General features: G+C 38.0%; 8 protein-coding genes across 10 annotated transcripts; 4 read left to right on the top strand and 4 right to left on the bottom strand.

Annotated features, from left to right (window-relative positions):
• Positions 1-4,991: 4,991 nt before the first annotated feature.
• or71at1 (odorant receptor, family 71, subfamily AT, member 1) lies at positions 4,992-5,972 on the bottom strand (the record flags this gene model as incomplete). Its single annotated transcript, XM_079387445.1, has 1 exon — positions 4,992-5,972. The coding sequence occupies one exon, from the start codon at positions 5,970-5,972 to the stop codon at positions 4,992-4,994; it is 981 nt and encodes a 326-aa protein (XP_079243571.1).
• Positions 5,973-13,845: 7,873 nt separating this feature from the next.
• On the bottom strand, positions 13,846-43,011 carry LOC306851286 (olfactory receptor 8D1-like; the record flags this gene model as incomplete). Its single annotated transcript, XM_079387444.1, has 3 exons — positions 13,846-14,231; positions 29,858-30,248; positions 42,523-43,011. 3 exons carry the CDS (start codon positions 43,009-43,011, stop codon positions 13,846-13,848), a joined length of 1,266 nt encoding a protein of 421 aa, XP_079243570.1.
• A 7,007-nt stretch (positions 43,012-50,018) lies between these two features.
• Positions 50,019-55,201, top strand: LOC306851284 (ras-related protein ORAB-1-like; the record flags this gene model as incomplete). The annotated part of the gene is made up of 6 exons (XM_079387442.1): positions 50,019-50,038; positions 53,198-53,270; positions 53,510-53,605; positions 53,905-54,000; positions 54,079-54,210; positions 54,309-55,201. The coding sequence occupies 6 exons, from the start codon at positions 50,019-50,021 to the stop codon at positions 54,528-54,530; spliced, it is 639 nt and encodes a 212-aa protein (XP_079243568.1). The 3' UTR covers positions 54,531-55,201.
• Positions 55,202-56,108: 907 nt separating this feature from the next.
• LOC306851507 (gap junction delta-2 protein-like) lies at positions 56,109-57,188 on the bottom strand (the record flags this gene model as incomplete). The annotated part of the gene is made up of 1 exon (XM_079387789.1): positions 56,109-57,188. The coding sequence occupies one exon, from the start codon at positions 57,186-57,188 to the stop codon at positions 56,109-56,111; it is 1,080 nt and encodes a 359-aa protein (XP_079243915.1).
• Positions 57,189-60,778: 3,590 nt separating this feature from the next.
• Positions 60,779-65,392, bottom strand: LOC306851109 (uncharacterized protein). Its single transcript, XM_079387204.1, has 5 exons — positions 65,317-65,392; positions 64,622-64,812; positions 64,026-64,167; positions 63,739-63,862; positions 60,779-62,396 (listed from the first exon to the last, which is right to left on the bottom strand). Exons 2-5 carry the CDS (start codon positions 64,784-64,786, stop codon positions 62,318-62,320), a joined length of 510 nt encoding a protein of 169 aa, XP_079243330.1. The 5' UTR covers positions 64,787-64,812; positions 65,317-65,392; the 3' UTR covers positions 60,779-62,317.
• Positions 65,393-66,453: 1,061 nt separating this feature from the next.
• LOC306851111 (vascular endothelial zinc finger 1-like) lies at positions 66,454-85,149 on the top strand. Its single transcript, XM_079387206.1, has 5 exons — positions 66,454-66,647; positions 75,994-76,742; positions 77,812-77,881; positions 77,961-78,126; positions 82,325-85,149. Exons 1-5 carry the CDS (start codon positions 66,615-66,617, stop codon positions 82,678-82,680), a joined length of 1,374 nt encoding a protein of 457 aa, XP_079243332.1. The 5' UTR covers positions 66,454-66,614; the 3' UTR covers positions 82,681-85,149.
• A 1,230-nt stretch (positions 85,150-86,379) lies between these two features.
• On the top strand, positions 86,380-110,011 carry cuedc1b (CUE domain containing 1b; the record flags this gene model as incomplete). Of its 3 annotated transcripts, none has more annotated exons than XM_079387682.1 (11): positions 86,380-86,628; positions 99,291-99,884; positions 101,389-101,516; positions 101,930-102,056; positions 103,499-103,715; positions 104,048-104,116; positions 105,314-105,403; positions 105,518-105,611; positions 105,909-105,967; positions 107,206-107,275; positions 107,680-110,003. In XM_079387682.1, coding segments are annotated over exons 2-11 (1,152 nt in total). In that variant the 5' UTR covers positions 86,380-86,628; positions 99,291-99,587. The 3 variants fall into 3 exon arrangements, with proteins under 3 accessions (XP_079243808.1, XP_079243809.1, XP_079243807.1); XM_079387683.1 differs by lacking the exon at positions 86,380-86,628 and adding an exon at positions 97,044-97,343 and having other exon boundaries at positions 107,680-110,011; XM_079387681.1 differs by lacking the exons at positions 86,380-86,628; positions 107,680-110,003 and having other exon boundaries at positions 99,454-99,884; positions 107,206-107,279.
• A 2,240-nt stretch (positions 110,012-112,251) lies between these two features.
• On the top strand, positions 112,252-126,040 carry wsb1 (WD repeat and SOCS box containing 1). Its single transcript, XM_079388219.1, has 9 exons — positions 112,252-112,592; positions 113,780-113,948; positions 115,555-115,826; positions 117,802-117,933; positions 118,674-118,774; positions 121,915-122,087; positions 122,298-122,411; positions 123,065-123,172; positions 123,655-126,040. The coding sequence occupies exons 1-9, from the start codon at positions 112,553-112,555 to the stop codon at positions 123,815-123,817; spliced, it is 1,272 nt and encodes a 423-aa protein (XP_079244345.1). The 5' UTR covers positions 112,252-112,552; the 3' UTR covers positions 123,818-126,040.
• Positions 126,041-133,163: the final 7,123 nt, after the last annotated feature.

Raw genomic sequence — 133,163 nt, 5'->3', positions numbered from 1 at the left:
ACACTCCTTATGGAATCAATTTTTCAAGGCCACTGATGACACAAGTCTTAATGTAAGTGTAGCCTATTTCATTTTAAAAATATTTGTACTATTAATTTTTGTAGGTGTCCATTTTTTCCATCCTAATAATAAAGAAAATGCAATTGATTGATATTTAGCAAAAGAGCTAGAGGTAAAGGATTGCAGTGCAGTGTACATGACATTGTTGGTTTACAATGTTCAACACAACAAATTACATAAAAAAACTGTATGTGACCGAATGAGTTTTATTATGGTTTGTGGATGCTTTAGGATCAGTTTCTGTTTTAATCTTTGCTTATTTCAAACGGGAAGACACGCCCACTGGCATTGAGTGGCGTCTTGTAATTGATCACACCTGGCGGCTCAATTATTGAGGTGCGTTCTAGTGGAGGCCCAGTGGCTTTATAAGAAGCAAGTCTTAAGTGTGGCATTGTCATTCCGCTCTGTGTTCCTGTTTTGTGGGCCGTAAAGTTCCAGGGGTTGATATGTCCAGTCCCTTTCCCTTGGTGAGTCGCCTGATTTGTTGCTCCTTGCAGTCGCAGTTCTACACTTGTGTGTTTTCGAAGTGACGAGCGCAGGTAGCGTAAAGCTTACTGTTGTCTAAGAATGAGGTGCGGCCTTAGAGCGCTAGCTGTTGTTTCATAACCCTGTATCTACGGCTGTTTCTTACACTGGTTTCATCTACGGCTGGTCATACGGCTGTTTTCGTGTACTGTCAGATCCTGCGGTTTCATTGCCCTGTGCATGCAGCTGACTGTGTGGCCATCACGGTGTGCTGGACCGCTGCTCCTTTGAGTGTGAATTCTTACATTTCACTGCTGGTTATACTCTGTATAATTGTGTATGTGACGAATAAAAAAGCCTTGAATGTTCGACGAGCTGTGATCCTGAAGCTTAACAGAAGGGAAAAGTGTATTTGTCTTTTTTTTTTTTTTTTTTTTTTTTTTTTTTTTTTTTTTTTTTTTGGTGTCCCTTGCTTTAGTACTTTATGCACTGATTTGCTGTGTGGTTTGTCCCTTCTGTAAAGCTAGATTTATTATGGGCTCTTTGTTGTAGAATCAATGATTTGTGCAAAATAAAAATATTTTGGTAAGTCACGTCTCTTGCTCCTTTAGTAGACTCGAACCTGTGTTTCCAGGAGTAGCACCTGAGGGTGCGTGGTATTTCCCTGGGTGCAAGTCCTAGGGTGGCGTAGTCGTCTCTCCACTGTTTGTTGCGTGACGCCACGTTGTTACTTGTGTATAATCATAATAGTTACTTCATTGCCAAGCAACATATTTTGCCTTACAATATTGAATCGAGACATGAATGGATGGAATTTTAGCGTGGGACTGTATTGCATGCACTTTTATTAATTCCTCTAAGCTCCATGCATAGGAGGGTCAAAGGGAAAGAAACATGACATCCAATTTGTAAAACGCAAACCCAATAACATGCACGCATGTTCAATAAGTAACAAAATTGGCTTAAGAATAAACCTCTTCATACCAGTTTAGAAATGTCTTGCAGTTCACTATCAATTAGACATGATCAAACCTAGTAATTCTTAAAGTCTATTTAGGAAATCTTTCAAATATGGCTCATGATCACAGGATTGATCTGGGCCACAGACCTCCTACCAGGAGTCAGTCTTATGTGGTTTGGCATGTCGTCATTGCCATGTATGGCCCACCTTTGGCTGACAAGGTGCATTCCAGAAACCATAGTCATGCCAAGATCGTTTGCTTTGTGGGAAGTCCTAGCATAGCATATATTTAATCTAAATGAAAGATTCATCAACCAAAAGGATTAACTGACATTTGTTATCTTGTCATCAACCAAGGTACAATGTGATATTTTAGTATTTTTAGCAACTTTTGAGTGACCAAAGCAGAATTTTATTTTTTTTATTTTTTTTTTTTTTTTAAATCAGATGGTGTAGTTACTATATCTACCAACAGGGCTGTGCACATGCTACAAACCAACAACTGTTCCTATGATTAAAGCCCTATTCGCACGGGATTAGTATTACCTGGTAACCTCCAGTCATTTGTAATAATTGCGGAGGTTGTCTGTGATCTTAATCCCGTGCGACTCGGCATGTCTGTAATTTGTAAAGTGAATTTTTGCTGCAGCAAATGACCTACCATATTTCGCCGAACACCGAGGTCCTGTGATAATATTAGTCTCGTGCGACTCATGTGATTTGGCGAGTCGTATATCATTTTTTCAAGGTTCGTTTTCTGTGTGCCCTTTTTTTTTTTTGTCCAGCTATTGCAAAGAATGGAGCTGCGTTGGAGTGTTTGATAGTATTTTGGGTGCCGTCATATTTCTACGCCATACAGTTTTCAGAAAGAGAAAGCTGAAAAGGTTTAATGTGTTACAAATAAATCCAGCATAAAGCTTGAGAGATTTTAACCTGGTGAAATGTAAGTGACACGGGGCACAACTATATTAGTTTCTTTTTTGTTTTTAAATCCATCTAACGGGACTCTCAAAGCCTTGACATCCAGGTATGCGGGAGATAAGTCAGTAATTTCGAGTAAAATCACAGGCTTTGCTTATCCCGTGCGAATGCACCATGAAATTCAGATGTGGGGGGGATAATTTCAAAATCTCACACATGGTCCCCAGATAATACTAATCCCGTGCGAATAGGGCTTACTTTGACACAAACAGGATTTTTCCAACCAACTCCTTAATTATAAATCATTACCCTAGAGGTGACCGTTACGACCACTTTAAGACTTGTCTAGGGGGGAAAAGGAGTAACATTTAGATTGGCAAAATCCGTAAAATGGAGGCGGCAAGAAACAATGCAAGGACACGAACTGCCAACGAAAGTGATTTTATTATACAAAATGAAAAGAATCCATATAACCATGAAGTATAAGTTATTAAAGTGACAACCAATTTGTACAAATTTACAATTAAAAAGAAAATGAACAAAAACTAAGCAAATCAACCCAAGAGAAAGGGGGCCTTAGTGACGCCAAAAAGAAAGAAACCAAAACCAATTCTACCTTATCTGCTATAGAGGTCACACCTCTGGGGTGTCAAAGAGCCAATGGAGTCCTGAATTTTTGGAGGGAAAGTTTTACGATTCTTTGTCTCTGTAGATGGTAATTCAGCTGGGTTAATGCACAAACTTCTAAAGATTCTTAAGACACTAATATGTTGCATAGGTATCAACATGTAATATTCACTCTAAATTAGATCATCCGAAGACAAATTGATAGAGACTAAACGTGATACAGCTAGAGTGATATTAACTAGTGGTCTATCATAAGCATGCATAAAATGGTATACAAGAACAGTAATATACATAATGACCTGAAGGTATGTGTGTTCATTCAAAGAAAGGGTTTTTCTATTAATTAATTAGAGAAGTTTCCATTTTATGACGTAATGTGTCTTAAGAGGAAGTGTTGCTCTACCCGCATTCCATTGAGCAATAAAACAAGTGTTTTCAGATGGATTGCCATGAAACCAGGGGCCTGGAGTAATTGACAGACAGACCAGCACCAGTATGTGTATTTGGTGGGGTGTCTGTGACCATTTGTTAATCTAATAACAAAACTGTGTCTGATTGGTCAAAATGCTACAGGTCTCAAACTCAGTTTCTGGATGGCCACAGCTCTGCACAGTTCAGCTCCAACCAGCTCCAAATCACACCCGCTTGGAAGTTTCTAGTGATCCCGAAGAGCTTGATTAACTGGATCATGTGTGTTTGATTAGGGCTGGATCTAAACTGTGCAGAGCTGTGGCCCTCCAGGAATTGAGTTCGAGACCAATGCATTAGACGGAAAAGCGTAACGGCAAAAGCTAACGCAGTATGAGGGAAAGGACTTTTTTTTTTTTTTTTTTTAAATGGATGTCAATGAAGGAGAGGCTTCACTATGCAAAATAAACAGCTTTTTAGAGGAAACGGCTTAATGAATCGACAGCCTATCTGCTAATCTTCAACATGTTTTACACTTAATCACCATCAACCACCCCTTTAAGAAAAAATATAATTGCATTGTCAGAATGACAGATTTTTTTTTTTTATCAAACCTAGTCTGTAGCATAAATGCCCAGGGGCATGGCTTAACTACTCTATAACTTTGTTCTAAATATCAAATCCTTTGTTTTCCCATTTAAATGTGTTCTAGGTAAATATTTAGACTTGATATTTAAAAATTACCTCAAATTAGCCTCAGGTAGCTAGTTAGCTAGCCAGTTAGCATCAGCTAAAAATATTTTTTTAATTGGTTTATTACAATTTTGTCATAATTACTTGCTGTTATATACTTTTTAAGCTAATATTTCCCCCTACTCTACCCTAATTTCTTTTATATTTGCTCATTTATACACACATGAAAGCCTAGTACAAGTAAAAAGTAGTACATTATACACAGATATTTTTTATACACATTTTTTAAAATGTTTTTAATGCCTTCACAACAATTACAAAGAAATAATTTACACCGAAAGATTATGTAATTAAAATCATATATTTTTTTTAATTCTCTTATATGTGACCCTTGACCACAAACCCACAGTCTTATGTAGCACGGGTATATTTGGGTCAAAATTATTTTTATTTATTTTTTTTATACCAAATATCATTAGGATATTAAGTAGAGATCCTGTTCCATGAAGATATTTTTTTTTTAAATTCTACCGTAAAAATATAATTTAATTTGATTATAAATATGCATTGCTAAGAACTTAATTTGGACAACTCTAAAGGCGATTTTTCTCAATATTTAGATTTTTTTGCACCGTCAGATTCCAGATTTTCAAATAATTGTATCTCGGCCAACTATTGTCCTATCCTAACAAACATCAATGGAAAGCTTATTTATTCAGTTTTATACAGATAAAGATATAAATCTAAATCCTGAAGAATTGACCCTTATGACTGGTTTTAGTGTTCCACAGTCATGTATAGTTATTTCATCCAGAATACATCAAGAAATGTTTTCCTTTATTACATGCCGTAATTATTATTTGCTGTTTTTAATAGCAGATGTATTTTTACCTGGGTTAACTTTGTGCTTTTTCAAAACCAAAAAGAATGCTATTCTAATATCTTTAGTTTTCATTCCATATATGACTGGATTGACAGTCGGAAGGACTATATAAATCATCAAACCACAAATCTTCTGTGCATTGGAAGAGATGCTGGGGATCCGATATGACATTATAGCAATGATTGTCACTATTTCAAAGAGGAAAAATGTAGCAATCTGGGCTATACATGTATTTAGAGCCTTAACTTTTGAATCAGCATGTGTTTGTTTTATACATGTGATGAGAATCTGCGTGTAAGAGAACAGCTGGATAGAGATACTGCTCATCTGTATAAAGGCTGTTATAAATAAACCATAAATGTTGTTCACAGTCAAATCCCCACCACATGAAAGTAAAAGCAAAGATGGGTTGTCACAGTACACGTTGGTAATAAAAGACTTGCATTTTACCATTCTAGACTGAAGTGAAAACAACACTAGTATTAAGACAAAGTCAAGACCCCATGCCAGCGCTATGATTCCATATATTTTGCAAGGAGTCATGATAGAATTATATCTGAGCGGGTTGCATATTGCTATGTACCGGTCTACCGACATGGCTGCCAGTAGAAAAGGTATTGAACCTCCATACAAATGTAGCAAAAAAGCCTGAAGAACACACGTAGGGTAAAACACATAATTTGTTTCTGTTAAAATGTCCACAAGCACCCTGGGCAGACCGGCTGTGATTCCAATTAAATCGGTTAGAGGAAGGCTGAACAGGATGTAGAACATCGGCTTGTGAAGGCTTCTCTGAGTGATTATCAGTCCAAGAATGATTCCATTACACACCACAGAGAACACGTAGATCAGAGCTCCAGCCAAGAACACAGGATATACTGCTTTGGACTGGATATCAAATTTTGCAATTTTAAGATTAAATGTGAAAGTGGGATTTGAAAGGTTTCCAGCCATTAAAAACCTTGATGGAAAACAAAAATACATTTTCACCATTAATTTTACATAGTGGTCATGTAACAACATTTGTAAATCTGACTGCATGCTTAACTGTGCAGTATAAGTCACAATAAATCTTACCGTAGTTCAGTTACTGTTGTAAGTTTTACTGTATGACCTGAATACACTAGCTATGCACCACTGTAGGCTATGGTACATCGTCACCTTTATGCAGAAAAAACACTCGTGGGACTTCAAGTCATAGTTCAGTTTGTGGCCTCAGATGATGTAATGTCTAAAATAGACATGAAATGTTCACTGCATTTTAACACTATTTCAGCTGAATTTTAGAATAGTGGAGCTTCTTTGAAAATGTTCTTTAAAAAATCTTTTCAACAATCATGAAATACTAGAACACATTTTTTGAGATGTTAACAGATGTGCTGCACATTGTAGAAAACAATGACTGACCCACACATTATTTTAAACACTAAAGGCTGGAATACACTGCATAATTTTTACCCAGTCAATTACCAAATCTACCAAAATCGTTACCAAATTTTGCTGGTTTTTTTTTTTCTCTTTTTTTTAGCATTTTTCCAGTTTGAAAACAAAAACTGAAGCAGACAACACTGAAATCCAAAAATTTAAAGATAAATAGATCAAAAAAGCTGCATTCTCCCTATAGGGTTTTAGGGTTAGCGAAGTTAAAATGTTATTAAAAAAAAAAATTATTTGATTGTGTTGTAGGTCTGTTGTGTTTCAATGCAGAAAACAGCATGCCTTTCTCTTGCAAAAAAAGCCTTATAGCCTTGTACCATTGAGTATACATGTTTAATAAAAGACATTATGCATATGTCTTGAAAATAATTGCAATTACATTAACTTTTTCATATTTGTGCATACAGTATATATATATATATATATCTCATAGGCTACCAAAAAGTGATCGAGAATATATTTATTGTACATTTAGGCCCAAAGCATTAAGCCCAAAGCACTCTTTCCACTCACAATCAACTAATGAGCTGTTACGGAAGTATGCCAGGACACAGAGAAGATGGTTAGATGGTTTATTGAAAACAAACAGCAGTATGAGCAGGAGAATCAGGCAAGTTACCAGAGCAATGATACTTGGGTTTCTTGATGTGGTAGAAGACCTCTTGGCTAAGACAAGCCAAGAGGTCTTGGCTTGTCTTACAGGAGATCTTGACTGTGGATGTGGATGAGAGCAAACCAGTGTCCGGATCGGGGATGAGGATGACCAGGAGACGGAGGAGAACGAAGACGAGGAGGACACTTTGGAGGAAACACAGGAGGTAAGTACAGGACACAACAATCTAGGTAAATAGCTTGGAATAATCAACTTGTGTCAGATAGGACTCCACTACGTATAAGCGAGACCGGACACTGGAGTACGGTGCTGTGGGTGCTTATGAAGTCTGCTTGATGAATTAACAAATGAGTGACGTGTGGGTGATCAGTATTCTGGTGACGAGGTGCGCTGAGATTGGCTGGGATGTGGATCAGGCTGTTCTGTGTCATGAGCATCCACTAAAAGACTGAATAACAGCTATTTCTATATACATAAAATGTCTCTGTTATGTTGTGACGACATTAGGGGATTTACCTGGGAGCCCCGATCACCTCTGATAAGAGAAAACGCTAATGAAATTGGCTAGTGGATTTTGCATACCTGAGCCACTCCACGTGCATACGGGTATAAAAGGGCGACGGGTGCATCCACTCATCAGGTTTTCTGCTGAGGAGCCGAGAACTTGTCCCTGGCAACCAGCGATGATTCAAGATTGTGGCATGGGGACATAACGTCTCCGTTCCCTCCATCAGGGAACAAGGGTTACATACGGAATCGAGACGTTCCCTATCTGTCGGTCACTACGAGTTATATAACGTGACGACATTAGGAGTCTATGGAAAGTGCCACAACCTGAACCCCGTCACAACCTTGTGGCATGCAGATGTTGACAAGCTAGCGCGTGTCAGACAAATGCCATGCAAAGGGTCGCAACCTTCCCATCGCCCCAGCGCAAATTGGCTGACCTTGGTACCCGCAGGGACCAGAGGTGAGTACATCACTGCTGGAGATGGCAAGCCGCTGTTCCTTTCCCCACAGAATCGGAAGGGATTTCGACCTTCAACGAAAGATAGCTTCAAGTCTTTCCTATTTGTTGTTACAGCTTGGCAGTAACGACGGGGAAGCGGGCCTTCCGGAGAAGGGCGCTACGGAGGTGTAGGATATCAGAGACTGAATCAGACAAAGTTAAGATTCGATCAGACCATTGAAAACATGAGGCCCAGGACAACGTCATAAATCTGTCCGAATCCTAGCTCCAACTAGTCTGAAGCAAGCCTAACCAGCAAGCCTCTTTCACAAAACAGCTTGCAACATTGAGACAAAAGAACACTTATTGATAATTCCAATTCAGGAAAAAGACTGTCAAATTTGGGGCAAGTAATCAAGTCTGATGGTCAAAGAGATTGCCGTCACATGTAAACCTGTGATAGAAAATCACGAGCTACAGACTCTCTTGGGCAGATCTCCACACACAGAAGACAAAGAACCAGACTGAAAGTCCTTCGTTCACAGAGACAATGTGTTCATAGGCACTAAAAATCAGCCTAAAAGGACCTATAAGTTATTTCTCTGCATAGAAATAACCTATATTTTGTATGTAACCCACACATTTGATGTGTGGGTTAACCTTGTTTTAATCACTTATTGGCCAACGCCCAAGACGTCACTTCACGACTACTGAACTCTCAACCAATCAGACACTTCGGGGAACCCCCTTTCCTGCAAGGACAACGACAAAAGCGATTCCCTTAGCAAAGCAAGCAAGTACCTCCAGATTCTAACTGAGTCGGTGCAGTTAATATAAATTTTAGCCTCATTGAGAAACTCGAAGCGAGGGTTAAATAAGTGATTGATGGTTGTTAAGGTCTATGCAATTGAACATATTGTTGTAAACTTGGGATTTCACATTTCCATTCTCTTAAACTCATCCTTTCCTCGCTTTCTCTCATTCTGCAACGTATGAATCTGTGAATGCTTGTGTTCATCTGTTAGATTAGTTTGTCTTAGGTTTACATAAAATCTTGTTTATATTGAAAAAAGAAGTATCTTGTGTTTTGTGCTCACAAGTTCATGTCTTAATCTGCCGATCTTGTTACTGTGCTATTAAATAGTGTTTTCACTATGGAAACATCGCAAAGGCGATGGCATCCAGTGGGCCAGCCTCTGCTTGGAGACAGCCTTCTCTTTCTGCAGACAAAGAGCTGCTCAGAGCTTCTGAAGCTCCGGGTGCGGTCCACGTATAAATGCAGCGCTCTTACGGGACACAGCAACGCCAAGGCTGGGTCTGCCTCCTCCGAGGGCAATGCTTGCAGGTTCACCACCTGATCACGGAAGGGCGTAGTGGGAACCTTAGGCACGTATACAGGCTGGGGTCTCAGGACAACGTAGGCTGGCCCGAACACAAGGCACTCTTCGCTTACCGAAAATGCTTGGAGGTCTCCGACCCTCTTGATGGAAGTGAGCGCGGTCAGGAGCACTGTCTTAGCAGACAGGAACTTCAGCTCACTGAATCCAGTGGCTCAAAGGGACCCTTCTGAAGTCCAGCTAGGACGATAGAGAGATCCCAGTAGGGCACCAAAGGGTGACCTAGGAGGATTTAACCTCCTGGCACCCCTCAGGAACCTCACGATGAGATCGTGCTTTCCCAGGGACCGGCCGTCCACTGCATCGTGATGGGCCGCAATAGCAGGTGAAGGGCGACAGCCTGCGCTCCAACCTCTCTTGCAGGAAAGAAAGCACTACTCCAATCATGCATCTTCGGGGGTCTTCTCGACGAGAAGAACACCAGTTTGCGAACAGACTCCACTTCAGTGCATAGGCTTGCCTAGTTGAAGGAGCTCTAGCCTGAGTGATGGTGTCCACCACAGCCTGTGGCAGGCCACTCAAGTCTGCCGCGTCCCATCCAGGAGCCACACATGGAGGTTCCACAGATCTGGACGTGGGTGCCATATGGGGCCGAGCCCCTGAGAAAGGAGGTCCTTCCTCAGAGGACTAATGAAGCAGAGCAAGATTTAAAAGCTTGTTTTGACCTCACTGATTGGAGTGTTTTTGAAGCTGCTGCCACCGATCTGGATGAGCTCACAGAGACTGTAACATCATATATCAGTTTCTGTGAGGATATATGCATCCCCACCAGGACATTCTTATCATTCAACAATGATAAACCGTGGTTTACTGGGAAACTCAAACAGCTTCGTCAGGCCAAAGAGGACGCTTACAGAAGTGGGGATAAAATCTTGTATAACCAGGCCAGGAACAGACTAACAAAGGAGATCAGAGTGGCTAAAAAGAACTACTCTGAGAAGTTGAAAAAAGAACTTTCAGCCAACGATCCGGCGTCGGTATGGACTGGTCTGAGGAACATCACCATGTACAAGACACCACCCCCACAGTCTGTGGAGAATCAACAACTGGCTGAAGATCTCAATGTGTTTTACTGCAGATTTGAAAAGGCCAGACTGACACCCAGCACCCGCTCTGATCTGCACTTCACACATTCACCTTCCCCCCCCCCCCCCCCCCCCCCCCTGCAACCCCCCTTACTCCCTCCCCCACCATTCTACCTGCGTTTAAAGTATGTGTAGAGGATGTGAACCGGGTCTTCAGAAAACAGAAATCTAGGAAAGCTTCAGGACCAGACGGTATTTCACCTGCCTGTCTAAAAGTCTGTGCTGACCAATTGGCCCCCATCTTTACACAAATCTTCAACAGATCTCTGGAGCTGTGTGAAGTTCCCTGCTGCTTCAAACGCTCCACCATCATTCCCGTCCCCAAAAAGCCCAAAATCACTGGACTTAATGACTACAGACCTGTCGCACTCACGTCTGTGGTCATGAAGTCACTTGAAAGACTGGTCCTGGCCTACCTGAAGGACATCACTAGACCCTTGCTGGATCCTCTTCAGTTTGCCTATAGAGAAAACAGGTCTGTGGATGACGCTGTCAATATGGGACTGCATTACATCCTGCAACACCTCGACAAACCTGGGTATTATGCAAGGATCTTATTTGTGGACTTCAGCTCGGCCTTCAATACCATCATACCTGACCTTCTCTCAGATAAACTGAGACAGCTCTCTGTGCCCTCCTCCATCTGTCAATGAATCACCAGCTTCCTGACAGACAGGCAGCAGCTAGTGAGGCTGGGCAAACTCACATCCAGGACTCTCACCATCAGCACTGGCGCCCCTCAGGGTTGCGTTCTCTCCCCACTGCTCTTCTCCCTCTACACGAATGACTGCACATTAAAGGACCCCTCTGTGACGCTCCTGAAGTTTGCGGACGACACTACAGTCATAGGCCTCATCAAGGACGGTGACGAGTCTGCTTACAGACAGGAAGTTGAGCAGCTGGCTGTCTGGTGCAGTCTTAACCTGGAGCTGAACACGCTCAAAACTGTGGAGATGATAGTGGACTTCAGGAGAAACTCCCCTGCTCTCCCCCCACTCACCATCATGAACAGCACTGTGACTTCAGTAGAGTCATTCAGATTCCTGGGAACCACCATCTCCCAGGACCTGAAGTGGGACGACTGACTCGATTGCGAAAAAGGCCCAGCAGAGGCTGTATTTCCTCCGCTAGCTAAGGAAGTTCAACCTGCCTCAGGAGCTGCTGAAACAGTTCTACTCTGCAATCATCGAGTCTGTCCTATGTTCTTCTATAACTGTTTGGTTTGGTTCAGCTACCAAAACAGACATCAGAAGACTACAACGGACAGTCAGGACTGCTGAGAGAATTATCGGTGCCCCTCTGCCCAGCCTCCAAGAACTTTATACCTCCAGAGTGAGGAAAAGGGCTAAGAAAGTCACTCTGGACCCCTCACACCCAGCTCACTCTCTCTTTGTACTGTTGCCCTCTGGCCGGCGCTACAGATCACTGAGCACCAGAACAGCCAGAAACAAGAACAGTTTTTCCCCCAGGCCGTATCCCACCTGAACAACACATAACACTCCCTGGTACTGTACATCTGTAAATAACTCATCAAACCTTCATCTGTACATAGGACACATGCACGTTCACAGTTCTGTCTATGGTCATGTCTCTTTTCTGTATATTTTTATTTCTATTACTATTGTTATTCTTAATTATTGTATATTCTCTTCATTAGTGTTCTTTATCACCTTAATTATATGTTGTCTGCACTATGTTTGTACTTTCTGTACTGGAAGCTCATAACACCAAGACAAATTCCTTGTGTGTGCAAACACACTTGGCAATAAAGCTCTTTCTGATTCTGATTCTGATTTTATGCAGAAAAAAAACAGTCGTGGGACTATGTCATGGTTCATTTGATGGTCTTATGACACCAGATGTAATGTTTGTGTCTAAAATAGACATGAGATGTTCACTGCATTTTAACATTATGATAGCTGAATCTGCCATTTTAGAATAGTGGAGCTTTAAAAATCTTTAAACCGTCAGGAAATACTAGAACACACTTTTCGAGATGTTAACAGATGTGTTTCACATTACTGAAAACAATGACAGACCACACATTATTTTAAACACTTAAGGCTGGAATACACTACATAATTTCAATTATTAGAGTCAATTATAGTTGCCAAATGTTTTGGGCAGTAGGAGTTAAACTGTATTTCACATAATCTTGCATAATGTACGATGAGTTTAGATTTTCTTTTTTTCAGACTGATTCCACCCATTCATAAGAGATCAAACATTTGATATTTTGAGCCAATTTTTGAACACATTTTCATTTGTCAAACATCTCACGAAGAGGTGCTACTGGTGTCTAGGAGGTTTCTACTTAAAGGTACCATAGAATGCATTGATACAGTATTTTAAATTGTTCTCTGATATCTACATAGAAGGTATGTGGCTTAGGTAAGGGCAAAAAAATCTCCAGAAACGATTTTACATGTCCATTTACAACCCTAGGATTTCTCCCTAGAATGAAATGGTCTGTTATTGGCTTATTTGGCAGGGTCATGAATAATAATAAACTCTGCTCTGATTGGCTGTTTCACAGTGCTGCTCAATGTTGAGCTCTGCTATGATTGACTGCTTCACAGTGCGCTAATTTCAGTAGCTCAGCAAGAAGGAAACACAGGGAGGAAAATATTTATTTCAATACTTTCTCTCGCAGTTATATCGTCGGGTAATTATACTGTATATAAAATGAATTAAGTCAGAGAGTCCACTTCGTAGATACGAGACCTGACGATGGTGAATGAGGTGTGTGCTTGTATACTTGACTGGTGATTGGGTAATTGGATGCGTGACAGATGCAGGTGCTCAGAACTGAGAGTGAGACGTGAGAGTGATCTCTGTAATTGGGTGGTGGTGGAGCCTGGCCAATTAGATACAGTACCCCCTCCTCCACGGCCGCGTCCTGAGGGCAGAATACCCCGACATCGTGGTGGTCTACCTCTGCCACGGGGTGCAGGACGATCAGGATGAGCAGCATAGAATCCCTCCATTAGGGAAGGGCCTAAGATGTCATTTCTGGGTACCCATGGACGTTCCTCTGCTCCATAGCCTTCCCAGTACACCAGGTATTCCAGTTGACCACCACGGCTTCGGGACTCCAGGATCTCTTTGACCTTGTAGATGGTGCCCTCTTCAAGGATTAAAGGAAGAGGGGGCTCCTCCGTCTGGCCAGGCTCTGTGGGAATAGGAACAGGGTCATGGTGAGGCTTTAATAGTGAAATGTGAAAAGTGTGATAAATTTTATATTGATGAGGAAGTTGAAGCCTGTATGTGACCGGGTTGACCTGTTCCAGGATGGTGAAGGGACCAACAAATCTGGGACTGAGCTTCTTGCTGGGCAGGCGCAACCTCATGTCCCTGGTGGACAACCAGACCCTCTGGCCTGGCTGGTAAGTGGGTGTTTCAGCTCATCGAAGGTCTGAAGCTGATGGTGTGCTGCGTCCCAGACCCTCTCACTTTCCCGGAACCAGTGATCGATGGCAGGAACATCGGAGGGTTCCCCTGACCAGGGAAACAGGGGAGGCTGGTAGCAGAGCATGCACTGGAAGGGAGTGAGACCAGTAGATGGATGTTGCAGGGAATTCTGGACGTACTCGGCCCAGTCTAGGAACTGGTTCCAGGAATCCTGGTGGCCATAGCAGAAGGTTCGTAGAAAGCACCCTACTTCCTTCACCTTCCTTTCCGTTTGCCCATTAGACTGTGGATGGTATCCAGAGGAGAGGCTTACGGTCACACCTAGGAGATTGAAGAATACATGCAAGACTCGAGAGATGAACTGCGAACCCCGGTCTGACACAATGTCCTCAGGAATCTTCGCTGTTGTCTGCGCTTGTTTACAATACCTACAGAACTCCTGATGGTTCAGCAGGCGGCTGGCCTCGAACAAGGGGAAATAAGGGGTACCTATTCTAATATTCCGTGGTATGTATGGCCTAAACAGCAATCTTATGTTTGGGAGTGGTTTAGAAAGACGATATACTTTCTATAGTTTTATAGTGGTATATTATTATAGGCCTAGGTATTTTTAACCATTCTATTATTAAAGGAAACATGATGGAGATTGCTGAACAACAAAACTAGTGAAATTAGTTAATGAGTTTCTGCTATGATTTATAATTCACGAGTCTACTTACCTTATGAAAGCAGCTTAGCAGCTTCACATCAGCAACTTCTCAACACCACTATCACCAAATAACTTTGCATGATATACAGGGTTTGAAATTAACACCCGCCAAATGCGGGTAAAAATCAGCTGTGGCGGGTAACGCTGTCAAATCACGAGCCAATTTGGCGGGTTACTTTTCGTAAGTTATGTTCACTCATTAATGTCTTGGGGAAGTTCATGCAAGCCAAGTCTGTGCAGGTTTAGCACTGAACTCATGAGACAGCATGACATTATCGAGTATATTAAACACACCTAGAGTGCACGCATACATGACATAATTAAGTCTGGTTAGACTAACTTCTAGTGCGTTCTTTCATTGCATGATTCAGTTTATTAATAATTAATTAATAATAATTAATGGAGGATAATGTTAAATTATTTGATATTCAGGAAGTGGATCAATCTGTAATTATGAGAATTATTAATGAATGAAATACTACATATTTTAAAGATATATATATATAATCTTGACACTGTCTTTTAAAAAAATAAATGGAAGTGTTTTAGTCAAGCCCTTTACTCATCTAATCAATCTCTCTATCAGAACTGGGCAGTTTCCTGATAGTTGGAAAAAAGCATTGGTAAAGCCTATTTTCAAATCCGGGAATACAGATGACATGGTTAATTATAGACCAATTAGCCTTCTTCCAGTTCTGTCCAAAGTGCTGGAAAAGGTTGTATCAGAACAATTTTTGCATCACTTGGAGAATAATAATCTTTTACACCCTTTACAATTTGGTTTTAGACATAATTATTCTACAGAAACAGCTACTTGCTTATTATTAGAAAATATTAAGCGGTCACTTGATAAAGGATGTAAAGTTGGTGCAGTCTTCATGGATTTGAAAAAGGCATTTGATACCGTAAACCATAATATTTTGATGTCAAAAATGACAAAGTATAATATATCAAAGCAATCTTTGTTATGGTTTGATTCGTATTTAAAGGGTCGTGAACAAAGTGTTATCATTAATAATGTTAAGTCAGCTCCTCATAATATCGATATAGGAATTCCTCGGCGAACAATTTTGGGTCCAATTCTTTTTAGTATTTATATTAATGATCTTCCAGAAATATGCCCTAATGCAAGTCTTCAAATGTATGCTGATGACACGGTCATCTATGTATCTGGTAGGAATTGTGTGGAAATTGAAGAAAAATTATCTAGAAATTTGGAGAAAGTGTCAGCTTGGCTTGATGCCTCTTTTTTAACCCTAAATACTAAGAAGACAAAGTCCATATGTTTCTCAATAACAAAATTATCGGTAACAGAGTCATTAAACATCAGAATTAAAGATGAGATTATAGAACAAGTATCGTAAGAAAAATATCTTGGTATGATTTTAGATTCTCAGTTAAATTTTAAAAGTCATGTTAAAAAGTTATGTAAAACAATTAAGGCAAATCTTGCCAGCTTTAGAATAATAAGAAATTGTCTAACATATGACCATGCTTTTTTGTTTTTGAATTTGATGATATTATCACATATGGTATATGGATTATCTATTTGGTCTCAGACAAATCAATGCATAACTAATCAGGTTGAATGCCTCTATAATAGAGCCTTGAAAGTTTTAGATAGAAAGCAAATAAGATACCATCACTGTCAGATCCTTAGTAAATTTAAGATTTTGAGCTTTGCTCACCTTGTCTTTTTTCATTATGTAAAGCTTGTGTTTAAATGTTTAAATGGACTTGCTCCTATGTCTTTATGTCATTTTTTTGTGAGATTACAGGGAAGCAGTAGATCCACTAGAGCGGCTTCTAGTGGAAATTGTAGAGTTACACATTGTAAAACATCATTTGCTCAGACTGCTCTCTCAATGAAAGGTGTGAAATTTTTTAATTCGTTACCTGATTATTTAAAATCTACTGTAAATTATAATTATTTTAAAAAAGCCACAAAATCTTGGTTGATACATCAACAAACCTGTAGTCATGTTTAGGGTATTAGTATTATAAATTTGTGTACTACTTGTTGTTTTTCTTGTAATTGTAATTTGTAAAAGCCCTTCTACGGACAAGTGTTGCGAATTAGCTTTGGCTATAAGCACTATGGTACGTGCATGGGAGGACTGTTGTTTCAGTTCCATCTATGTTTATTGTATCTGTCCCTAACAAATAAAATAAAAATAAAAATAAAAAAAATGCATTCAAAATAATCACATAATTCAAGATAAGGGGGCAGATATTGTATGTATTTATATCAATTCATATAGTTCATCAATATCACACGAAGAGTGTCGTTTTTTTCTTAAAAAAATCAGGTTACAAATGTGATATTGATTTTATACAACAGTTCAATTAACAATAAGTTAATATCAAGAGACTTACGTTTCAGACACCATATTGCCTGTTTTTGCTCTATTTCGCCAACAAAAAACATTCCAAACATGCAGCCACAGCATTGTTTTGCATCTCTGAGCAACATGACGGTGTTTTGTTCCTGAATGAATCAATCGTTTAAATTATTCGGTTCAATCGCAACGACTCGGTGACTTGCTGCCACCTGCTGGCGGTTTTAATTTCACATTTAAAGTATAATTTTTTTCATTTTTAAAATAATTTCAAATATCAGTATTCAACATTTCATGTTTAAAATATCAAAACATTATTTATGCATTTGTAACTGCAGGTTAAAACATTCCACGTCTCTCTAAGCTGCATTAACATGTGTAAATACATCTAAATGCCACTTCAGATGCATTTTCTGTAAAGATGAATTTTTAAATTTGAATGTTTAGTAACAGCCTAAATGTATTGTATAAATGTATAAATGTGACTGATTAAATGTAAGAATTTGACTCAATAATATCAAAAACTATAGGAGTCAGCTGTCCACAGTAGTCCTTAAGATATCAGCACAATAACACACTCAGCAAAATATTGCCTGATTATCTTTATTGATACAATCCCAGAAAATACTTTCTCTTTTCTTTTTTTTTCTTTTTTGTCAATATCGCGCACCCCTAGTACTGACACGAAATGATTTGCAACAGTTGCTTTGTCACGTCCAGTGTAGAGAGCCTCAAGCTGTTGGCTTATTTCCCTTTGTTTCTCTTTTTTTGGCTAGTAGAAGTTATGAATGGCCAGTAACTTAAAAAATGAGTAGCCAAATTGGCTGGTGAGTTAGGAACCTAGGTGTGCTGTTTGATAGCAATCTTTTATTTGAAAGCCATGTTAAAAAAGCTACCCTAAACAAATTGCAGGTAAACTCGGCTGCTAGAATTCTTACTAGAACTAGGATGAGAGATCATATTACACCGGTCTTGGAGTCTTTGCATTGGCTTCCTGTTAGTTTTAGGGTTGATTTTTAAAATTTTGATGCTCACTTACAAGGCTTTACATGGGTTGGCACCACAATATTTGTCTGAGCTTTTAATTCCTTATACTCCAACACGTGACCTTCGCTCATCTGAAACTGGTCTTCTAAGTGTTCCTTTAACCCGTTTAAGATTGATGGGCGATAGGGCTTTTTCTTCATTAGCTCCAAAACTGTGGAATTCTTTACCTATTGAGATAAGGCAAGCTAAAACTCTTAGCACTTTTAAATCTCGCCTTAAAACTCATTTTTTTAGGGTAGCTTTTAATTAAACATTTGTATTACTCAAAAGAGTAATGTATTATTTTTATATTGTTTTATTTGTAGTGTTTTTGATCTTTTTATTGTGTATGGTTTTATCTGTTGTTGTAAAGTGCTTTGAGATCTTCATTTAAAGGCGCTATAGAAAATAAAGTTTTTTATTATTATTATTATTATTATTATGTTTCTAGCATCTGTAAACCTGCGTTTTTCCATCTCAAAAACATCTAAATTGTGACCTATGCTCTCAACGTTAAAAGCAGAAATGCTAATTCATGCGTTTATGACCTCGAGGTTAGATTATTGTAATGCTTTATTGGTTGGTTGTTCTGCACGCTTGATCAACATACTACAGCTGGTCCAAAATGCAGCAGCTAGAGTTCTTACTAGAACCAGGAAGTATGACCATATTAGCCCGGTTCTGTCAACACTGCACTGGCTCCCCATCAAACATCGTATAGATTTTAAAATCTTGTTAACTACTTGTAAAGCCCTGAATGACTTAACTCCTCAGTACCTGAGCGAGCTCTTATCACATTATAGTCCTCCACGTCCGCTGCATTCTCAAAACTCTGGCCGTTTGATAATACCTAGAATATCAAAATCGACTGCAGGCGGCAGATCCTTTTCCTATTTAGCACCCAAACTCTGGAACAATCTACCTAACGCTGTTCGGGAGGCAGACACACTCTGTCAGTTTAAATCTAGATTAAAGACACATTTATTTAACCTGGCTTACACATAACACACTACTACACTTCTATTATTCAAATCCATTAAAGGATTGTGAGGCTGCATTAATTAGATCAACCGGAACCGGGAACACTCCCCATAACATACGATGAAAGAATGGCATCTATGCTAATATTTGTCTGTTTCTTTTTTATTCTGTTTCTCAGCCTGTGTCTGGATCAGATGGTGGATTGGTGCCGGGAGATGATGTCTCCCTGGTCGTCGGCAGAGGCTGGGACGCCTGGATAAGCCCCGGGGACATATCCCCAGTGAAGATCTCGACTTACAATAAAACTAAAAATAAAAGAAAATAACTAAAAATATAATAAAATACCTAACTACATAATACTATTATTGTTATAAATTAGAATAATAATAAAATGGAAATAAATACATTTATACATTTAAATTAATTAAAACAATAAGTAAACAATAAATAAACAATTATCTCCTGGCCAGAGGAGAACTGGCCCCCCAACTGAGCCTGGTTTCTCCCAAGTTTTTTTTTTTCTCCATTCTGTTACAGAGGGAGTTTTGGTTCCTTGCCGCTGTCGCCTCTGGCTTGCTCAGTTGGGGACACTTAATTTCTAGTGATTATCGTCAATTTGATTTCGCAGATACTATTTAAACTAAACTGATCTAGACAATGACATGAAATGCCTTAACTGAAAATTGAGTGTTTAATCTTATTTTTATACATTACTGACACTCTATCCTCCAATTTGATACTGTTAAGTGCTTTGACACAATCTGTATTGTTAAAAGCGCTATATAAATAAAGGTGACTTGACTTGACCATTTTGACTAGTTCACAGTTCCTGGTTTCAATCGCCACTCAATGTTGTGAGAACATACTCAGGAAAAACTATCCAGTTTTAAAAGAGCACATTCCAGTCAGTTTCAAAAATCTCTCTCCTCTTCGCTTCGATTAGTTTTCTTGTATTTTCGACACATTGGGTGGGTCATAAACTTTAAACATGGTGGACCATTGCTGCTGTCAATGCTGCTCTCACAATAACCACATCCCTTTGTGTTGTCGCTAAAGTAGTGTATTTATAGGCTAGATATGAACGATCATTCGAAGCATAATGTATGTTTTATAAACCGTGAAATAAGCATGTATTTGACCGAAATTCCAGAATTGTCAGCAAATTGCATGTATAGCGCGGTGTATGTTTATATGGTTGTCAACCAATGGGCTCAGAAGACTGTATTGAGCACGAGTGTAAAAACACCAAAGTAGAAGACTTTTTCCGCAAGAGAAAAGAGAATGCTGAGTTCTTGTTATTGTTGGTATTTAAGAACAGACTATTCTCACATGTTCTTTATACAGAACAACATTTCTATTAATTCTCCACTGAATCATGTGATCTGAAGAGCACCATCCATTATCTTCCACGAGCGTGAGTGTTTATGAGTCAGAGCTCGTTCACTGACCTGTCAATCATGTAATCATATCTCTTGCCTTTCTGTATATGGCGCAGTGGTGATGCGCCATATATGATGTGGTGGTGATGCGCCATATATGATGTGGTGGTGATGGTGATGTGGTGATGGCGCAGTGGATAAGACACATGCTTCTCAATATTATTAACTCATCGTTATATTTACGTCACGTCCCAAAACCATTCAAGGTGGCGGTTATTAAGCCTCTTATTAAGAAACCACAACTAGATTCAAATGAACTGGCAAATTACAGACCCATTTCAAATCTTCCGTTTATGTCAAAAATTTTAGAAAAAGTTGTCTACTCAACTATGCTCCTTTTTGCAAAAAAATGATCTCTATGAAGAATTTCAATCAGGTTTCAGGCCCAATCATAGTACAGAAACTGCACTTGTTAAAATTACGAATAACTTACTACTTGCTTCAGATCAAGGCTGCACCTCATTGCTAGTATTACTTGATCTTAGTGCTGCGTTTGACACTATAGACCATAATATACTCATAGATCGATTACAAAAATATATTGGTATTCAAGGACAGGCTTTAAGATGGTTTAGATCCTACCTGTCCGATCGCTACCACTTTGTCCATTTAAATGGAGAGTCATCTCAATTATCACCAGTAAAGTATGGAGTACCACAAGGATCTGTCCTAGGTCCTCTGCTATTTTCAATTTACATGTTGCCCCTTGGAAATATTATTAGAAAACACGGGATAAATTTTCATTGCTATGCTGATGATACTCAATTATATATCTCAACAAGACCAGATGAAACTTCTCAACTATCTAAGATAATAGATTGTGTAAAAAGTGTAAAAGATTGGATGACCAATAATTTCCTCCTACTAAATTCAGACAAGACAGAGATATTACTTATTGGACCAAAAAACAGTACACAGAATCTCGTGGATTATAATTTGCAACTAGACGGATGTACTGTTACGTTCTCTAAAGTCAAAAATCTGGGTGTTATTTTAGACAGCAACTTGTCCTTTGAAAATCATATTTCCCATGTTACAAAAACAGCATTCTTCAATCTTAGAAACATTGCCAAGCTTCGAAGCATGCTACCTGTTTCTGATGCAGAAAAGCTAGTTCATGCATTCATGACCTCTAGACTGGACTATTGTAATGCACTGTTAGGTGGTTGTCCTGCATCTTCAATAAACAAGCTACAGATAGTCCAAAATGCAGCGGCTAGAGTTCTTACCAGATCAAGAAAATATGATCATATTACTCCAATTTTACAGTCTCTGCACTGGCTACCCATTAAGTTCCGTATCATTTACAAATTATTATTACTTGCCTATAAGGCCCTAAATGGTTTAGCACCTGCGTACCTAACTTGTCTTCTACCACGCTACAATCCAACCCGCTCTCTAAGGTCGCAAAACTCTGGACTTTTGGTAGTACCTAGGATAGCAAAGTCCACTAAAGGAGGTAGAGCTTTTTCACATTTGGCTCCCAAACTCTGGAATAGCCTTCCTGATAACATTCGGGGTTCAGACACACTCTCTCTGTTTAAATCTAGATTAAAGACACATCTCTTTAGCCAAGCATACACATAATGCATTTTATAATCTTGTACTGCAGTTATATCTGATCAAATGTACATTATTATTATTCTTTAGCTTGGGTTGAACAATTTATTTTTGCTTAGATGGAACAGCAGCTACGCTAATCATGTCTCTGCTTGTCTCTACGTTTCTGCCACGGGATTAACATCCCGTGGTAGCCAGGAATTACAGAACTTCAGTCTGGATCCAACCACTACATGATCTGAGATGACCGAACACCTGAGATGGAGGATCAGCGCCGGGAGATGACGTATGTGTCCCTGATCGTAGGCAGAGGCCAAACACCTGGATGAACGCCAGAGACAGATCCCCATTGAGGACCCCACCACTTAGACAGCCATCGGAAAAGACCACTGGAACCAGCTGAGCCCATTCAATCTGACTTGCTGCAGTTTGGAACTGAACTGCTGGTTTGTTGGCCAGAGGAGAATTGGCCCCCCGACTGAGCCTGGTTTCTCCCAAGGTTTTTTTTTTCTCCATTCTATCACCGATGGAGTTTTGGTTCCTTGCCGCTGTCGCCTCTGGCTTGCTTAGTTGGGGACGCTTCATTTCCAGCGATATCGCCGACCTTATTGCAAAGACACTATTTAAACTTATTGACACATTATTTTCCTTTTGTGATATTGTGCAGTGCTTTGACACAATTTGCATTGTAAAAAGCGCTATATAAATAAAGGTGACTTGACTTGACTTGACATGCCTTTGGTGTGAGAGACCCGCGTTCGAATCCACTGTGAGACACCAATGTGTCCCTGAGCAAGACACTTAACCCCCTAGTTGCTCCAGAGGCGTGCGACCTCTGACATATATAGCAATTGTAAGTCGCTTTGGATAAAAGCGTCAGCTAAATTAATAAATGTAAATGTATATAGAAAAGAGAAACCTTTTTCTACACATGAAATAGGAAAGCAATTAATTATGTAATTATGCAATTATCTGTAATTATGAAGATTCTGTATATGTTTTTATGCAGCTCGTGGGATTTTTTTAACAATAAAGGATGTTTCTGACACATGACAAGTGTAGTACTCCTGAAAAGAAGTATATAAAGATGAAAAATGAAAAAGAGGGCGCTACAGTGATGGCTTCCTTGATGGCGTATTTACTCTGAATGAATAATAAAAACATATGCATATAACAAAAGCTCCGCACATTACAGTATCACTATTTCCCAGTAATGACTGAATGTAAACATGAGTGATTTCAAACACTTTCCATCACAATAGAAGAAATAAGAAAAAACAATCAACATTTTACACACTCATACGATTCACATGCTCTAGTCTCAACTGACACAGTGACCCTCAAAACACGTTTTTTTAGAAACAGGATAAGATACTAAAAATGTACACATAAGCACCAAAAGATATATAACATCTTCATTAGTATTTACCCTTAACAATGTAATGAAAGAATTAAATTGGCGATACAAGAATACAGCTGGGATATTAACCACATGTTCATTTCTAAACGCTGTTCAATCCCTCGTATCTGATGTACTTCATTCAATAAAAACATATACAAAATTAATTCAGATAACCGTATTGCATAACTCAGGCACAAAAGGGTTAAATTACGTAAACGTGCCAGTTTAAGATAACTCATAAGTATGAAACAACATCATGAACTTTTATACACACAAATAACATCGACATACTGACCATTTATCACATATAGCGGCTATCGCGCTAATCACAAGGCACCCATGCTAACCATGTGCTCAGGCCTGCTAAACTCATGACGCATTATCAGTATAGTAAAACAAACTGCTTTCAGCACACATAAATCATCAATATCGTATTACACAGTGTTTACATTTAAACGGAAGAGTGTTTTGTGCATCTTGTTTTACGATTACCTGAAAAGAAATATATAAAGATGAATAAAGAAAAATGAAAAAAAGAGCGTTACAGTGATGGCTTCCTTGATGGCGTATTTACTCTGAATGAAGCACATCATGGGTGCGCCACCTACTGAAGCGTGCAATGACGTCATGACGAAAATAATGAATTCAAATGCACATAACACCTTTTAAGCATGAATAGGAAATTAAACACTATTTAGCAATATTAGAAAAATAACAATTTTATGAAATGGATTCAAAGAAAATGTACCACACAAACATAACTGGTATTCAATATATCACACAAGCAGGTCTCGATCAGTCCATTATAAAACATACAAAGAGTGCATGTCTGCCTATTATAGAATCAAAATCCATTTTAGATCACAATCGGAAGTTATTATAAGCACTCAATGATTTAAAGTGGGTTTTGAGCAAAAACATTAATAATTACATACATTTTCAATGTAGCTTGATTGTAGTTGTACCTCTTTTCAGATGTATTGTAAGCATATGGATATTTTGTGTTTCTGATGAAGAAACGCAAGTTTTTTTATCTTAATTTAATGCTGTATATTGAACAGCGGAAGATGTAAGCCAAAGGATATACATAGACTTGGTCGGTGTCGCATCATAGCTGTGTGGGCGGAGTCGGCGTGGGGAAATTTGATCCTTTCCCCCTCATTGGAAAAGCATAGTGTTGACCTAGAATGGTCTACATAAAATCATTTCTGCTGCTTGACAGAGCAAGATACGTCGAAAAACCGAGTATTGGGTCGGACTGTTCGTACGGTAACTGTGACTGGACAAACAACCCAACAGAATGGCCAGAGGTGTCGTTTTCTCGACACTTTTTGTTACCTGATTGAGTCTCCAGGCAAGAGACCACTTACTACAAGTATATATGCTACATGAAGAAAAAATACATTGTTGTTCGGCACCACCTAGCATGCAGTCCTGAATTAGCAGAAGGCGAACATTCGTTTTGCGCTCGGTGTGAAAGCAACATTCGCGGGCGATTCACATCGCGCTCAGTGTGGAAAGGCCTTCAACCGAGGGTTTGGTTTGAAACAATAACAATAATAAAAAGTAGGCGTACACAGTGTATGTTTTTGCTAAATCGCTTGTATAGCCTACATACCATGTAATATTAGAATTAAGAATACTTACAGTAGAAATACTTTGAAATTTTACAGATTATTACACCTTTATTCCCCAAACTTTGCATATTATTCCTTATACCACCATCTTAGGACATAACTACCTAAGATGGCGGCGCGCACAGTCGCAGCGGCTTCTCTCTCTCCCGACAAATCGGTGTTTTCGTGTTTTTTGTCTTGTAAGTCGCAATGTTTTTGCACATTTTCGTCTCGTCTACCTGTCTTTAAGCGCGCATACAGTCTTGAGGTTCTGCTCGATGTCGGCAGAACCACATTTTTAGAGTTAAACTCTGCGCACGCTGAAGAGCTGCGGGACCTCGGTCTGCTCCGAATGCCTACTCCATCACCGACCCCCACTACTGCATCTCGCCCACAGCGGAGGCGCTACAAGCGGCGTGAGAGGAAGCAGAAGAGGGGTAAGCGCGGAGGTATCCGAGCTAGGCTAGCGGCCAACCCACACAAGCTAGCTATCCCCACCATCGTACTGGCGAACGTATGCTCTTTGGACAATAAACTGGACTACATCCGACTACTCCGCTCTACTCAGAGGACTGTAAGAGACTGTTGTGTTTTTGTGTTTACGGAAACATGGCTTAACAACAGCGTACCGGACTGCGCCATACAGCTCAACCAGCTAACATGCTATCGAGCTGACAGAGCTCTCGTCGAGGGAGGTAAGATCCGCGGCGGCGGTCTCTGTGTTTACATCAATGATGCATGGTGTCGCGACGCTGTTGTGGTCTGCAAACACTGCTCACCCCTGGTGGAGTTTATGATTATTAAGTGCCGGCCGTTCTATCTACCGAGGGAATATACAGCCATACTGCTCGTTGCTGTATACATCCCTCCCAGCTCCAACAACAACAACAGGAGTGAGGCACTAAATGATCTGTACCAGCACACCAGTGAGCAGCAGACAGCCCACCCAGATGCTTTTCTTATCTTGGCTGGGGATTTCAACCACGCAGACTTAAAGAGTGTGTTCCCAAAAATTCACCAACACATAGACTTTCCAACAAGGGGAAAAAAACACTCTGGACTTTGTTTACACCACCCAGAGAGGAGCTTACAAGGCCCTCCCCCTCCCCCACCTCGGAGCCTCAGACCACATCACTGTCATGCTAATGCCTGCATACAGACCGCTCGTTAAAGTCACCAAACCAGTTCACAAACAGATTCAAGTGTGGCCGGAAGGGTCGTCAGAGGCACTTCAAGACTGTTTTGACACCACTGACTGGAATATGTTTAAACAGGCTGCCACATACAACAACATTACAGACCTCCAAGAGTACTCAGAGACTGTTACTGCCTACATCTCTAAGTGCATTGATGATGTAACAGTCACAAAGTCCATCACTGTCCGGGCCAACCAGAAGCCGTGGATGACAGGGGAGGTCTACAGACTTCTGAAGGCTCGGAACGCTGCCTTTAGAGCTGGAGATGAGGAGGGCCTGAAGACAGCTAGGGCCAACCTATCCCGCGGCATCAAAGAGGCCAAGAGACAGTACTCCAGGAGGATAGCCCATCGTTTCAGCGACAGCAGAGACACGCGGAGCCTGTGGCAGGGGATACAGACCATTACGGATTACAAGCCCCCACCACAGACCTGTGACAACACCATCCCCCTGCTGAACGATCTGAATGCCTTCTTTGCTCACTTTGAGGCACAAAACAGCACCACTGCACAGAAGACTCCACCTCCTCCCGGTGATCAGGTGATGACGCTGTCCCCTGACAGCGTGAGGAGGTCCCTCAGCAGGATCAATTCACGCAAAGCTCGGGGTCCTGACAGCATTCCTGGGCGTGTACTGAGAGACTGTGCAGTGGAACTCACTGAGGTCTTCACAGACATCTTCAACATCTCACTAAATCAGGCTGTTGTCCCCACATGCTTCAAAGCTACCACCATCATTCCAGTCCCTAAGAAGTCATCTCCATCCTGCTTCAATGACTACCGTCCAATAGCACTCACTCCCATCCTCATGAAGTGCTTTGAACAGCTAGTCTTGCACCACATCAAGTCTGTCCTCCCCCTCCCTGGACCCCTTCCAGTTTGCATATAGGTCCAACTGCTCGACCGATGATGCCATCACCACTGCCCTCCACCCAGCCCTCACACATCTGGAGAAAAAAGACTCATATGTCAGGATGCTGTTCATAGACTTCAGTTCAGCATTCAACACAATCATCCCTCAACAGCTCACTCACAAACTGGCCCAGCTGGGGCTCAATACCTCTCTGTGCAACTGGCTGTTGGACTTCCTGACCGGGAGACCTCAAGCAGTACGGGTTGGCAGTAACACATCCAGCACCATCACACTGAACACTGAGGCCCCACAAGGATGTGTGCTGAGCCCTCTCCTCTTCACTCTGCTGACCCACGACTGCACACCATCACACAACTCCAACATTTTCATTAAGTTTGCGGATGACACGACTGTGGTGAGTCTCATCAGCAACAGAGATGAGACAAACTACAGGAGCGAGGTGAGCCGCCTGGCCGGGTGGTGCAGTGACAACAATCTCTCTCTGAATGTGGAGAAGACGAAGGAGATTGTTGTTGACTTCATGAGAGTACACACTCAGCATGCCACTCTGACCATCAACGGTGCGACTGTGGAGAGAGTGAGCAGCACCAAGTTCCTGGGTGTGCACATCACAGAAGACCTCTCCTGGACTAACAACACTGTAGCACTGGCCAAGAAAGCACAGCAGCGTCTCTACTTCCTCCGCAAACTCAGAAGAGCCAGAGCCCCGGCCCCCATCATGTGCACCTTCTACAGAGGCACCATCGAGAGCATCCTAACCAGCTGCATCACTGTGTGGTATGGCGCTTGCAACGCATCCTGCCGCAAGTCACTTCAACGCATAGTGAGAGCAGCTGAGAAGATCGTTGGTGTCTCTCTCCCCTCCCTCCAGGACATTTACAACACCCGTCTCACCCGCAGAGCCCTCCGCATTGCAGGTGATCCCACCCACCCGACACACAGCTTCTTCAGTCTGCTGCCATCAGGGAGGAGACTGCGGAGTCTCCAGGCGAGGACCAGCAGACTGAAGGACCCCAACCCCCCCCCACACCCATATATTTGCACTACAAATATATTTACACAGTGTTGTTTTTATTTAACTGGTTTTGCACTCTAACTGCCAGGCGCCTTATGCCACTTTATCAATCTAATTCTTATTTTTTTCTACAATATCCTCATTTGTATATTTGTATAGTTGTATGTACATATGTTTAAACTGTATTTATCTGTATCTGAACGTGTTTAATGTTAACTGTATGCACCAAGGGTCTGAGAGTAACGCAATTTCAATTCTCTGTATGTATGTGCTGTACATGTGGAAGAATTGACAATAAAGCTGACTTGACTTGACTTGACTTATACCTACGGAGGTACCGAATAGGTAGGCCTACACTATAATTACAAAAAAGTTACACTGTAAATTCTGTTTACTTACGCAGTATGTTGCAGGTTGTAGTCTAAAGCATTTCCCTTTTCCAGTTTAAAAATTAAAATTGAAGCAGACAAGGAAAACCAAAAATTAGTGAAGTTAAAATGTTATAAAAAATGCATTTGACTCTGTTGTAGGTCTGTTGTGTTTGTACATTTTATTTTATTTTAATTCAGAAAACAGCAAACCTTTCTCTTGCAAAAGTAAAAGGCCCTATAGCATTGAGTATACATGTTTAATAAAAGACGTAATTGCAATTACATTAACATTTGACATTTGTGCATACAGAATATAGATACTATATCACAGGCTACTAAAAAGTGATTGAGAATAGATTTATTTTACATTTAGGCCCAAAGCATGACACATCACTATTTCTTCCCACAATCAACTAATGAGCATCCACTAAAATACTGAATAAGCTATTTCTATATACATAAAACATATCTAACCCAGAGTCTTATTTGGATTGTTTTGGACAAAGATGGATTGTCCCAGAGAAACCAGTGATGTAGGCCTGTAAAAATAGCAATAGTCAATTCTAAATTAAACACTTATTTAGTTTAGATTCTTTTAACATGTTCCTTTGACCTAATCAAAACCAATTGCATATAAAACTTTAATATTATGTTTTACCATGCATGTTAACGCATGCATCTTTCAGAAACATGAAAACGTTTCACATTTTATTATGCAAATGTTGGACTGTGTTTCGGTTCATTTTCATTGCTCTTCATTGCGTGTCTGTCAGCATTATACAAGTGCTTATATATAGGTAAATCATATGTAACCAACAGTCTTTTTTCAACTGTTTGGCACTAAGGATTTTCCCAGAGAAACCAGTGATGTAGGCCCACATACAAAAAAATAACAATAGTAAATTTTACTTTAACCACTTATATCAGTCAGATTTTTTTAACATGTTCCTTTGATCTGATCAAAAGCCTTTGGATGTTAAAACTTCAATATTTTGTTTTACTATGCATGTTCACACATGCACTTTTCAGAAATGTGAAAATAGTAATTGTGCAGACATAACACACACAAAGATATCAACATATCAAAACAAACAGTTTATCTTCAGTGATAATTCATACTCTCCAAAAGAATAATACATTGTTCATAGATATATCAACGTGAAAAATGAACTTTATGCTAAGTGAAATAAATGTATTTTAAGTATAGTTCCTTGTACTTAAAAATGGCTGTATTGTTATTTCATCCTGTTACACTTTTGTAATTAATCATAACACTACTATGTAACAACATAGTAGTGTTACTACTGGTTATGTTGAATCTCTTGGCATTAGCAGTGACAAAAATATATTTTACAAGTATTTTACATTTTAGTGATTTTCCTGCGTAGAATTTTTAGCAGATTATTTCGTAATTCATGACTGTTCAATCCATAAACTATTGGATTCAGAAGTGGGGGCACTAGAAAAATGAGCATTCCCATAATCTTTTGCAGATTGGCGTTTACATTTGAGAACCTGTGTGACAGGATGGTAAAACTTCCAACAAACTCATATATGATGAAAATGACCAGCTGAGCAACACAGGTGTTGATGGCTTTGCTCTTTGCATCAGACCTACTCGTGACCAAGCAGGTCATCAAAATCTTCACATAGGAAAATACTTGAATGGAAACACTAATAATCTGCATCATGGCTGTTGTAAATAAGCCAAAGAGGTTGTTAACTATAGTATTACCACAGGCCAGCTTAACAAGAGAAGGGTTATCACAAAACACATTCAAAATATTAGATCTACATCTATAATTCCTTCCCTGCAAAGAAAACAGCAAAACAATGAAAAAAAAGTCAAGGCCCCATACAAATGCAATGATTCCCATCACAAACTTTGGTGTCATGAGAGCATTATATCGCAGAGGCATACAAATGGCAATATAGCGATCAAAAGCCATGGCTGCCAGGATGAACAAAACACCACCCCCATACACGTGAAGCAGAAAACCCTGGAGCACACAAAGGGGATAGTATGTGTTATTGGTTTCTGTCACAATGTCAGAGAGAACCTTGGGAAGCATGGAAGTGATTCCCACAAAATCATTCAAAGGGAGGCTGAACAAAATAAAGTAAATTGGCTTGTGGAGACTTTGTGTCAGAATAATGAGGAGCAACAGGGTCAGATTGCAAAAAGCCCCAAACGTGTAGATGAAGATGCCAAAGAGAAATATGGGATATTTTGCTCCTGGAGGGATGGAAAAGGGATCCAGGGTCAGCTCAAAACTGACTATGATGGATAAGTTCTCCATTATGACTCTGGAATCTGTGGAATACAAAAAAAAAAAATTATAGTATGTTTACATTCATATCAATAAAACACCAAATTTCCCCTTAATGAATTGAAGAATGAAACATTTGTCAGCATATTACTCACTTCATCCGCACTTAAAACCTCTACCAGCACCTCAGTTAAAAGAGACTACAGTATGTAGATGTTGTCTTCTACAAATTGAAACTCTCTTATATAGACAGTCATCATACTGGCATCATCCACATCATAACCCCTGAAGACGAATAATGCATAATACTTGTCACAAATATGACACAGATTCTCAAACAGACTTGACATATACATACTACCAGGGGCGGACTTAACATTTAAGCGAGGTAAGCGGCCACTTGATAGTGGCAAAACATATTTGCAGTATTTAGCAATGTAGCCAATCACAGACATATCTGTTGGTTTCTTGAACACAATAACCAGAAGTGTTTTAAGTTAGAATCCACTCACCACTCAAAACGCTGAGTTTTTGTAAAGTGCTGAGAGTTCTGCAAGCTCTGGAATCCTCTCATTATAACAGTGTAGATATTATGTAAATAAGAGATTCATTGTGCAGTGTAGAGAGCTTATTAATGGAATGTCGTGAGATCGCAATGAATTGAAGTGAGTGACAGCTTTTAGTTATTATAGACGGAGCGCTCTGTGCACGCATTCTAGGCTGTATACTGTCTCAGAACAGAGATATTCACCTCAGTAAAGAAAGTATTGTGTTTCAAATCATAGTTTTATTTATCTTGATGTTTCAAAATTACTCTCTTTTGTGCTTTTCCTAGGTGTGCCACTCCGAACACTCATATAAATGCACGAATGGAATGACTGAAAATTTTCCCTAATAATAGATTATATATTTGGTTTGCTTCTCTGCATATGCCTTCAGAACACTTGGAAAATGCAATGACTTGCATGGGATAATTTCATGTTTGTAAATAGATTGAAAAAGGTTTACAATTTATGAAATGGACAAGTGCAAGCTTTTTTTTTCACTGATAATGTCATCTTTTGTGATCTGAAAAAATATATATGGTAGACTAATATGGCTTTAGAACAGCATCAGGTTAACTAATTACTGGTTGTGAAGGGATAAATAAACTATAAACTATGAGGGTGAGCAAGCAAAATAATGGTTAGGTGTAAAAGGGCACATAGTTATTGTGTTGGGGCCCAATACCTGGAATTTGCTTAGGGCCCCTAAATCACTAAGTCCGCCCCTGCATACCATATATACTAATTAATTTTAGCACTGAAAAATCTGTGCACATCTGAAATGTGTTTCAGGAACATGCTTTAATAATAAAAAATTATAGGGCCAATGTGTAAGAGAACTGTTGTGTGTGTGTCATGTGTTCCTGCCTCTTGTGCCCATATTTGGTTTGTTTCCTGTTCTCGTTTCATGTAATTAGTAGTTGATTCGTGTCCAGCCGTGTCTGTTAATTTACCTGTGTATTTATAGTCCTGTCTGTGTTGTGCCATTTTGTCTGGTCTACTCGTTACGCCCCGGTGTTCCTGTCAGTGTCTGCCTTGCCTTGTCCTGCCCTGATGTCCTAGTAAAGTATGTTTTTGAGTTACATCCTCGTTTCCGTGTTTCCTGTGTCCTCCCTGCTGTGTGCACCGTGACAGAAGACCAGACCAGTACAGTAAGCGTCGTCCCTTCACTTCGTTTTGTTTCGTCCAAGTTTTTCTAGTGTTTTTTTGGTTCCTGTGTTTTGTGTCATACCCGCCGTTTGCGGGAGTCAAGCCCGCCGGATCGCCGCTGAGTCAAGCCCGCCGGATCGCCGCTGACTCAATGCCCGCCGGATCGCCGCTGACTCAATGCCCGCCGGATCGCTGCTGACTCCAGCCCGCCGTTCGCGGGAGATCACGCCGCCGTCCGCGGCTCAAGGACCCCGCCGTTCGCGGGGTATCACGCCGCCGTCCGCGGTTCACCGTCCCCGCTGTTCGCGGGAGATCACGCCGCCGTCCGCGGCTCACCAACCCTGCTGTTCGCGGGAGATCACGCCGCCGTTCGCGGCTCACCTTGCCCACTGTTTCGCGGGGAAAGCCAACCCGCCGTCCGAGGTCACTCGGCCCGACACCGGTTGGGGCTGCCTCCAGCCCACCGGTCCCTGCCGTTGGGATGGTCAGCCGGCCAGCTGCCACCGTTGTTGTAGTGGCAGCCGGTTGCCGCCGTATTGACCAGTGACCGAGGACTTTTTAACTTGTGTCTAGCCCCGGAGGGCTCCTGATACCCCCAACATCCCCAGGGAAATTTTTGGGGGGGGTAGTAGGGTTCCGGCTGTAGGGGCCGGGCCGAGAGGGGTCCGAGGCCAAGGCTCCGTAGACCATCTGCCTTGGCCTTCTGTGCTCCCTGCACCGCCATGGTCACCTGAGCCCCTGGCTCCACCATGGCCTCCTGGGCTCTCCTGGGTCTCCGCTGGTCTCGTCCAGCTCTCCTGGGTCTCCGCTGGTCTCGTCCAGCTCCGCTGTGTCTCCGCTGGTCTCGTCCAGCTCCGCTGTGTCTCCACTGGTCTCGTCCAGCTCTCCGTCTGTCTGTTCCGCTCTGGAGGTCCCTGTCCTGTGTTCCGGTCTGTGTCTGTCCTGAGAGGCCTCCAGAGCGCCCACCCCCCCTCCCCGATGGAACTGTTAAGGCTCGGGACGAGCCTTTCGGGAGGGGGGAGTAATGTAAGAGAACTGTTGTGTGTGTGTCATGTGTTCCTGCCTCTTGTGCCCATATTTGGTTTGTTTCCTGTTCTCGTTTCATGTAATTAGTAGTTTATTCGTGTCCAGCCGTGTCTGTTAATTTACCTGTGTATTTATAGTCCTGTCTGTGTTGTGCCATTTTGTCTGGTCTACTCGTTACTCCCCGGTGTTCCTGTCAGTGTCTGCCTTGCCTTGTCCTGCCCTGATGTCCTAGTAAAGTATGTTTTTGAGTTACATCCTCGTTTCCGTGTTTCCTGTGTCCTCCCTGCTGTGTGCACCGTGACACAATGTTCAATTTATGGTGGCTTTGAAAAGTATTTTTTCTTGAATAGAAAAGAGGATTTATTGGTCCCAAAAGGGGATCTTGGGGATATTGCACTCATTATAAAACAGATATGCTGGCAAGGCTGTAGGGCAATATAGGCCCTCCAGTAAAATAAATATGGGCTTGTATGCCATTACTGACATGCACTGAAAAAAACAAAAACCTAAAAAACGGTAACTAAGGGTACATTACATGACTGCAATGCAATAAAAACAGAAAAGTTTTGGCATTTTTTAAAAGTTTCACGTACAGACGACAATATTGTCAAAACAATCCTCATTCACACGGATCTGTAAAAACAACTAAAAACGCTGTATTATGCATGCCAATTCAGTAGTTGGCGATGTCACTTTCTAAAGAAACACTGCGCACATACGCATTCTTAAAGTAATCATGCCTATAGACTGAACATGTGATGCACATAGCATGACATCAATGTTTTCACAAATTCACATTTTTGAAGTTTACAGAGACAACAGTATCGTTTTCAAAAACTTGCACTTTGAAACCTATTTTTAAAAAATGGCATTTTCATTCCCCCAAAGTGCTGTTGTTTTGTAAATGAACGGTCAAAATTAATAAAACTTCTTCCATTTTTTTAGTTAATAACTGTACTGTGTAAACCTAAATTAACAAGTTTTATCCAAGTTAAAAAATATTATTTAATATCACCAAATTGATCAAAATACATAAATTTACACAAATAAAATAAATTTTATAGGTTAAATAAGAAGTGTGGATGTTTCCATAACACACAGCACAGTATTAAACACAATTCACTGTATTAAAGTATGTAAAACTCTTCAGTCTAAAAAAGGTCTACATACTTTTGAATGTCTTCACTTAGAGGTTTAAACATGTAACTTTAAGAGAACAGGCTTTGGATGGTAACATTTGAACTAAATTTATACATTGTAATTCAATACTTAACATTCAGTGGTACTTTAAGTTCACTGCACTAATAATAACAGTTACACAGGCATGTGTTTATTGGTCCATTGGGACTTTTAGTAGGCCTACGTCAGTCTGACTGATGAGATCTGGAGGGATTTCATTAATGCTTTTGTCACATATAATAAACAACTTGATAATTAACTAATTGTGTAACTAATTGTGTTGATGTTGAGAGATCAATATGAACTATGCCACTAATAATGCCTTTGGGATGCCGAGCTTGACTGTAGTTGTTTTTTGTATTTAAAAAAATACAATGTTTGAATCACAATAACTTTAAAAAGAACAAAAGGTGCACATGATTTTAAAAAGAAAAAAAACATGATACATGCTAAACATGCCCTTAGTAGGTCCACTGTTTAAATATGTTTGTTTTTTTAATAATAAGTCCTTTATGGTGTGTGTGTGTGTGTGTGTACTCTAAAATGTAAAGTAGTGAGTGTACAGCTTGTATAACAGTGTAAATTTGCTGTCACCTCAAAATAACTCAACACACAAGTGAGTAGACCCAGTGAAATGTCCAAATTGGGCCCAAAGTGTCAATATTTTGTGTGGCCACCATTATTTTCCAGCACTGCCTTAACCCTCTTAGGCATGGAGTTCACCAGAGCTTCACAGGTTGCCACTGGAGTCCTCTTCCACTCCTCCATGACGACATCACGGAGCTGGTGGAGGATTTTGAGGATGCCCGTTTGAGGATGCCCCACATATGCTCAATAGGGTTTAGGTCTGGAGACATGCTTGGCCAGTCCATCACCTTTACCCTCAGCTTCTTTAGCAAGGCAGTGGACGTTTTGTAGGTGTGTTTGGGGTCGTTATCATGTTGGAATACTGCCCTGTGGCCCAGTCTCTGCTTCAGTATGACACAGTAAATGTTGGCATTCATGGTTCCCTCAATGAACTGTAGCTCCCCAGTGCCGGCAGCACTCATGCAGCCCCAGACCATGACACTCACAACACTATGCTTGACTGTAGGCAAGACACACTTGTCTTTGTACTCCTCACCTGGTTGCCGCCACACACGCTTGACACCATCTGAATCAAATAAGTTTATCTTGGTCTCATCAGACCACAGGACATGGTTCCAGTAATCCATGTCCTTAGTCTGATTGTCTTCAGCAAACTGTTTGCGGGCTTTCTTGTGCATCATCTTAAGAAGAGGCTTACTTCTGGGACGACAGCCATGCAGACCAATTTGATTCAGTGTGCGGCGTATGGACTCAGCACTGACAGGCTGACCCCCCACCCCTTCAACCTCTGCAGCAATGCTGGCAGCACTCATACGTCTATTTCCCAAGCACAACCTCTGGATATGACTCTGAGCATGTGCACTCAACTTCTTTGGTCGACCATTTGCGAGGCCTGTTCTGAGTGGAACCTGTCCTGTTAAACCGCTGTATGGTCTCGGCCACTGTGCTGCAGCTCAGTTTCAGGGTCTTGGCAATCTTCTTATAGCCTATGCCATCTTTATGTAGAGCAACAATTCTTTTTTTCAGATACTCATAGAGTTCTTTGCCATGAAGTGCCATGTTGAACTTCCAGTGACCAGTATGAGAGAGTGAGAGCGATAACACCAAACTTAATACACCTGCTCCCCATTCACACCCGAGACCTTGTAACACTAATGAGTCACATGAGACCGGGGAGAGAAAATGGCTAATTGGGCCCAATTTGGACATTTTCACTTAGGGGTGTACTCACTTTTGTGGCCAGCGGTTTAGACATTAATGGCTGTGTGTTGAGTTATTTTGAGGGGACAGCAAATTTACACTGTTAGACAAGCTGTACACTCACTACTTTACATTGTAGCAAAGCATAATTTCTTCAGTGTTGCCACATGAAAAGGTATAATAAAATATTTTCAAAAATGCGAGGGGTGTACTTCTGTGAGATACTGTATATATATATACAGTATATATATATATATATATATATATATATATATATATATTAGGGCTGTCAAAGTTAACGCATTAACACATGCAATTAATCTAAAAATAAAACGCGTTAATATATTTTTTAACACAAATTAATCGTTTAATAAGGTTTGACCCCAACTTCTTGCCGTCATCGCAGCGCGGAAGGTAGTCTCGCGTAGCTAGACCTTCAGACTGACGGCTGAAGGTCTGGAATAGATGTCCACTTTCATTGGCCAAGTCCCGCCCATGAGGCCATTTGACCGACGTGTCAAACAACCAATCAGAGTTCGTTTCATTCAGCGTCACATTTCAGGGTGTGGCAATGTCGCCACAATAACAAACCGGTGTGTGAAACTCTAGGATGTATTTTAAAGATTCTATGCTGCGGACTTTAAATATTTCACACACTTTTGAATATCCAGTGTTTAGGTGATCCTGATAAGCGCTCGTCGTCACATTTGTAAACATGACGGCTTTCTTCTTTCGTGAGAGGGTTTAGTGCCACGGCATCTTTGTTTCAGAACGAAAATAAATGTGACAGTCCCAGAAATCCGGGTTAATTCAACCAGTCAGATGACAACATTCCTGAAGTGTTTCCAGAAAAGTGTGCCATATGCATCAGACGTTTAGTCAACGTTCCGTGGGTCTGAGGCTGAGACTACGTGGAAGGTAACCATTGCCTGCATCCCAATGTGCACACTATCCATCCTAAATTCCATGTGATATTAGTAATTTTCAATACTATTTAGGGCAGATAGGGTGAACAGTATGCACATTGGGATGCAGGGATTGTGTGAACGCAGAGAGAGAGAGAGAGAGTGTGTCCGAGAGAGAGAGAGAGAGAGAGAGTGCGTGAGAGATATGTTTAGGCCATTTCAAGGACGTAAACAATAACAAAGGCGTTGGAACGCTACTACGCATGTCTGGTCCTGATGCATTTCCGGTAGCGCCATTTTTAAATCTCAGATCTACCAAAACCTACAACGCATCCTTTTTAAGTCTAACGAAAACGCAAGTTAGGTTTTTTTATTTATTTATTAGAATTACCCTTTAAATATGACTGAGGTGCAAACTTACAAAGAACATTAAAAGTAGTGTTCCAAACGGCTCTGATTGATTCTGTGTACATCTACACAAGAGATGGCGGTAAACGCGTATCGCAGTCTGCATGCTTATAATTAACTCCTTAGCGGAAAAAAAAGTTGAGATCATTTGTTTGTACAATGGATGACATCAGTCTTATGTTCGGTTAAACTGAAGCAAGACAAACAGTGTTACTTATGATCTTATCATAGTTTGTGCTAAGATGTCCGGGGAGGTTTTTGGTGGACATTTCACTTGCATTGCTGGGTCAGTCTGTATGTCTACGCATTCATTTTTATTTGTACAGCTCTTTTCACAATACATATCGTTTCACTGCAGCTTTACAGAACATGCATGTTTATTACAAAATTAAATGAATGCTAGTAAGCTAATCACGTCATGCCATTATTACTGATTTCATTCGTTTTATAATGTGTGCTTAGTTTGGTAAAGTTTGTTGCGGTGGAACAGTGCTAGAAAGCATTTGAATGCTCTATTTGAGCCATCATGTGGTCACAAATAAACAAGATGAATGCAATTCATGCAATTCCATGTTTTGCATAAACCTTTATTAGTTTTTTTTTTAGATAAAAGTATAGCCTACATGCAGATTAATAAATGCACACACACACTACATACAATATATATATATGTGTCACGGTGCACACAGCAGGGAGGAATGAGGAAAACGCAGAGGAGGATGTAACTTCAAAATAACAGTCTTTACTTCAGACATCAAGGCAGAGCAAGACAAGGCGGACGCGGACGCGGACAGGGACAGGGACAGGGACAGGGACAGGGACAGGGACAGGGACAGGGACACCGGGGAGTAACGAGTAGACCAGATGAAATCAAACTGAACAGACAGGACTATAAATACACAGGATAATCATAGATAATCAGCCAAACACGGCTGGACAAGAATGAACTAATAATCACATATAACAAGGACAGGAAACAAACCAAATATGGAAACAAGAGGCGGGAACACAAGACACACACGACAGAGGACTGACAATATGTGGGTATGTATGTTTTTTATGCACATTTACTGTAAACACACATACAGGTAAAAAGTGTGGCCACTATTAATGTTTTTGAAATAAGTCCAATGCTCATCAAGCCTGCATTGAATTGATCAAAAATATAGACAAAAATATTTTGAAATATTAATTTAAAATAATGACTTTGTTTTAATATGCTTTAAAATATTATTTATTTCTGTGATCAAATCTGAATTTTCAACATAGTTACTCCAGTCTTCGGTGTCACATGATCCTTCAAAAATCATTCTAATATGCTGAGTTATTATCAGTGATGGAAAAAGTCGTGCTGCTTAATATTTCTTTATAAACTGAGATAATTTTAGTATTCTTTAAATAATAGAACAGCATTTATTTGTGATAGAAATGTTTTGTAACAACATGCACTACTGTTCCAAAGTTTGGGGTCAGTATTTAAAAAAAAAAAAAAATTAAAGAATATGAATACAATTATTAAGCCATTTTTAAATTTGATTTTAAAAAGTGATAGTAAAGATATACTGTTAGGAAAGATTTCTATAATTTTGAAAATTCCTGTCAGGATTCAATCAATCAATTCTGTATAAAGCATCACAGGTTCCAGAAAAAATAGTAAGCAGCACAATTGTTTCCAAAACTGACAATAACCAAATATCAAATCAGCACATTAGAATGATCTCTGAAGGATCATGTGACACTTAAGACTGGAGTAATGGCTGATCAAAATCCAGCTTTGCATCACAGAAATAAATATAAAGAATATTAAAACAAACAAAAAAAAAACATTATTTTAAATTGTAATATTCGACAATATTACTGATTTTGTCTGTATTTTTGATCAAATAAATGGAGGCTTGGTGAGCATATGTCACGGTTAGTAGCATCCAGGCAGGCAAGAAGGCATGGGTTTCACTCAGAACAGGAGTTTTAATAATACAAATCAAATCACAAATACAAAAGGCACAGAATAACTAGACATAATCTACTCAACCTAACTTTAAGACACGACAATCTAGATAGGGGAACTCAAGACTTATAAAGACCAGGGAACAAAAGAGCAAACGCGATAATTAACACAGAACAGGTGACAGGACTAAATGATGATTACTAATTAACTAAATCAGAACAGGAAATACCAAATAAGGTCAAAACAGAACTGAACAGAAACAGACACGTAACAGCATAAGAGTCTTCATTCAAAAACATAAAAAATAGTAATGTGTCCAGACATTTGACCAGTACTGCATATATACAAAAGACAGAGACTGTTTCCAGCATATTTATTAACATGTGATCAATATCAAAATCAGCAGTCTGACCATGAGCAGTTTTGAGAACTACATTGCATTTCATCCTCAAGTTCTCAAACACATCTAGGTGTTCATATGGTCACATGTGGCTTGGCACTGTCCTGTCTCCCTGTAGCACTCATTGTCTTAGGTGTCTTACATTACAGATGATGACTTTCCTAAAGACAAAAGTAGAAAAACAATTATTTTATTTAATGCACAATATTTACAAATAATGCTATTATTGTTTAATACATCAGTACATGTTGGAATTAACATTAGACAAGCATAAGTGATTAAAATAGTTTACCGTTAGCTTTGTAAACTGCAGTTAACTGTTTCACTGTTCAATACATTTCTATAAAGTGTTACTCACTGCATTTATCTGCTGACAAGACAGCTAGACAACTAATGAAAACTCATATTTAATTATAGTCCACATAACGCTTGCAATAAAAGGGAAATAAAAGCTTGGCCTTTTTCACTAAAAAAGAATCAAAATGCTAGGCGCAATGGCGCATATGTAAACAATGACGAAAACACAATGCTGCATCATACTTGAAGAGTTAACGTAAATAAATACAAAGAATCAAATAGAAAAAACTAGAACCTGTCCTTATGAATGGAAATGTGCGCTGTATATCCTAGAGCTGCTAGTGTCTATTCTGCTTCTCGCTTCACTGCTGCAATCCAGGCGCGTTTCTCGGACATCTAACCCTTTAATTTCAGATTATTTATAAATTAAAGTTAGTTCGAGCCCAGAGGGATCACCGAGCAACAATGATCTCATTTTAATTTCGGCATTTTAAACAGCAGGATTAAATAAATTAATCGCAATCCCACTGTGCAGCAAGCGCCTGCCGCCATTGTTTTGAATGTGCTCAAACACTAACCGGAAATGTCTGAGGAACAAAGACGTCACTTCCTTATACTGCTGAATATCCGTTGAAATGGTCTATACTCATGTGATAAGGGTACAGCGAACCAGTGTTGCCAGGGTCGCGGTTTCCCCGCACAATTGGGCTATTTTGAAAATATAGTCGTGGGAAAAATTACAGAGCCGTGGGTTGCGTTTTTTTTGGGCTACGTTTATAATGTACCGCGGTCGCACAAAGTGTATGTGTATGTGTACACGTGATCGCAAAAGGAAGTTATTACAGACACTCAATGGTGGTTTAAAGTGAGTTCTGAGTTAAAATGTAGTATTAATCTCATAAATTGTCTTATGTAGCATGACGCTAATGTTAGATCTAATGCACCTGCAGAACAGGTCCAATTCTTCTTAATGCATTTTATCATAATACTTCATGTAAGGTCGCAAGAAAATGTTTTGTTGTATTTATTTAGAAATACTTTTGATAATAGTTGGGTAAATGTGTACTGGGATTGAAGCGATGTGGCTTGGTAAACGTTTTATTGACAGTATAAAGGCTGAATAAAAACAAAAGAATAATAAGGATTATGTCTCATTCCTGGCAGAGGTTCTATTTCCTTAAACTAGTTTGTCATGCATTCCTTTATTTCAACACATTTACAGGTAAATCCTAGTATTTTAAATTTGCGATTAATCGTGATTAATCACAGTCCAGGACTGTGATTAACACGATAACATTTTTAAATTGATTGACAGCACTAATATATATATATATATATAATTATATTATATTATCTAATGCACTCAGCAGACAAGCTTCATCTTGATTACATTTGCAAGGTTTTGTCCTTGCATTACATTTAAGCTATGCTGCCTCATTATCCTGTGATTTCTGAATTACCCTATTTATCTGCACATGGTGATCGGTAGTAGCTGTTATTTATTTTAAATTAAATCAAAAATACTTTGCGCAAATATTAACATCTAACTAACACACACCCAGCAACATTAAAAACATTGCATTTTAGACCTGGCCCTTTAATTATTAGAAGAGTAGGCCTGTATTTATGTTGTGTTGTATTTAATAATAATAATAATAATAATAATATGTTTTATTTGTATAGCGACACTTTACATAAGGTAAATAGAAACATGAACACAGAAATAACAAGTGTACACAGATAGTACACAACATAGCCAAGCAGCAGACAGAGATGCAATGGTATGCAATATACAGATAAATTACAAAACAAGCGTAATGCAGAAAATTAAGGCAAACAATTAATTAAGAAAACATATTGTGAATAAGTGAGTTTTGATAGCGGTTTTAAAGGTCTGGAGTGAGGAGATAATACAGAGACCTTGTGGTATTAATTATGTGAAAGGTAAGAAGTGGAATTAATTCAGAAAGGTAAGAAGGTGCTAAACCATGACGGGCCTTGAAAACTAAAACAGGAATAGTAAAGTGAATATGATAGGTGACAGGGAGCCAATGTAATTGCTGTAAAACCGGAGTGATGTGGTCTGATTTCTTGGTAAATGTAAGAACACGAGCTGCTGATTTTTGGATTACACACTCACAATATGGGATCTACATCTTGACTGCATTCCCTGCAAGGAAAACAGTGTACAAATTAATAAAAAGTCAAACCCCCACACGAGAGCCACAATTGTCATAACAACTCTGGGTGTCATTAGAGCATTATATCGCAATGGCATACAAATGGCAATATAGCGATCAAAAGCCATGGCTGCCAGGATGAACAAAACACCACCCCCATACATGTGGAGCAGAAAACCCTGGAGCACACAAAGGGGATAGTATGTGTTATTGGTTTCTGTCACAATGTTGGAGAGAACCTTGGGAAGCATGGAAGTGATTCCCACAAAATCATTCAAAGGGAGGCTGAACAAAATTAAGTAAATTGGCTTGTGGAGACTTTGTGTCAGAATAATGAGGAGCAACAGTGTCAGATTGCAAAAAGCACCAAACACATAAATGAAGATGCCAAAGAGAAATATGGGATATTTTGCTCCTGGAGGGATGGAAAAGGGATCCAGGGTCAGCTCAAAACTGACTATAATTGATATGTTCTCCATTATGACCCTGTGAAATCTATGGAAAAGGAAATATTAATATCAAATTATGCAAAAATGTCTTTATATAATATATCTTGACAGACAACGCAATTAATGTTACTCACCTCATGCAGTAGAAGAGACTATAGATTCAAGTGAAGTCGATCATGAAGGACAGTGAAGCACATTAGTCTTATATAGACAGCCATATTTCTGACATCACCCATATCTAGACCCCTCAAGACAAGAAAATCTGTGGGAAAAAAAGCATGAAACTAAAGAGTGAAGAGTAGCAGGAGACTTGGGACTACATGAGTACCACAACAATACTGAGTACCTAAAATTACATTGTAAAAGTTAGTAGATATCAGCCATGTTTGTACATGTTTTCTGTAATTATTTATACTGATCAGGGCATTGTTTTCCAGAAGAATCATAAGTAGATCTTAGACTTCACACTGCAGGTCTTAATGCTCAGATCGGATTTTTTGCTGAAATCCGATTTTTTTTGCGCTGTTGTTCACATTGTCATTTAAATGCGACTGCCATCAGTCTCATGTGTGAACCGTATACGGCCCTAAAGTGACCCGCATGCACAGAAGAAGACGTGATGTCAGACGCAGCGCACTGTGTTTGCAGAAATAAAAATGGATGCTGCTCATGTTAGCGTGTGTTTAGCAATTTTTAAGTTAATGTGCAATCGGAGCCTAAATAACGAAGTCTGCCATTGTGATTTTAATCTTCCCGCCGCCTCCAGCGCAGAATTGTGACGTCTGTCACATTTCAATGACGTAAAAATCGCATGAAATGCGACATGGCCGTTCAGACTGAAGTCTCATTGCAAAACATCGGATATGTATCCGATTTAGGACCACATATGAAAGTGGCCTGGGCCTGATTTGAAAAAATCAGATTTGTGCTGTTCAGACTGTCATAAGAAAATCAGATATGGGTCACATTTGGGCAAAAAATCGCATTTGGGCAACTTTAGCATGCAGTGTGAACTAAGCCATAGAAACCATTGCCACCAACGGTCTCCATCAGTTGGGAAATGCAGCCCAGATCGGATCAGTTTCAATGAATCTCAAACATGGGTTGATGTCCTGTTTTAGGTGCATGTCAAAAAGAACATTGTATTATTTTAATCTAGTGATATCTTAATTGAAACGTATGGCTATGTTAATTAGATTTAAATCAGGCCTAGCAGACATGAGGAACAGCTCCATTAGCAGAATATTGTTCTTTATTGCCATCTCTTTTTCCATGAAGAACCATTAACATCCATGGAAATTTTATTTTATTTTATTTTTAAGAGTGCAGGTCGTACTCCAATCCAAGTCCCAGTAAGCCAATCTTAATATGTCCCGAGTGTGTGCAGTCTTTGAGACTTTTTTTTTAACGCCAGACCATTTCATCACCTTAAAATGTCTGATTGATGAGACCTGTGGGAGAGTCTATTAATGGCCTCTAGTTTTGTTTTGTCACTTATAATAAACCCTTTGATAATAAACCTCTTGTGCTTCAAGAAAATTCACCAGTTATCCAACGCCCCAACTACAAACACTGTTGCTAATAAAACCTTGGGATTTATGTCACACAGCTTATACTTGCAAGTGTTCTCAATCTCAATCATTTTTTAATCATTGTCACGCTCGAGGAAGGAGGAAGCAAGCTGGCGAGTGAAAAAGCTTTTAATAGTAAAAGTCAGAAAACACAGAGTACAGTGATGATCAGTGGCGCAGGAGCGAAGATGGACAACACAGAAGAATGGTGAGTTGAGGCGGGTCCGTGGGTGAAGAGTGATGCATCCAGACGAGTAACAAGAAACACAGCAACAATCCACGAACTAGACAGCGACTCCAGACAGTAGCACGGATCCACAATGACGACAGGAACAGGTACAGAAGACTTCGTGAAGACATCAACAACGATCTGACAATGGAGAAGAGAACCAGGTGAATATTTATAGGTGCGTAAATGAGCTGCAGTTGGTGCTGCAAATGAGCCTCAGCTGAGGCGCTGATCTGCTGTGATGGCTCAGTCACGGCCCACACACACATGATTACAAACGCACATGACACAACACGGGACGAGAAGGAAGCAATGCATATGTGAACCGTGACAGTACCCCTCTCCTAAGAACGCCTCCTGGCGTTCCCAGGTTCCCCTACCTGTCGATTGTAATCATCAATAAGGGAGTGATCCAGTATGTCTCTAGCAGGTACCCAACTTCTCTCCTCCGGACCGTAACCCTCCCAGTCCACCAAGTACTGAAATCCGCGTCCCCTCTATCTTGAGTCCAGAATACGATTTACCGAAAATGTGGGTTCCCCGTCTACGAGTCGCGGCGGGGGGGGAACCGGGGCTGGCGGATTAATAGTAGAGCGAAACACGGGTTTAATTTTGGACACGTGAAAGACGGGGTGAATTCTCCTGTACACTGGAGGAAGGTTGAGGCGGACTGCCACCGGACTAATGATTTTGGTGACAGTGAACGGGCCAATAAATTTGGGAGCAAGCTTATTAGAAACGGAGCGGAGAGGAATGTTCTTGGTTGAAAGCCACACTTTTTGACCCACGATGTAAACGGGAGGCTTAGACCGGTGGCGATCGGCTTTAGCCTTGGTGCGCGCCCCCACTTGGAGTAGAGTCTCACGGGCTCTAGTCCAAGTGCGGTGACACCTCTGGACAAAGGCGTGGGCGGAGGGGACTGCGACTTCGGATTCCAGACTGGGAAAAATGGGTGGCTGGTAACCTAAACTACATTCAAACGGAGATAGGCCCGTGGACGACACTGGCAACGTATTGTGGGCGTACTCCACCATAGACAGTTGCTGACTCCAAGAGGAAGGATTCTTGGAAACCAAACATCGCAACGCCCTTTCCAGATCTTGGTTGGCTCTCTCGGTTTGGCCATTGCTCTGGGGATGAAACCCTGAGGACAGACTACCAGTCGCTCCCAGTAATCGCCAGAATTTGGACACAAACTGGGGTCCCCTGTCGGAAACCACGTCCACCGGGAGGCCATGTAAGCGAAAGACGTGGTTTACGACTGTCAACGCTGTCTCCTTGGCTGAGGGTAATTTAGGCAAGGGGATGAAATTGTCACAGAAGGACTAGGCTCCTCTCCCAGCCAATTACCTCGCTCCACCTCACCAGACTATTAATCACCAGCACCTGCACCTCATTATTACCTTCATCACCAGCCACATATAAACACCTTCACCAGTTCACTCAGTGTCCGATCTTGTACCTGCGACAAGGACCGACGCTCTACGAAGCCAAAGTGCTGAGTATACCTCTCTTACCATTACTTACCTGCTACTTACCTTCTGCCTTGTCCTTCTCCGTTCCCTCTCCATCATCAGATCCTGTTTGGCTGTTGTGGCTGTCCGCTACCTCCCGTAGTCCTGGCACACCGATCTCTAGAGACCTGCCAAGACAAGAGAGACATTATAAGAATCACCGATCACCAATCACCACTATCCACACGAAGTGTGACTCACCTGGGTTGGAAAGCTACCACCGTTGATGTGTGACTGAGCACCTAAATAAAGCACCGATTATTGTACTTACCTCTGTGTTGACTGTTCCGTTACAGAAATGGGCCGCCTTCGAGAATCGGTCCACCACAGTCAAAACGACCGTGTTGCCCTGAGAGGGCGGGAGGGCGGTAATGAAATCTAGCGCAATATGGGACCAGGGTCTCGAAGGGACGGGCAGCGGTTGAAGTAACCCATCTGGGGGTCGATTGGAAGTCTTACCAGTGGCACAAACCGAGCAAGCCAAAACAAAACTGTGAACGTCGCGAGCCATACGTGGCCACCAGAATCGTTGCTTAACCAAAAAATTAGTACGATTGACTCCTGGATGACAAGCCACGTTGGAACAATGCCCCCACTGAATAACGTCTGACCGTAAACCCTCAGGCACAAATAACCGATTCGGTGGGCATCCGGGCGGAGGGGTTACCCCTTCTAAGGCCACCTTGACCTTCGACTCGACCTCCCATGTGAGAGCGGAGACAAACAGAGTCTCGGGTAAAATGCACTCGGGAGTAGACGGGCGTTCGGAACGGTCAAAAATGCGCGATAAAGAGTCGGGTTTGATGTTTTTGGAACCCGGGCGGTACGAGAGAGAAAAATCAAAACGACCGAAACAAAGTGCCCACCGAGCCTGCCTGGGGTTCAATCTTTTAGCAGTCCTAATATATTCTAGGTTCTTGTGATCGGTCCAGACGATAAAAGGTACCCCCGACCCTTTCAACCAATGACGCCACTCCTCCAACGCTAGCTTGACTGCCAACAACTCCCTGTTACCAATGTCGTAATTACATTCGGCTGGTGATAAACGATGGGATAAAAACGCGCAGGGATGTATCTTGTCGTCTGTGGGAGAGCGCTGAGATAACACTGCTCCTACCCCCACCTCTGACGCGTCGACCTCCACCACAAACTGACATGAGGAATCAGGGGCTTTGAGGATGGGGGCTGAAACAAAGCGGCCCTTCAGTTTGGCAAACACGGCCTCGGCCGTGTTAGACCACCTGAACGTAGTTTTGGGGGAGGTCAAGGCCGTCAGTGCGCGGCTAGTTGGCTGAAGTTGCGGATAAAACGCCGGTAGAAGTTAGCGAACCCCAGAAACCTCTGTAGGGCCTTACAAGAATCTGGACTTGGCCACTCCACCACAGCCTTAACCTTTTCAGGATCCATGCGCACTCCCTCAGACGAAATGATGTACCCTAGAAAAGGAACAGACTGTGCATGAAAAGCGCATTTCTCCGCCTTGACAAAAAGCCCATTCTCTAGCAACCTCTGAAGCACTCGCCGGACGTGCTGCACATGTTCCTGGAGAGATGAAGAAAAAATCAATATGTCATCCAGGTAAACATATATGAACTGATCTACCATATCTCGCAGAACGTCATTGACGAGTGCCTGGAAGACCGCCGGGGAGTTGGACAGCCCGAAGGGCATGACCAAATATTCAAAGTGCCCCCTGGGGGTGTTAAAGGCAGTCTTCCACTCATCCCCCTTCCTCATGCGGACCAAATGATAAGCATTACGTAAATCCAATTTTGTGAAAATTGACGCTCCCTGCAACCTCTCGAAAGCTGAAGACATCAACGGCAAAGGGTAAGTATTCTTTACCGTGATGTTCTTCAACCCTCGGTAATCAATGCAAGGACGCAGAGACCCGTCTTTCTTCCCCACAAAAAAGAACCCCGCCCCTGCTGGAGAAGAGGAAGGGCGGATGAATTTGGATGCCAGAGAATCAGAAATATATTTCTCCATAGCCTCCCTTTCCGGAACAGAAAGCGAATATAACTTGCCCTTAGGCGGAGACGTACCTGGCAGTAAATCTATGGCACAGTCGTAAAGACGATGCGGAGGAAGAGAAGCTGCCCGAGACTTACTGAACACTTCCCTCAGGTCCTGGTACTCTGCGGGCACGTTAGACAAATCCACCGCCTCCTCCTGAAAAACAGAACCAGAAACAGACGAACAGGCAGACACTAGACAGGACTCATAACATCTATTGCTCCAAGCCATGATGGATTTCAGGTGCCAGTCTATCTTGGGATTGTGACGAATGAGCCAGAGGTGACCGAGAACGAAAGGTGCAAGGGGAGAGTCCATGATCAAGAAGGAGATGGTTTCGGTGTGATTGCCTGATGTGATGAGAGTGACGGGTCCAGTAGTAAAATAAATGGTGGGGAGTTCAAGACCGTTGAGGGCGTGGACAGATATCTTGTGTGTAAGTGGCTTGATGGGGATTTGAAGTTTATGTGCAAACGTGTAGTCCAGGAAATTACCCTCCGCCCCAGAGTCCAGAAGTGCATGACAGTCAAAGGAATGTGTTGCCCATCTTAGTTTTACCGGGAGGAGGGTCGACGAGGATGATGAGGTCTTCTCGGCGGAGATCCCACCCGATAGTAGCCTCACAGTTACTATCGGGCTTGGTCTTTTACTGGGCACTTGTTCAGGTAGTGTCCTGTCCCACCACAATATAAGCAAAGACCCTGGGATCTCCGCCTCTCCCTCTCCTCCCGGGAGAGCCGAGCCCGTCCTACCTGCATGGGCTCGTGATTGTAGGTGGGACTGACCACGTCCCCGTCGCTGGACCGCTGCCTCTCCGCCCCTCCAGGAACTCGGCAGGAAGGGACGCACCGTTCGACTCTAGATAGTCGTGCGTCCACCTTCAATGCCAGATCTACTAATCCATTGAGAGTGGTGGGGAGGTCCAGGACGTAGATCTCCCTCTGGACGCGGTCAGCCAGCCCATGCAGGAACATGTCCCACTGCGCCTCCTCGTTCCAGCGACACTCCGCTGCCAGGGTCCGGAACTCAATGGAATAATCCGAGACCGAACTCTCACCCTGGCGAAGATCGGCGAGCATTCTGGCCGCTTCCTTCCCGGCGACGGCACGGTCGAACACTCGCTTCATCTCTTCGGATAGTGTCTGGAACGAGGCGCAGCATGGATCCTGGTTCTCCCACACCGCCGTACCCCATAGTGCCGCTCTCCCAGTCAGAAGTGTCAATACAAATGCAACCCTCGTTCGCTCCGTGCTGAACGTTCTGGGTTGCAAGGAGAAATGCATCGAACACCGGATGAGGAAGGCCCTGCAAAAACTAGGTTCCCCGGAGTAAGACTCGGGCACGGGCAGCCGAGGCTCTGACTGGAAGAGGTTCTCCGGTGGGGTGGGGAGGACTGGCGGCGTGGGTGGCGCAGTGAGGACACGCAGATGTTGAAACTGTTGGGTGAACTCGGACACCTGCGCCACTAGAGCCTGAATAGCACGCCCCGTGTTACTCAGACTCGCCTCCTGGTTGTCCATTCTGCTGATACTCCGACTGAAAAACTCCTCCAGGGAATCCGTAGGTGCACTCGCTGCTTCCATCGAATGGTCAGATCGTTCTGTCACGCTCGAGGAAGGAGGAAGCAAGTTGGCGAGTGAAAAAGCTTTTAATAGTAAAAGTCAGAAAACACAGAGTACAGTGATGATCAGTGGCGCAGGAACGAAGATGGACAACACAGAAGAATGGTGAGTTGAGGCGGGTCCGTGATGCATCCAGACGAGTAACAAGAAACACAGCAACAATCCACGAACTAGACAGCGTCTCCAGACAGTAGCACGGATCCACAATGACGACAGGAACAGGTACAGAAGACTTCGTGAAGACATCAACAACGATCTGACAATGGAGAAGAGAACCAGGTGAATATTTATAGGTGCGTAAATGAGCTGCAGCTGGTGCTGCAAATGAGCCTCAGCTGAGGCGCTGATCTGCTGTGATGGCTCGGTCACGCCCACACACACATGATTACAAACGCACATGACACAACACGGGACGAGAAGGAAACAATGCATATGTGAACCGTGACAATCATAACCAAAAGTTCTTAAACAACTGAGACTTTCTTACCAAGGGAACAGTTTTTGTCATAAACAGTCATGAACTAAGACATAACATTGTCAGACCTCCGGCTTCAGTTAACAAATTTGGTTGTAATGAGATTGCAGAGCATGCACAAATTTAGTGAGAGTCACTGAACTATCTCGGTTACGTATCAATAATTCTGTATCAATAACAACATTTTACTGCACATTGTGGACATCTCCTTTCTATAACAGTCTGATTCAATTAATATATTTCTTTGAACATTAGCATAGAGCTCCCTGACCTTGATTTGGGAGTGTCAAATTAGTTAAACACATCAAATGTGCCATAATGTGAAACACGGGTCTGTGGAATCCTCTAGGTTTATATCAATGTACCATGAAAACACTGACCCTACTGGGACTAAAGACCAGAGAGGAAACATATTAATTAATTCTGTGAAACATTGGTCAAGGGAAAGCTGCGGTGAGTTGATTAAGACTGTAGAGACCAAGGGCCTGAATTGAGCAAGCAAATTAAGCCTCAGGTCACTTTAAATGTTGTAGAATTACTGGTAGCATAGCCCTACTGGTAGAGTCTGTAACTACACCTACTCATCTTAGCCCAGTAAGCTACATATTTTTACTTTGACAACAATTAAAAATAGCCATGTACTTTGATGAAATACTTTTTTATGTTTTATTCATAACTGATTTTTGTAGTGGCTTTGGAGTGATCTTCCTGTCTGCTGTAAGGAGTCATTCAGTGTGATCAGTCACATGATTGACTCAAAAGATGTTAGTGATTATGAAGTAAAGCATTCAAGACATTTACCAGGCCTGTCTGCAACTGAGTTGAATAGGAATACAAACAAATTGCCCTGTCGAAGTCCATTAGACCTCTGTGAGTTGAACTAATTATTTCTCAGTGTTAAAGTCACATGCATTTATACAGTAAGTGGTGCATGTAGGCTTGTAAACAGTTTGAGTCTTATTTTATAGAATTTCTATAAAGACAGAAAAAAATAATGAACATTTGGATAATTTCAAGGATTGTAGGGAGGATCGTTTTATAAACCACATGAAGAAAATACTATAGTCATTTTTGGTAAATACCATAGTGTTTTTAAACCATACTATAGTAAAGTACTTGAATTAATTTTTTGTGGTAATTCTAAAGCTGCTGTGGTAATATGACAACTATAATATAAACAAATTATTTTACCCAATACTCTGCTACGTTTTCTACAACTGTAGGGTATATTATGCTACAGTACACAACAGTTTCATTAACAAAATGTTGTAAATAGTATAATATATACAGTATAATACACTTTACAATAGTATGGATCAAAAACGCTATTTACTATAAATTACTATAGTGTTTTTTCATGTGGGAAGGAAAAGCAATACATGAATTCAAGAAGTAATTTTCTGTTGCAGTATTTTCAGTAAGCCTCTTGAGTGTATTAGAGTCCAGGGAACACAATAATTGGCCCTCTTGGATCTCTTGGCCTGCACTGTTTTGTTGTTACTGTATCTGTTTGCAGCAAGATTATTGCCATGACTGTTCCGTATGACTGCATGGCATTTCTAACAGACAAACAATTGTAATGTAAAAACAAAAGTATAAAAATAACATTATATTTAATAATAAAACTAGCAACAACACTGCATAACATCATCAGACTTGAAAATGTGTGCCTCAGACTCTTCAAACATTCAAATTGTAAAAACAATTCCAATGTTCAGCCTGACAATCATAAAGGGTGAATCATAAAATATAAAAATGCAACAAAAAAGTACTTTAGATTGTACTTTGGATTAATTCAAATCCTTTGTGGTGATGTTTTCAATCATTGTCAAATGTCTAATCTTCAGCCACCTTTTCTCAAACAAAACATACACCTGTTTATTTCAGATTATTATTTTGACAAAATCTTGTGCTTATTAAAAAATATTATTTAAAAAAATACAACATTATACAATTTTAAACTCTTTTTGTAATGTAATATTGTGGAATATCTTGCATTGACTAATATTAAACAATGAGGTGAGTGGATTCTCTCATTCTTCAGCGTCCTCTAGCGGCGGTAGTTTGCTACTACAAGTTAGTTTTTGGCCAGGTTACTGGTGATTGTCTTGGGTTCACTCTTTTTTTCTTGCCTGTCAATGTCAATTTCATGAGGTTTATAACTTTTTTGTTTGTTTGTTTTGTTTTTACTTTTTTTAGTGATTAATTTGTACTGACACTACAACAAATCATGTTGGGTGGTTGGTACAGTTACATAATTCAGCTTTAGCAGAAATCAATATATGCTTTTCTATATGCCATGGCTATCACCCTTGTTGTCACTACAACAGGCCAGCAACTTTAAGAAACAGGTAATGGCCACTTTGTAACCTGATCAAGGCTTGAATAAATGATGGAGCAGTATCTGGGTTCACTATTGCCACGGTTGTTGCTGTTTGCATTTCCAAGGACAGAAACTAGCTGAACAAAGATAATCAAGCTGAACACGTTTACACAGCATCCTGCTATTAATAACCCTAAGGATGAATCCTGAGTAGTAAGTAGTTTTGGCTCTCATGATTGCTTGTCTATATTATTGCGGTGCTAGTTTTTTGTTTACAGTACATTGTGTTGCTAACAGTCGACAGACTTTCTTCAGTTGCAATGAATAGAGGAGGCCTCTAATTTGTGCCATTAATATTACTATTATCAATTTTGCCCAAAAATAATTGGTAATTAAAAATGCAGCTTAAATTGAGCATGAATGCCAGTACAGTAACATGTTAATAATATTCTAATGTTTTTCTCAGTGACTACCTGTTCAAGTTGCTGCTGATAGGGGACTCTGGTGTGGGAAAGTCATGTTTACTTCTACGGTTTGCTGTAAGTTTAATATTTTACCCATAATTTTCTGTTTAAAAGTTCTCCAGTGAATCATTTAAAGTAGTTCACCCAAAAATGTAAATTCTTTCTATTATTTACTCACTATTATGATGTTTCAAATCTATGTGGCAGTTGTTTTTATCAATGTAAAACAAAAAATTTTTATTTTTTTTTTAAAGAATCTGTTATGTAAGAAATGAGTTGATAATTCTGTTGATGACACACAATTATTCTAACAGGATGACACTTATACAGAGAGCTACATCAGCACTATTGGAGTAGATTTTAAAATCAGAACTATCGAAATGGAGGGGAAGACTGTTAAACTGCAGATTGTGAGTATAGATATTACAGACATTTATATACATTCATATTCAGACTTAGTTGGTTTGTGTCAGGCTCTGTGTTGCTTTTTTTGTTGTTGTTTCATATAATTATTAGATCTGTTTTAAACAAACGCTTGTGGAAGTGACAAAATTGATAATTTGCTGATTACTGACTAACCAGTCACTAAATTGTTGGCAAAAAGGCCCTAAATGCCCTAAGGAAGAATGACATACTCACATTTACTTAGTCTTTTTACAAACATTTTTGTGCTTTTTGTAAAAAAAATTAATGTTTCTTTATCCTGAAGTGGGATACAGCAGGGCAAGAGCGATTTCGAACAATAACATCCAGTTATTATCGAGGGGCACATGGGATTATAATGGTCTATGATGTCACAGAGCAGGTGATACTTTTAAATATTGCAAAATGTTATACCATTTTGGGTATGGAGAATGTTTAATGAAGTACTTTGCTTTTACAGGAGTCTTTCAACAATGTGAAGCAATGGTTAGAAGAAATTGATCGCTACGCCTGTGAAAATGTCTCCAAGTTGTTAGTCGGTAACAAGAGTGACCTTGCCTCAAAAAAGGTGGTAGACTTTACCACAGCAAAGGTAAGCCCTCTGCTATTGCAATATTATGGTAAAAAGTCTGTTCTACAGAAATGGCAGATCCAAGCAAATATTTGAACTTTCATTTGCACTGTTTACAGGAATTTGCTGAGTCACTCAAAATCCCATTCCTGGAGACAAGTGCAAAGAACGCAAACAACGTAGAGAAGGCATTTTTAACAATGGCCTCTGAAATCCAGAAGAGGATCGGGACAGACAGCGTTCAGAATGAAGCTGTTAAAATGGGATCCAAAATAAACAGTGCCCCCTTATGGCCTGGTAGAGAGAAGTCGGTGGCTGAGGAGGTCAGCTCTTGTTGTTAGTGCTCAGTATCTTTTAAATTCAGGGTAATATAAATTAATATTTTTGTGTAACATTTTATGTGTTTCTCTTTTTCCTTCTAAATGTAAAATAAGAAATATGTTCTAATGAGCTAATGAAGATGGTACATGCCTTTTCTGTATATCATTTTCTAATCAAGCATGCATTATTCTATTTTAAGTGCTCTTTTCTCTTTTTGGTGATGGACAAAACCTATTAGCATACACAACCATTTAAAAGGTGGGGGTTGTTCAAATTTTTTAATGTTTTTGAAAGGATTCTCTTATTCTGCATTTATTTGATGAAAAATATAGTAAAACAGTAATGTTGTGAAATATTGTTACAATTTAAAATAATTTATTTTCTAATTTAATATATTTTAAAATGTCATTTGTTTCTGTGATGGGAAAACGGAATTTTCAGCAGCCATTACTCGAATATTCATTTTCACACGATCCTTCAGAAATCATTCTAATATGCTGATTTGCTGGTCAACAACCATTTATGACTTTTTGAAACAGTTGAAAACAGTTGTGTTGCTTAATAACATAATGTGGCATTTTCTGAAACATGCCCTATTTTTAAAAGAAACAATACTATGAAATCTAAAAGAAGTTCAGCTTATAATATATTTACTTTTCAATTTCTCAAAAAATAAAAATGTATATACATTAAAAAGTAAGCTTTTTCTGAGTATCAAGCAATCTCCCACTGTGCATTGCATATATAGAAGCATTTGGACTGCATATGAATCTAAATAAACACTCAGATCAACCTAATGTATGAGTAAGTATTACATGCGCAAATAAAGCACTGGCCCAAGAGTTTTTATGTATGACACTACATTATATGTGTCTCAGTGTCACAGAGGAATAAATTATAAATCATGGTCAGTCAAGTAATAATACAAGTAATAATACAGTCAAGTAATAATACAATTCAGGAGATGTAATATACATAATGTGATGGTCATATTCGGACATTTATAGCTGAATATATAATATTCATTTTTATGACATTTCACATTTTTCAAAGGTGCGTGCCTTGATTTATAATAAAAGCTCTAAAAGGGTTCGACTTTTTTAGGCCAAACATTGCAAGCATTTGAATCAAACACAAAATGGCACTGAATGATACAACACGACAAAACAACTCAACTCAAAACAAGCTCAGTTGACAAGCTCACAACATAATATTCAATCACTAAATGTTTTAGACCTATTTCACATATCCTGTGGGCTCATTTTGAGCTAAACACAAAATGATTTATTGGGTTACTACAATGTAGGAGAAAGACTCATAAAAAAATGAAAAATAGAATTACCAGTATGTTTTCCTTTAACAGGCATCCCTAAAACACAATGCAATGCGTAATTCAAAATACAAGTGAAACACCCATCAAAAATCAATACAGAAAATTCCCTCATATTAACACAGTACTCTGGGCTGAATATTTACAGAATTTCTTACATTAAGCAAGTTTACAAGCTGTAAGCTGTAACTTGTTAATACGGTCAGGGTGTGTGAAACAGGCCTCAATCTGAAATTTACAATGAGAAAATAAAAGCCATCAATACACATTACAACCAGGACTTTTTGCCAGTAAATCTAGCCATGTTGGCCAATTTCAGCCTCATGCGTTCCCTCTCCTCTGGGTTCCTCTTTGAGGTGCATTCAAGATTAGAGTCAGTCTCAAAGGAAATGGCTGGGCCGTGTGAAAGCAAAGCCATCCCCGTCTTTTCTTCACACAAGCTGGATGTGGGGGACTGCAGGACCAGCCTGCTCCACATTGAGTGTCTGAGGCGTAACAGCAAAGGGTTGCGTTGAGAATACAGCTCCCTCTCTGGCCTGATGCACAGGAAGCAGGCAGCACACAACATGCGGAAAATATAGATCCATCCGAGGTAGTGAAGTTCCACAATGTTCAGGAGAAAACAACCCAGGCTAATGCTAAACATAAAATTAAGGAAAATGGTCTTTTCGGTGGCTCGCGACACAAAACAATCAGTCCGTGTCAGACAAGGGTACGTTTCGCATCTAAACAAATGAGGCACCTCAAATCCAAACAGGTAATACTGACCGACAAGAAATGTGATCTCTAGGACGGAGCGGATCAAGACGTGAGCAATATAGGTGAGGAGAACCTGACTGGAGAGTGTGGTTGGATCCTTGCTGACCTCACCGAAATCATCCTGCAGGAGACTTTGCTCCACGCTTTCCTCATCCTGACCACTCCATTCTTCTCCCTGGTGTCCATATCCCAGTCTGACACTATCCCCTTCCAGCTGCCCAGAATATTCTACCACGGGGTGCTTGGCCTCTGCCTGGACCCTCTCTGTATCCATCTTCTCGTCTTTGGTGATTTTGTGCAGCACATAGATGATGTAGAAGATGGAAGGTGTTGAAACCAGCACAATCTGGAAGACCCAGAAGCGCAAATGTGAGACGGGGGCGAAAGTGTCATAGCAGACGTTGTTGCAGCCTGGCTGCAGTGTATTGCAGGTGAACTTGGACTGCTCGTCGCTGTACACGGCGTCTCCAACAAGGGTCACCAGCAGGATGCGAAAGATCAGAAGCACCGTCAGCCAGATCTTACCGATGACCGTCGAATGATTCTGAACCTCTGTTAGAAAGCGGCCCAGAATTGACCAGTCCCCCATTTTTTAATCTGGAGAAAACAAATAAATAATGGAAAGGCAAAGAATTTCTGTTATGTTGTCATCTATTATATAATATAAAATTGTATTTCTTGAAAGAATAGTTTACCCCAAAATTTTAATTTGTAGAAAATTTACTCCAAGATGTAGATGAGTGTATTTCTTCATCAGAACAGATTTGCAGAAATTTAACATCACTACATCATCCTCTGCAGTGAATGGGTGCCGTCAAAATAAGTTCAAATAGTTGCTAAAAACAATATAATCTACAACATGACTCCAGTTCATCAATCAATAAACTGTGTTTGTAAGAAACATATCCATTTTAACAAATCTGTTCCGATGAAGAAACACATCTACTTAAGTTTTCATCAAATTTTCATTTTTGTGTGAATTATCCCCTTTAAGAGAGTTAAATAATCTACTCTTTAGGCAAATTAAAAGATATATTTCAGAAAATGTCAATTTGTGATGCCAAAAGTATGTTGATTTATGTTCATTAGTTTTTCATCATGCATGTTTGATGTTTTAAATGTATTTAAGTTTAATCTACTTGCTAGATTATTTGTGTCATCACACTGAGATTATTTGTGTCATCACTATGAATTTCCTAAATTCATAAACTGAATTTAGGAAAATTTGGACACTTTTTGCTATTTAGGTGACTGGGGAAAAACGTCTCAATTATCCTGAATTATCCTTTTTACAGTCATTATTTCATTTGGTAGGACAATAAAATGGCTCACTCATTTAATGAAATTGTACAACATCATGACCATTACATTGATTAATATAATAAAACAGACAAGAAAAAAAAACACTTACCTCTGGATAATTTGTTTACAAAAATGACAAAATGTGCAAAAAATAAAATTTGCATTGCTACATTTGAAAAAAAGGTCTGTTTGTCACCAGGAAAAGACCTCAGTGTGTGAGCTGGGGGAAACGGGCTGACCACAGGCATCTATCCAAACCCTCGTTGTACTGTATTCAGACAAAGAGTCCCAATGTACAATGTCACAAAGATTTGAAAATACAATGGGATGCAACATCTCTGAATGTCCATGAACAGTCAAACAAATTGTTCAAAAGAACCTGCTAGAATGGAGAAACAATGCTAATTCATGAGAGATTTTGTCCTACATGCTCTGAGAGTGTGAAAGCTAATGAAATTATTTTCTGCATGGTAAATAGTTAAACCCACAATATGAAAATAAACAACATTTAATCTGTACTGACCCATTACACTCATCTTTTTCTTATTGAATTATTGTCAAGTAACTCAAGCTTCCTGTTGAAATGTATTATTAATACATAACACAATACAGGGCTCTCAAGTGTCACGCATTGAGCGTGACAGTCACTCATTTCGGTCTATTGTCACGCACTCCCGCCACACATTGTATTTCTCACGCAGAAAAAACTATTTATAATATATTTAATATACCGCAGCGCCCAACATTTCTCTGGCCGCGCCGCTCTCGCTATGGAGCCGGCAGGATTCAAGCGCGTCTCCCCTGGAGTTCTTAGTCGAGCTTGCCACTTATCAGCCAATCAAAAAAAAAGAAATAGGCTACACAATAGCCAATCAGAAAATAGCACTATTGTATCTGGGTAAGATTTAACGCAACAACCAATGAAAAAGCATCACTTTGAGCACAAAGTAAGTAATGATCTCCTGTTACAGCAAATTCACAACTTGTTTGACACAAACAATATTATGACAACTTGACTGCTGTTAGAGAATGTTTCCCAGATAATTAACATCAGTTTTTCATGAGTGTCTGTTACTTAGCCAACAGTTTTACAGCCTGTTCACTGACAACATCTGCTCAGAACAAGTAGTCTAGGCCTAGTCATATTTTCGTTATCACACGATGACTGACATATTGTCACATTATAAATATATCTCTCTCCAATAGGCTTAATAATTTTATTAGCACTAAATTAATTCAAGTGTATTGCATAGTTGATGTTATAAACTTTTAAAATCATGTCATATTTTATAATTATATCCTGGCCATGGATGCATTAATCATTAGTCAAAACAAGCAAAACCAACAGTCTTTTAAAATAATAATTACTCAATAATGAAAAGCCTTTTAAAATGCTTTAAAATAGAGTTGCAATACAGCACTTCAAAATCAAGCATGCAAGGTTGATAATTTTAAAGTTACAGTATCTGCTGTACTAAAGGATGAAAATATTTTAGTGCTGTCAAACGATTAATCACATCCAAAATAGTAGGCCTATATATTAATACGAACACATGCATGTATATATTTAAGAAAAATATGGTATGTTTATATATTAAATATAAATAATTTATATATATTAAATATAAGAATATAAATATATAAATGTATATACATGTAAATATTTTCAAAATATATACTGTATGTGTGTATTTATATATACATAATAAATATACACAGCACACATACATATATTATGTAAACAAGAACTTTTATTTTGGATGTGATTAATCGCGATTAATGGTTTGACAGCACTAAAATATTTCATATGCAATTAACCAAAACAAAAAACTTCAAGCAAACAAAAGACAGACAGATGCATTTTACAGTTAACATGTTGCACATCGTCAGTGTTTTCACTAGGATAACTCACCATCTGCCCCCGACACACAATATCCAGAGTAAAACATAATTTGCACTGCCTCGACATCTGTCTTGGTTACTCCATGTACATAATCTTAATATTTTGCATTTGGTCCTCTCTCTTAATGGACACCAAAACTGGATGTCTGTTTACTTTATAATTTGTTGTACTTATGTATTTCTATGTTTGTATGTTTATTATTTCTTATATATATATATATATATATATATATATATATATATATATATATCTCACACACACACACACAGGTTTGTTTTTGTGAATTGTGGGGACTTTCTATAGACTTCTATTGTTTTTATACTGTACAAACTGTATTTTCTATCGCCCTACACCAACCTTACACCTAAACCTAACACTTACCAGAAACTTTGTGCATTTTTACTTTCTCAAAAAAACTAATTCTGTATGATTTATAAGCCTTTTGAAATATGGGGACACTGAGAATGTGCTCATAAATCACCTTATCCTTGTAATACCAGTCATACCCTTGTCATTATACATATTGTGTCCTCAAATGTCACAAAAACGCACACACACAAACACACACACACACACATGTAATAGTCAACATTTGAAGTGGATCAAAAGCTTTCATCAAAGTTGTCCTAAAACCTAAAACCAAAATGCGTTCTTGTCTTAGGACAACTTTGAACTTTTTTGATCCACTTCATATGTTGACTAGGCTACTACACATAGGCCTGTTCTACACTCTTAAAACAGATGTGTTAAAAACAACACAACCTGTGTTATATCTTAACACACCCGTGTGTCTAGTTAAGGACAACACATTTTGTGTTACTTTTAACTCAACCAGTGTGTTATTCTTCTTTACACATTCAGTGTGTTAAAATATTTAACACACTAATGTGTCATTGATAACACAATTTGTGTCATAGATGTGCTATTTTTTACCAGTTACAATGAATGCAATACAAAAAACAACTTTTTTCTTTCAAATATATACATATTTATTAAAACTTCACTTCTGAATTTTCACAAAGGCAATATTCACATGTCATTTGAATTTCATAAAGATTTTTAAACAATTTTATATCTTGGATTTACAAAAAGGTTTTCTTTGTTAGAAATCATGTGAAGTGGTTTTACATCAGCAGCATTGCTTAAATTAATGACTTTATATTCATTTGTTCTTTGGACAGCATATGCATACAAGTGTGGGTGAAAATACAGTTGAGATAGAACTAAGAAAAACTACAACCCTTTCTTTTTCACATTGTGGAACTATGTGTAAAACGTCACCAAAGAGACGCTCTTCTCTTAAGTCACGGTTTAAAGCAATTACACAACCAGTTTGAAAAGTCTGACCGAACGCATTAGAGTGAGAAATGAGAACAGTGCTACATGTGTCAAGTTCATAGCCAAAGCTTGAGGATATCTGCTGTACAATTTGTGATTTCTAAAATGTGAGCCATCACAGTAATCACGCAATTTGTCGTCACTTTCGGTTGAATCCACAAAGAGCTTTTGCATTTATTCATTGTCAAAAAGAAACTTCAGAGTATCAATAATAGATATGTACTGACATGTATCTGCTATTAACACTTGAGTTAATGTACCTTGCTTTCTTGCAGTATCACCTGTTTCCAAGGAAGATTTCTATTGGCTTGATGAAAGAGTGGTTTGCTGCAAAATATTTGGTCATTTTGTAGGGGGTATCAACTTCCTCAAACATATGTCGTCCTCTTTCAAATTCATCCATCAAAGTCTGCAATTCATCACTGGGTATAGAGTAACAATTAAGCAGAGATGTGGTTTTCTCTTGCAAACAGTCCAGGGTTTCGCAGAGCAGTTCTTTTGTGCATGTGATGCTTCTTTGCACATCAGTCAGAGTACAATTTGAAGAGGAGTACATTTTTGCAACAAATGCTGCTGCACAGCTTTGGTAGTCAGAGGTGCTGCAAGTACTGGAGCCATCAAAATTAGTTTCTGGAATATCAACAGCAGCAGAGCAAGATGGAGCTGGAAAGTCCTCACTCGTGCTGGTGTCACGGTCTTGTTCTAAATGTAATGGGTTTGCAACCTGAGCATGCTCTCTATTGAGATGTTTAGTATAAGAATTGAAGTTATGGTATGTTCGTTGGCAATTGTTTTGACTACAAACAATTGTATAATCCTGTCCATCAGAAAGTGCATGGACATGCCTAAGATGAATTATGAGTTTCCGGACGTCTTTTGAAGTAGATTTTTTACACCTTGGACATATGTACATGGTGGTACAATTTAGGATAGTGCTTGAAGCTTCGAAATAAGCTCCACAACTTTGGATCTCTTCCCACCAGAGAAAGGAATGTCATATACATTTTCAAGGAAATTAAAGACCGATGTAAGTTGGACAGGATATTGTACATTGCAAACCCAATACGTTTTGAACAGCTTGTCAATGGCACACGTCAGACTGTTATCGTTGAGTGGAATGGTGACTTTGTCATTCTCGGCCACAATGATGTATTGCGCTGTAGAACTGCGGGCTCCTAAACAGACAATGTGGGGTTGATGGTTTTCCACCATTGTCTGGGAATGATCCAGGAGGCTGGAGATGCTGGTTCCAGCCTGTAAACATAAAAGTACATTTTTTAAAAGCTATTATTAAAACAATTCAAGTGACTGAAGGTTTTCTTAAAGGGATAGTTCACCCAAAAATTTGAATTCTGTCAGTAATTACTCACCCTCATGTCGTTCCAAAACCGTAAGACCTTCTATTATCTTCGGAACACAAATTAAGATATTTTTGATGAAATCTGAGAACTGTCTGACTCTTCATAAACAGCAACAGAAACAAAACTGACACAAAACTGAAATGTTCCCAAATGCAGAAACGTAGAAAGGACATCAGTAAAATTGTCTGTGACATCAGTGATTCATCTGTAATTTTACAAATTCAACAACTTTTTCCTCCTCATTCCATCTGCTGCCTGTATGCCGCCATTGTGAAGAGAGTATCATGACGCATGCACTTGCTTCCGCTTGATGTAAACAAGGCATGCATTTGCTGTCCTCTGCTCATAAACAAAACACGACGAGTGCTTTGTTTACATGGACAGGAAAGCCTGTGCATACGTCGTGATACTCTCTCCAAAACTGCAGCACACCACGGCAGATGATAAAGAGAAGAGATGTTGAATAAAGCTGTTATTTTTGTTTTCTTTGAGCACAAATGTATCATAGCTTCATATCAGCACAACTGAACCCCTGATGTCACATGGACTCTTTTACCTATATCCTACATTTCTGTGCTTGGGAACATTTCAGGTGTGTTGCTGTTTATGGAGGGTCCGAAAGCTTTTGAATTTCATCAAAAATATCTTAATTTGTGTTTGCAAAGTTGAATGAAGGTGTTACAGGTTTGGAACGACATGAGGGTGAATAATTACTGACTAAGTAATAAAACTTTTTTGGATGAACTATCTCTTTAATTCATTTGCATTCATTGAACTGAAGGCCAGGGATATTTTCTTATTTATGTTCAAAAGAAAATAGGAATGCACAATATTATCACTTCACTGTTTTGTATCACTGCATTTCATTTGAGAATGCACATACAGAATGATGTGTTTAGTGTGATAGCGTGCAGTGACAACAGCAGCAACAGCCTCCCTTTGGTACTAATGTTCATTCGGTAAGGCGTTTTTTTTTTTTGTTTAGTGGCCGCTGTTGGTCTATTTATAACAAAATAAAAAGTAAAATGCACAAATAACCTTAAGATACTTAGCCAAAGTGAGCTAAAAAATACTGACAAAAACCTAATATTGTGCATCCCTAAAAGAAAACAAAATGAAAACAGTATAGTTTTATGTAAATTAGAGAGTCATGTAATTAAGTAACATCACAAAGTGCTTGCACAGAAAACTAACAAACTAAAACATAAACATATTAGGGCAATCAAGCTGCTTACCGGCTTAATGTCCAAGAGGTAAGAAAGGGCTGACTTTGTACTGCATTTGGCCCAACCTTTGCTCCTTCCGGACGCAGTGGAGGCAGCAGTGTAGTAAGAATTTGAAGAGCTCTGTAACATGACTCTTTAGTATAATAAAAAAAAAACACAAAATATAATGGCATTTTTCAAATGGCTGAAATAATGGCAGACTTTGATCTCCAACTTTGCCTTCAGAGAACTAGTAAAACTAATGGTGTCCACTGAAAGAAAAACAACGGTTTGACAGAACAAGCAAAGTAGCCTACCTTCACTCTCATTATCAGTTGGCATGACCAGAGGATCTTTCACCGTGGACATCTTTTGCAACTTCGGAACAATATTTCCTTCCCATTTTCGAAGAAAGAGGTCAGCCTTCCCAGGAAACATTTTTCCAAACTCAGTGTCAAGCTACAACATAGGATACAATACACAATTACAACACTACCGTGTTTTCTCAGTATGTTCACAAATGATCAAATCTAAGTTTATGCAATCATAACAGTAAAAAAAAAACTACTATACTTCAGTTTTATGATTTGAATTAAACTGATTGAAGTAAAATAAATGGTGGAGCTTGATTTCAGTGCACCTTACAATCTCTAGCTTGCAGCAGACTGATGGTTGGAGGGGAGTGGTTAAAGGATGTTTAAAGGACTTTATTTTATTTTATACTTTATTTTAATTAAATTGCATAGAATTTTTCATCACAAGATTAGTAATGTGCACTAACAAAGTATATAAAAAAAACATTTTGAATTCATTTGGACTTTAAATGTGAATATTTAGCAGCCTTGTCCCTGTACTGACAAGTCTATTTATACCTAGCTAGAAGAAAAAAACACAAAACACAAGATGTTCTTACCAAGTATGGCATGTCTACAAATCGAGGATATTGTTCAAAAATCTCTTGCACTGTTGGGGACGTGTTTGCAATCCATAACCTGCGATTACTGTATGTTTTCTCCATGCCCAATTTGATGGTATTGAGGTTTTCTGGAGATGGTTTCATCCTTTTGATCACAGTCATCCACTCCTGAGTGGAGTCCTCCTCCCCTTCAGCATATGTTATATCCAAAGTAAAAAAGGCAAAGAAAAACACCAATCTGTTATATACATATACTGATTACACATACATTCATAATGTAAAATGTAGTTAACAAACAGTGTTATAATGAATATTTATTACAAAAACAGCTAACAAAAGCTAGATAAACCTTCAAGATATAAACCTAAACACATCCTTTTTGAGATAAAGACATGCGAATGTCGAAGTCAATCAAATGTTAAACGTTACAGTAATACATCATAGTATTATTTAAAGACATTTAACAAGACATCAATACATTATGTTGTTTAATGAAAGAAAGGCGACGGATAGCAGTGAAAGTGATAAGAGTTAGCTGCTAGCTGCTACCGCTTTGTCAAACTCATTAACGACAATCCTGCCATGGCCGCAGCGTTTTATCGGACGTCATATAATTGGCAACAAATCAAGCAAAGAAAAACATAAAACTCGTTAAAAATAAGTTCTCTCCAGAAAGCGAGGAACAAACTTACCAAAATGTAAAGAAATAATAATGTGTGAAGCATTAACTATCTGACGCCGTTTTCGCCCTGTTCAACACCGCCTCTCGTGACTACCGAAAATACCCGTATGCACGACTAGAGGCTGCTAACTAAACGCACATTTGACCGTCTAAAAAATTCACATTAAACATATATATGACAGTTTCTAATAATTAAAAATAATAAATCCAAATACCTGACATGTGCATCCAAGTCACCCATGGATGGAGATAGAGGCGCGAAATTGCTTAACGGCTTGCGGAGTGACGTAGCAGCAATGTGATTGGATGATAGTTAACACATGTTGTGTTGGACACACTGTGTTGTTTCTCTCTTTCTCTCTCTCTCTCTCTTTTACACATGATCAACTTAAAATGACACAATATGTGTTAAAATAGCCATAACACAAAAAATGTGTTATTAATTAACACATCCTTTTTGAGAGTGTATGTATGTGTATGTGTGTGTGTGTGTGTATGTGTATGTGTATGTGTGTGTGTGTGTGTGTGTGTGTGTGTGCATGTTTATGTGGTTTATGAGGACACAAATTTGTATAATGACATGGGTATGACAGAGGTATTACAATATGAAGGTGGACACTGCCTGAATAATGTCCCCGTTATTCAAAAGGCTTAAAAAAAATTTTTTATCTAAAAATGCAGAAAGTCTCCTGTGAGGGCTAAGTTTAGGTGTAGGGTTGGTGTAGGGCAATAGCACACACAGTTTGTTCAGTATAAAAACCATTGCCCCTATGGAGAGTCCCCATAAACCACAAAAACCAACGTGTGTGTGTTTAATATTTGTGTTTTATATATATTGGTCAATTATAAATATATTGTCTTAATTAATGCAACAACTTTAACTTGATTAAAAACGAGAAATAAATAAATAATACGTTTTTAAAATAAATTAAACATTTTGCAATACTTTTACTTTAGGTCAGTTGCTTATGTAGTAGCTAAAATATGCATATTCATTTTACAATTTTCTGGTTGTTACTTTCGACATCATTGACACTCAGTTTCGATTTGTCGTGTTAAAAATCGTTTAGTGATCAAATGCATAAATGTTTGATTAAAAATAAAAAGTATGGTTGCTCTAAAGTGTGTGTGAGTGCAGCGCTGTGATGGAGTGAGCTGGCAGAATCTCAGCAGCAGCAGCGGCAGCGGCTGTATATCAGATGAAATGGTTTGGCCCTCGGGGTTACAGGAAGTTGTAGCAGCTGCCATGTTTAGCTGCTTTGTTGTAGATTTCTTGTAGGTTTCCTGCAGATTTTTTTAAGTGTTGCAATGGAGACGAGCTGGAGTTCATTTTTGTTTCAGGTAAGCCAGCCGTTCGAAATAAATCCCAACCGCGCGAGAAAAATATAAAATCGATCGGGACTCTTAAAAACAGCGCGAAGCGGGGATATTTGAGCTTTAAAAGCGGGATTTTAAGGCAGTAAAAACAATGGCAGCTAAGCTAGCTCACATTAGCCGCTAATGCTGCATCTCTCCCAGACTTCTAGCTGTGAATATGAGGGAGACGTACAAGAGATTTATTTCCCTCTTTTTCCCCTTCTCCTTCTCATTCACACTATTTGTACGTGCTTTTTTGCCTTTTTTATCTGAAGTTAAACACTTTTAGCTGACAGGTTATTCCTTAGTTTTGTGTACTCATTGATTTTGTTCTGGCAATTTGGGTGTTTTGACCAGACGCAACGTCCATGTCTGCGTATATAATAATAGAATACGATGTTTATGTGCATTTTTGGCACAGTTTTTTAATACTTAATTTTTCTTTTCAAATGGATCTCCATTATTCTCGTTTATTTCCTGTGTTTATTTTTATTTGTTGCTCCCTACTTTTATTGGAGGGAACAGGATAATGGCTGTGTTTCAAGATCTTCTCAGCTGCATATAATGAAAGCAAAAATACTGTAGAGGTTCTCTATTGTAGAACATTAGTATGATACCCCAAAATCTCACAGAACGTTTGTTGTTTAAGTTTGAAAGCACCTTATTATAAATATATAAATTTGGACTTAAAAAGGTGTTTTGCAGTTGAACTTTGCTGTATGGATGTAATGATTGATGTTATTAAAGCATGCATTGCATTGGTATGTGAGGTGCAAATGTAACTTTTGCACTGATGCATGAGGAATCTGCATGTTTGCACTGAAATGTGAATGCTTGGGTTATGGCTGTTATTGACAGCATGCAACTCTTTTTTTTTACCATTGATCTGATATGAGCTTGTACTTTAAACTTAACATAAAGGTAGCAAATATTGTTCACTCTTATGGCAAATTCCTGTGATGTTACTTTACCCGTGAAAACCGTTGTTTACTGTTGAATGCATTGGAATTACTAGGTGCTATGCTTTAGAGATCCGCTGAATGATTACCATTGGTAACATGTATGCATTTGGTAGATGCTTTTATACAAAGCCACTTACATTGCATTCAAAGTACACATCAATTCTTGCTTTCCTTGGGAATAAACCCCATGAACATGGTGTTGCTAGCACTATGCTCTAATGTTTGAGCTACAGGAAAGCTAAAAAAAACTGATTAGAAAAGTATAAGTATTGTTTTAAAAAAATATCAAACCAGTTAATAAATGTAGGCAAGATATGAATGTTAAGTTCTTATTATTAGGAGTGTAGTGACTCTTTTTTTATTAACTTTTCTCTTGGGAGAGAAACCATTTGAAGCGTTCTATGGCTCTAGGCTTTGTTCCAGAAAAAATTCCCAAAATGCATTTACTTGGAAATAGAAGCAGACAATGTCCAAAATGTTGTTGGGAGTTAATGGTAGGAAGGCTTGTAGCTTGTATCATCTTAACACTTATTTTTAATTGGACACACACTGAAACAATTTTGCAATCAACTCCAACATCAGATTTAGCTGTTTCTGTGACCATTGATTCATTGTTACACACTGTCTGAAACTTTCTTGACCACATTATGCATGTTTGTCTACTGTAGGATTTGACAGAAGTTTCTTCACGCTGCTTATCTTGCATGCACCATTCATAATCCATGTTTGATTTTGTGCAAGCTTTACCTCAAATGCTGATCTAGATATTGTCAGTAACGATCAGAATCCACTGACATTTAAGAGATAAATAACACAATGTTTGTTTCCTAAAATATTCCACAAAGTTCTTCTAAAATGCCTTATAACTCCCTAATATGGCTGGAACTATGAAATCTTTACACTGTAATAAATTACATCAGTTTTAAAACCACAAGATCAGTGATTTATTAAAACTGGTATAAAAAAGTGCTTAATTGTTCTGCTTGATTCTACCCATGTGATGAAGCATCTAATGAGACGGTGGTCTAGCGCATCACTCCTCATTGTTCTTCAAGCGTCACAGGTTATTCATGAGCGAGGCATTGTCCGGCTCCCAACAGGCATCTCCTAATCCGTCTGCAGCAAACAAGAAACTGATTCACTGGCTTCTGTCTTTGGAGTAAAGGAGTTTTGCTTGCTCTTGTTCTTGCCTTTGGTTTCTTGACAGATTACATGAGCAGATATGTTGGTTTTGATGCCACATGTTTAATTTTGGCATTGTTATTAAGCTATTTTTCTCTATTTCACCAACAGGAACGGCTGTAATAGGCTTAAACAGATTTAACCGTGCGTCTGCTGTCTTCACCGATCACGGTTAAAGTTTTGAGGCTTGCGCAGCAGATCAGAGTGTGTCAGTTTTTATATCATATTATGAATTCCAAGTCCATTTTCCACATTATGGCTATGTACACAATGCAGATTATCATATGTGCCAATACGTCGTTCAAATATATAAGCTCACAATAGCAGTACTTTAAATGTCATAAATTTGCTTCAGATTTCATTTTGCATTTAGTCATACTTGTCAGATTTAGATCTGCGTTTTGAAGTACCTGCAGTTCTTGCATTTTTATGTACATTGTTCAACCTCCATATTATTTCTTTTGGAGTGACCTCAGCTTTCAGTGTGGATTTGTATCAAAATCATCCAAGCGGCAGGAAGAGCAGGCCGCTGTCACTGTTTAGCAAACTTGAATGCATCCAAATTCAAATATACTCATAGAACTACTGCTAACCCATACCAGCAAATAGTGCTGGGTTAACAATGTTCAAAGCAGCTGTGTCCCATCTAATTGCACATTTTGTAGAGCGAGGTCACCTAATAAAGCTCACAAAGACCTCCTACGTGGTTTTTAGGTGAAAATGCAAACTGAACACGTCTGTTCTTACATACTTTTAGGATATGTAAGCCTGTAAGTTTAATGTGGCATAGTGTTTCCCCGGCCATCATCAGAGGCAGGTCCAGCCTGCAGGTCTCTCGTTACTGTAGGCTGTATACTATATTACCTCAGTGGTACAATTGTGTTGGTGAATACCCACCCCCCACCCCACCAACTGGATGCCGTGACCAATGGGACAATGAAGGCAGCTGCAGAACGGGGAGCCTAATAGTCGTGTAGTCTTTCAGCTGCTCTTGTTTTAGGCCTTGCGCTGTACCCCCCCCCCCCCCCCCCCCCCACTCCCCCCCCCCCCTGAAGACTTTTTTTTTTTTTTTTTTTTGGATTAGACAAAATATAGCTTTTATTTTATATTTTTTGATTATTTTATATTTTGGTTTTAATTTACATTTTGTTTTATTATTTTTTTAAATGTTATTTTTTTGAGAGTATTATTTAGTATTGCAACACTTGCTTTATTGTGATTATAAAACCATGTCTATTTCACTCATGCTGGATTTTTCTGTTCTCGGCAATTGTAACGGTTGTTCGTTCTTTAATTTATAATTATGTTCTGTTCTGTTGTGTTTTTTTTTGTTGTTGTTTTTTTGTTTTTTGAGTTTTTGTTTTTTAACCTGTAACAAATTTTGGCCAACAAAACAAACCTTATTTCATCTTCTCCTATTTATTGTGGTATTTAATTGTTTACCGCCAAAAATTATATTTTTTGTCATTTTGTACCCTAATGTCATTTTAAACCAATACTGGTTTAAAATTGTGAACACCGCCATTTTACAATGAAATTGAATGGCATAGTCCCAAATTGAGTTACTGTATTCTATTTTATTGCACTATATTCCGTTTTATTAAATGAAAAGTTGTCAGCACCGATAACCTTGTGGGCAGCACACCAACATACAGCGTAGTAGTGCTACAGGCGTCACAAGTTCGAATCCTGACTCGAGGACTTTTCCTGATCCCGTCCCCATATCTCTTTCCCACTTTGCTTCCTGCCAGCTCTGTACTGTCCTATCATAATAAAGGCAAAAACACCAAAAATAAGTCTTGAAAAAAAAGATGTCATGAAAGGAACTTTTTCTCCTCCACAGTATCTCTCAAATTTCATTTGGACTTCCACATAGCCTATTCAAACATGAATGAACCAGCAATGTTTAGCGGCATTAACATACATATTGACATCTTGATTTGCCATGTTTGAATATGCAAATGATATTTAAGAACTGCAAGAATTTACTAAATGTATTGGATACTTTTATGGCAGTTTTGGTGCTTGGCCGCATATGTCCCACCTTCACTTATAGAAAAGAACTATGTGAACATTCTGCCTTCAGACTTGCTCCTTTGACCATGTAGTCGTTGTTGTGTATGACATGATGTAAGTTTAGCAGAACGTCCTGAGCCTGTGAGGCCAGTCACATGAGGAACCGCTTTTATTACAGGCTCAGATCATTTTACAACCAGTAGATTTATGTTTGCAGGCTGCGGGAAGCTGGTAATTTCTTGTGCAAAAACACTGAAGTCTCTGATATGATGCACACGTCTGCACATTCGCATCTTGCCCTGACGTGATCTAAAGATTCCAGTTAGTCCCACAGGGATTATGTTTGCCAAGAATTACGTCTTTTTTTTATGCATCTGCTTTTTCTCGTCTTGAAGTATGTTGCTCTTTTCTTAAAGAGTTGCTTCTTATGGACAGTTTTTGGCATGTTCTCTTACATCTGAATGTAAGAGTCCACATTCCTTCTCATTCTCTCTCTCCCTCACTTTCAGTTCAGCTTTCTCAATCTCTCCAATATCTCATTAGTCATCCTGCACATTGCTGAACAGCTGACTGTCCCCCTGCTAGGTCCCAGTCAGGGCTTCTCTTGTTTTCCAAGTTGCACAGATGCCCTGGAAATGAGTCAGTTTCTATTTTTGCTAAACATTTAACACGTCTCTCAGCTGAGGTCGTGTCTACCTCATACTGGCCAATAACAACACTGGCCCATAATATCACAGCCAGGCTTTTCACACAGCTCGGGCTATGAGTTTGCATCAGGTGTTCAAAGCAAATGATACACAGTCAGGTTTTATTACTGAAAATTGTATTTATCGTTATCATTTAATATAGAATATATATTATTGGCTGGTATTTAATTTAAACCTTTGTCATCACTTAATGCTTACTAATAATTTAATAATCATGTTACATGTAAGCTTTAGAAGTCTTAAAATTAATATTTGTTTTTCATGCTGTAATATTGTGATGCCTCAATTCCCTTTGTTGCATTAAAATGACTCATTTTTGGTTCATTTATTTAGTCAAAATGTTATAAAACTTTAATATCAGCCATTGATCAAGTATCAGCCATACCATTAAAAATTACAGTTACTTTTACTTTACTTTACTTTTACTTTTGTCATTTAGCAGACGCTTTTGTCCAAAGCGACTTACAAATAAGAAAAAGTAACTAAAACTAAAAAGTTACAACTCTATAAATACTATCTACCCACATATTTAAGAAAATAAAGAAATTAAATAAAATTGACACATGCATATAACAACAACATTTCAATAATAAACATATCAATGAAAAAATTAAATAAAAAGCGATACTTCTATCCCTTGCCAGTGTCCCTGCCCGGTGGAGTCGCACGGTAGAGTCGATGGTCTTTACACTCTTTGGTCTTCACACTAAGAGGGCTTCACACGACGACTGCCGCGACCGCTGGCTTAGCATTCTTTATTGTTTTTAAAATAGAGAAAAGTTTAAAAATTCAAAAGTTTAGAGTCAGTAAGATTTTTTTTTCCCTTCAATAAATAAATTAATATATTTATTCAGCAAGGATACTTTAAATTGATCAAAATAGACAGGAAAGACATTTGTTGCACAGGATTTCAATTTCAAATAAATGCTGTTTTCAACATTCTATTCATCAATGAATCCTGAAAAGAAAATATCATGGTCTCCACAAAAATATTGCAACTTTGATGATAAAAAAGATTTGTTACTTGTGCAAAAAAAATCAGCATTCTAGGATGATTTCTGAAGGATCATGTGACACTGAACATTCAGTAACGGCTGCTGAACTTTGCATCATAGGAATAAATGTAATGTTTTCTGCTTTAATAGATTTAAAATTTAAGTTGTAAAAACTATTTTACAATTTTACTGTATTTTGATCAAATAAATGCAGCCTTGGTGAGCATAAGCATCCTTCAAAAACTAGTGGTTGACTTGCGATATTGCCAATGCTGATATATCGGCCGATATTTGACATTTTTTCCAAGTGTCAACATCGGCCAATAGTTTTTTTTGTTTTCTGACAGCGATGAGAATGGCAGCACCTGAGCACAGCACTCTCCCTTTTCATCGTTTTCTGTCACAGTTTAACAGTTCTTTCTAGTAGGTATAGAAGTCTGTCTGATAATCAAATAGAATGTTAAACAAATGAATTAAAAGGTGTACAAAAAAGTTTTATAACGATTTTATATTATAAGTAATAGAAAGGCAAACACAATTCTTTCTCGTTTACCATCAGCATTCAGCATATACACATTTATTTAAACAAATCTTTGGATGTCTAATAAACATTTAATTTCACAAACTTTGCAGACTTAGTTGGATCCAGCTGTGAGATCTTGTAAAGTATCCATTTGTATATTGCATGATTGCGTGGTCTCTGCGCGACGGTTGTTCCATTTGAATTGAATGCTGACAGGAGAGTTCAGCTTCACTAGATGCACAATCGAAAAAATGCTCCGATCGATCGGCCGGTATCGGTATCGGTACTCATACATTTGGCCGATCTCACAAACCGATCGCAATTTGATGACACCAATGCGTGAAAACGTATATATGCGTGGGATGCTGCAAGTCATCACCGGTGTGGCGTCTTGTAACAACTGGTTTGAGTATTGGTTATAGATAGATAAATAAATAGTAAGAAAAATAACACTATTTGCAGCATTGTGTTTTTTCCTGCTGTATTTTAGTGAAAGTAATCTCTAATTTTGCCTCTCACCGTGTTTTTGTTGTTGTTAAAATAACCACAGCAGCTCTTGAACTTGGCGCCAGTGTTGTGCCCATTTTCGCCCCCCTGCCAAATTATTACCCCTCTCGTTGAAATCGCTATGATTGCCTAATCCTAACCCCTCCACCACACCTAACCCTAAACCTACCAATACTGGGGGGGTAATAATCTGTTAGGGGTCAGAATTAGGCACAACACCGGCGCTCATCCAGAGAGAGAGAGAGAAAGCGCAGCTGAAAGGGCTTGAATAAAGCACGTTTAGCTTTAGATAAAAATACGAGGATATAGCGCTGAAAGATATTTATCATAAACGCCCCTGAGCGCTTATGTGATCCACTCTACTGTTTTGATGTGCTGCTCACTTAAAATGGTGCTGCTGTTACGGCTCGCGGTCCGGATGGATGCCAGGGTGCGGATGCGGTCTGCCTTTTGAAAATCAGTTATATAAGTTGCTTTTAAAATATTTTAAAATAAGTCCTTTTCCTCGAGTCGAGTAAAGTCTGGAGTCATTTCAGGTCAAGTCAAGTCTGAAGGTGCGACTCCAGACAGTCCGAGCACTCTGCCTTTGGTTGCATCAGACACATTTTGTTTGCATTTATTTTGGTCTTATATTAAGTATCCTGATATACATAATGTTCTGCATAAACACCATTTTAAAGGAATATTAAAATGTTAGCTGTATAAGGAGTAATTTTTGTGATTATTTATATAACATTATTACATGTTATATAAAGCTTGAAGCATCAGAATCGGCATCGGGCGATCACCATGACAAGAAATCGGTACTCTGTATCGGCTGCAAAATTCCTGATCGGAGCATCCCTAATATATATATATATATATATATATATATATATATATATATATATATATATATATATATATATATATATATATATATATATATATATATTCCCAATGCACAAAAACTTCCCAGATTACTGAGACCAGGGGCCTGTTTCATAAAACAAGTTTACCAAATAAGTCAGGTTTATTTCAGTTACAAATAGACTTATTGTCAATTGATTTGGTTCAAAATAAGTCAGACTAACTGAAATAAGCCTGGCTTCTTTGGTAAACTTGTTTTATGAAACGGCCCCCTGTTGTTTACAGTGTTTACTTCCTTTTTATTTATATATATTTTTAAATATTTATTTATTTGTGAAAAATACTGTAATAGGATTACAAAATCAAGTAGTTGTCTCAAAGTATAAGTATGTTTATTTTACACTTATCATTTTCAGATTATGTAAAATTTCTTATGTTAGAATAAATAAAAATTATATATAGGCTTTATATTGGCCATCGGCCACCCTGCTCTCTAAGATATCAGCATCGGTTGTCAAAAAACCAATATTGGCCGACCACTATCAAAAACATTTTTAAAAAACTTACCAACCACAAACATGTCAACTATAGTGTATTAAATAGTGGTCGACCAATATATCGCCAAGGCCAATATACTGACTGATATCTGGCATATTTCAAATATCGGCATCGGCCAATAAGTTTTTCTGTTTGGCCGATATGTTCACGCAACATACTTTTATTTTGACGGTGCTGAGAACAGCAGCACCTGCACACACAGCACTTACATTCTCCCTCTATTATTATTTGCTGTAGAACTGTTGAACAAATTAATTAAAAGGTATGCAAAAAAGTATCATAACAATTGCTTAAATGTTATTAGTAATAGAAAGGCAAACATTATAATACTGTATTGTTTACCGTCAGTATACAGCAAATACGCATTTATATAATTTCAACAAATGTCTAATAAACATTTAATTCCACAGACCTTGTGGACTTAGTCCAGTCTAGTTGTGAGATCTTGTGAAGTGTGCATTTGTGGCCTGCAAGATCGCGTGTTCTCTGCATGACAGTCGGTCCATGCTAATTGAATGCACGATCAACAAAAACATTAGACTTTTGATTTCAAGTTATGCTTCGCTTTATCCAATTTCCTACTGTCGTATTCATGTAGTTTTTACTGCGTGCCCAATGAACACAAACGTCACAGATTCCCAGAGTGCCCTGTTGGTTACAGTGTTTACTTTCTTTTTATTTATATATTTTTAAATATTTATTTGTGAAAAATGCTATAAGGAAGTTGTCATCTATAAACTATAATTGTGTTTATTTTACACATTTATTTTTTATATAATTCATTTTCAAATTATTTCAAATTTCTCAAACATTAATTAAAATAATTATAATTAAAATAAAAAAATATTATTTTATATCGTGAATGTATATCGTATACCCTCCTCTCTAAGATATCGGCATTGGCTGTCAAAAAACCAGTAGTGGTCGACCACTAGTGTTAAAATACGCTTTGTCAGTTTTGGTTTTGTTTCAGGTCTAAAAGCTTGAAAGAATTTTTCAATATGCTAAGATGTCTTTCTTTTTCTATCTCAGCAGGCCAATGAAGCCCTCCACCACCATCACCAGAACAGCCTGCTGCCGCTGCTCAACTCTGAGCCGCTGGATCAAAAGCCTGTTCTTCCCATCCCACTCGACCAGAAACCCCCAGTCAGTGCGGCTGACCTCCTCAAAGACAACATGGGCGGTGGAACGGGCGGAGGGGGAGGAGGTGGTGGTGGCGGCGGTGGTGGTCAGGTAGTAATAAAGAAGGAACCCAAGTCAAAGACTGCCTTCATATGCGGCTACTGCAACAAGGCCTTTCGGGACAGTTACCACCTCCGGCGGCATGAGTCTTGTCACACGGGCATTAAGATGGTGTCACGGCCCAAGAAGACAACCACAGCGCCCACCATGGTGCCTCTCATTTCCACTGTGCCACGGGACAACAACGGCAACCCTTCCTACGTCTCCACGATGGCTGGCATCCTCACCACTGCCACCACTTCCGCATCTACAGCCGCGGGCGTGATGTCGGTCCTGCCTCAGCAGCAGCCAGCCGTACCCAAGAAACCCCCCAAACCGGTGAAGAAGAACCATGGCTGCGAGATGTGCGGCAAGGCCTTCCGTGATGTCTATCACCTCAACCGCCACAAGCTCTCACACTCGGACGAGAAGCCCTTCGAGTGCCCCATATGTCACCAGCGTTTCAAGAGGAAGGACCGCATGGCCTACCATGTGCGCTCGCATGACGGCGGCGTGCACAAGCCGTATATCTGCTCTGTTTGTGGGAAAGGCTTCTCTCGGTATGTCCAGCGATTTCTTAAAAAAAAATAAAAAAAAAAATTATACCTTTTTTTTGTTTCATTTTTTTAATAGAAGAAACCAATTTGTCTCACTTATATTTATGTAGCGCTTTATACAGTATATAATGTTTCAAAGCAGCTTCACAGTAAAAAAGCAGGAAAATAGCAGAAGCAAGGATGAAAACTTTAAAAAGTAGACAAATCCAAATTCTGCTGTAAAGCATCTGTAAATAAAACAATAGTGTCATTATACGCATAATTTTCCAAAGGTTATTTATCCTGAAAAGATCTCATTTACTTTTTACAAGCATCCACAAGCTTTCATGCCTGTGGCTGCCAGGTGTCAAAATTTCAAATTCCCCAATCACAGCTTTTCTCTTAAATTAATACATTTTCTGCCCGTTGTTTTACTTAATCTTCCCAATTTGGCAACTGTGCACTCTTTCTGCTTTAAGAAAAAAGTGCAGAAGATCTGAAAACATATCAGTTTAGCAATTTCCTCCACGATATTTTGCTCAAATGAATGTACAACACAGCCTGTCTGTTTTCTTTCATGCAGTTGTTTGCGCTGCAATACAGCCAAATGTGAATCTTAACTGTATTGTTTACAATTGTGGTTGCTCAAATGCGTGCAACCTCTGTGCCACTATATAAATAAATTTTTGTTGTATAGTTTTAATAGAAAAACATTAACATGGTTTGCAGTTGTTGCAGTTAATATTAGGAATTTCAGTGGTTTACCTTTGGAAAGCTTCTTGTTGGACCAGTTTCCATAATGTAAAGACTATGTTAATTTATTTAAGAAATTTAATGCATCAGGAAACTAGATGAGGTAAAAAAAAAGCCATGTGAGTTTATGTTCTCTTGATTTGTACTTATGTGAAAGTGCAGTAATAATAAAATGTAATTTTAGTCATCTTTTTACAATAATAATGATTACTCGCAATTATCAGTTTAACTATTATTGTACAGCCCTAATAATAGTATCATTATGCAGTTCAGTTCAAGTTTTGTTTTCTTCCATGTACAGTGACGTCATTTTTATTGTTTGTGATTTCCTCTCCAACAGACCGGATCATCTTAGCTGTCATGTCAAGCACGTACACTCCACAGAACGACCCTTTAAATGCCAAGTAACGGTAAGACCTGCACAATCAAACTGTTTCATTGGTCTGTCGCACTCAGTCCACACACTGATTTGTCTCTCCGTCACTACAGGCCTGCACGTCCGCCTTCGCCACCAAAGACCGTCTGCGTTCACACATGATACGGCATGAAGGCAAAGTCACCTGCAACATTTGCGGGAAGATGCTGAGTGCCGCCTACATCACCAGCCACCTCAAGACCCACGGCCAGACCGGCTTCACCTCCCCCTGTAACAAAGGTATGCCAGTTCTCCAACAATTTTCAGATGTCCTCTAGGATGACTTTCACACTAAGAGAGGTGGCACTGGTTTCTCTTGATCCTGCCACATAAATTAGTGCTTTCTGATTGTTTGCCACCTGTGTGATTTGATGTTGCTATTACAAAATGGAATTGTCCTTTTTGTTCACTTTTCATAATATTAGGTGCCAAACCTGGCCTTTTAAAGTCCACAAATGTCAGCTGTGTACTGTGAATATTGGATATTCAATTATGTAGAGGTTAGGTAAAAATAAGAGATATTCAGGCCTTAGCTGCAAGGATTTTTCTTCAGTTCTGGTTTTTACTTTTCATTAGTCCCACCACATTATTAGGGCCCAAGCCAGTAAGGCGCAGGGCCCTATTGTTCTTCTAAGGATTATTATTTTTTTTTTTTTTATTTTTTTTTTTATTTTTTATTTCAATCATCCGGGCACTTTTGGGGGCCTTAACGTGCCCGAAAACTCTCGAAAATTGGCACGCACATTGGAACCTGCGGCCATTAGGACGCCGCTGAGGCTGGGACCCGGGCGTGGCACAGGGGCTCTACGGCACCCCCTGGAAAATTGTCAGAAAACTTGATGTATAGCTCACACATACTTGCACGTATTCATATGAAACTCGGTACACATATAGAACTCATTGAGCTGAACAACTTCCGCGCAGCATGTCATAGGCTCCGCCCAACAGGAAGTCGGCTATTCAGGGCTGTTTAAAAAGCGCATGCTCTGGAATTTGATATACTCCTCTGAGGATTTCCATACGATTGCCACCAAACTCGGTGAACATGATCTCAAGACATTGGGGACGCTAAATTGCGAAGATATTTTTGATATGTCGAACGGTTTGCCCGTGGCGAGGCGATGAAGTTATGGCGAAAAATGAGACCCAGGAAATGCCTAATAACGTCCACATACATTGTATGATGTAGATCAAACTTCAGTGATTTGTTCGTTGTATGATGCCGATCGGATAGATGTGACTATTATGACTGAAAGTTATAGCGCCACCAACTGGCTGCAGGAAGTGTGTCGTTTTCAAAATGCTTTGAATTCAGCATCTTCTTTTTACTCGATTTGCTTCAAACTTCACCAGAATAATGTCAAAACACGGCCGATGTAAAACTGTGAAGGCAATATTGATATCTAAAAGTATGTTGCCATGGCAACGTGTCAAAGTTGAAAATTCGTTTCTGGTGATTTTGAGGCAGATAACATGTTTAGAATGTCATGAAACTCAACACACATATGAGTATTAATGATAGTTAGACACTGGAAAAAGCTCATAAACGGGCGTGGAAGAGGCACTCTATAGCGCCACCTTTTGTCAAAAATGGGGGGGTTAGTTTTAGCTACAGACACCAAACTCGGTACATAAATTGTTCTAATTAATCCGGACAACTTTCTAATTTACAGTCATTAGCTACGACCAACAGGAAGTCGGCTATATTTATTTTAATGTGGGTTTTTTTTAAAAACGGGCTGTAAACAAATTAATACTCCTCCAAGCAGAAACACGGAAATCACACCAAACATTTTTTATCATGATGCCAAAATACTGAAGATGCTAAATTGCGGACGTATTTAGGATATCTTGAACGATGATTTAATGGCAATTTATTAAAGTTACAGTAAAAAAGATAATTTTTTTTTTTTTTTATCTTTTAAGAGAAGCTTCCAAACACTTCATAAAAAATTACATACACAGAACAATATAGTCTGAGGATATGTGATTAATTTCATGAATTTACAATACACTATGCTTAGGAGAAAATTTAAAAACTATCAGAAAGCTGTTAGACTGCTGAGTGAGAGCTCCCTGCCAGCCTGCATCTGAGTGAGAGATCCCTGTCAGCCTGCATCTGAGTGAGAGCTCCCTGCCAGCCTGCATCTAAGTGAGAGATCCCTGTCAGCCTGCAGCTGAGTGAGGGGTGGGGGTGGGGGTGGGGTGGGGTGTGAGTGACTGTGTGGATTGAGGAGCTGGGTGAGAGAGAGAAAGAGAGAGAGAGGGTCTGTTTTTTAAAATCTTTAAAAAATGCTTATAAATCATTAAATAAGGTCTCAATTCTTAACATTAGGAAATGCATTAATTAACGTGAACTAACAATGAAAAATATATTTTTACAGCATGTTAATTCTTCCATGATAGTATGAACTAACAAAGAACAATTTTTTTAAAGCATTTATTAATCTTTTTAATGTTAGAAAAATAGTCATGTTCAAAAGATAAACTTTAAAATGTAATAATATATTAACACATTTTGGAATTAATATTGATCAACATTAAATGGTATATAATTATTAATGTTTATATATATATAATGATAGCTACAGACACCAAACTCGGTACATAAATTGTTCTTATTAATCCGGACAACTTTCTAATTTACAGTCATTAGCTACGACCAACAGGAAGTCGGCTATATTTATTTTAATGTGGGTTTTGTTTTTAAACAGGCTGTAAACAAATTCATACTCCTCCAAACAGAAACACGTAAATCACACCAAACATTTTTTCTTATGATGCCAAAATACTGAAGATGCTAAATTGCGGACGGATTTAGGATATCTTGAACGATGATTTAATGGCAATTTATTAAAATTACAGTAAAAAAGAGAAAACTTTTCTTTTTTTTTTTCTTTTAAGAGCAGCTTCCAAACACTTTATAAAAAATTACATACACAGAACAATACAGTCTGAGGATATGTGATTAATTTCATGAATTTACAATACACTATGCGGAGGAGAAAATTTAAAAACTATCAGAGTTCTCCTGTCTCTGTGCTTCTAATGTTTGCGGTAGGTGACTGGGTGGGTGACTGACTGTGTGAGTTCAGTGAGTGTGGAGGGGGAGAGAGAGAGAGAGAGGGTCTGTTTAAACATCTCAATAAAATCCTTAAAAAATGCTTATAAAGCATTAAAGGTTTTGATAACACTTTATAATTAAGTCTCATTTGTTAACAGTAGTGAATGCATTAATTAACATGAACTAACAATGAAAAATATATTTTTTACAGCATGTTAATTCTTCATTGATAGTATGAACTTACAATGAACTAACAATGAACAAAATAGTTTTTATATTAGAAAAATAGTCATGTTCAAAAGATAAAACTTTAAAATGTAATAATATATTAACACATTTTGGAATTGATTTTGATCAACATTAAATGGTATATATTTATTAATGATGTAAATTAACAACAGTTAAATAATGTTGTTTTTTAACATTGGTTAATTCACAAATAACATTAAATATTAACAATATATTTTTTACTTTATTAATTTGTGTTAGAAAAAATTATTCATGTTAGTTAATGGAAAAATAAATCATTAAAAAATGCTTATAAATCATTAAAAGCTTTGGTAACTATAATAATTTCTCATTTGTTAGCATTAGTAAATGCATTAACTAGCATCAACTACCAATGAAAAATATATTTTCACAGAATTTAAAGTTTTATATGTTCTGTGTGTGTGTGTTTCACAGAGTTGATGGTTTGGATTAACCCTTTAATTGCCGTATCCCTTAAAACCAAACTGCCAGAGGGTTACTGTGATGCTTGTGCTCGCTGGGCACCGTTTTATCGATGCCACCGGGGTGGCGTATGCTGACGGCTTGGGCCCGTCATCGCTGCTCGCAGCTATATTGTATTTTATTACTACTACAATTAATTTACTAGTGATATTTATCATAAAATGTTAGATTTTTGCCAAACAATCCACAATTTTATTTACAGTGTTTACAGAAAATGTAAACAATTTCTTTAGAAACATTTGTCTTTAACAATGTATTATAGTTACTATTTTTACAAAAAATAGTTTTTATTTACAAAGATTTATTTCTTAACAACAAGCTAATTTAAAATAAAGTTGGTATGTAATGCAAAACATTGGTTTGTAGGTTTTACTGATACTTTCAAGACCAAGTCATTTTTGGCAATCTAGCCATTTAAAAAAAAAAAATTATGTTGGTGACAATTTTGCAACCGCAATCTGGAATACATTGCAGTAAACCGAATGTAGAAGATCCATAAATGTAAAGTATTCAGGGGCATTAACAGCTACTATTGGCCATCTTTATTACTGAACCCTGCATTTTCTGTCTTGCCCACAGTGTAACCCTAGAAATCACCCCAATGTTTTATTCACTCCTTCCTTTTTTACTTTTTCCGGTCAGACTCTAACAACGTGTGCAACTCTGCCTCAGTCACTGCTACAACCGCGTCCAACACTACGGCCATGAACCGCGGCAATGCCAGCAACCCTGTCACCATCGCCACCCAGATGAACATCACCACCAACACAGTCAACATCACCTCCCCCATCAGCCTTCAGCATCCAGTCACCATCACTGCTCCCGTCAACATCGCCTCGGTCAACATCCCAGCTACGGCACCCATGAACATCGCCCATCCCGTCGCCATCACCTCGCCCATGTCAATGAACATCACCGGTCCGCTCAACATTGCCATGAGGCCGATGGAAAGCATGTCTTTCCTCTCACAGGTCCTGCCTTCCACCCCGCCCTGGTAGATCCCAACGTCCCGTCCGCCTTCTCCTAGTAAACCTCATGTCTCCCGTTTTAGTCTTCCTCTCCAGCTGTGAGGGAAAAAAGAGCCTGGAGGAATGGCGAGTATAGGAAAATGACAGTCCGCTGCGGCAAGGAATCATGTGGATTGAGTTATTGCATGGAGTGGAAGACTGACATGCTGTATGTGTGGGGATTTCACTTTTCTAGTGCCAGAAAATCCTTGCCAGTCGGCTGTTTGAAGCGGAGCGCTTCATTGTTAGTGTTAACGGTTTAAGGACTTTGGCAAATATTAACTGTGAGGATTTTATTTTTGTTACATTAGCTTCTCAGTATTTCATAGTTTTATGCATATTAATGAGTCACGTACAACAAAAGGGACAGTGGCTTCCATTAATGGAAGATGAGAGGGTTTTCTTTTTTTTGAGACAATACTCTACAAATGAGGAAAATTTAGAATAAGTTTTTAAAAGGCCTCATTTCATTGTAAGCCTTTTAATCTGTAGCTGTGTTTTTATTTTTATTATTATTATAATTATTCTTCTTTATTGGTAATCTTTGGAGTTGGTCATTCCTGATTGTAGAATAATTACGTTCTTTTTCAATAGCTGGGATATTCTACTGCTTAGTGGGGTTGAACATTAACAGTTACAATCTTGCACTGAACACACATCTCTTTGGTGATTATTCTGACGGCAGTATTATTTTAGATCAAATATTTTGAGTGTTCGCATAGATGCCTGGTCACCAAGTGGCCGACTTCAACACTGAAAGGTCCATTTTTATTCTTAAGAGCATTTAGTTTTGTAACCGTGACGTCTCTGCTCTTCCTTTCCGAAGGACGAGGGCTGTATGTCCTTAGGACCTTTTGCTCAGGAAATTTGCTGAGGGTGTCCCAACTTACTCTGCTCCTGTTATGGACAGAATTGCGCATAATACTTTCTTCCAGACCTAATTTTCTACGCAATTAACACACTAAACATAGTTCCCTTTATTGGCGAAAACTGAGAGGCACCTCAAAAGGTTTGAGGTGCCATATACTCTTCAGCCGTTGACGTGATCGTCCGTCACAGGAGCGTAAATTAACCTCTGTTGCTTGTTTGTTTACCCCAGTCAGAGTAAAAACCAAAACTGCCTTCAGATTCTCAGGGTTTGTCATAATGTTTGGAGTAACCCAGATTAAAAATAACAGAATCGGCTTGCGCAGATATCCCCAAACTAGTTATTCTCTTCAATTTTCCTTTCCCTGTTGGATATAATAAGCAATACGCCTTTCTCAGTCCTCCTTTTGACCGAGCCGGACAGCTGTCGCACCCGTTTTATGTTATTATATGGGGAGACCGATGAAAGGTATGTAGTCACGTGACCCTCTAAACCAGGGTTGTGTGCGCTTGTGTGATGTGAATGAGTCTCAAACAACGAGTAAAACCAGCTGAATGTGATCGTACTTTAAATGATGATGTCATAGCTACCACCACCTCGGCGTAAATCGTCGGAAGAAGGTTTAGTTTGTGTTAACTCTCAGCCCCAGTGTTTCCCAACCAGCATTGACCTGGTAGCAAAGCATTTGTGGTCTTAAATTAGTATTAGATGGACTTACATGTAGGGTTGTGAAAACAAAAATCATTTAATGGCCTGTTTTACGTTTTTGTTTTGTTTGTTTTTAAATGTTGCCTTCAGTAGAGGCGGATTATTACGACTGAGAACTGGAATTCAAGGAATGTGACTGAAAAAACACTACAACGACAAAAACAAACGAAAGGGTTTTTAATTGTGATTTAAATGTGTGTCCTTCCACAATGGCGTCACTTCTGTGCCTGAACTGCATGTCTGAAAATGCCACCGTGAAACGCATCAGTCTCCTCTCAGATAAGACGAGCTGTGCTCAGCGATGGAAACTGCCTGGGCGGCCAACTGCAGTTTAACTGTTTACCAAATGTGTGTGGAGATTTAAAATCTATTTTGCATATGAAATATCAAGTTGCCATGTTTGAGGAATTTATTTTATTTTTTTTATATCCTATAAAGTATTGCTCATGAAGTTACTCCTTATGCATTAGTATCTTTTAAAGAACATCAATGGGGCAAAAACAAGAAAAGACTTGGTGTTCGGTTTTGGATTGGAGAGTTTAGTCCTTTCGTGTCCTTTTGATTAAATTGGCAAACCTATGTGAAGGTCAATGAATGTATATCTTTGTACAAAAACATTTAGCTCAGAGAACGTGGTAGTTACGATAGACACATGCAAGGAAAATAACCTTTTATAAGACTTTTTGTATTAGAACATTAACATTGGTAATTTTGTATATATATGAAAACTAGGCTTTTTTTGGTTAGCAGAAATGTAAAAACATTCCTACTTTTTTTTTTTTTTTTTTTTTAAATGTATGTCAAGAATAATTATGTAAACACATTGCGCAATGTTTTATGTGCCTTTTATTTGGGTTGTCTAAATAAAAGAAAACTGTCAAGTATGATTTGCCTCGTTCTCTCAATGCTTTGCAGGGAGTTTTGCTTTTGTCAAATGATAGATTTCAAATAAATGCTGCTCTTTTAGACTTTCTATTCATCAAATAAATGTTTCCAGCACTGATTCTAGTAAGAAAGGTTTGAGTACCAAATAAGCATATTAGTTTGATTTCTGAAGGATCACGTGACACTGAAGACTGGACTTTTTTCCGGTCTTGAAAGTTAATGAAAATTAATACATAAGGGCGTACATTAGGCATCTGACCGTATAAGCAATGATTGATGCATAAATGACCTTTCATATGTCATACAGATTTAAATCTATGCATCAACTCACTGAGTATTTGTGGATGTCACTATACAGAATGACAAAATATCTTGTTTGCTAATGCCATGAGCAGTAATGATGATGGTGGATAAACTGGGTTTTCACTTGCAGTTAATCAAAATCCATTTGACAAAATGCTGATCAAAATTGTGAAAAGCAGTGTTTTTAGAATTATTCTTAGATATTATTCTTGATATCAATTTTAAACAATCTTGCTAAAGGTAAATTATGCTAAAATACTGTTTGGGGGGAATTCTAGTTATAATCTACAATTAAATGCTCTATATCCTTGTCTTTTTGAAGAATTACAATGCAAATAATTGCTTATTTGTAAATACAGTATTACATATACAAAATGTTAAGTATGCTTATTGTTTGGAAATTATATGCTTTTGAAGACTGAACACCTAAGTACAATAAAAATGCGTAAAAATATTTATTAGTCTTAATGTAAGTTTTATTTATTTTTTTTAACAAATTGGCATTTGTAAACTATATTCATTTTCCAACAGATATGGGCCTACACAATTTTTGTAAATAACATACTTTCATAAAATGTACAGGTAATTAATTTGTAGATTTAAAGGGACCTGCAACTGTGTTCAGCAGCAGAATTAAATTTATACAGGATTTAAACAACATGAGGGTGAGTAAATTATGACAGAATTTTAATTTTGAGATGAAATATCCCTTTAATTGGATTACACGTAAACTGTCACTTAGACTTATTCATTCTTATTTTATTCTTTTATTTGTCTTCCTTTTAAATAATTATATTCATATTCATTTTCTCAGACATTTCCCATCCGCCTTGATGTCTTCTATTTGGACTCAGCGGGTGTAATTCCGCTCTCTGTCCACTAGGCGGTCCACTAACTCTTTGTTCCCTCGCGCACAGATTCTGCTTGTGACAGATTTTTTCCCATCTCTTTGATTCATCCCAATACACAACAACACACTGGTAGTACCCTTTCTGTGGGATTTCAGGCGCTGCGGCATGAATGCACCGATCGGGACCCAATCTGTGTCGATAGAGATGATGCATGCCGATGTGTATAGTCTTTTAAAGCCCAAGAAAATGCGCAAATAGTGTCTCTTTAAAGATAAAAGAGGAAGACGGGACGGATTGGGAACGTGCTGCTTCTGTTCACCTAAAGTAAGTAGCTTTGTTTTTTTTAACTGAAACATTGTACATTGAACTGCACGATATGTTAGCTATATAAGGCGGGTAGGTAGTTACTGCACTGATAAAATCGCTATGTCGATGTTTTATGGTTGTTTTACACGTCTTTGTTTAGAGTATGGCTGTTTGGTTGCTGTTGTTGAGGAGTGTGTCGTGAATGCTGCGGCCTCGCGTCTTATTTACGCGTAAATTTATATATGTGAATGCTAATTATACTGTACTCGTGTTAAAATGTAAACTGTGAAGTCCACATCTTGTATCTGAGAAGCGCTGTCCTTCTGCCATTAATCTGGTTGGTTGTGTTTTAAAAGCTAGCTAGCTGTTTACCTAGACAGGAATTTGTTGGCACGTTCGACATCGATATTCGATTCGTTAATGAATCGGTTCGAGTGGTTCTTGAATCAATGACTCATTTCAGTGTCACTGCGAATCGAACTACATGCCAAGTCATTGAACCGAACAGTATTTCTTGTTCATTCCGTGGTGACTTATATTAAAATGTAAAAACTCGCAAGAATCCCCTCTTTCTGAGATTGAAATGATTAGAGTTATTTTAAAACAAGCAAACTCTTTCGTTAAAGTAATGTAAATAAGATGTAAACACATTTTAATAATGTTTCATGCAATGGCACGTTATGATTAATTTAAACAAAAGGAACACGGACACGCGCATTTACAATAAACTTTCTTATTTATCATATGGAATAATATAATTATTTATAAGATTAAATAATAATGTTTAATAAAATGCGATGCCACATGATAATGAACCGCTGAATCGTTTTGTGAACCAGTTAATTGAAACGAGCTGTTCGAAAGAACCGATTCACGGAAATCAGGCTGTCTGAGCACAATTTCACATTCAAATGGAATTTTTGGGCTTCATATGCCATTTTGAACATTCCTTCTCAGTATGTAAACCAGACACATAGTGGCTCAGTGAACGCAACAGGAGATTTTAATTGCAAATTTTTTACTCATTACACTTTTGACAGCTTCCTTACAACTTTACACTAAGGAACAAGTTTTAGCCCATAATAAAATCCCACGATAGTGCTCAGTTTAAAAACTTCAGAGATTAGATGTGCTTTCTTGGCTTACTTATTAATCTACGTTTTAAAACATGAATTAAACAGTTTTAAATTTGTCTATTTATTTATACATTAAAAAAATAATTTTAAATTTATTGTTTTATTAAACTCGATTTAAACCTTGAATTAAGTAAACATCTTTAAATATGTTTATTAATTTGTCCATTTAAAAGTGATTTATTTATATACATTTTTATGTTTGAATTATTAAATCAATAAATTGATTGTTCATTTTATTTTTAAGTGGCAGTCTTGGTCCTCCATAGTTAGCCAGTTTCGCGGCTAAAGTAAACAGCACTGCTCGTTACCCCACGGCAGAGAGGGGCGGGGTCAGCAGAGCTCATTAGCATTTAAAGCAACATGGACTAGAATGGCTTGCTAAAAACAGAGCTGATTTTGACATGGTAAAAAATGTGTTTTTACACTACCATTGAGAAATTTTAACTAAAGCATGTTATAGACTTTTCATTAAGACTCTAAAGAATCTCAACTTGTGGAAAATGGCATCCGATGACCCCTTTAAATGGTGTGATTGTATATTAATGACTTTTTATTTTATTTTTCAGACTTTTGGGAATAAAGTGCAGGCAGAGTAGGCTTTATTGCTTTGGGATGTTGCATATATTCAGAAAGATTTTTTTCCTAAATGTGTATAGTCCCAAAAATAGCTCATTACTGTCCAATGTGTTTAAACATGACCCTAGGACAACAAACTTAGAAGTGTCTTTCTTATTAAACAACTCTCATAAACAGATTCGTTTTGATAAACTCTACATACAAATAAATTAGCATTTTAATGCTTCAAGTGTATTGGTCTGTAGTTCTTAAAACTGAGGAAGGACATATTAAATGTCTTCTCTGCTGTTTTTTTTTTAGGAAGCATGTTTGAAATAAAAATATGCAGCAAATCAAAATGGAATCAGAACCAGTCAAACATATCTTAAAGGGATAGTTCACCCAAAATTTAAAATTCTGTCATTAATTACTCACCCTATCAAATCAAAAATTAAGATATTTTTTATAGAATCCAAGAGCTCTCAGGCCCTCCATAGACAGCAATGCAACTGCAGTGTTCCATGTCCAGAAATGTAGCAAGGACATCGGTAAAATAGTCCATGTGACATCAGTGGTTCAACCATAATTTTACGAAGCTACGAGAATACTTTTTGTGTGCAAAGAAAACAAAAATAACAACTTTATTCAACAATTCTTCTCCTCCTCATCCTGTCTGCAGTGGTGTACTGCCATTGTGGAAAGAGTGTTTTAATTACAAAGTACTTTTAATTTACTAACAACTTATGCGTAAAATTTGGTGTTTCTTGGTGGGGGGTGGGGTTTATGTACACTACTATTGAAAAGTTTAGGATTAGATTTTAAACCTTTTTAAAGAAGTCTCTGGTCCTCACCAGGGCTGCATTTATTTGTACAAGTGCAATGAAAGCACTAATATTATTACAATTTCAAATAACTGTTTTCTTATTATTTTTAAATGTAACTTATTTTTGTCATGGCAATGCCGAATTTTCAGCAGCCATTACTTCAGTCTTCCGTGTCACACGATCCTTCAGAAATCATTCTAATATGCTAATTTGGTGCTCAAGAAACATTTATTATTAAAGTAAAGTAAAGTAAAGTCGTGACGTATTGTCAAGTATGGTGACCCATAGTCGAAATTGGTGCTCTGCGTTTAACCCATCCAAGTGCACACACACAGCAGTGAGTAGTGAACAAATGCACACACACACACACACCGTGAACACACCCCCGGAGCAGTGGGCAGCCATGCTGCGGCGCCCGGGGAGCAATTGGGGGTTCGGTGCCTTGCTCAAGGGCACCTCAGTCGTGGTATTGAGGGTGGAGAGAGCGCTGTACATTCACTCCCCCCACCTACAATTCCTGCCGGCCGGGGACTCGAACCCGCAACCTTTCGATTACGAGTCCGACTCTCTAACCATTAGGCCACGACTTCCCCTAATGATCAATGTTGAAAAATGTTGTGCTGCGTATTATTTTTGTGGAAACCATAATACATGTATTTCATAAGTTCAAAGGAGCAGAACATTAGAAATCTATTAGAAAATAGAAACATTAGAAAAGTCTTTACTGTCACTTTTAATCAGTTTAATGCATCCTTGCTGTAAAATCAGACTTGTTTAGATGGACTAAACTTTTATGATGCCATGAATCAAACCTGAACAGTTTTGTGTCCCTATTCAAGTGATTATGCCAATGAATGGCTTCATGGCATCAATCCAGTCAGTGATGCATTCAGATAGACGCACATCCCATTACAGATAGCAGTGAGCTACTCCCTTTCAACCATTAATTATTCTATTTTCCAGACTTCACACTTCCTTCATTCAGAAACACGTACGAGCAGAAGCAGCCAGACGTCACAGACGCGTAATTGATTGTGCCTCTGTCTAAAGTCTGTTTTGTGATTAGTTTTGCCCTTGTCCGTCTGCCAAGGTGTTAAAGCTGACTGGCTCACTTGAGAATGCGTGGAGGCTTTCCAGTTTCTCCCCCCAGTGGGTCCGTTCTGTTCATCTGCTTGCAGAACAGCCATATTTTTGCTTTTTACTGCTCCATTTGCCTTTTTTGATTCGGAATATAATCACTAGACATAATATTGTTATTGTCTATTTGTTAACTTCATTTTTGTCTGTTTGTGCCAGATTAATTTTGTACCCAACAGAGCAAGCGTTGTCTTTAATCTTTAATCAAATTTTAATTGTCTTTAATCTGTTTGACAATTTGAAGCCGGGCGGCGTTGAAGGAACGAAACGGCCTGATATTTGAGCATCTAGATTTAGCATTCTTTTGATCATGGCACACACTGCTTGGAAAAGATCTGCTGTCAACAAACCCATGTTTTTTCCCCTTCCTCTCTTCAGTCTTGGTGAAAGAGCGTTTCTCTCACTTCTGTTTTTTTCCTGATTTGCTAGCCTGTTTATCTTTTTTAGCTTGTGCTGATTTCGCCCAGATAGTTTCCCATCTGAAAAGTGGCTTGGTCTCTTTGGACGTCTTCTGTACTCTCCCACTCTAATATTGAAGCACTTTGACGTTTATTAGAGCTTTGTTAAATATTGATCACAGCGCACACTTGAGGAATCATTACATCAAAGCTTGTGTGCCAATAATGCGTTTTATTCTCCTTTGAAGTCCTTCAGCCTTACGGCGTTTGGTGGGCTGTCAGATTTACCGTTATTAATGCAAAGTGAAACCTATTTCGGAAAAAATAGCTTCTTGATAATGCTTGGACAAGGCCTGTGAAAACACAACCTGCAGGTTTTAATTAGCCTTTATCGGCTGTCAAAACAAGTTGAGTGCAACCAGTGCTCACAATCAGAAGGGCTGGAGTCACTGCGATAGGGCCATGGTGCACTAATGTGGGTCAACACCCAAAATGTCTCATTGTTTCCTTGACCTGTCGTTGCCTTAGAATGTGCCTGTTTTGTATTTGGGTAATTTCTGCTTTGTAAGCAGGGATGCAATCGTTGGCAAATTATACATTTATTATTAGTTACTCTGTATTCATTCACCAGATGCTTTTAATGAGACATTCTTGTAGCCTATATTTACAGTGGTGTGAAAAAGTGTTGGCCCCCTCCTGATTTTTTATTTTTTTACATGTTTGTCACACTTTAATGTTTCAGATCATCAAACAAATGTAATATTAATCAAAGATAACACAAGTAAACACAACATGCAGTCTTTAAATGAAGGGTTTTTCTTAAGAAGGGAAAACAAAATCCAAACCCACATGGCCCTGAGTGAAAAAGTGTTTGCCCCCCCCCCCCCCCCCCCCCCGTTAAACCATAACTATAGTTTATCACACCTAAGTTCAGTTTCTCTAGCCACACCCAGGCGTGATTATTGCCACACCTGTTCGCAATCAAGAAATCACTTAAATAGGACCTGCCTGACAAAGTGAAGTAGACCAAAAGATCCTCAAAAGCTACACATTATGTTGAGATCCAAAGAAATTCAGGAACAAATGAGAAAGAAAGTAATTGAGATCTATCAGTCTGAAAAAGGTTATAAAGCCATTTCTAAAGCTTTGGGACTCCAGCGAACCACAGTGAGAACCATTATCCACAAATGGAGAAAACATGGAACAGTGGTGAACCTTCCCAGGAGTGGCCAGCCGACCAAAATTACCCCAAGAGCGCAGTGACGAGTCATCCAAGAGGTCACAAAAGACCCCACAACAACATCTAAAGAACTGCAGGCCTCACTTGCCTCAGTTAAGGTCAGTGTTCATGACTCCACCATAAGAAAGAGACTGGGCAAAAATGGCCTGCATGGCAGAGTTCCAAGACGAAAACTGCTGCTGAGCAAAAAGAACATGAAGGCTCGTCTCAGTTTTGCCAGAAAACATCTTGATGATCCCCAAGACTTTTGGGAAAATACTCTGTGGACTGACGAGACGAAAGTTGAACTTTTTGGAAGGTGTGTGTCCCATTACATCTGGCGTAAAAGTAACACAGCATTTCAGAAAAAGAACATCATACAACAGTAAAATATGGTGGTGGTAGTGTGATGGTCTGGGACTGTTTTGCTGCTTCAGGAACTGGAAGACTTGCTGTGATAAATGGAACCATGAATTCAGCTGTCTACCAAAAACTCCTGAAGGACAATGTACGGCCATCTGTTCGTGACCTCAAGCTGAAGCGAACTTGGGTTCTGCAGCAGGACAATGATCCAAAACACACCAGCAAATCCACCTCTGAATGGCTGAAGAAAAACAAAATGAAGACTTTGGAGTGGCCTAGTCAAAGTCCTGACCTGAATCCTATTGAGATGCTGTGGCATGACCTTAAAAAGGCGGTTCATGCTCGAAAACCCAATTACAACAATTCTGCCAAGATGAGTGGGCCAAAATTCCTCCACAGCGCTGTAACAGACTCATTGCAAGTTATTACAAACACTTGATTGCAGTTGTTGCTGCTAAGAGTGGCCCAACCAGTTATTAGGTTTAGGGGGCAAGCACTTTTTCACACAGGGCCATGTGGGTTTGGATTTTGTTTTCCCTTCATAATAGAAAACTTCATTCAAAAACTGCATGTTGTGTTTACTTGTGTTACCTTTGATTAATATTTAAATTTGTTTGATGATCTGAAACATTAAAGTGTGACAAACATGCAAAAAAAATAAAAAATCCGGAAGGGGGTGAACACTTTTTCACACCACTGTATATATTTTTTTTTTTTACCTTTTTTTTTACACGGCATCTGCAGAAAGCTCCAGATTTGCACTCAATTGGAATGATCGTTATTCACAAATCTCTACAAATCCCCTGTCTCACGCTCTTTTATTTAACATTTTGGCTAATTTGTTGATTTTCAGCTACCAAAACCATTAGTAATTCATTTTTTTATTCATTTTTATTTTGAAACTATGGCCATTTCTAAATATTTTTTATAACAAATAGCATATAAGGTTTTGTAGAAACCATAGTTATATTTAACTGTTATGGTATTAAGCTATGCATGATTACACTTCCTAACTCAAAATCAGTGCTTTGTTGTCGAATAAGCATTGAAATAAGGCAAAGTAGGTAATAATATTAGTAAATCCACTTATTTGGTAAATGCAATTAATTTTGTCTGCTCTTAAATTTTTTATATATATTTTATATATTTTTCATATATTAGTCTGGGTGCCAGTATGTGTAAATCCAATCCACTGTGCAGATTTTCTCAAAAAAAAAAAAAAAGTACACTTGAATACTTAGAAATACTTTTTAACTCAAGATGCCTCAACTACATGAAGCATGATCTCTCAGAGCAAACACTGTTTAGTTTTTACCAGTACACTACATCAGTTTAATTATTTATTTTCCCCATCAAGATCTACCCCCTTTAATCCATCTCTGTCTAAACGATCAGACTGAACAGAACTGAATAATGCATGTGAAAGTGGACATCTCACATCCATGTATCCTCCAAGCAGGTGATGGTGTTCAGGCTTTTCTAAATGGAGTTTTTAAAGCACTGCAGCATCTGGATGTCCACTGGCCTGCAGCCAGCTTGCAGGCAGGATATGATGCGTTTCTTTTCCCATAATTCACATCATGTGTTGGATCTGGAAACCTTCTGTGCACCATGTGAGTTATTGACTAACCTGGATGAGTTTGCTAAATCCTTGGTTCAAGAGTTCATGACTGCTGTGGTTGGCAGTTGTTTTCTTATTCTGTGTCACGGGCGTCTGTACTAGCTTTCTTATCAGATCCAGTTCCATTAATCTATCAGATTCTAATTAGGGCTGGGTTGTGTTGAATTATTGTGATTTATTCAATATTATATTACTGCAGAAACAAAATTAAGTAGCATGTGTCATTGTGTAGATTTTTCAGGCCTGTTTTTAAGGCTTTTTTCTGTTCTCAGGGAACATGGTACTGTTATGTTGAGTCAGTTTGAACTTAAACTTCAGTTTGAAAAATGGCAGAAGTGTTTTCAGCATATGTCCCGCCAAATATTGGCGTTTTAAGATAACGCCAATATTTAGTTTTAAGATAACTCTTAAAAATCTATTTTCGTTTGATATTTAAAAATGAAGTATTTATTTCTATGAGTAAGCTTACATGCCATCTAGCTGGATAAAATATTTAATATTTCTCATTCTTTGGTGGTTACACCATTTGACATTATGTACATTCAGTCTTTTGTAAAAAATGGTATGTCATTTTTAATTACATATAATCAACATAAACACGCTGTGTACATTTTAAAATACCCGATGCATGCTTTTATAACAAGTTTTTAAAGGATTTTTGAATTTGCCAAGTTACCCCTTTTTGTCACTGACCCATAAATTGATCAAAAGTGACAGTAAGTATATTTATAATGTTGCAAAATATTAGTATTTTAAATAAATGCTCTTCTTTTTATCCAAAAAAAAAAGTAAAACAACACTACTGTTTTCACTTAATTGACCATCAAATCAAAAATTCTTCAAAACCTTTAAAACTGTAGTGTAATAGTACATTTCTGAAATTATTATTCTTTTTTAACCACTGTTCTGTTCAGCTGTAAAGCACGAAGTAGGTTGGATTGTGGTCAAAGTACATTCCTAGATGTTTTTTTAGTTTTATATTGCCTAAGAATAAGCAGCCAAACTGCCCAAAGTCCCACTCCCACTACTTTGTTTGTAAAACATCTCACTGGTCATATAATTCCTAGGCAGGTTACAGAACAGATTTATGAAGCACATTTAACATGAATAGTTTACATCTGCTCTGAATTGTTTTGTCATTACATTGGCTGTGGAGACAGTGAGTTGGTTTTCTGGAGGAGTAAAATCGAGATCTGGCTTCCATTAGTAAATATAGAAGGTTCTCGGATACAGATCATAGTCATGTGAAAAATAGCTCTGTGGAATGTACGGCCTTGGTTTGTGCAGTCCGTGCCAACTCTGAGAGCACACATATACGTGCGCTGTAACTCATCTCTGCTGTGCTCTTCAGTTCAAAGCTCTTTGATATGGACTGTTAGTGATTGGTCAAATGGGTGCTTCACAACAGGAAGTGAGAGTCTCAAGCAGGAAGGGTGAGTGGAAAATGGGATGTTCAGAATTTCAGCTGATGATAAGCTCATCTATATATTGACTACAGCTCTTTGTACCTTGTATGCCTCAAACTCCAGAGGTTTACATCCTTGCATTCATTGTGAACCAGATTTACTAGATTATCTTTTACACTGCTGAGATGTTCACATTCGTATTACATTATAGAATATAATCTTTGCATTAAACGTGCTACACGTTTCTGGGACTTTTAAAGGCTTTGTTATGGAGCATCCTGTTCCCTATTTCCTGTCTCCAGGGATCCCTGATGAGGGTTGAAATAATACAGAAAACATCCATACTGAAATACTCCACCAGACAACAAGCAGCTTTGCACTAAATATAGGACTAGTATTGCTTTTGAGGGGGAACTATTTTCAGGCTGAGTGTTTTATAGACTCTGAAATTCATTTAAAAGGATTTTTTTATTATTATTAATACTATTTCATTATCGTAATTGCAGTGTAAATGCATTTTATTTATTTTATTTATATTTATTTTTATATATTTTAATAGTTAAATAGACTACAGTTCAAAAGTTTGGGGTTGTTAAGATTTTTTTTTTTAATGATTTTGAAAGAAGTCTCCTATGCTCACCAGAGCTGCATTTATTTGATCATGAATACAATTAAAAAAACAGTAATATTGTAAAATATCATTGCAATTTAAAAACTGATTTCTATTTTATTTCTATTTTAAAATGTAATTTATTCCTGTAATGCAATGCTGAATATTTAGCCAGTCTTCAGTGACACATGATCGTTCAGAAATCATTCTAATATTGGTGCTTAATTTTTTTGTTTGTTTGTTTTGTTTTGTTTTTGTGTTTTTTTTCGGAATTCTGTTATGAATAGAAAGTTCAAAAGAACAGCATCATTTATTTTAAATATAATTTTTGTAGCAATGTCTTAACAGTCACTTTTGATTAATTTAATGCATCCTTGCTGAATGAAAGTAACAATTTCTTAAAAAAAAAAAACTTACTGGCATCAAACTTTTGAACAGTAGCATAGGCAAGAAAGAAAATACCTATCAGAATTCAGTATGCAAATAGTACGATGACATCACTGTTGGTTACATTTTAAATGCTTTTGGTAAACATTTAAAAAAAAAGAGATTTTCAGACTTTACTCTTAAATTTCTAATTCAATTATAAAGTTTATAATTTATAACAAAAAAAAGTACGTTCAGTGGTTCAGGCAGATTTTATTTTCAGAAGTTTAATTTTAAAGAAGCACCGAATTAGCATGTTTTAAGGAATATCAACACAGCTTTGCCTTGAAAGCACTATAATAAACTCTTAAACTTGTCCTAGACCAAGGATTTTCCGGAAATCACAGTTCTCCTCAGCTTATTTTTCTGAGTTGCCATTACTCCCAGCCAAATAGGTCATACTCTTAGAAAACCACTCTTGTTTCGGTGACCTTTCTTGTTGTGTGTCGTCAAGGCATCGCGGCGTCTAAGCCGAATGACTAAGTAGATGCAAAATAGGCGCTTGGTTCAGTAGGGAACTAAAACAATACCTTTTCACTCCGAACACAATCCTCAAGCCACTGAAATTGTCCACGAGAGGAATTTTTCCTCGAGCATTAAACAGTGCTCCCCGCTCTCTTGCCGGCATCCCTGCAGGCGTGCATACGCTTTCATATCAGTGCACGGCGAAGCATCCTGTTTACATCACAAAATGTCTCCATGCCAACGAGAGGCTGGTGAGGGGTGCTGGGTCCTGGCAGTGCCATGTGGGCTTGGCTCGGGCTCGGCTATGTGCATTGTTTCACCGAAGCAGGGATTTCTCTGCCCTGTACTGAGAGGAGATAGAAAGGGAGGGTGGAAATGGGGCAAGTAAGGAGGCAGGCATATATGAGAACATCACAGCAAAGTTGCAGCCATGCTCTGCAGTCTCGCACATTTTTAGCATTCCTGTTTCGCATCATATCAGCAGATATATGGAAAACTTTGGACCACTAGATGTGGAGAGGACTGAGGCCTGAGGGTGGTCAGGATTTGCATTACGTAGCCAAAAAAAAAAAGGTAAATTAAATTAATTTGAATTTTAAATTAAGATTTGCTTTGTCAATAATAGATTTTAGCTTTAGAAATCCTTTTATTTAAACCTGGCAATAAAGTTTTTGGATGCTGAAAAATGTCAAATGTGTAATATTACAATAATTTTTTTTTTTTAAATACATTTATTAAAATAAAATAATCTACAATAAAATTATATATTTTTATGTATTTTGTAGTATTTTATTTATATATATATATATATATATACATGTATGTATGTATATACAGTGGTGTGAAAAAGTGAAACACTTTTTCACACAGGGCCATGTGGGTTTGGATTTTGTTTTCCCTTCATAAAAAAAACCCCTTCATTTAAAAACTGCATGTTGTGTTTACTTGTTATCTCTGATTAATATTTAAGTTTGTTTGATGATCTGAAACATTAAAGTGTGACAAACATGCAATAAAATAAAAAAAAATCAAGAAGGGGACCAAGACTTTTTCACACCACTGTATATGTATATGTAAATGTATGTATGTACACACATATACACACAAACCCTTTAAATGTATGTAAAACAAGTCACAGAATGTAACCAAAAAAATTACATAAAATACAAAAAAAAAAATTCTATCTATCTCTCTCTGTATGTAAAATAAGAAATTGTAACTGTAGTAAGTTGTAAAGGCCTTTTACATAAACGGTATTAAAATGTCTTAATATTATAAAGCACTGTTTTTGCAACATGTTGTTTGAAGCGAGAGCTTATTCTGTTAAATCAAAAGCCTGGCTTGTGGTCAAAGACATCCTACAGTCATTTTCTTCCATCTAACCATCTAATTTATTGAGTAGAGACCATTCTAGTATTTGTGGTTGCTCCTTGATTTCAGCCACTATATCGTCTCACTCTGCGGTTTCATAGACACTATGAAACTAGTGCTTATCCAGCCTGGGCTTACTGTATTTTGGGGTGAGCTCAGCATGACTTTTTTTTAAGCTCATGTGTCTGTGCAAGCTATCTCTTACTGGTATGATGATAATTTAGCTAATCTTCCCTCGCTGCAGTTCCTTCAAGCTAGTGCTGTTACTGAATCTGAACTGATGTTATGTGATGACATATGCCCTATGGGGCCAGTGTGGAAGAGTTTGGGCCAGATGATGGAACGGTCACATGGCCTACTGGAACGGAGCTGCATTGTCACTGAATACTACCTTTATTGATCATGTGTTTTTATTTAGTTTTTTTTTCTACCTGGCAGTTGTAAATGTTTGTTAAATATATAAGTCAGCAAATAAGGTCACAGTATGTTGCTGTCTAATATCGATAAGGGTTTGTTGAATTTGCAAGAACTTTAGGGTTAGTATATACATTTTTTTTTTTTTTTTTTTTTTTTAAGAAATGTATACTTTAATTTTGAATAAGTGCTTATCCTTTGAACTTTCCAAAAAAAAGAAATTCATGAAAAATCCTGAAAGAAAAAGGTATTACTGTTTCCGCAAATGTTAGGCAGCGCAACAGTTCGGTTTTGCATTTATATAATTTAGCTTTGCATTTGTATTAAATAAAGAATTTGCACTTTTATAAAATAAAGTACAAATCTTAGCTATTGTCCCAACACAAGTGTAATAATGCATATGTAGTATTTGGATACGCTTTCTGTCATCCAGCTTCTGGATTTCTCACCTTTTGTATTTATTTCCCAACCTAGAATTCGACTCCACTCACTATAGCTTTGTTTTTTCGTCTGCTTATTTCTGCCTGTGTCATTATATCTGCAGATGTCATTATATCCGTCTCTTAGGGATAGATGACTTTGTAGCAACGTGTGTGGACTAAATACAGGCTGGGCAATAAGAAGCACGAGTTCAGACTATTAAACGGTTGATGTTTGGCAGTAAAAGATTTTTATAATGAACTGTATGTTTCAAACCCTGTCCTTTTAACTGCCAGTCTGTGTATTTCTTTTCAGATTTCACAAAGCTAGAGCACACAAGACCAGACAGTCTACTTCCCTCGTGTCTGTGACTCCGTACTGTCGTGTTGGATGCAGCTTAACAAGCAGAAGAAGAGAAAGAAAGGATTTCTCTCGCTCCAGTGGACTAGATTGTATTCGGAATGATGAAAAAGTGAACTTGAATAGTTTCAGAAACCAAAGAAACACGTGAGACGGACAGATACATTTTGTGGGAGACTTCAGGTGAAAGTAGGCGCCAGCGTTTCCCGCGTGGCGTCGTTGGTCGTGTAAGAAAACCGGTCTCCCTGTAGGATGACCAGCCTTTTCCGACGCAGCAGCAGTAATGGAGGGTCTCGGGGTGGCGGGGACTCTGCTACAGGTGAGCTCAACAACTCCAGGCCCAATCGGCAAGTTCGACGGCTGGAGTTCAACCAGGCCATGGAGGACTTTAAAACCATGTTCCCTAGCATGGACTATGAGGTGATCGAGTGCGTACTGCGCTCCAATAATGGGGCTGTGGATGCTACCATCGACCAGCTCCTGCAGATGAGCATTGACGGACAAGGCTCAGATGACAGTTCAGATTCGGATGACAGCATCCCACCAGAGGCCAGTGTCTTTTAAAGCACCTATTGTAACCCGTATTTCCTATATATGATCACATTTCTTCATTGGAAGACATTTTAATATATGTATGTATATATATATTATACTTTTTTATATATATATATATATATATATATATATATATATATGTATATATATATATATATATATATAAGTGGTCCATACGGCTTAAGCTCTATATTACTGTTTATTTTAGAAGTCTCCTGAAATCTCACAATAGTTTTTGCATCAGAAACAGACTGAAATTGAAGCTAAGTTTTATTGCACTTTCTTGGGATGTGATAATCAATAGACTTCTTACCCACAATACTCTTACACCTGACTGCTCCGATAAGAAAGTGTGTCAGTATTGGGCCCCGAGATGGATCTGAGACACATTACAGTCTATCTGTCTGTGTCTCTGTAACAGTCTCCTTCATGGCCCAGTGGAGATGCTCTGACATTAGACTTTGATGCGATCCTAAGTGAAACATCAACTGCAGTGCATTTTGTTTATACGTTCTGCTGTGATTCTCTGCTTTTAAGGACATTCCCCACCGGTGTATTTTTTTCTCATGCATTATTTATAATCCTATGTTTAGATGGGGATGTGTTGAAACAGTATGTACCGTACTGCATATGCTGTTGGTATGAAAATCACTGCAAATATTGACCTAAGGTACAATAAATATGATTGATAACTAATACTGATACCAGTCTAATATATAGCCTACATTTAATGACAGTCATTTATTTTTTAATTGAATTTTCTGTTTAATTGAATATTTAATTAAATTAAAATGTGAACCAGTTAATTAAAACAATGTTTTTTAATTAAAGACATTACATTGTCATTGCTATACGTTTCATTTTAATATAAAATTGAATATTTTAAAACAATATGTACACATGCTGTACTGCAAATGCAGTTTGTATGAAAATCAAAACAAATATTAACCAATAATAAATGTATAATTATTGTTTTATTTACAACTAAATAATTAAATTACAAGAATAGCTTTCAAGTAAATACTTTTTTTTTTCATTTTGTTGATTTTCATTTAGAATTTTTATTTTAAAATCAGCTTGGATGTGTTTGTTGTGCTATGAAAATCACAGCAATCATTGATCTGAGATGCAATAAAAAAAAAAAAAAAAAAATCCATATGATTATGGATACAGACGATCCATCATTATAATTTTGATTTGTCATGATACCATAATTTCACTAGCTAATGCTTATAGCGGTAATTTAATTAGATTTAATTGAATTATGAACAAATTAAATTAAAGCAATATCTCATAGCTTTCGAGCAAAGATTAGCCTAGTTTTATGTAATTATCAACTTACTACGAAACCAATGTTTTTCACATCCTTCTACCATTAATGGTTTTAGTAACTGGCCACTACTAAATAAATGAATGGATCTGTGCAGTGCAATTTGGTATTTGTTTTTGCAATAAAAGTTTCTAGTTGCTGCTAATTGCATTTGTTCTCTTTTATCAGATTCTTGAGCGGACCCTCGAGCCAGACAGCTCAGATGAAGAGCCGCCCCCCGTCTACTCGCCACCAACATATGACATGTACATATATGACAGGAAATACCCAGATGCTCCTCCTGTTCCTCCACCCAGGTTATAAATAGCGCTTTGATGTTCTCTGCTTATCATTCTTTCCAATTTCCACAAAAAGGAGTTTGAGAGTTTGTTTTAAATGAATTACTGAAACATCAGCCTTGGAAACATGTAATGGGGTCATCATGGGTCTCAGGCTCCTTGTTCATGTAGTTACAGTTCTCTAAATGATGCCCCCTGGTGTTGATTAACAAAACTGCAGTTCTTGTTGATCCTTGTGTGAACCATATGCATGTGATTCCATTTATCCACGGATCGAAATTCCCATCAATTCACAAACATTAAAAAGGGCAGACATATCTGCAATTGAATTATGTGTCATCTGAAATCTGATCTGTAATTGAATTATAACTCTGATGCGAGTGTTGTCATTGAAACAAGTGTCAGTGACACTGGCCTCTGTTATCTTTCAGATTTGAGGCCCAAGATCCCTCTGGACACAGACAAGTACAAGGTTACAAAAACTGGAACCCACCGTTACTTGGCAATCTGCCTGATGACTTCCTGCGAATCCTGCCCCAACAGTTGGACAGTATACAGGTGAGCATTTATCATGTGATGCTATAATAGTTCAAATAAGTAAGATATAAATAGTTTAGATATTAAGTAATTTTTTGAGAATTTTTTAAAAATGTATACTTTTATTCAGCAAGGATGTACTAAATTGATCAAAAGTGACCACATTTATAGTGTTACAGAATATTTATATTTCAAATACGTTCCGTTATTTTGAACTGTCTGTTTATCAGAGTTTAATCCTGAAAAAAAAATATTTAGCAGCAACTTTTTTCAACATTATTACTGTTTTTACTGTATTTTGATCAAAGAAATGTAGCTTTGGTGAGCATAAGAGACTTTTTTCAAAAATGTTTTTAAAAAAATCTTACTGATCCCAAATTTTTTAACAGTGGTGTATCTCATAGCCTTACACTTAAGGGTTAAAAAGGGTCTGTATTCCCAGTTATCTATGTCAAACTCTTGAGACCACGTGGCCTCTGAGCTTGATGTGAAAACCTAGTTTGTGCTTGAATTTTGGCCTTGATTTTGCTCCAGCTCTTTTTTCTTTATCAGTGATATTAAAGATCCATTAATAGTTCAATGAGTTCCAAGAATTCAATTATTAAAACATGCTAATGCAATACTGAAGTGCAGCTTGCAGGCCAGTGTACAGTTGTTTTTAAGCTCTTAAGCCAATCTTTTTTTAAGTTTTCAGAAAACCAGATCATTCTTTCTGAATGGCTAAATGAACTATAATGGCATCCTTGTTCTATTGTACATACACAGCTATCCTGCATATGATGATCATTCATACACTAGGCATTGTATTTGGTATTTTAAGGCAACATGACATTTATCATGTTATTAATGTTCTCACTTTAACAGTGAGTGTTTTAGTCGAATGAATCTTCCCTCAATATGTGTAGATCTTATTTCATCTAAAATTTCAATGGAAATATAAAAATAATAAAAACAAAGCCTGTTTTAAGCATATTTCCATCTCATTAACATAGTGTGAACAGTTCGTGTAGTATTCTATAGTGGTTTATAGTATTAAACAAAATGATGTAAAATGGCTTTTTATGGTAGTAATAAAATCGAGAATCAGAAATGTTAATGCAGATTTTGAAAAATATGAAGAGTTAAAAAATAGGCTTCCTCTATTATATGCAAAATCAATTATCTTTGCATTTGGAGTTGAAATATTCTTTAAATATTCATTCAGATATTTATATAAAATTTAAATGTATGTATTAAAATAATTTGTGTATGATTGGAAGAAACTGTTAGTTGGAGAAAAAAAAACTAAATTAACCTCATTGCAGCAGACAGTTTTCTTTTAATGATTTATTGTTCATGTTTGAGATGCTAACTGTGGGGAACTGTGTCTGGTTTTTAAAGTACTTTAAAACTAGCTATTGGGGTTTTCATAAGAATAAGTCTAATCTTTATTATATATCCCTCTACCTTTCAATATTCTGCAGAGCTCTCAGAGTAGCATCTCCAAGCCTTCCTCCTCATCCTCAGTACCCCAGAAGGTCCCTACTGTGGCGGCTGTCACGGGAACAGCCAGCACTTCAGAGCAGGAACGCAAACTGAAGCAATATTTAGAGGATGAGCGTATTGCACTCTTCCTGCAGAATGAGGAGTTCATGAAGGAGCTGCAAAGGAACCGAGAGTTCCTCATTGCGCTGGAAAGAGGTAGGAAGACACTCGCTCACACGCTAAACGGGATAATGAGCAGTTTCTGGCATACTCCACTTCCCCTCCTTTCACAGCTCCACCTACACAAATCCTGAAGAGTCAATTCTCATGCTAATTTACTCAACCCGGCTATGAACGTTAACGCTGACTTTTGCGGTTTCTCTCCAAAGCCATTAACAGTGTCTATTTCTCACAGCCAGATTTTGTAATAATTTGTCATACACATTTTGTGCCTTTACACTTGAATGCTTCTCATTGGATGATCTCATATCCTTGTTGAATGTCAAGGCCTAGTTTTCCTTCCATAACACCTGCCTTCTATGTTGTAGATCGATTGAAATACGAGTCAAAGAAATCCAAATCCAGTCATTCATCAGCTAGCATGGAGAACTCCACAGGTAGATATCATTCACCTGAACGGTGTCAGTGCATGTTTGTGTGTATGTGAGCATGTACGTCACACTCTGTCTGTGTGCATATGGATAATTTTATCTTTTCAAAACTGCCAAGCCTCACTATTTAACCCTGTAAAGCCTTGTTACATCAGGCTTTTGAAGGGGAATAAAGCATCAATTTTCCTAAAACTGAGGGGAAAAAAAACTTGGTGCAAATGCTGATGTTTATATGGCCAGAAAGTCCAGAAAATTCTGTTAGCTTGTAATGTAAATCAGTGAGATCTTAATAACATTATAGCAGAAATCTTGCAGAAAATGCACATAAATTTCAGTCATCACTCTATTTTATTCTAGTAAGGTGATATTTAAATGCTTAGTGTTAAAACTAGTTTTAATTGTGAAGTGGAAAACATATAATGCAATTCAGTACAGTGGTGTTTGACAAAAGCCTGCTCTATCATATTTGATCTTCACATTTTAACAAGATTTTTTTTTTTTTTTTACTTTTTTTTTATTATTATTATTATTATTATTATTAGAACATGCTATAAAAGTAATGCATCAGAGATAGTCAATAGGGGTGCATATATCTGAAAAGATTTTCAAAAATAGAGAAAAGGAGAAAAACACATAAACACCAGTGTTTTTCACAGTTTCAAGATTTTTAAAACAAGGACATGTGTAAAAAGAAAATCGATATGCTTTGTAAACATGTATATAATCCAGCCCACTATTTATAGTCAGTTAGCTATTATTTTTTTTAAGATTGGACTCCATCTTGCCTCAAAGATATTAATCTGGAGTCTAAGGGAATAAGTTATTTTCCCTGATTTTTCAGAATCACTGTTCACATAGCATGATTTTTATTTTTTTTTAAATATCAATGGATTAGTTTTTAAAATGCTGACAATCACATTTATTTCACTGCAAAAAGACATGCGTACCAGGACCTGAAGGGAAACTTCAGGCCATTTTACTTGCAAAAAATAAATAAATAAGTGCATTATCAGTCATGCATATTGTACATTGTGTGCAACAGGTTTTCATCAGTTTTGATCATGTTCATAATTCAGAGGTCTGTGGTACAGTAGGCTTTCCAGTGGTAGTCCACCTGTTTAAAGTATCAAATTAACATGTAACCCATTTTGCAACATTTGTGCTGTAGACATCAAGATGCTTTATTTTTTCCCTGATACACAGGTGACCACTATGCTTCCAGATCTGTAGAGGCCTGCACAGCAGTCTCAGATGATGCTCTGTTTAGAGACAAGCTAAAGCACATGGGGAAATGTAAGGGTCTTGCATAAAACACCCCAGTTCACTGGAAGATAATTGTGTATTCAGGATTTTACTTTCCTTTACTTTTACAGGACATTAACATTTCTGTTGCGTTCTCATCTGCAGCAACCAGGAAGAAGCTGTTTGAAATTGCCAGAGGGTTCTCTGATAAGACGAAGCGGAGGAAGTCTAAAAGAAGAACGCTGCTACGGCATCATTCGTATCTTTCAAAATGTGTCAGAGAAACATTAGCCTAATTCAGTACAATATAAGTAACAAGTAATCAGAATATTTTTAGGGCAAGTATGAAATACAAATTAAGACACAGATGAGGAAGCTAAAGTAATGTGAAATATTTAGAGGTATTACTATTAAACTCGGTGGCTCCCCTGTTTTGTGTTCAGAAGGCTGTGAATTCCCTAGCAAATGTTATTTTTGATTCTTGGCACAGTAACTTCAAATCAGTTCAGTTGAGTAAATTTAGTGTCGATTGTTTACTTTGACTGCACTTTCTCAGATTGGGCACAGCCAACTCCACTGCCAACCTCCTAGACGATGTGGAAGGAAACCCATGTGGTAAGACTTTCTTTCCAACTTTCCAAGCCATTTTTTCTTTACATCTCTGGGTACACTGAAAGTATATTTGCTTGGGTAGAGTTCATTGCTGAGAATGCTGAAATATTCATATTTTCAGCAATCTCAGCAATAAACTTTACGCCCGTAATCATTCATATTTTATTTTATACTATTATTAATATTTTAATAAATATAAATTGTCCCTCTAACATTAGTGTTCTCTATTCTTTTTCCATTCTATGTAGTTGTTTTCGCATTATTTGTTATTAAAAAATAAATAAATAAACCTTACTACATGTATTGCTTTATACTACCCGGGATTGTCAGACCACTTACATAATATAGATTTTTGTTTGTTTGTAGGGCTGGGCATTGTGACCCATTCTTCGATTCGATTCTTATTTTTATGGTTTCGATTCGATTTCGATTCGATATCGATTGGCTATCAATATTTCATTTAAAATGTTAGTTTTGCAGACATGGGATCCATATTTTGATATAAATGCTGGTAACTGAAACTCTCCTACTTAAGTTTATTACTGAAATACACATCTACATTAATAATAGGGTGCACACAGTTGTTTTTTTTAGTGGAGCAATTCGAAAGATGGTGACACCTTCAGGACGAGAGGTGAATATTCATATCCTCTTACGTGAAGCACGCGCATTAAGAATCGATTCGGGGATTTCCCGAATCGATATCGTTGCGTTAAACTGAAGATCGATTAAAATCGGAGAATCGATATTTTTTACCCAGCCCTATTTGTTTGTTTATTTGCTTCTATTGTCCTCATTTGTTGCTTTGTTGCAAGTTGCTTTGGATAAAAGCATCTGCTAAATGTTTAAATGTAAATATATACAAACACACACAAACATCCTTTCAAAGGGTCAGTAATATATGTAACTTTTATTTATCAAGTATGTTTTAAATTAATCAAGTGACAATAAATAATTTTACATTGCTGCAAAAAATATATTTTCAGATAAACGCTGTTTTTATATTATATTCCTCAAACTTTTTTCAAAAACACTGACCCCAGCTATATATTTATGTATGTTATTTATTTTATTTATAATTTATTTCATTTTTATTATTTTTTTTAATATTATTATTTTTTATATATTTATTTAGCTGCCTTTAATAATTAATTAAGGCCATATAATGAATTCAGTTAATTGTGCAGCACTACTTTGGAATAAATCCCCGTTTAATTTTGGATGTCGGTGTGTCCTTCTAGATGAAGAAAGTAATCTTAGACGATTGGCTGCACAGGAAGAGGAGGAGCCACATAAGGAACCACTATCATGGTGAGTGTCTCATGGAGTGAGATAAGCCACTTTCCTACTATATCCTTTTGTATTCTCTAAACCCACTAGAGAGAAAATCAGTGCTACTGATTATTGTCAATCATATTCGTTCTCAGTTTCATTTGCGCCAATAGCAAAGAATACGTGTGTGTGTGTGTGCGTGTGTGTGTGCGCGCGTGTGTGTGCGCGCGTGTGTGTGTGTAAGAGAAACATCACTCACTCAGCATTTTATTAGAAGCACTCACCCAGCAGTAGTAACCACATTTCTGTCATTTAATGCCAAGGTTATAAAACACAAAGTATAGTTTATATTTAAAAATGAAAAGATAGTGGTGTCATCACAGTCCATAGTCCTATAACGGACATGATATCTAGTAACAAACCTCTTGCTGATTTCATTCCAGATCCCTCTGTGCTCTTGGGAAATTAGGGTTTCCATGGTGACCTCAGAATGACCCATGGCTGATAGCTCCTTATCTCAGTGGCTCCAGTGCTTGGCTCAGTGCCAGCCAATCGCAGACTCCAGAGGACCAGCCGAGGCAGGTCATTTTGTAGCAGCCTTTTGCGAGCCTAAGATTATTGTTACCTACATTTGATTACTATTATAATTATTGTATTGTAACTGTTTGTTAATATTTGGTTTCATATGTAAAACTCAGTAGCTATAGTACTGATTTCCAACTATGTATTTTTCTTTTTTATCCTAAACCATCTGAAATGTACTCCCCTTTATGTTTGTTTAAAAATATATATAATTTACCTGAGGACTTTCATTTCCTCATAAAATTTTTGATGTTTATTACTGTCCACAGTTAACGGTCAGTCATTTCAGCACATTAGTATATAACACTTATTTCTAATAGACTTTCGGAGTCTAATCTGCACAAAAATCTCGTCAAAAGCATTTCCTCAAAGAATGTACCCAAATCGTAACGTCCATTATCATTCCTATTAAGGAAAATTATTATTCAGGCCATTTAGTCTGTTGTGATTTTAGGGTGCTGAATAGTTCATTTCCATACAGTTAAATTAAAACCACTAGTTTGTTCAGATAAGATGCCCTTCTTTAAGACTAAGGCAATGCACACCTTCTATGTGATACATCTTTAATGCCAAAATTCGATTTCAGTTTTTTTTACACAAAAAAGGCAAACTACTGACCAACCGAAGAGTTTGCCTGCTCCTCATGTTTGCACTGCCATATCTGTTTTATAAAATATTAAAATAGTTTTTTTCAACTGTTTCTTGGTCAAAGTGATTGGATCGATTGATTGAGCCAGTATAGTTGCATCTAAACATGTTTGTTTTTTCAGAATGAGCATAGATCAATTTGAATGATGCTGAACCAACCAAAACGCTGCTCTGTGCTTTGCTGCTTTTTTTTTTTTTTTTTGCAAGTCACACTGAAGGATTTAGCCTAAAGCTGTGCTTCCAGTAGGTCACGTAACTCATGACTGGTTAGAGGTCTAATTGTGATCCACCAATAAGAATGTGCCATTATGTTCCTTTTAGTGTGGTGCATCCCAGTATTGATTCAGTGTAAAGTGGCCAGTTGGAGAACACTGTGTATTGTTGATTTTTCTTTGTGATTTATGTACATCAGAATGTCCAACAGTTAAAGCTGTCAGTTTGAAACCATCTCCTCACAGTATTACTTGCGGGATTCCACCATGTTACTGATACACGTTGTGCTCCTGAAATGTACCGATGTGGCTGTAAGAGCTTGCTTGTTTTATTTAATGGGCTTTATGTATATGAAGTCGTGTTCATGTCACATCAATATGTGATTGATTTTTGCCATTATTAAAAATTAAATGGTATCACAAATTAAATGTATACCACATAATTATGTTCTGTAAATTGTAATCGCCGTTATGAAATATGTGCTCGTGCCGTGCATATTTGCATGATTACTTTTTTCCAAATCTTCATGGTTGGCACAAAAAAAAAACAAGTCTGTAATCTGATTTGAAATGATGTGAATTGAAGAACAAATGTTTTGTAAGAGGCAAACCTTGTTGAGAGAAATAACGCATACAGCGTTGTCATCTGTGATTCACAGGCACGACTGTGTGAAGTTTTCCCTTCCATCCTGCTCGTTAACATTTTATCCTCTCAGGGAACTTGCTCTCATTTCACTTTCTGCTAAAAGCACAACTCAAACGGAAAACCTCTTAGCGCAGAAGCTTCTTCAAGGACTGTGTGGCTGATCTACTTTAGTATGTAGCCAAGCTCCTTTTCTTGATCACATGTTCTTGTGTGTTTACCTGAAATCTCTTCGAGATCCCTTTTTCCATCTTCGGTTTTTGTATGGGACAGATAGAGCCGAAATCACTGGCAGATGTGTTCAGAGAGTGTTGTGTGTGAGGTGAGCCACATGACTTTGAGTGGCTCTTAACAATTAGTGGAATGTACTATTTGTACTGTATTAGAAGAAAGCAACTGTACATGCAAATTGGCAATTTTTGTATGAAATATTTGTTTTAGCCATTATTTCTATCCCCGTAGTTTCTTCTGAAGAATATGATTCTCAAACAAATTAAGTTGACTCTTTGTCTACTTGTCCATGTGATTGTTCCACATCGCATCATTCACTTAAGACTATTTCAAGTTCTGGACTTTTCTTAAAATCCAGATGTTAATTAGTTATTGGAATAAATAATAAAATTGTTGTACTCTGTCTGACCTTGTTGTTTTTTCCCCCCCAATAAAGTCAAGTACTCAACAGAAATTGGTTATAGAAATTTACATTTGTATATTAAATGATTTACCTTTTTTATTACTCCGTTGAATGACCTTCCCTTGACCAACTATCTGCGAATGGTATTCCTGGAACTATGAAACAGGGCACAAAGCCCTATTCAACAACTCCACGGTCATAGTGCTTATCAGCCAAAGTCAAAATAAAAACATTTCACTATCAAGCATCAAGTGAGCCACCATGGCAAAAACAAAGAAAAAAAATATCTTGTATCTAACACACTTATCTGTATGACATACTGAGTTAACCCTAAAAAGTCTTCCTCCTTAACATGTAATGATCTGGCAATAAATAAACATGCATTGCTGTTGACCCAGAAACATTATTTCAAAACTCTTTTTCAGTTGTCATTTTGCATTCTAACTTCTTTTAGGGGGGGGGTCAAATAGCTGAAAGCACATTTAAAGATAAACAAGGTGAACAGACAGACAAACTGGAAGAGTGCACTCATCATTATCTGTTTTAGCAGAACTGTGCTAACAGAATGTTCTGGCACATGTATGTCATATCATTGATAAATGAAACCATAGCATCTACTAGCAGAAGAAAAAAATGTGTTGTACTATTTTATAAATGCAATGAGCCACTCGAGGCTCTGCTGCTTGTGAATATATTCTGTCATGCCAACTTTGAACTATATTCGTGGTTTTGAGAGTCTTATTGCAAAATTATAAACTTATAAACTAACGAATTAAAATCAGGCTTACCCTCCTCCCACAGCAATATATTCAGCACACAAATTGTCTAACATTTATTTCACCCCCTCCAGGTAAAATTTCACACGTTACTTCACCATGACACTCAGATTATGCTTTAGCCAGAATACCAGTCATTCTTCCGAATGATTCCTACAGTTTTGTTGTGTGCTTTGGGGATTTTTTTCTGCTTTGCAGCAGGTTTTACAGGAACCACCTGTTTTTGTAGTTTATGTATTTTCTTTGAAGCCATATACATACAGTTTAGTCTTATCAGACCACTTTTTATTTCAAAATGTTTCAGGTTGTCAAATGTCTTCTAGCAGACCACAGCAATGGTGCTGGACTTGGCTCAGTTTGGACATAGCTGTTTTCAGCCCACTCTTCTAAAGAGGTCTAAGGTTTGAAATGCCAAAGAGACTGATATCTGGCCATATTTGTAGCTCAGAAACGCCTGTTGCAGATTCTCTGTAAAGTTACGATGAAAATGTTAATTTTCTGTTTATTTTAATAACTGTTTTCAGTTATTTTAATAGCTGGTTTTTTTATTATTATTATTATTCAGAACTAGACCTATAAAATCCGAATATCACTGATTAATTTAGGTTACCAATTGTTTAACTTGGTAGGCATTTAATTATTTGAAGAATACATAAAGAAAATACATCTGTTAATTTTATTGACAGTTGCACATAAACACGGCTGTTTTTATTATTTATTTAGGCATTTTGCAGATGCTTTTATCCAAAGCGACTTACAAATGAGGACATAAGAAGCTATCAAAACCAACAATACAGATAATTATTATTATTATTTTTTAATAAAAAGACATAAAATAAAATTAGAATAGAGAGTGCGAGAGTTAGAGGGTCAAATAAAGATGGAACATCTTTTATAACATTCATACATGTATTTTATTTTATTATATCATAAAAATACAAAATTGTTCATTCATACTGACATGACTGTGCTGGCCATGAAAGAGATAAACATGGAGAAAGCGAGAATACTTTACATCTGTGATGACCCTTTCAAACAAAAATATCAGTTCTACTGCATTGAGCAACCAAGCAAGAGGTCATCTGTCAGAAAAGCTACCAAAAGACTTATTTAAAGTACTTATAAAGGAGAAACTTTGATATTAAACATTCCAACTGAACCTTCTTTGTTCTCTAACTGCTTCAATGGAACATATCACAACATGATTCGTTAATAAGCACAACAGACCACAAATAAAAACCAAATAATTTTACATTAAATTCCTGACACCTTTCAAGCCATTTAATCACTGAATTCGATATTTTGTAGTTTTTAGAGATACAGATTTCAACTGCAGCACTGGATTAGCGCTTCATCGTCACACTCCTTATCAGCACGTATTCCAAGAAGCCATTCCATTCATATTCTCGAGCGAACAGCCAATCAGAGGCCACGCGTTAACACATTTCCGCGAATCAGAAAGCGGTGCTCCTCCGTCGCCCCGGCAACTGTAATGACGTCGCTAGAGTATCCCGCCCATCAGTGTGTGTTCGAATCGTTAGGAGGCACGCGGCCATTACAATACGCTGTATTCAAACCGAACGCATCGCGATTTGAGGAACTAGACTATCACTGCTTAATTTTCTTTGTTTAAATTTCAGTTTTATTAAACTACATTTGAACTTTAAAGACGGCACTTTTGCCTGTTTTTCAAGCAGTCGTATATGTAAATCCAGTCGACGTCAGACGCTCCGCACATACAGCCTTCTCCGTTTGTTCATCTGAACGCCTGTATTTCGTTAAACAAGAAGATTCAGATTTAAGAGAATCGCTAAGATTTAGATGGCAAGCTTCCCAGATTTTGTCAACGAAAATGAAATAGGTGAGTGGTCTTACTGTTTAGTACATTTTTTAATCGTGTTTAAGTTATCCTATATAATTAATATTTACATTTGTGCAGCTATGGATTTATGTGGTTTAAAGTTACTTATAGTTTCAGTGTCTGTGTCGTGTTTCAGCCATATTATGACACAATTGTCGCTAAAACGCAGATTGAACTCAAACAAATGCGTACGCCGTGCATGTCCGTTAAAATACTGACAGTTATTTGAATATTTCAGTTATTGCCAGCGCTATAATTGTTGCGCCCCACATCCACACCCTCCCCGACCGTCAGCAGACCCCTGTGAATGACTCACACCACACCACTGATTCACATACACGTTACGCCTTGTTAATTATATAAACATTTACATTTTTGAAGGAAAAAAAAAAATTGGAAATTTTAATATCCAGGACGGCGTATTCATATAATGATTATTAACTATTCAGTCAGTCACTGAAGTGTGGTGCTAGCTGCTACTAGTCATTAACCTAGTAACGTTATTGTTTCTGTTAAAGGAATATCTGGTTTTTGTCAATTAATTCTATAGACATTTTACACACAACTGTTTACTAGTGTGTACAATTAAATGCGTTCCAATTGTTACATATTGACCATTGTAATAGTGAATTACTACTATTGTAATGAATAGGGTTAAATTAGAAAAAAATTAGATGCTCCACAAGATTTTCAAAATTATTTGCATATTAAAAGTCACAAAACATATCAATTAATTTAAAGGATTGTTCACCCCAATATCAAAATTCTGTCATTTACATTGGCTTTGTTTCTTCTGTGGAACATTAAAAAAAAGACATTTTGTGATTTATTTATTTATTTTATTTTTTTATTATTTTTTGTCCATACCATAGAAATCAATGGTAACCAAAACTGTTTGGTTTTGGAACATTCTTCAAAATACCATATTTTGTGTTAAATCATACAAGTTTGAAATGCCGTGATGGTGAGTAAATGATAACAGAATTTAAGTTTTTGGGTGAACTATTCATTTAAATGTATATTTTGATTTGCAAAAGTAGATGGAAATATAGTTATAATGTAACTCAATGACAGCTATGAAGGCAAAAATGCATGTTTGTTGTAAAACAGTAACAAAGTAGTTTGCCAACAAGTTTGGTTTTATAAAATGGTTTAAAGGCGTAAAAATGTGCTTTCTGTTGTAACAGGTAAAGCTAAGTTCATCGGGGAACTCATACCTCCTGTTGCTCCCTTTGACCAGAAGTCTGGACGGGAGACTTGGACTGTAGCTTTTGCACCTGATGGTTCCTTCTTCGCTTGGTCTCAAGGACATCGAATTGTGAGACTTGTACCATGGAAAAAATGCTTAGCCAGCTTGTGAGTATACACATTTATCTATTTGTTTCCCACTGTGGTGAGTTGTTACAATACAGCTTGTGTGTTGATGGACTGACAAAGGCAGTCTGCGCGTGTGCTGGTTGTCTGCTTTGGCCTTCTGGGCTTTCACATGGTTGCTATACCACAGTGGTGCCTAGTGTTTAGGCTGGTTTAGCATTCAGCGGCATGGCATAGATCAGCAGTCATCATCTCACCTTACCCTGTGGATAGAGAGACCGCTGTTGAGCGCACTGCCCTGCCAACCAGCTATTGTCCAGTACTGAATGCAGAGTCCTCATTATGAGGTTCACATCATTGCCCTCTGGCTGCATGCCTCAAAGTGAGCAACTTTTTGGGCTCTTTGCCAGTGTTAAATGCAGTAGGTCTCGTACTTTTCTGCAAAATTTGGGTACAAAATGATCAACCCAACAACTACTTCAGCAGTCATTATATAAAATGTGTAATTATCTTGTGCTTTCGGTGCAGGATTTGACATGCTCATGCTAGTGTTCTTCATAAAAATACTAGAAATATCATGGTAACATAAACCATGCAGACAACTTTAAAAGCTAAAGTAAAACTTTAACAGAAGTTATGATAGTTGGAAGTAAACAGTTTCTACATGTGTCCATAAAAGAGAACCATGGTATTGTAAAACTATTTTCAGTCATTCTACAATGAAGTTTAGTAACTTTATTAGTAGTTCTACACACAAAGGGCATCATTTGGTAGTTAAGTTTAGGTTCAGAATTTAACTAAAATATTAAGAAATAATTGGAAAAGACACATTTGCTTTACATTTACATTTGAGTTGATACCATAAAATGACACACTAAAACTGAAATAAGAGACAAAACACAGCAACATTACTAAAACTTTAAAGTTTACTAAAAGAAAACTAAAAAAGCTGTGTGATAGTATTTCATTGGCACTAAAATCAAAGGCACAATGTTATACAGGCTATTTGAGTCTTTATTATTCTTCTTAAATTAATTTGGCTTAGAATATACTAGAATCTTCCTTAAAGAGTTAGTTCAAATAAAAATTGTCATCACTTACTCAACCTCATGTTGTTCCAAAACCATAAGATTTATTAATCTCTAAAATTCAAATTTGACCTGGATGCTCTATTCGTATTGATTACTTTTACGGTCTCTTCATTTGTGTGTTTTGAAGACTAACAAAAGACTTGTAGGTTTTTGGGTAAACTATTCCTTTAATGCTAAAGCAGAAGGAAGCCACTGTGCTATTAAAAGCTTCAGCTGACACGTGGCAGGCTGTTTCAGTTCTGTAGCGCCTGTTCTGTATTCACACAATAACCTCTTGTAATGATTCCAGAACCTTATTTGATGAGCTTCTTGAACTGGCCAAGTGACGTTAAATGGGTCAAAGTTGATGCAACACTTCTGTAATCTCTAAGGCTGGGAGTTTACTTGGTGTTCAAATATTATGCAGCTTATTTCAACAGACGTGCTAGATAACATTTTTTAAAAGTAAAACGTCCTCTTGCTGTTTATGAACTTAAAGAGAAATTATGTTTTCCATCAAGGACAGACGTAATTCTCATACCAACGCAATAACTTTTTTCCTCTTTCCCTCACCCTAGTTCTGTAAGAAAGGAAGATCGGTCGAGCGGTGCAGGTCCTCGACGACTGTCCCGGCAGAACAGTGAGGGCAGTCTGCTGCCAGGCGAGCCCAGAGAGCACACCATCGACTGTGGTGACATTGTTTGGGGCCTGGCCTTTGGCTCCTCTGTTCCTGAAAAGCAGAGTCGCTGCGTTAATATCGAATGGCACAGGTTCAAGTTCGGCCAGGACCAGCTACTGCTGGCCACGGGCCTCAACAATGGCCGCATCAAAATCTGGGACGTCTATACAGGTGAGGGTCCTCTCACTGAATCAAGTATCACGGACTAATCTAGTATCATAGTTAATGTTTATCATTCAGTTTTTTTCCTGATGATTCTGCATTAGAGTAAATGTTTTAAAAATCACAGTCCACCCATGCCATCTTCTCTCAACACTTCTGCATGTCAGCTTCCTGTTTTTCTGTTTCCCAACAGATGTGTGTGCGCTCGTATGTGTGTGTAAGAGAGAGTGGAGGTGGTGGTTATATAAGATGTTGACATGATCTTTTAAGCCCTACCTTTTTGTCATTTTGACCCATTTCTATCACTTAATCATATTTTACAAATGGATGTCTTGTATACACATTGATTTTAAGCATTTTTATGCAGTCATCAGTCAGTGCTAAATTATTTTTATTACATATTTACTCAACCTTATAAGTACACTCTCCCTTACACAATACATCTCTCCACTTTATGAACCTTTGTACCACTTTTCCATTGGTTTCTTGGCCACTTAAGTTCTGCATCTGTGCCTCTGTACAAGTTTCACATTTTAATGGTCATAACAGCATGTGTAAATCTGCTAGCGGAGAACAAATCGCTGTTTTTGCGAAACAGAGAGGTGGTTGTTGTCTGCAGAAAAAGTAGTGACTCTTCTGAGTTGTTATATAATTAATTTTTGCCCAGCTGTAAAACGCATTAATAGGTGGGCAGGTCCTGTAAAGACACTGCCATTGGCTGTTCTAAAATGTTTTCTTCATGACTCCACCTCCCTTCTAACTAAAACCGCAATGACATAAATTTACCCAGCAGACTTGCTCTTTTCAGGGTGTGAGACTCCTCCTCCAGCTGCCTTTATTTTTCTCCCCTCTAAAGACATTCTGGAAATCTGATAGCAGTGTATGTTGTACAGTATCTCGACAGGATTTGCATCATACACCTATCATTCTATATGCTAAGTGAATGTATCTTTTCATGCTTGACAGGTTACAAATAGGCCCTGTTACTAAGCCTCAATCATATTTTAGAAACACACATTAAAGATTTTTGTTTTGTCACTGTAAATGTAAGCGTATTTACTTGTCTCAGTGTTTAGCACATCTGCCATTGCTAGGAAACGCTTATTTTTGTTTACTGTGTTGAGAGGTGCTGAAATCGCGTTTGGTCTCGTACTGTATCGCGTATCTTGTCAGTGTGTGCACTTGCTTGGCCATTTTTAGTTGATAAACAGGAAAGTGGGTCCAGCTGAATTAAAATGGTGATTTGTTGGATTGGTATAAAAAAGGTTATTATACCGCGGTGGCGGTCGCAGCAGTCGTCGTGTGAAGCCCTCCTAGTGTGAAGACCGAAAAGTGTAAAGACCATCAACTCTACCGTGCGACTCCACCGGGCAGGGACACTGGCAAGGGATAGAAGTATCGCTTTTTATTTTAGTTTATTCGTTTATATATTTATTATTGAAATGTTGTTATATGCATGTGTCAATTTTATTTAATTTCTTTATTTTCTTAAATATATGGGTATATAGTATTTATAGAGTTGTAACTTTTAATTTTAGTTACTTTTTCTTATTTGTAAGTCGCTTTGGAAAAAAAGCGTCTGCTAAATGACATAAGTAAGTAAATGCAGCTAATTATAGGGATTTAATGCGGATTAGCCTGGCAGGTGTCAGTGATTGTGCTTCCATATGCCTCTAGGCAATTCAGCACCTTTCATAAAGAAAGGGCTTAGATGTATAACTGCTCTATTTTTCTGAAACGCCTTGGGAAGTCCCTTTTTTAACATCTGCTCTAATAAGCGTAAAAGCCACAAACAGAATCTTCCTCTCTTTGATTCCTAAGAAGTCAATTGTGTTAAATGACAAGATGTTCATACAGATGCAACATTGATGCAGTTTAAATCGATTAACGTGGACTTTGTGCTGTAAACAGTGGTTCATCTGGAATGATTTGGCTGAAGGCTTTTTTTCAACCTTTATCCTCAATTTTGTTTTCTTCTGTACAGGAAAACTTTTGCTGAACCTGATGGACCACACAGACATTGTGCGAGACCTAACATTTGCCCCAGATGGGAGTTTAGTGCTGGTTTCTGCCTCAAGAGACAAGACTCTACGCGTATGGGACCTCAAAGATGACGGTGAGGATCAAATATTGATTTTGTATTTGGTGCCACTACCTTTTGTTTTTGTTTTTTTGAAGCTTTGCATATATTAATATTAACATGTTAGAGCTGTTGTGTAACCCCAAGCTGAAAAGTCTCTGGAGTAGATGTGTCTTGCACAGCAGCCTGCTTTGTTTTCTGCAGCCCATTTATTTTCATTTCTTCTCCGTGGAGTTCAGCACACACTCGAGATTTGGGCATTAGGTGGGGTGAAGTAGTTATATGAAGAAAATAATTGGATGCCAAGTCCGAAAGAATGTTTGCTGATATTTTCTCTATTTCATGCAAGATCCTTGGACAAACTTGCTGTTTTAATAGTTCGGCCACATGAATCTTATTTATATGCTGGGAACTTGAAAATAAAATGGAGCTCACTGTATTTGCAAACTTTTTTTTAACTAATCATGAAGGAATGTTGGCCATAGTTCAGCTAAATTTTCCCCAGTCTCAAAGTGGACACTATTGGAACGTGAAAAAGAATTTAGCTACTGGCTAAAGTATATTTATTTTATTGTTATAAGGCATCAGCATTGCTTTCAAAGGATGAATATTGTATTGGGAAAGGTCTTTATTATTGTAAACTGTTTGCATAATGTTTATTGTAAATTGTAACATAATTTTACTTTTAATAGGAAATTTTAATAGCCAACTATAAATGTTATAACAGAAAACAAAGTATTACTATACATTAAACAATCTATATTATTTGTCCATAGGTAACATGGTGAAAGTACTCCGTGGCCATCAAAACTGGGTCTACTGCAGCGCTTTCTCACCGGATTCATCTGTCCTTTGTTCTGTAGGCGCAGGCAAAGCGGTACGTTTTGCAGTTCTTTCTTCCTCTTTATTACCTGTTTGGTGTGTTTCTCACTGTTAATAGTTCTGCTATGACCAATCAATGAGTGCTAAGTAAATCTTTATATATCATCATAATGCTCAGTGCCATAACCTGCTTCTATAAACCTTGCCTGTAGTTTTGGTTTTTGGTTTGTTTTTGTTCATACAAATGAGTGCCTGGTCTTTATGCGCATGTAGATAAAAATGCAAGTGGCTTATGAATCTTCTTCACCCATAAAGCTGTTCTTGATATTACTGTTAATAACATTTTAAGAGACTTCAATAATGGACAATATTTTTCATAAATATAATTTGGATAAATTATGATGTCCTTATATCTTTCCCACAAACATAGTGGTCTTAAATCTGCTATCAAAACTGGTATCAAGAACTTGAACAAAAATTCAAATGTTTGGGGTCAGTAAGAAAAGTATACTTTCCTTTAAAAAAACAAAAACAACTTTTAAAGTGTCCTTTTAGTTTAGTTTCAGTTTTAAAGAATTAGCACAGTTGATTTCAACATTCATAATAAATGTTTCATGAGCACCAAAATAGCATATTAGAATGATTTCTGAAGGATCATGTGACACTGAAATGTGGAGTTATAGCTGCTTTGCCATCACAGAATTAAATTACATTTCAAAATACATTCAAAAAGAAAATGTATATTTTAAATTGTATTAATATTTTCCAGTGTTACTATTTTTACATTTTTAAAAACTTACTGACTTCAAACTTTTGAACAGTAGTGTATTGTCTGTAGCTGTCATGCTGGTTGTGTGTGAAAGCCCTTATGGCACAATGAAGAAAATATTCCAGTCAGTAAGTCATCCCTGAAACCAGCTCTCGAGTCTTTCCGACTCTTAGCCAACTCTCCTCCCATGAACATGCAGCAGTGGTTGAACTGTACGGTTTTGTGTGTCCATAAGTGTCTTGCTTTCCCTGTCCCAGGTGGTGGCAGAGCTCTGTGTTTGAGTGATTTTGAGGGAAGCGCCGCGCTGACATATAGAGCAGCCGGTGCGGACCACGCGGGGCACGGCTGCCATCGCGGCCCCCGTTGGACGCTCATGTGCCCGTGCCCACGCCCCTGGGGTTTCCATGCTCCTGCCCACAAGGGCTTCCTGTACGTAGGTTCTGCTCCATGTCTGTCTACCTCCCGCTGTCGCAGTTCTCACTTCTTTTACCTTATCTCTCAGAAGAGTTGACAGTGAAATCCCCTTCCCTTCCTACCCCCTACTTCCCTTCCTTAACTCTTTTCCATCTCTATATTCAGTAGCATTCCCATCATCTACACATTTGACCTAAAACAGGAACTCTAGATATTGTCTTTTGTACGTGTACATAAGTCAGCCAGTAGAGCCCCACCCCCCCATTCATTAGTGTCTCATGACACCTCTGATACGCAATGCTCGTACAGATTTTTCTGTACTTAACGCCCTAGTCAGACTGTTCTGTAATGGTAGTAGTAAGGGAGGGGGAGGGGGTGCATTGTTGGCATGTGTGAGCAATGAAAGGGCTCCTTGTGACTCAAAAGACTGCCTGCAGACCGATAATGTCAGTCTAATGTGGAATTACTCGGATAGGGAAAATGGGTTACGCAAGTTTATCATTCCTTGTTGCATCATACATGAAGCCACCAGAAGCAAGACCTGTGGGTACTTTCCATGCTGGTTGCATTTTACTAAGTGAGAGTGCATTTTGTTTTCCATTTGTGAATAATCCTGAAAGCAGAGGTTGTTTTAGCAACGCCAGCTCGAGAACTTCAGCAAACACCAACTTGTTTTTCCTAATTTGTAAGGAACCACCAATTAATAGTAGCATTTGTTTCTCCTAAAGGTGCATAAAACCACACTAGTTCAACTTCCAAAAAAGGTTGTAATTTTTCTTTCACGTGCAAGATATCTGCTTTAGCTTAACATTGAATGCTGGCAGTAGTTGTGCACCCTGAAGCCCTTTTATCTCACATTGCCAAGTTAGAGAAAATGGTAAATTAGCCTTGTATAACGCATCGTTGTAGTTTCTCCAACAACACCAGAATGTTTAAACGGCAGTTATCTATTGAATAAATAAATATGTACAATTTTGCTCAAGTGCAATGTCTGTAGCTTATAAGAAATTAAACAAGAATGTTTTCTAATTATAAAGACCATGCAGGGACCTTGTTTTCTTGGCACTCAAAAATACGCTCTTAAGGTGTGGTCACATTAAAGAAATGTTGCAGTCTAAAAAGCTGTAATCATTTGTTAAAAGTATAGCGATGAAGCATAGCTCACACTTAAGTCACTTTTGAACCAAGCAGCTTTTGGTTTCTGATCCCATGTTTCTGAAACCATTTGGAAATCTATGTGGGGTAATCTATAGCCCTCACATGGTTCCCAATTGTATGGATTTGTATTGAAATCAATAGATTTCGCCCATGAAAATTTGCCAAACAGCAGTAAATGTGGACACATTTGCTCTTTCTTAAATGTAAAAATTGTGCTGGAGCAAATAAAGCACTAGAAAGTCTAATGGTTGATTCATTAGCAGAGTTTGCAGTGACATGTCTGTATTCTGTGTTTGCCAAAGGAGTCAACCTTTTGGCCATCAAATGTTCTTTTCTCTTGCAGTATCTCTGTCTCTTCGTAGGCCTCCACCGGCGCGGTGCAAGCCTATTGTAATCTCAAGTGAACTAAAACTGAAAGGGGATACCAGTGGAGTAACATAATGTTACCTTAAGTTACTACTTGTTTGTATTATTTTTTTTTTTACACATTATGTAGTAATTCTTGGAATAATGTAATTTTATGTATGTAAATGTAATTTTATATTTACACTCTAGTATTTCTGAATCATTGTAGATTTTAATTTTAAAAATGTGAGCATTGATGTAATGTAAAGACTTGCAACTGCTCGCTGCTCTGTAGAGTTTGACATTGTGCAGTTTTGTGCAACTAAGCCTTGCTGTTTCATTGGCATGTGCTACTTTTTCTGGGTTTGGCGGTAGTGCTTAAGATTTTCCTAAAAAATGACACTGAGCACATTTTGATCTTGTTGTTTAATTTTAATTAATTGAATTCTTTGTCTCTGAACAGTGTGGAAGAACATGGTACGCTATAACACCTGTCTTTTGCATTGCAGGTTTTCCTGTGGGACATGGATAAGTACACTCTGATCCGCAAGCTGGAGGGCCATCATAACGACGTGGTGTCCTGTGAGTTCTCTCCTGACGGGGCCTTGCTGGCCACAGCTTCCTACGACACCCGTGTCATCGTGTGGGACCCTCATACAGCCACCGTTCTGCTTGAGCTGGGGTACATGACTTGTTTTTCCACCCCCTTTTCCTCTTCTAGCTCCGTTACCCCCTTTTCCACCAAGGCAGTTCCAGTGCTGGTTCGGAGCCAGAGCCTAGTTTCAAACCAGTTCTTTGTTTTTCGACACCCAAAGCTTTGGTGGAAAAAGGGGTATGTGTGATTTCTCTCTCAAGCTCATGTTGTTTAACCAATCTCTTATCTTCCCTTCAGACATCTCTTCCCTCCTCCCTCACCCATATTTGCTGGAGGAGCAAATGATCGATGGGTTCGCTCTGTCACCTTTTGTCATGACGGTCGGCACATTGCCAGTGTCACTGATGACAGGTAAGATAATACAAACACGCGGTTATTTGCTTTTGAAAACTCGACATTGATTGTTTGTGTTGCAGTTAGTAGCCTGCATTAAGCGTTAGGGCGATAGGGGCTCTGGAAGGAGTGTGTTTTGTTGCAGGGCCTCTTTCTGGGAAAGATCACATGCCTCTCACATGATGTCCATTAATCACTATGAGGCACCCAGTTTGCCTTCGCCGCGCCTCCTGCTGATTCTGGGTGGAGGCATCTCTCTCTCGCTCTCTCATATACTGAGAGAATGAAAGCAGTTGTACTCTACAAAATGGCGGATGATAAATTTGCATTTACTGTGCATATGATTTATTTTGCGGTTATGTACAAATGATAGGATCTCTTGTTCACCAAGGCTGTTTACTTGATCAAAAATAGTCATTTAAAAGACCTATTTTAAATTGTAATATAATGTAATTTATTCCTGTGATGGCAAAGCTAAATTTCAGCAGAAATAGAAGACTTTTGTAACATCATAAATGGCTCTACTGTCACTTTTTTGTAAGTTTAGTGTGTCCTTGCCGAAAAAAAGTATTAATCTTCCTGACCCCAAATTTTAAACAGTACTGTATAAAAATCTTATAAAATCTGTGGTGGAAAAACAAAAACAATCAACTGGAATTTTCATTTTTCAGGCTGGTGCGTTTTTGGAGAATCGATGAGAAGAGTCCTCAAGCCATCGCCCCTCTCACTAATGGCCTCTGTTGTGCCTTTTCTACTGACGGAAGTGTCTTAGCTGCTGGGTACGAATCTGTTACTCCATTGTTTGCTGGGTAGTGTTACTACATAAATGATCAAATCTGTATCTTGGCCTCTAACTGTTCTTCTGTTTTGAGATGAAGCCAAAAATAACTTTCATAACACTTTGTTTAAGAGTATCCTGAACGATCTATTATAAAAGAAATGCACCAAACCGGTTCTGCAGCTTCTGTCGTATATGATATTATTTAGATGAGTTGGCTGTCCCACATACTCTCATACTTTTCTGCATGACAGCAGTCTGACAAAGCTAAATTGGCCAGTTGTACTGTACAAACACAACCAGAGCCTGTTCAAGATGATGTACAAGAGCTGATAACATGTAAAAACTGTAACTTGAATGCAATGTAAGTCGCTTTGGATAAAAGCGTCTGCTAAATGCATAAATGTAAATATAGTTTACTGGAATGCAGAATACGTGTCAGTGCCAAGTTAAACTAAATGGCATCCCGTTCTCGTCTCACAGGTCTCGTGATGGCAGCGTGCATTTCTGGGCTTCTCCACGCAGCATTGCTAGCCTCCAGCACCTGTGCCGCCTGACCCTGCGGCGAGTCATGCCCACCCAGCAGGTTTATACGCTGCCCATTCCTTTCTCCATGCAAGACTACCTGGCATACAAGACGCTTTAAGTTGGAACGCAAAACACGCCACTCTGTGAAACCAATGACATGTGCGAGGGTTTTTTTTTCCTCTAAAAAAATAACAAAAAAATTTCTGCTCAAACCAATCCCCTGAAGAAGGCTTGGTTGGCTCTTTTTGTACTTATTTATTTTTCAATTTTTTTTTTAAAGTTTAGTTTTCCTAGTTGTATTTCAATGCTTTGTTCAAATTTGTCTTTTTTTTTAAGTTCATATCAGCTAGTGGCCTTCAGACAACCTTAATATATCAGCAGATCACATTTTGTTTTTTTTTAATCTGGCACAATTTGTACAGCACTCTAGAGTTGGTAAATGATGGGTGAAAGTGGCGCTTTCTCTGGCTCAGTTTAAGGTGTTCCTAAACTGAGTTTAAAGTGATGTGACGGGGGATTGTCTCCCGAATGTTCTGCAGTGTTTTCTTTTTTCCGTGCTGGCTGTGAGAGGGATTGAAGGGATGTGACAATGTGAAAGTGTGTATGTGTGCGTGCATGTGATGGGAATGTAGTTGGGTAATTCAGGGACACAAGTAGTGCCTCCCCTTGACATGCCTCTTTAGAGAAAAGAAACATCCACACGCTTATGCTGCTTCAGTAACGGCCTTTATCATCACAAGCCTAAAACTTCTGTAACACATGGGCTAATTTGTTTCCTCCACAAATTGTATATTTTTTGCCTGTACAGAGATTTGTAAAGGCACGTGTATATACATATGTTTGTGTAAAAATATGTAGCTTCAATTTTTTTTCATGCTTCTCATACATCACTTTATAATGCTTTTATTGAAAGTCTGCTCTGTACATGGTCTTTTCTCTTGTGCAATGATGATGTTTTGTAGGGGACTGACACGCAAGTTTGCATCGAGGAGAAACTGCCAGCCAGTTTGATGAGATTTTAACTAACTAGCAGTGAAATTGATGCCAGATCTTTGATTTCTCGTTCCAAATAAATTGCCACTGACTTCCACTCGCTGTATCTGCTATGAAAAATGGCACTTGTCTCACCACTTAACTCACAATCGAACCTCAGTCTGTTAACACTGCCATTTAAGACAGCCTTGTGTGTTTTAACAGAGAGCCACAGTGAGGTTTTGGGGAGGTAGTCTTGTTTCGGCGTGTCTCATCTACCTCTCATTTTGAGGAACTGGTTTATTGGATGTCCTGGAACAAAAAGGCATGATTCTGTTTATTGACTGTATAACGCATGTGACCCTGCCTGTCATTTAAAGCAATTGAACGGTATCAATTAATGTGGCAAATTCATCTGGTCATGCTGTCGAACAGTCTTGGCAATAAAAATGTGTTGGAAAAAGCTGATGCCAAAGATCCCCTTGGGTTCTTATTGATGTGATTGGCACAGTCAGTTTTCTCTTACCTTCATTTATGGCTAAAACTTGAAAGTCTTTTTATGTATGTGTTTTTCTGCTTGGGTGTATGAAGAAGGCTGATGTTCAACAGATTGGGTTTTCTTTAGACCAATTCCTGTAAAGTAGATCTAGAAAGGATACATACATTTGAACACTTCAGATGCAGTTCTTTAGAATTTGGTGGTAGTATTTTTCAATCGTTATTGAATATTATAGAGATGCTTGGAAACTAGGTTATTTGTCCAACTGTTTCAGACAGAATACCTAATGCTGTGCTCAACTGGAGCAAGTGAATTTATCAAAGTCATTTTATGAGAATGTATTTTCTCCTCCAGTCAGTGGGGATTTTGTTTGTTTTATGATTGTCGAAATAAAGTATTTTAAATCATTTTGACATGAAGTTTTGTTTTAAAGTCTAACACTAAATATTAAATATAGTTTGTATATGTATGAATTGTTTTACGTGTGTGTGTGTGTGTGTGTGTATATATATATATATATATATATATACACACACACGCAAATGTGTGTATACACCAGTGCTTTGTTTGATCAAAAATGCTGTAAATCATCAATGCTGTAAACAGTTGTGCTACTTAATTTTTATTTTATTTTTTGTTGAAACTGATATATTTTTTTATGATGCTTTGTTAAATGGAAAGTTCAAAGGTACATTTACTTGTAACAAATGTCTGTTGCTTTTTTTGATCAATTGAATACATCCTGGCTGAAGATAGACAGACAGACCAACTGACTGATTGAAATAATTATTTACTTATATTGGAATATTTACATATTGGCATTATAATGAAAATGTACAAAAATAGACCTAAATAAATCTAAAAACCTTTCAATTTTGGTATCTATGAACAAAAAAACAGCAAGGGCTTGGTAGATCTCAGTTCAGTAGGTTATTGACTCATCAGTGACTGAACAAACAAGAATCTCTGTGAGATTTCACAGCTGTACTAATCTTCCCAGGCTCCACATAACAAACAAGTCACTCCTCAAGAACCCTTATAGAAAACTATGGCAAGCCAATTTGAATTTTATTCATTCTCAGGATATGAATTCTTAATATCAATTCAATTTTTCATAGTAAAACACTAATGCTTGATATTGTGGCAATATGTGATCAGGTAGGGGAAGTTACCAATAAGAAAAATCCTATAATTGACTATGCCACCAGGAATACACCAGGACAGAACAGCCCCATACAAGGGCACAGGTCCGTTGCCCAAAGGCAGGGCGAGCATAATATAGACAAGATCAACAAGAATTTCTTTATTCAATCACACAATTAAATAAAAACACAGTCAGTCTATACAAAATGTCACACAAGGTCTCAAATCACAAACAATACCAGGAACATACAAAATTAAAAAGAAAACAAAAATCAAGAGATAAAGAGGGAGGTGACCAACAGAAACCCTCAATACCCATGACACAATCTTGTGAAAAACAAGGCAAAAATGTTAAGCACAGCACTCCATGTGGACACATCAGTACAGGGTACCATGGCCTTTAAAGACCTAAATCCAAAAAACAATACAAAAAGGCAAATCAAGTCAATTCAATAACAGCTTACACACACAAACACCACCACTGACATTAAGGAGGGAAGTAAAATGGCCAAGAAGAGTCAGATTACAAGAATTTAGCCTCCCAGCTAACTCACGCGCAATCCTGTGCCAGTGCTTCAAACAAATAAAACAACCAAAATAACAGAATGGACCCAGGTGAGTTCCAGACAATACCAGACAATGCTATAAAACCTGATATCAAGACTTTAATTGCTGATATCAACAATACATATGTTTACATGTTAAAAGGGCGACAAAACTGTTACAGATATCAAAAATGCATTTCTTAGTTACAATTCTAAATGCACATATCAGCTTTGTATTTCTTACTACTAGAAATATCATTTTTGATATCAATAATCAAATTTTTACTAGTAAAAATGAATTATTGATATCAAGAATTCATTGTCACTAGTTGAAATGTATGTATTTCTGATATCAACAATTGGGCGGGTAATTTCTGATATCTAAAATGACTTTTGTTACTAGTAACGATCACATTCATTATATCAAAAATGAACATTGTCACTATAGTGACAATTAAATTGTTGATATCAAGAATTCATATCCTGAGAATGAATAAAAGTCAAAACGGCTTGCCGTAGAAAACAGCATTCCAATCTTAAGCCCTATTGCAAATTAAATCTGCTAGAGTTAATGACCATTTTGGTTTTATATTCATTCAGAACAGTATTTTGTAAATAATTTAAAACAATGTTTTCAGAGTTACATTTTCTGAGGTCACTTACATAGTGTGGAAACTTAGTGTTTTAGACTCTGTCCAAAAGGCATAAAAGGTCATTATCGGGTTTATTATTGACTAGCAGCAGTAATGCTATCGGGTTAAATATTACCTACTGCCAATAAAACTGAAGCTTCAAAGAGACAAAAATCATTATTTTTATATATATGGAGGTATAAATCACTGCATGTTTCACACTCAAGTCCTGGAATATAAAGCTAGATCAATCTGAAAACTTGTCTTATATGTCACAACCTGTCTATAGTGACTCAACTTCTAGATGTTTCTAGCATACAGGAGGAGACAAAGACCGGTTAAGCGAGGTCACAGTGGTCTTTTCATTGGCCTTGAGAATGAAATAATGTTGCAAAATGTGTGTGCTAAAGTTGTCAGTGGTTTAATGATAAATGCCACAAAATATGCAATCCATGCAATTCAAAATGAAGCAGTCCAACGAAAGCACCGTGTGGAGAGATTCACTTACTTCTATATCCTGCAATCAAAGAAAAGGTCAGCTGCACTGGTCTGGATTGCTATTTATAACCTTAAAGTGTAAAATGAGCAGATGGATTCAGGGATACAACACTACATCTGACATAGCACAGGTCTGTAGACAGCCTGTGGATCATCAAGCCAAAACATATCACACCAGTATAACACATTAAACAGATGTGTGCTTCCATGTAGGCCTATAGACAAATATGTATGTACACCTATCTAGATATTATTGTTGCTAGATACAATTTTCGCATGACTATGCACTATATATATATATATATATATATATATATATATATATTATGCCCAAGCTCTTTTAAGGGGTACTGTGTGCAGCTATTAGATGTGAGCAGAAAATAAACTCTGTCTGTCTTATGTAACATTGCCAAGAAAGGGAAGTTTACAAGCAACATTCCAATGCCATACAGGCTCCGCTTAGTCATCCAAAACATAATTATTATTTTTTAAAGAAATCAAATGATGGTCTACTTTTTTTGTGATCAAGATATTAATTTTAATAGTAGGCCTATTAACATTAATATTTTTGTTCTCATCAAGCAAATTTATTTGTATTGCTTTTATCGTCAAGCAAATTTAGCCTATTCACCGCAGTTCCATTGACAAAATACATTTAAGTAATGACACACGTTATCTCAATAAATAAATAAATAACAAACAAAAATATGGTTTGATTTTATCGTCTTGGTTCCGATTATTCTCTTCTCAGTGCGGCGCGCGCGTGCCTACGTAACTTCACAAACAAACTTTTCATCCAATCATGTGATAGCAATTCCAACAACGTCTCCTCTACTTTGTTTTCACGATTTAATCTGTTTTTACGATTTGTATTTTTTGAAACAAAAGTAATGTCGATTATGGTCAGTCACGTAATGTCAGAGATTAAATTATATGAGTTATAAAATGTTATTAATTACAGTATAGGCCTAAAAATGTTAATTAAAATAAAATTATACTATATTATTATAGTCCCAAAGAAACATAATTATATATATATATATATAAAAGTTTTTAATGTTTATTTTAATTTTATTATTTTTCAGCGAGTTTCAATTCTGCCTCAAATTCATTCCGTAAATGCTGCCAAGGTTCACTAGAATCTGGGACACGACGTCAGAGAGAGCAGCGTGACCGAGGTTGCAGTGCTTGTCATTCTCACTCTGTCCAGATTGCTTTAGCAGCTCCTGGCTGTGGGTCTCTAGGTCTCTGGTGTGAGTGCGCTATCTAGCTGCAGCTGCTGTAGTTACTGTGCGACTTGCATGAAATTGCAAGAATGAATTTCCATTCATGACAGCATGCAAAAAAATAAAATAAAATAAAATAAATGGTCTGGATGGTTTTTAAACCAAACATATTTTATGCTGTAAACCTGTAAAAGGCATTTAAAATGTTTTAAAATATGTATAAATATATTTTCATGATAAATTGTCCTGAGGTGTGTGTGTGTGTGTGTGTGTGTGTGTAGAGAGAGAGAGAGAGAGAGAGTAACGAAATGTCAAACTAAACTACTAGCCTAATAATTATTCTGAATTCTTAGAAATAATTATTGGTAAAAGAGACCCTAATATATTTAAGATTCCGTCGAAATCATGCTGTTTGCAATTGAGAAATAAGTGCTGTGCACTTTTTTGTCCTTCCTTCAATTGTCCCAACTTCCTGTGAACCAAATACTTTTGTGCATCACTTCCTGCCTTGATGTTGCATCTAACACTGCAATACCACACAGGACACATTCTGCGTAGATCGTGTGAAATATTTAAGGTGAAGCTGAACATTCTGGAACACAGATCTGAAACCTCAACAGTGATGTGATATCAACAATATGCCAGCCTAGTGTTACAACAATCGACAGGTGATTGAGTGGGAGTTTTTTTTTTTCTCTTAATTTACTAGGCTACTTACCTTCTTTTTCCAGCAGGAGGCACTATATACTCACTCATATACATTTACTCATTCTCGAATGCAGGATTACATCCAAATGGAAGTGAAAGTAATTTTAAACAACAACATTTGTCTTTTTTTTTCTTTTCTATATTTGTTTATTTAAAATGATATGTTTAAAAGCCATAGTTTGTTTAAAACCATGTGTTTATTTACCTTTCATGCCTTGTGAACATATTTCCTTAAATACTGCTAAGTTATTTACCAGATGGTTATCAGTTCACAGCCTGATAACAGAATTTGCCATATTTGAACAACTGCCTGCCTCCACTTGTGCAGCTTGTGTGTGAATGTGTTGACTGATTCAGAGAAAAACCAATGCTTACCTGGAATAGAGGGAGTGCCTGTTTAAGGCTTTCCATTTCTTATTTCTCTATTAAGCCTAACCTGTTCTGCAGTATCATTTCTCAGAGGATACCGGGTGTGGATGGCTATAGGTTTAGATCACTGACTAAGCAGCATTTAAATCGGCTACAGAACCATCAAGCTCCTGTCATACATTTTTCTTAGTGTTGTGAGCCAAAATAAAATCTGGTTACAGTTTTTCCTTTTAATTCAGTTGGTTTAAAGTGTCTTGGCTTGAGTACCACACGGGGAAAGACAGTTTGCAGTGGCTCTTCTTTGGCTTCAGCCCTGTTTACTGTTCATTTTGAAATTATGTCTCCTTCTTGGCAAGCTGCGGAGGAGAGGAGATTTTTCCCATGGGGAAGTGTGTGCCTGATACAGCGAGTTGGTGCTGTAACATTTCTCTATGTCTTTCTGTCACATTTCCTAATCTGCAGTCGCAGCACATGCATTATAGTAGTGCATAAATAACATAAAGCAGCACTTCGCCACAAACACGCATGACCATCCAAAGTGTTGTTAATTTACACAATCATATAGCCTATAATAATTGAGGGTACCCAGAAAGTCATAACTCAAAGGAAAGTCTTTTCTCATTTGAGTGGGCAGAGAGCAGTACCTGTGAACAGTCATGCGTGCACACACACACACACACACATACACACTCAACGTGTTTTTCCAGCCCTTATACAAAGTGTGCCTCTGATGACATAATGGGAACTGTATTACTGAACCAACAAGAGCAGTTATATGACAAGACAAGTTCCACCAAAGGGTTGTAAAAAAAAAAAAAAAAAAAGGTGACATATTGGTATTGATCATAAATTTAGTTTTTTGGAAATATAAAATATTTTATCTAACTTTGGGTCAAATTTAAGGTGATTTCAGGTAAAAATGGGCCATTGGGTAAAATGAAGTAGGCTATTAGAGTTCTAAAGATTCCACTCAATGCAAATTGTACATTCAATACATTTCTATTTGCAAAATATTATAGTTAATTTGATTGGTTCGAATTTGGTGGTGGGCGGGACAAATCAAAATTGTATATGGTTTGAGTGACCTAACTTGCTAATTACAACTTTTTGTTTACAGTTGAGTTTTAAACAACTAAAAATCAAGTCAGAAATCTTGGGGTGATTTTGGAGACAGACCTTAGTTTTAGTACTCATGTCAAAGCAGTAACTAAATCAGCATACTATCATCTCAAAAACATTGCAAGAATTAGATGTTTTGTTTCCAGTCAAGATTTGGAGAAACTTGTTCATGCCTTTATCACCAGCAGGGTGGATTACTGTAATGGTCTCCTCACCGGCCTTCCCAAGAAGACCATTAGACAGCTGCAGCTCATCCAGAATGCTGCTGCCAGGATTCTGACTAGAACCAGAAAATCTGAGCATATCACACCAGTCCTCAGGTCCTTACACTGGCTTCCAGTTACATTTAGGATTGATTTTAAAGTACTTTTACTTGTTTATAAATCACTCAATGGCCTAGGACCCAAATACATTGCTGATATGCTCACTGAATTTAAACCTAACAGACAACTCAGATCATTAGGATTGAGTCAGTTAGAAACATCAAGGGTTCACACAAAACAAGGGGAGTCCGCTTTTAGCTGTTATGCTGCGCACAGTTGGAACCAGCTTCCAGAAGAGATCAGATGTGTGCTATTGTTAAAACATTAGCCTCATTTAAATCCAGACTCAAAACTCATCTGTTTAGCTGTGCATTTGTTGAATGAGGACTGTGAAAGTTGTTCACTATACCAAAGACTTTCATTTCATGTTATTCCTAACCTTTATGATTTCAAATGGAAAGCACTATATACCCATATGACATTTTATGGGTGTTTTATAATCATTTTTATTGTGTAATTCATCATTAGGCATTGGCTGAGTGATACTGTGTACTGTAATATCACTCTGAAATGAAAAGGGTCTTTGAAAACAAGAACTATATGTGTTTTTGAACATCTTAAATTTTGTAATGTAATATCAGATAGTCTTGACTTTGGATGAGTGACATCTAGGCTAAAACTTCACTGAGAGTGTCTTCTATCAATCTGAACTGAATGTGGTCTGACCCTGAGGCAGTGGACTATTAATCTGAATTCAAACTGGTCTGTGGAAACAGGGAATTTCCTTTTTAGAGCTATCCAAAATCACAGGCAGAACAGGTAGCATATGAGATTTTGAGGGCTTTTATTTTATAATGCAACATCAGATCCTTTTGAAACTGGTTGAGTGACACCCTGGTGTAGTGGATTATTAATCTGGATTGAAACTGGTCTGTGGAAACAGGGAGTTTCCTTTTTAGAGCTATCCAAAATCACAGGCAGAACAGGTAGCATATGATAATTGGAGTGGTGTGTGGAGTTTTTTTTTTTAGTTTTTTTGTGGAGACAGGGGTTTTTATTTTTATAACTATGTGTATTTACAAATTAAAAAAATCATATTAATTGGTCTATTTATTTATTTATTTATTTATTTACATCAGACGGTTTTAAATTTATTATTTTTATTTATTTATTCATTCATTCATTGGCAGAGAAACTGGCTGAATGAATGCCAGAGATCGCTTTTCCTGTTCGTTTTTGCTCGGTATTACCGCAACGCCTAGTATATGCGCGCACCTCAAAATAACGCGGCGGCTAGAATGACCGTGTTTTTCGAAGTGTAGGCTGGCCTGATGGTCCAAGTAAGTAGGGGGTGAAGTAGTTAGGTGTTTTGGAAGGTTTGTTTTCCCGCTCACTTAGTGCGGAAGAGACTGAACAAAGCTTGAGAATATTTGTTTTTAAGTTTATTGTTTTTATTATTATTATTACAATGTTATTTTTTTCTCTTCTCT

This window comes from Barbus barbus, assembly GCF_936440315.1.
Source record: "Barbus barbus genome assembly, chromosome: 31".
NCBI lineage: Eukaryota > Metazoa > Chordata > Actinopteri > Cypriniformes > Cyprinidae > Barbus > Barbus barbus.
This window is presented reverse-complemented; position numbering and strand designations above follow the sequence as displayed.

Bases quoted from the DNA above. Each gene is read 5' to 3' on its own strand.
- LOC306851111 (XM_079387206.1), top strand. From the start codon at position 66,615: ATGGAGACGAGCTGGAGTTCATTTTTGTTTCAG. The intron at 77,882-77,960 runs GTAAGACCTGCA...CCGTCACTACAG, and splicing joins CCTTTAAATGCCAAGTAACG to GCCTGCACGTCCGCCTTCGC. The intron at 78,127-82,324 runs GTATGCCAGTTC...TTTTCCGGTCAG, and splicing joins CACCTCCCCCTGTAACAAAG to ACTCTAACAACGTGTGCAAC.
- wsb1 (XM_079388219.1), top strand. From the start codon at position 112,553: ATGGCAAGCTTCCCAGATTTTGTCAACGAAAATGAAATAG. The intron at 117,934-118,673 runs GTGAGGATCAAA...ATTTGTCCATAG, and splicing joins ATGGGACCTCAAAGATGACG to GTAACATGGTGAAAGTACTC. The intron at 122,088-122,297 runs GTACATGACTTG...TCTTCCCTTCAG, and splicing joins ACCGTTCTGCTTGAGCTGGG to ACATCTCTTCCCTCCTCCCT.
- LOC306851109 (XM_079387204.1), bottom strand. From the start codon at position 64,786: ATGACTGTGATCAAAAGGATGAAACCATCTCCAGAAAACCTCAATACC. The intron at 63,863-64,025 runs GTAGGCTACTTT...ATTATACTAAAG, and splicing joins AACTGATAATGAGAGTGAAG to AGTCATGTTACAGAGCTCTT. The intron at 62,397-63,738 runs GTAAGCAGCTTG...TTATGTTTACAG, and splicing joins ACCTCTTGGACATTAAGCCG to GCTGGAACCAGCATCTCCAG.